Raw genomic sequence first — 135,987 nt, forward strand, 5'->3', positions numbered from 1 at the left:
CGTGCCGGAGATGCCCAGCTCGGAGAGGGTGGAGAGGAGGATCTGATGGTTCACAGTATCAAAGGCAGCAGACATGTCTAGAAGGACAAGAGCAGAGGAGAGAGAGTTTGCTTTAGCAGTGCGGAGAGCCTCCGTGACACAGAGAAGAGCAGTCTCAGTTGAATGACCAGTCTTGAAACCTGACTGGTTTGGATCAAGAAGGTCATTCTGAGAGAGATAGCAAGAGAGTTGGCTAAAGACGGCACGCTCAATAGTTTTGGAAAGAAAAGAAAGAAGAGATACTGGTCTGTAATTGTTGACATCAGAGGGATCGAGTGTTGGTTTTTTGAGAAGGGGTGCAACTCTTGCTCTCTTGAAGACGGAAGGGACATAGCCAGCGGTCAAGGATGAGTTGATCAGCGAGATGAAGTAGGGGAGAAGGTCACCGGAGATGGTCTGGAGAAGAGAGGAGGGGATAGGGTCAAGCGGGCAGGTTGTTGGGCGGCCTGCAGTCACAAGTCGCAAGATTTTATCTGGTGAGAGAGGGGAGAAAGAAGTCAAAGCATAGGGTAGGGCAGTGTGAGCAGGACCAGCAGTGTCATTTGACTTAACAAACGAGGATCGGATGTCGTCAACCTTCTTTTCAAAGTGGTTGACGAAGTCATCCACAGAGAGGGAGGAGGGGGGAGGGGGTAGGAGGATTCAGCAGGGAGGAGAATGTGGCAAAGAGCTTCCTAGGGTTAGAGGCAGATGCTTGGAATTTAGAGTGGTAGAAAGTGGCCTTAGCAGCAGAAACATATGAAGAAAATGTAGAGAGGAGGGAGTGAAAATAGTCTAGTTTTCTTCCATTTCCGCTCAGCTGCCCGGAGCTCTGTTCTGTGAGCGCGCAATGAGTCATCAAGCCACGGAGCTGGAGGGGAGGACCGAGCCGGCCGGGAGGATAGGGGACATAGAGAGTCAAAGGATGCAGAAAGGGAGGAGAGGAGGGTTGAGGAGGCAGAATCAGGAGATTGGAGGGAGAAGGATTGAGCAGAGGGAAGAGATGATAGGATGGAAGAGGAGAGAGTAGCGGGAGAGAGAGAGCGAAGGTTGCGGCGGCGCATTACCATCTGTGTAGGGGCAGAGTGAGTAGTGTTGGAGGAGAGCGAGAGTGAAAAGGATACAAAGTAGTGGTCGGAGACATGGAGGGGAGTTGCAGTGAGATTAGTAGAAGAACAGCATCTAGTAAAGATGAGGTCAAGCGTATTGCCTGCCTTGTGAGTAGGGGGGACGGTGAGAGGGTGAGGTCAAAAGAGGAGAGGAGTGGAAAGAAGGAGGCAGAGAGAAATGAGTCAAATGTAGACGTAGGGAGGTTGAAATCCCCCAGAACTGTGAGGGGTGAGCCATCCTCAGGAAAGGAACTTATCAAGGCGTCAAGCTCATTGATGAACTCTCCAAGGGAACCTGGAGGGCGATAGATGACAAGGATATTAAGCTTAAATGGGCTAGTGACTGTGACAGCATGGAATTCAAATGAGGAGATGAGGATTCCTGTGCCACCACCCCGCTGACCAGATGCTCTCGGGGTATGCGAGAACACATGGTCAGACGAGGAGAGAGCAGTAGGAGTAGCAGTGTTTTCAGTGGTAATCCATGTTTCCGTCAGCGCCAAGAAGTCGAGGGACTGGAGGGTAGCATAGGCTGGGATGAACTCTGCCTTATTGGCAGCAGAACGGCAGTTCCAGAGGCTGCCTGAGACCTGGAACTCCAGGTGGGTGGTGCGTGCAGGGACCACCAGGTTAGAGAGGCAGCAGCCACGCGGTGTGAGGCGTTTGTGTAGCCTGTGCGGAGAGGAGAGAACAGGGATAGGCAGAGGCATAGTTGACAGGCTGCAGCAAATGGCTACAATAATGCAGAGGAGATCGGAATGAAATGAACTAAACATCTGGGAAAGGAGAGAGCGGGGCCTCCCTCACCACAACTCCCAAATATAACCCTCCCAACTTCCACCTCAGAAACTATAATTGTTTCACTGAAACACCCGAATATAACTCTCCCAACTTCCACTTTAGACATTATAATTGTTGTAAACTACAGCGGTTCAATGTTTCTAGGAATAGACTGTAACTTACTTTATTCAGCTAGCTAACTTGGTACAGTATTCTTCCATGAAAACCGCCCAGGGCACCGTATCCTATGATGCCATAGCTAACTAGCATGCTAGCATCCAATTACACACGGTTTAGCACCAATACTTGGTTATAACAAACTACCAATAGTGTCATAACACACTAAACAGATCATTTGTGTCCGTGTCTAGTTCCTTCATAACGCAGCAATAATTAAACGTTGGCTAGCTAGCACAAAGTCAGTCATGCTAGCTACACAAGTGGACTACACATCTCGAATATTCAGAAAGGGAAGCTTTATGTTGCAAAATTCTCATTGACTAAAATTATATTGTATTTAGCTGCTACAGTACTGCTAGCTGGTAGTGTTGGCTAGCTAGCAATGGCTGTTGTGTTGACTTTGTTTGAAAAACGGCGTCGCTGCGAACAAATGTAGCTGGCTAAAATGATATTGTATTTAGTTGCTACAGTACTGCTAGCTGGTAGTGTTGGCTAGCTAGCAATGGCTGCTGTGTTGACTTTGTTTGAAAAACGGCGTCGCTGCGAACGAATGTAGCTGGCTAAAATTATATTGTATTTAGTTGCTACAGTACTGCTAGCTGGTAGCGTTGCTAGCTAGCAATGGCTGCGGTGTTGACTTTGTTTGAAAAACGGCGTCGCTGCGATCGAATGTAGCTGGCTAAAAGGATATTGTATTTAGTTGCTACAGTACTGCTAGCTGGTAGTGTTGGCTAGCTAGCAATGGCTGCGGTGTTGACTTTGTTTGAAAAATGGCGTCGCTGCGAACGAATGTAGCTGGCTAGCTAACCTCGATAGTTTCTCTATACTACACCTTTATCTGTGTAATGCATGGACAGGGAATGGGGCGTCGACAGGAATAAGGGGAATTCCTAGCTTTAAACAAAAATTACGATCAACAAAATTCCCAGCTGCGCCTGAATCTACTAGCGCCTTATGCTGGGAATGAGGTGCAACCTGTGGAAAATGTACAGGTATACAGACGTGCACAACAGAGAGCTCTGGGTAAGTGGGACGCCTACTCACCTGGAATGACTCCCCAGTCCGTGGCCTGTTGTCCTCTCCCCTAGGAGACCCTCCCCAGCACCTAGCCGCAGTGTGCCCTCCACTGCCACAGTTGGTGCAGGGGACAGCCCCCCTCGGGCTCCTCCTCCTCCTCTCTCTAGCGCCAGCACCTCCGAGCTCCATAGGGCTCGGCTCGGAGGTGCTGGAGGGTGGAATGGATGACCCCCACTCGGAACGTCCGCGGGTGGCCAGCAGGGTGTCCAGCCGGATGGACATGTCCACCAGCTGGTCGAAGGTGAGGTGGGTATCCCTGCAGGCCAGCTCTCGACGGACGTCCTCCCGTAGACTACATCGGTAGTGGTCGATGAGGGCCCGCTCATTCCACCCTGCATCCGCCGCTAGAGTCCGGAACTCCAGGGCGAACTCCTGTGCGCTCCTCTTCCCCTGTCGGAGGTAGAATAGACGCTCCCCCGCCGCTTTCCCCTCAGGTGGATGGTCGAACACGGCCCTGAAGCGGCGAGAGAACTCTGCGCAGGTGATAGTAGCAGCGTCTATCCTCCTCCATTCGGCGTTGGCCCACTCCAACGCCTTGCCGGTGAGACAGGAGATGAGGGCGGAGACGCTCTCGTGTCCCGAGGGCGCCGGGTGTACGGTGGCCAGGTAGAGTTCCACCTGCAGGAGGAACCCCTGACACCCGGCAGCGGTGCCATCATACGCCCTCGGGAGCGAGAGCCGAATCCCACTGGGTTCCGGAGCACCGATGGGATGACTGTCAGATGGTGATGGTAGGGTAGGCGGAGGCGTGGGTACCCCTCTGGTCTCCCATCGGTGCAGAGTGTTAATGACGTCCTGCAGGGCAGTCCCGAGTTGATGGATCCGATCGTCCTGCCCGCGGACGCGCTCCTCCAAGGACTCGGGTGCTGCTGCTGCTCCTGCTGACTCCATATGGTGTGTTATTCTGTCAGAAAGTGGCTGATGTGGATGTGGTGGAGGAGTCACACGCAGGACACAGAAGCTAAGTCCAACCGACTTTACTGAACAGGGAGGAGGCGAACTATGCGCAACAATGCGCAAAACACAAAATATCCAAGGCGCACGAAACACACAGTGCGACGACCGGAATATACAAACTATAATGACGAGCCGCACCAGTAGACAGGTGCACAATAACACACAACACATGACTAACAAAACGAGAAACTTATAGGAGACATAATCAACCAAAAAGGAAACAGGTGTACACAAAAAGACAAAACCAAACAAACATCGAAAACATCAAACGGTGATAGCTAGTACTCCGGGGACGACGACCGCCGAAGCCTGCCCGAGCAAGGAGGAGGAGCAGCCTCGGCCAAAACCGTGACAGCTTCCCAAAAAGGCATAGGCATACGCACTACTTTTTTAAAGAAGCTAGTGATCCTCTGTGGTTAAGTCATGCTCTCTGGTGAAGTGTTTTGAATTATTGTATATACAGTAAATATATAATTTTGGCAAATGTATTTAAATGTATTTTATGTCACGCCTGCTCCCGCTCCTCCTCCCTGGCGCTCGAGGGCGCCAGGGCTGCCCATCATTATGCACACCTGTCACCATCGTTACGCGCATCTGCGCTTCATTGGACTCACCTGGACTTTATCACTGTTTAATTGTGGATGTCGGATCACCACCTCAAGCTGAACCTCGGCAAGACGGAGCTGCTCTTCCTCCCGGGGAAGGATTGCCCGCTCCATGATCTCGCCATCACGGTTGACAACTCCATTGTGTCCTCCTCTCGGAGTGCAAAGAATCTTGGCGTGATCCTGGACAACACACTGTCGTTCTCCGCTAACATCAAAGTGGTGACCCGATCCTGCAGGTTCATGCTCTACAACATTCGCAGAGTACGACCCTACCTTACACAGAAAGCTGCACAGGTCCTAATCCAGGCACTTGTCATCTCCCGTCTGGATTTTGCAACTCGCTGTTGGCCGGGCTCCCTGCCTGTGCCATTAAACCCCTACAACTTATCTAGAACGCTGCAGCCCGTCTGGTGTTCAACCTTCCCAAGTTCTCTCATGTCACCCCGCTCCTCCGCACACTCCACTGGCTTCCAGTTGAAGCTCGCATCTACTAAAAAAAACATGGTGCTTGCCTACGGAGCTGTGAGGGGAACGGCACCTCCTTACCTTCAGGCTCTGATCAGACCCTACAACCAAACGAGGGCACTACATTCATCCACCTCTGGCCTGCTGGCCCCCCTACCTCTACGGAAGCCCAGTCAAAGCTATTCGCTGCTCTGGCACCCCAATGGTGGAACAAGCTCCCCCACGACGCCAGGACAGCGGAGTCACTGACCACCTTCCGGAGACACTTGAAACCCTACCTCTTTAAGGAATACCTGGAATAGTATAACAGCATTTCTTCTACACCCCCACTCCCCCAGTGGTGGTTGTCCCACTGGCTATCGTAAGTTGAATGCACCAATTTGTAAGTCGCTCTGGATAAGAGCTTCTGCTAAATGACTTAAATGTAAACGTAATTACCTCCCCTATATCTGTCTGTTCCTCAGTTGTGATCACAGTGTCAGCATTAATGTTGTTTCGTTTCCATTGTCTGTGTTTTGTTCCTGTCTGTTTTTTCATTAAATGTTCACTCCCTGTACTTGCTTCTCATCTCCAAGCGTCTGTCCTCACAGAATGCAGACACCAAAATCAGAAGCATCAGGGAGTTTTAGTTTGTTTTTAGTTTGGGTTGGTGACGTCGGGTCTGGGTGCCGCTGCCGAAGGAACCGGGGATGCCTCGGCTTGCTCGTCAGGCTTCCATGCCTTAGCTGGCTCGAGAGGTTTTCTTGCCTCGGTTGGCTCGGCAGGCTCCCATCCCACGTCATGCCTCAGCCGGCTTGTTGGGATTCTACGCCTCAGCCGGCTCGTCGGGATCCCATGCCTCAACCGGCTCGTCGGGATCCCATGCCTCAGCCGGCTCGTCGGGATCCCACACCTCGGCTGGCCCGTCAGGCTCGACAGGTTCCCGCGCCTCGGTCGGCTCGTCCGGCTCAAATGCCTCGGCCAGCACGTCAGGCTCGTCAGGCTCTCCTGCTCCCGCTCCGCTCGAGGGCGCCAGGCTGCCCATCATTATGCACACCTGTCACCATCGTTACACGCACCTGTGCTTCATTGGACTCAGCTGGACTTTATCACTGTTTAATTAGCTCTTCTATATCTGTCTGTTCCTCAGTTGTGATCCCTGTGTCAGCATTAATGTTGTCCAGACGCTGTCGGTGTTTTGTTCCTGTCTGTTTTTTCATAGAATGTTCACTCCCTGTACTTGCTTCTCATCTCCAAGCGTCTGTCCTTACACTTTAACCTATTCAAAAAAGTTACCTTCGAATTGTGTACCGCCAACTTTCCTTCACTTCCCATTGGCTGAAACTATCTCACCGAAGAAAGCTTCTGAGCGAGCAAAACAGTGCCCCTCTGTCTTACTATATGTAGTCCATGTATCTGATGCTGTCTGGTCAAAAATAGTATGACACACCATACTCTTTTTGACCAGACAGCATAAGATACACGGGCTACACATACTGAGAAAGAGGGGGGCTGTTTCGCTCGCTCGGATGCTTTATCTGACATTGATGCGTCTTTCTGTCGGCGTGCATCCCGGTCAAATAAATGATCAATATTGTATTTAGACGGGCAAGGTGGTAGGACAGGGCGTGCCTTGGCCCCTAAACCCCACCCATAACACCGGCCCTGAGATCAGCTAATAAATAACAGGGAGATGAAAAGTGGAAATAGTTTAAATATCAAGGTACTGTATCTTAACGGTGACCAGCTCTGTTTAAAAAAAATCCATATCTACTCTCATACCGTTTGTTAATCACACATTCTCTACCAAAGCTCTCGTATATGGGCAGCAATTACAAGACAGCACAGAGAAGCAGGGGGAAATGTTATAGGGGTATTTCGACATATATAGGAATGCTCAACTCTGTTCTCTTATATTGAGGCGGAGTTGAGTATTGATAACTGGTCGCACGCTTTGCTCGCAAGAACATTTTGTCACCATCAGTCGATACTTGTAAAAATGACAATACTGAATACGCTTACCTATGTTTGTCCTGTACAACCCCTTCCGCTGAGTGCTGAAATTCATACTTTTAATAACCTTTATTAAATACAACCACTGACTTTTTCCTCATTTGCATTGCTCAACTCAGCGTGAACACACTTATAATAAATACAAATAAATACAACATTTTGTCGATTTATGTTGTCTAAATTGCTGCTGGGTAATTTGTTCGTAGGCGTCAAATTGAGCGTATACTGCGCAGGTTCACTGAGTTGCTAACCACCGGTCTAGTTTTTTTCTAAAGCAGCTATGATGTGTAGATCTGAAGCAGGTGCTACCTCAGATTGTGAGCCCAGAGAATGTAGTGAAAGAGGCAAGTAGTACCTGTAGGTGGCCACGGAGAGGGGCAAGAGCGCTATAAACCCATACTGTTTTAGTGTTGATCAGATTATCAAAAGTAAAGGGTTTCTATACCTGGTGACTGAGTAATCCTAACTGAAGTAGCATTTACTCAACTGCAAGATTTAAGTAATAATATTAATTCATGTTATTATTTATATCCATAAAATAACAATTGAAACCCATAAAAATAAACCATGAAACGGATGGGCCATAAACGTAAATCAACATACATTTTGTTAATTTACTTTATTTAAAACACTTTTTCTGAATTTGGGTAACATTATCTGCCAATTTAACACACACCCAAACACACACACACACACACACACTGGAAATTAGCTCATTTTTTTTATAAATATTTGAATAGCAAAAAACTATTATTCAATAAAAAGCATCTTGGAAACTATTTATAATGGTGTATTGTGATTAAATGAAGTAATACTAGCTTGGTACAGATACTCAAATTTGAACCTCCAGTCCACTTCTAATTTTACTTTTTACATGATAGTAACTTGGTGCCCCTGGTCTAAATCACTCCCGGAATAAAAGGCAAGATTGAAAATCAGCAGTGGTACAGGAAATGAGTATCCTCAAAAAGAGTAAGTCCAAGTGGAGGCAGCGGTGGAAAGGGTGAAGCATTGAGAGTGGGGGAAAAGGGGGGCAGCAGGGAAGCATTGGCACGTATTCATGGATGCAGTGGCAGAGGAGCCTTGAAGGGCCGACAGGGCAGGAGATTCTGTGCTGATCCAGTTGAGGGCATGTCACAGGAAGGGTGGGCCCAAGAACATCACTGTCTTAGGAGGGGGAATTTGTGAACAACAGAGTGACATTCCCTCAAATTGATGCCCTCCTACGGACTGACGAGGACTTCAGAGAAATTGCAGATGAAGGGCATCATCTCGGGCCTTCACCTCTGGTCGAAAGGTCTTTGGGCATGGTCAGTGGGTTCCCATTAGACTACATGCATCTTGTCTACCTGGGTGTCATGAGGCAACCACTGGCCTGCAGGCTCTCGGGATTTCAGGTGAGGACACTCACTGAAAAACTCCTTAAGATCAGGACAAGTGTGGCAGTGGAGTTTACACGAAGGCAGAGGTCCCTAAAGGAGCTAGACCAATGAAAAGCATACACATTTCGACAGTTCTTGCTCTTTACCGGTCCTGTGCTCCTTAAAGACCTCCTACATACCGCAGTGTACCAGCACTTTTTGCTTCTCTTTGTTGGAGTGTTCATCCTGTCGAACAAGGCACTGCTTGAGGAGTACACAGACTATGGGAACGAGGCTCTTGTGTTGTTTGTTCAGCACTTTGTGGAGCTGTATGGCATGATGTCCCTCTCTTATAATGTCCACAACCTTGTGCATCTTGCACAAGACGTCAGGGTGCATGGGGACCTGGACTCCTTCAGTGCCTTCAGGTATGAAAATGTTTTGCAAAAGTTAAAGAAGCTTGTGAGAAAACCAGAATCTCCCTGTAGTCAGGTTGTAAAGAGGCTTTCAGAGGAAGTGGATGTGAAAGTGTCTGCACTCACTTCTGTCATCATGAAGTGCTTTGAGAGACTAGTCAAGGATCAAATCACCTCCACCTTACCTGTCACCCTAGACCCACTTCAATTTGCATACCGCCCCAATAGGTCCACAGATGATGCAATTGCCATCACACTGCACAATCCCATCTGGACAAGAGGAAAACCTATGGAAGAATGCTGTTCATTGACTATAGCTCAGCATTCAACACCATAGTACCCTCCAAGCACATCAAGCTTGAGGCCCTGGGTCTCAACCCCGCCCTGTGCAATTGGGTCTTGGAATTCCTGACGGGCCACTCCCCAGGTGCTGAAGGTACGAAACAAAATCTCCACTTCGCTGATCCTCAACACTGGGGCCCCACAAGGGTGTGTGCTCAGCCCCCTCTTGTACTCCCTGTTCACCCATGACTGCGTAGCCATGCACGCCTCCAACTCAATCATCAAGTTTGCAGACTACACAACAGTAGTAGGCTTGATTACCAACAACGATGAGACAGCCTACAGGGAGGAGGTGAGGACTCTCGGAGTGTGGTGTCAAGAAAATACCCTCTCACTCAACATCAACAAAACAAAAGGAGATGATTGTGAACTTCAGGAAACAGCAGAGGGAGTACCCCCCTATCCACATTGATGGGACAGCAGTGGAGAAGGTGGAAAGTTTTAAGTTCCTCGGCGTACATCTCACTGACAAACTGTGAAGAAGGTGCAACAGCGTCTCTTCAACCTCAGGAGGCTGAAGAAATTTGGCCTGTCACCTAAAACCCTCACAAACTTTTACAAATGCACAATTGAGAGCATCCTGTCGGGCTGTATCACCGTCTGGTACGGCAAATGCACCGCCCACAACCGCAGGGCTCTCCAGAGGGTGGTGCAGTCTGCACAACGCATCACTGGGGGCAAACTACCTGCCCTCCAGGACATCTACAGCACCCGATGTCACAGGAAGGACAAAAAGATAATCAAGGACAACTACCACCCGAGCCACTATCATCCAGAAGGCGAGGTCAGTACAGGTGCATCAAAGCTGGGACCGAGAGACTGAAGAAAAGCTTTTATCTCAAGGCCATCAGACTGTTAAACAGCCAACACTAGCACAGATGCGCTGCTGCCTACATACAGACTTAAAAAATCACTGGCCACTTTAATAAATGGAACACTAGTCACTTTAATAATGCCACTTTAATAATGTTTACATATCTTGCATTACTCGTCTCATATGTATATACTGTATTCTATACTATCGTAAAAATGTTTACATATCTTGCATTACCCATCTCATATGTACAGTATATACTGTATTCTATACTTTCTATTGCATCTTAGCCTATGCCGCTCTGACAATGACATTGCTCATCCATATATTTATATATTCTTATTGCATTCCTTTACTTAGATTTGTGTGTATTAGATATGTTGTGGAACTGTTAGATATTACTTGCTAGATATTACTGCACTGCCGGAACTAGAAGCACAAGTATTTCGCTACACTCGCAATAACATCTGCTAACCATGTGTATGTGACAATACATTTGATTTGATTTGATTTGAAAGTGCGGCGAGTGGAAAGTTTGGGTGCATGGAGAGAGCACACATCGGGGCCTCTGCCACCATCTTTTCATTGTGCACGACAGTACCATCTTGATGTCCTCCCGTAAGCCTCTCCCGAAGGCCGTGCGCAGAGTACACTCATTCCAGCCGGAAGACGCCGCCACTGTGCGAAAGCTCAGAGCGTACTCGGACGCGGGCCCCTCTCGAGTACGCGGGCCCCTCTCTGTGTTGTAGATGGAGGAGACAATCACCCCCGTCCTTTCCCTCCGTGGGATGATCAAACACCGCCCTGAACCTAGCGAGGAAGGTGGGGTAGGGAAGTGCCACTGCCTCCTCTCCTTCCCAGACTGCCATGGCCCAATCGAGCGCCTTTCCTTTAAGAAGCGAAACCACCAGCGCTATCCTGGCTTGGTCTGATGGATATGCCCCAGGCTGACGCGCCAGATAAAGGGAAACCTGTAGCAGGAAGCCGCTACATTTAGTAGTTTTACCGTCATAGCATTCCGGTAGGGCGAGGGTTCCCGCAGGAGTGGGTGATAGCACGGGAACAGGTGGATTGGGGGCACTCACCGCTTCCTGAGGTGGAACCGGAGCGCTGGGCAGATTATGCAGAGTTTGGAGCACTTCCTGCATGGCGGTGTTCAACTGGGCAAGCTGCTGCTGGTGCTGGTCGAGGCAATGGGAATCTCCTGCTGCATCCATTTTCGTTTGGTGTGTGATTCTGTGACGAGTACTGAGTATACGGAGAGGCAGGACGCAGACGCAGGAATTAACAAGGTCAAGGTTTACTTAACAATGATAAAGAGAAATAACAAAGAAAGAGTCAACGACACGAAGCTAAACAATCACACACAACATCATACAGAACAGCCCTGGGCTAAATAGGGGTGGTGATGAGATGCAGGTGCACTGGAGGTGATTAGGGTGCATTGGGTTTCCATTCCGGTGTTGCCGAGGTGGTGCGCTCAGACCAGTTGCTCAGTAGACCAACGGGAGGAGACGTGACAAAGATGCAATACGTCTAAAATTGCAGCTAGGTTAGTCAGGGGCTAGGTCCCATTCCCTGTTTCTTCTAGGCTCTCAGCTCTCAGCTCATTAGCTATCTAGCTAATTCTGCACCAATGCAATGTGCAATGTTAGGCTAGCTATGTAAACACTCCAAAACCAGACTGCAACAGAAAACCTGCAGACACTGTGGGTCTCCAGGACCAGGACTGAAGAATAATGTTCTAATCTATCTGTTGTTGAATCTCTCTAGCTGTCTAACTCTTCTCTCTCCAAAGCCACAGGTATCACCACCCGGTCTGATAATGGTCCTACTCGAGATGCCAACAACCCAGTGGACAACCGTCATGCTCCACCTGGGCAGAGGACGGTGGGGGACAAGATGAAGACGAACCAGGAAAACGATGAAGAGGATTCGAACGACACCAACTATGAATAGGTGCTTGTTTATACATAACACCCAAGGACAAGCTCAGACAAAGCTCAGCTCACAACGTATTGTAACATATATCTCTCTCCTCTGTCTCTCAGTTCAACAGCTATGCTGGCAGTCTGTCTCCAGTGGGCCCTATGAGAAAGACGACGAGGACGCTACTCTGGACGAGGATGGATGAACGATGTAAGGAGAGGAGGTGAGAGAAGACAGACGTGTTCATTAGTGTCTAGTTTTGTGTGTGTTGTTGCTCCTGAGGGCTGTGCGTGTGTGTTACTACTGCTCTGTTGTGTTAACCCTGCCTGTCCTGTGTGGACCCCAGGGAGCTGAGGGAGAAGGATGAGATGAAGAAGTACCGTATGGAGCACCCCAAGGTCCAGCAGCAGTTCTCTGACCTCAAGGTTGGTCACTGTGTTTCCATGGCCACAGAGTCAACTCTCCTCTACTCTCTCCGAGCAGTCCTAACTTTAAATCTGCCAAAAACACATTTTCCATCTCTTAATGGACTTCTCTCTCTCTCTCTCTCTCAATTCAATTCAATTCAATTCAATAGACTTTATTGACATGGCAAGTAAAATTACTTACATTGTCAAAGTATACATATAACAAAAATGGTGGGACCAACAGCAATAATAATAGTAGTAGTGGAAATGGGACTACCATTAACAGCAACTACAACAACAATATTAATGAGAATAACAATACATTAAAGCAATAGTAGTCGACCAATCTCAACATGACTGAGAAGACACATTACCTGCTATGAAAGCCAAAACAAAACAGGAAATATTATTGACATTACATTACACTTTTCACTGGCTGTCCCTCAGGTTGTGGCAGGAGGACACATATTTGGCTGCCAAAATTGCACATTTTGGCTTTTCACCCAATGAATATTTGATTTTTTCTTCCTCTTTTATAGTTTCAAATTCTTTGTACTGAATGATAATTTTGGGAAAGAAAGATTCTCTTAGGTCTGAGTATTTGTCACAGTGTAGTAGGAAATGCAGCTCTGTCTCTACCTCTCCCCGGGGGCAGAGTGAGCACAGCCTGTACTCTCTGGGCAGCCAGGTTTGCCTGTGACGACCGGTCTCTATAGCTAGACTGTGCTCACTGAGTCTGTACCTAGTCAGTGTTTTTCTCAGTTTTCTATCAGTCACAGTGGTCAGATAGTCTGCCACCATGTACTGTCTGTTTAGAGCCAAATAGCATTGAAGTTTACTTTGATTTTTTGTGGTGTCTTTCCAACAGGTGATATATTTTTCTTTTTGCTTTGTGATGATTTGGTTGGGCCATATTTTCTGAGTGCTGTCCTGAGGCTCTATGAGGTTGGTTTTGGTTAGTGAACTGAGCCTCAGAACCAGCTGGCTGAGGGGACTCTTCTCTTGTTTCATCTCTTGACATAGTAGAGCTGTGTGATGGAATGTTTTGGGGTCACTTGTTTTTAGATGGTTGTAAAATTTGATGGCTCTTTTTTCTATTCGAATAAGGAGGGGGTATTGGCCCAATTCTGCTCTACATGCGTTATTTGGAGTTTTTCTTTGCACTTGCAATACAGTCTTGCAAAACTCTGCATGCAGTATTTCGATTGGATGTTTGTCCCATTTGGTATATTCAGTATTAGAGAGCGGACCCCATACTTCGCTGCCATAGAGAGCAATTGGTTCTATAACTGATTGGAACATTTTGAGCCAGATTCTAATTGGAATTTCGATTTTAATATTCCTTTTAATGGCATAGAATGCTCTTCTTGCTTTGTCTCTCAGCTCATTCACAGCCATGTGAAAGCTACCTGTGTTGCTGATATTTAGTCCTAGATATGTGTAATTTTTGGTGTGTTCTAATAGAACTGTGTCCAAATAGAATTTATATTTGTCATCCTGATTTCCGGACCTTTTTTGGAATATCATTATATTAGTTTTTTTTAGATTAACGGTCAGGGCCCAGGTCTGACAGAATCTGTGCAGATGATCTAGATGCTGCTGTAACCCCTCCTTAGTAGGAGACAGTAGCACCAGGTCATCTGCGTACAGCAGACACTTGATTTCAGTGTTGTGTAGGGTGAGACAAGGTGCTGCCGATTCTTCTAATGTTTTTGCCAATTCGTTAATGTAGATGTTAAATAGTGTTGGACTTATTGGGCAGCCCTGTTTCACTCCACGTCCCTGAGAGAAGAAGTCTGTTTGCTTGTTGCCGATTTTAATCGCACATTTGTTTTTAGTGTACATTGATTTAATAACATCATATGTTTCTCTCTCTCTCTCTCTCTCTCTCTCTCTCTCTCTCTCTCTCTCTCTCTCTCACCCCCTCTCTCTCTCTCTCTCTCTCTCTCTCTCTCTCTCTCTCTCTCTCTCTCTCTCTCTCTCTCTCTCTCTCTCTCTCTCTCTCTCTCTCTCTCTCTCTCTCTCTCACACTGTAGAGGAAGCTGTCAGGAATGTCAAAGGAGGAGTGGCTAAGTATCCCAGAGGTTGGCGATGCCAGGAACAAGCTCCAGAGGAACCCTAGCGATGAGAAACTCACCCCTATACCAGACAGCTTCTTCTCCAAACACCTGACCACAGGAGTCAAGCACACCACCGTGGACCCACTGCAGGGGGTTAGTACACACACATACACACACATAAACACACACACACACACACACACACAAACACATTGGGTTTGGGCAAGATGGCCAAAATATCATATCACAATATTTTTCTCATTTTTGACAGCATGGTGGTATTTTACGGTGTTTAAATGTTCTGAATATTACAAGTTGAGTTATGAATGAATACAGTTTTTTATGATTGCTAAGACACTTTTAATGAAACTGGGCGTCCACTTGATCTCCATCATAACCTAATGAGTGTAACAGTATTATATATTTTGCAAAACTGTATTTAATTTCTCGTTGCCTTCATACACAAATGTTAAGCACATTTTTGCAAAACAGTAAACACAACTCTCTACAAAAGACGCAAAACTCAGTTAAGTAAATCATGACGAACAAAATAAAAACATTTGGTCACAGCTGATACAAATTACTCTCATGAATGTGAACATCTTCTGCACGTGTGCCAAACTTCTTTGCACAATTGTTCAAGCAGCAATCAGTCCTTATTCATGCATAAAAGAGGTCACCTCTGAGTTGCTGTTTGCAAGAATGGACCAAGTAAGAGGCAGAGGGCAAGGACAAGGACAAAGGAGAGGTAGAGGGGCCCATAGAGGAAGTTCAGCTCTCAGTTACAATGGAAAAAGATACAATTAGCCTTTGGTTTCTGGATATTCAGGCTCTTGAGTGACATTCTTTCTTCATTAGTCATCTTTGGTAAAAAAAAGAATACAGCCCATTCTGTGATAATGTGTTTACTTGCCTTTTATAGTGCATACTATAATTATAGTATCAACAAATGGCACAGACATATAAAAGAGGGTTAACCATGGTAGGGTATATTGATAGTTGGAGTTAGTATTTATTGGGCCATTGTGCAACGATTGATTGAAATAACTTTTCATTAGATAACAAGTTGTATGTTTTGATGGAGGTAGTTGATTTTGTGTCATGTATTTCATGTTTTGAGAGTCTTAATGCATTTTGCAAATGAATTGTGTCATTTTGGCCGACGTGGTTCAGTTTGGGGCTGTGTGTTAATTGTTTAGAAAAAGTTAATTCTGTTTGGACAAATGTGCTCAAGCAATCAAGAAACTGTAATGGTCTTTCTCCAATCTGATGGTATTATACTCAACCAAACTACGACAAAACTGACAGTGAAGTGGTCCAATTTGTAGAACTTTCCATTTATCAAAATACCTTTATAGATTGTATTGTAAAAACCATACGGGTATGTGGGCCCATACCGGTATATCGGTATTCACGATATATCGCCCAGCCCTAACACAAATACTCTCTGTCTCTCTCACACAGTTTTGTCACATGTTGCAGTTTCATTATGTGCCAGTAGGAGCCAGCTTCTACCACTGAAACATTCTCCATATCCTCCCCATGCCAAAAAGTCAAGCCTATTGTTTTTTATCCATCCACATATTTCTTTCTTACAGTTGAACCTCCCAGGTGGTCTGGAAAGCCCATACCCCGGGGGCATGACCCCTAGCCTGATGACCCCTGGGACAGGAGAGCTGGACATGAGGAAGATTGGCCAGGAACACACTGATGGACATGAGGTTCAGCCAGGTAACACACCACTTAGGCCTACTGACTTAAAATATTGTGTCTAGTTTGACTGTTATGCACCAACCTAAATGCTATGGAAGGGACTGGTCAGATGCTATCAAATGCTATCAGATGGTATCAAAAGTTTCCAGTAAGCATGTTATGCCAGTACCACTTTTCCTGGTATGTGCTGATCTCCTCTCCTCCATCTCTCCCCTCTCAGGTGTCTGACTCAGTGAGTGGACAGACGGTGGTGGATCCTAAAGGTTACCTCACTGACCTCAACTCTATGATCCCCACACGGAGGAGACATCAGGTGAGTAGCCCCAGGGCTGGCCTGACTACCCTGCATTAGATTATCAGTCTAGGCCTCTCTGTCTGTAACCTGCACAGTACTTATGATATACTGTACCTCAAATTGCTTTACCTCATTGGTGATGACGATTGATTGATATGACTGCTAGGCTCCAGATTCAAGTAGAATTTGGCATCAAAACCGTCCACTAGAGGCAAAAATAAATGTTCCTTACATTTTACCCCCATGTGGGCAAGCCCCTTAGCAATTTGAGTTTCAGCCAATTAGCTTCAGCCCCTCGCCATTTGAGTGACTGCTAGCTAGATGCAGACATAGCAGAGCGAGAGATCAATGACGTGATGCACATATATGCACAAAATATGCAATTTTCAGGGACCACTTTTGGCTCGTGAGCACTACTTTCAGAAGTACTGGCTAAAAAGTATACAAATGTACCAGATAATCTCTTAACCCTTAACATAACCCAGTCTGAATAAATGCTTTACAACCGTAGAGTTGTTTCTGTGTGCCTAAAACTTCTGGAGCTCATGAGGGAGCTGTGTGCCTAAATACAGGACGTCGCCATTAGGGTCAACAGTGTATTGTATGCTTGGGTTTTGCTAGGGCATTGTGGATGGGGATGGCTGATGGGCGTAAGCCATGAGCTCCGGCTCCGAGGATTTGTGTGTTCAATCCCAGTAATAGGCACTTGTTTTTGCAACTTCTAAATTTGACGTTTGGAGAAAGGTGGAAAAACGTCTAATTCTGCAGTGAGACTGAGAGCTTATTGTCTGCTATTGAGCTTGGACTATTGATAGAAGGAAAGGAAGACTGAGAGAAGAGGGAAATAAATAGTTAAACAGACCAACGCTCCAGTTCAATTCGTTTCTTATCCCAAATGACACTTCTAGTTATGACACACCCCTATTTACACCCCGTCATGGTGTCAGTGGCTTGGGAGCCCTGCTCCATTACACAAGAACGCACACACACAAACAGTGGTGTTCCCAGCAGCATACCTCTGTGACAGAGATGGATGTTGTGCTTCCTATGAAAGTGTTAGCAGCCTACATGTCTGGGCTGCCCTCTGTCTGTATTTCACCAGAGAAAGAAAAAAGCCTTCTGTGTTTCTCCATCACGGTGTGCCTCTCCAGACTATGAGGCAATGTGTTGATATTAGCATGATAATTGCCATGATTACATTATGAAATCAAGTGTTTTTGCAGTGATGTGAGTCAAGTCAAGCACAGGGCTGCAGAGCTGAATCAAACACTGGCTTGATCATGGTACACAGTGTGTGTGTGTAACCCCATCTCTATATCTGTCCAACAGCTCTGGAGAATGTATCTAAGTCTGTGCGTCTGTGGAAGACTGCTGTAGAGCTCGAGGAGCCAGAGGATGCCAGGATCATGCTGAGCAGATCTGTGGAGTGCTGTCCAACCAACGTGGAGGTACACACACCCACAGTTATATTGTGTAGTATTCTCATGAAGACCCAGTCTCATACAATTCTGTCTTCCCTCACCATCCTGCCCCCTCTTCCCCCTCCCTCTATCCCTGTGTAATTGTGGCTGGTGCGGTTGGATCGTATGAGAACGCTAGACGTGTCGTGAACAAGGACCAGGATGAACATCCCAATGGACTGTCACATCTGGATCACTGCCGCCAAGCTGGAGGAGGCCAAAGGGAACACTCAAATGGTGGAGAAGACCATCGACAGAGCCATCACATCACTCAGGGCCAACGGGGTCGAGATCAACAGAGAATAGTGGATACAGGTACGAGGGGTTGAGGGAGTGTATGTGTGTAGTGGTGAGAATCTAGAGCAGGAAACACAGGTGTGCGTCAAAGTGCTGTGTGACCCACTTCCAGCTCTTGGTATTTTTCTGTGACCCACTGAATAAACAAAACAGTCTCCTGCAGCCATAAACCAAAAGCTTTCCGCTGCAACCCAGCATTTTCTAAACTTCTAATCCAGTCTTATGTTGACAATTCTCTTCACCTTTTACCCAAATGTTTTCTGTGTTGCCCCTGACATCACTCTGTAAAAGGATACTACAGTCACTCCCTCTCTTCAGAGGTGCTGGCGTGAAAGAGTAATCTGCAGCACAAAACAAGCAGCGGTGGACTGCACTCAAACACTGCACAGTGTGTGTGTGTGTGTGTGTGTGTGTGTGTGTGTGTGTGTGTGTGTGTGTGTGTGTGTGTGTGTGTGTGTGTGTGTCAGTTGCTCACAAGGGTACTGCAGGTCAGTGACTGATGTCTTACAGAGCTCTGTGCAGTTCTGTGCAAATCACCTCAACCTCACTTGCACTTACTGTTTCGCAACCAGGACTTTGACCGCAATTATCTCTCAAATTCCTTTCCTTCTTTTATTTATTCTTCTTTTCCCTCTGGCCTTTCTTGGCTCTAAAGTAAAGTGGATGTACAGTGGCCCATCTACTGTTCTCTGACACAGGGATGGAAGTTACAGTATATTGGAGTGCACAGGGGGGAAATTTTGAGCACAGGGAGTTCGCACTGCAGAGCCAGATCAAACACTGGCTTGATCCATCTCATATGAGAAAAGATCATGTCATAATTCTCCCTCAGCACAGTTTATTTAAAGGTCTACCCACCAATAAATCAGAGATGATTTAAGATGTCCAGTTTAGGATCCCTGCTTGTGTTTTGTAAGAGGATGGGGGACATGATGTTGCCATATACAGTGGGGGAAAAAAGTATTTAGTCAGCCACCAATTGTGTAAGTTCTCCCACTTAAAAAGATGAGAGAGGCCTGTAATATGGCCAGTCTCCAGATCTCAACCCCATAGAACATCTTTGGAGGGAGTTGAAAGTCCGTGTTGCCCAGCGACAGCCCCAAAACATCACTGCTCTAGAGGAGATCTGCATGGAGGAATGGGCCAAAATCCCAGCAACAGTGTGTGAAAACCTTGTGAAGACTTACAGAAAACGTTTGACCTGTGTCATTGCCAACAAAGGGTATATAACAAAGTATTGAGACACTTTTGTTATTGACCAAATACTTATTTCCCACCATAATTTGCTAATAAATTCATTAAAAATCCTACAATGTGATTTTCTGGATTTTTTTTCTCTCAATTTGTCTGTCATAGTTGACGTGTACCTAAGATTAAAATTACAGGCCTCTCTCGTCTTTTTAAGTGGGAGAACTTGCACAATTGGTGGCTGACTAAGTACTTTTTTTCCCCACTGTAAATCACTCTGTAGTTTTATAGGCCTCTTCACTCAAGTGGCTTCACCATTCCACTGGCCTGCCTGACTGTGCAAGGCATGGGTCAAAAGTTCTCTCTCTCTCTCTCGTTCTCGCTCTCGCTCGCTCCCCCCCATGCTCAACAGTGAGCACTATTACCATCAAGTACTGCATGCTTGGGTTTTGCTAGGGCATTGTGGATGGGCGTAAGCCATGAGCTCCGGCTCCGAGGGTTTGTGTGTTCAATCCCAGTAATAGGCACTTGTTTTTGCAACTTCTAAATTTGACGTTTGGAGAAAGGTGGAAAAACATCTAATTCTGCAGTGAGACTGAGAGCTTATTGTCTGCTATTGAGCTTGGACTATTGATAGAAGGAAAGGAAGACTGAGAGAAGAGGAACATAACTCCTCCTTCTGCTCCTTCTCTCTATATTCCTCTCAACTCCCCCTCCCTCCTGGCCTTCCTTTCAACGTCCCCCATCCATTTCAAATGTTTCTCCCTCTTCTTCTCCCTCCCCTCCCTCAAGTCTTTTCATTTTCCCTCCCCTCCTCACCCCTCTCTGTCCCTCCTTCAAACCCTTCTTTAACACTCTCTCCCTCTTTCTGCCCCTCCCTCCTCGTCTCCAGTGTGCGGAGGAGTTTGACAAGGTAGGCAGCATGGCAGCGTGCCAGGCGGTGATCCGGGCGATAATTTGAATCGGCATCGAGGAAGACTGTATACACACCTGGATGGAGGGTGCAGAGAGCATAAGAATGACCTTTCACCTTTCATTCACCTGTGACCTCTCACTACCCCAGGCCCAAATATCCCAAATACCCAATACTCAGATGACTTTAGGAACATATGGTATATCCACAGTTTGATACATTATCTGTAATTCGTTTTTATTTCAATGTCTTCCACGGGGTGTTGGTGTGTGTTGTAGTGGAGTGTGTAACGTAACTGTTGTTGTGTTTCAGTGTGTGTCCCATGGGACGCTGGAGTGTGCCCTTGCCATCTATGCCCATGCCCTGCAGATGTTCCCCAGCAAAATGAGTGTGTGGCTCAAGGCAGTTTACTTCGAAAAGAACCACAGCGCCAGGTGTGTGTGTGTGTTGGAAACAGACTAAGTTGAATCAAATGACTTTGCCTATTGATTACTACATGCATTGTAAACCAGAGTATCTCGGAGTGGATATCTTCACTGTGGCAATTTGTTATTGGCAGGTGACTCAATAGAAGCCAATTAATTTGATTGGTCGCTTATCTAGGTGTCCGTCTTGTGTTAATGTATGGATAATAGTGATTATATACACCCTCTTAATGATCCCGTTTGCTTAGTTGTGATCAATCACTGTTTCAAAGCCTCTCTTATCTCTCATACTCTCTCAATTACTTACTAAATCTCTCACTCTTCCCCCTCTTCCGCACCTGGTTTATTCTCCCTCTATCTTTCCCCACATCTCCCTCTAACTCCCGCTTTTCTCTTTCGTTATCACCTCCTTTCTACCTCTCCATACTATCTAAATCCTCCCTCCCTCCCTCCTTGTTACCCCCCCATCTCAGTGAGTCTCTGGAGGCGCTGCTGCAGAGGGTGGTGGCTCACTGTCCCAAGGCTGAAGTCCTGTGGCTGATGGGGGCCAAGTCCAAGTGGCTGGCTGAGGACGTGCCTGCTGCCTGCAGCATTCTGGCTCTGGCCTTCCAGGTGAGAGAGGAACAATGAGCTTGCTAGAATGAGTAAACATGCTTATTCCAACGTTATCTTTCTTCATAACAATAGGGTACACATCAAAGTCCAAACCAAGATTTGGTACAAGTAAAACACCTTTCTCCCTTTGTGTCCAGGCTAACCCTAACAGTGAGGAGATATGTCTGGCTGCTGTGAAGCTGGAGTCTGAGAATAATGAATATGAGAGAGCCCGTCGGCTACTGGCGAAGGTCGTAGCAGTGCTCCTACTACCAGGGTGAGTGTGCTTGGGTGTGTGAGTGAGCGGACGGGAATGAGCGGGTGTGTGATGGAGGATATATAAGATGGTGTGTGCACGTTCACATGTGTGAGCGTTGACAGGGATTTGAGTTGAGTGATGAGGTTATAGCTGCTCCTCTGTATGTAGCTATAACCTTTAACTGTTAGCCTCAGCCAAGACTCCTCTACTGCTACAACGAGGTGAATCAGAGCGAGTCCGATAGTCATCCATCTTAATTTGCACAACATCAGTGGCGACGGCGGGTTAAAGAAGAGATTGAGGGCCCCAAGGGGATATTTAGCCTAGTCAGAATGGCCCAATGGGAGATAGATATAATATACAGTAAGCCTATAACCGCGCACACAGTTTCCTCAGTCATTTACTATAAAAGGTCAATTTCAATCTGGAAGCTGGTGGCTGTGCTAGGTGTGTAGGGGTTGACTCTCAGTCAGGCAGAACAGCAGGAATTGGTAAGGGTGAGATGGAGATGGACTTGACCTCAGATAGACTCTTGTTTTGGGAGGAAGTATTATATAAAGTTAATGGGGCGTTATACAATAGGAGTCTTCTCCATACATCCATGCCCAGGCTTGCTAGATTCACAACTAGATGGGAAACCACCATAGTGCTGTCTGTCACCGGGCAATCGATCAATGCCCTTGTTTGGCAAGAAAAGCCGAGGTTGACTGCTGTATTCAGCATATTATTTCCTTGCCAGACAAAGTAACAATGTGATGTTGTTGAATGTTGAAGGCAGAAACTGTCATGGATTGAGGCTATGCCTGAGGATGTTGGCACTGGCAGGCTTGAAACATTATATGAATTATGTTTTAAAAATGGCTGTCTGACATGTTGTCTTTATATTGGGAGGGAGGTAGCTCAGTTGGTAGAGCATGGCGTTTGCAACGCCAGGGTTGTGGGTTCGATTCCCACGGGGGGCTAGTATGAAAAAAATAAAAAAGAATAATGTATGCACTAACTGTAAGTCGCTCTGGATAAGAGCGTCTGGTAAATGTAAATGTAAATATTGCCTACTCCTGTCCCATAAATGTATTTGTTTGTTATTTCTTTGCATGCTTTTATTCAGATTGAAATGTTGTTACTGAGGATAGGAGTGTTCTAATGTAATGACTAAGATGAAAAGTGAATGTAAAGTGTGTGTTTGTCCCTATGAAGGTGTTTATGAAGTCAGTGAAGCCGGAGTGGGTGTTGGGGAACATCAAAGCGTATACCGAGGCTCTGAAACACTGAAGAGCAGTCTGAGCACAATGAGAAGGCCAGAGAGGCCTACAACCAGGGAGGGTTGAGGGCAGTGGAGGCTCGTCAGAGGAGGAAGGGGAGGACCATACAACATTTAAATAGTGAAACATCAATAAATATATAATTTATGGATAAAACTATACTAAATATATTCACGTCACCAAATACTTGATTTAAACACACTGTTGTGCAATGAAGGTCTACGGTAGCCTCAACAGCACTCTGTAGGGTAGTACCATGTTGTAGCTGGAGGACAGCAAGCTTCTGTCCTTCTCTGGGTACATTGACTTCAATACAAAACCTAGGAGGCTCATGGTTCTCACCCCCTTCCATAGACTTACACAGTAATTATGACAACTTCTGGAGGACGTCCTCCAACCTATCAGAGCTCTTGCGGCATGAACTGACATGTTGTCCACCCACTCAAAGGATCAGAGAATGAATCTAGTATTGAACGCATAAGCTACAGCTAGTTAGCACTACAGTGCATACAATGTGGTGAGTAGCTGACTCAAAGTGAGAGAAAGACAATAGTTTAACAGTTTTGAACAAATTAATTTCTTCAAAAATGAAGGAGAAGCGAGAGAGAGCTAGCTATATGAAAAACCATTTTTTACTTTCACTTACAGTGGGGGAAAAAAGTATTTAGTCAGCCACCAATTGTGCAAGTTCTCCCACTTAAAAAGATGAGAGAGGCCTGTAATTTTCATCATAGGTACACGTCAACTATGACAGACAAATTGAGGAAAAAAATTCCAGAAAATCACATTGTAGGATTTTTTATGAATTTATTTGCAAATTATGGTGGAAAATAAGTATTTGGTCAATAACAAAAGTTTCTCAATACTTTGTTATATACCCTTTGTTGGCAATGACACAGGTCAAACGTTTTCTGTAAGTCTTCACAAGGTTTTCACACACCGTTGCTGGTATTTTGGCCCATTCCTCCATGCAGATCTCCTCTAGAGCAGTAATGTTTTGGGGCTGTCGCTGGGCAACACGGACTTTCAACTCCCCTCCAAAGATTTTCTATGGGGTTGAGATCTGGAGACTGGCTAGGCCACTCCAGGACCTTGAAATGCTTCTTACGAAGCCACTCCTTCATTGCCCAGGCGGTGTGTTTGGGATCATTGTCATGCTGAAAGACCCAGCCACGTTTCATCTTCAATGCCCTTGCTGATGGAAGGAGGTTTTCACTCAAAATCTCATGATACATGGCCCCATTCATTCTTTTCTTTACACGGATCAGTCGTCCTGGTCCCTTTGCAGAAAAACAGCCCCAAAGCATGATGTTTCCACCCCCATGCTTCACAGTAGGTATGGTGTTCTTTGGATGCAACTCAGCATTCTTTGTCCTCCAAACACGACGAGTTGAGTTTTTACCAAAAAGTTATATTTTGGTTTCATCTGACCATATGACATTCTCCCAATCCTCTTCTGGATCATCCAAATGCATTCTAGCAAACTTCAGACGGGCCTGGACATGTACTGGCTTAAGCAGGGGGACACGTCTCGCACTGCAGGATTTGAGTCCCTGGCGGCGTAGTGTGTTACTGATGGTAGGCTTTGTTACTTTGGTCCCAGCTCTCTGCAGGTCATTCACTAGGTCCCCCCGTGTGGTTCTGGGATTTTTGCTCACCGTTCTTGTGATCATTTTGACCCCACGGGGTGAGATCTTGCGTGGAGCCCCAGATCGAGGGAGATTATCAGTGGTCTTGTATGTCTTCCATTTCCTAATAATTGCTCCCACAGTTGATTTCTTCAAACCAAGCTGCTTACCTATTGCAGATTCAGTCTTCCCAGCCTGGTGCAGGTCTACAATTTTGTTTCTGGTGTCCTTTGACAGCTCTTTGGTCTTGGCCATAGTGGAGTTTGGAGTGTGACTGTTTGAGGTTGTGGACAGGTGTCTTTTATACGGATAACAAGTTCAAACAGGTGCCATTAATACAGGTAACGAGTGGAGGACAGAGGAGCCTCTTAAAGAAGAAGTTACAGGTCTGTGAGAGCCAGAAATCTTGCTTGTTTGTAGGTGACCAAATATTTATTTTCCACCATAATTTGCAAATAAATTCATAAAAAATCCTACAATGTGATTTTCTGGAATTTTTTTCCTCAATTTGTCTGTCATAGTAGAATTGTACCTATGATGAAAATTACAGGCCTCTCTCATCTTTTTAAGTGGGAGAACTTGCACAATTGGTGGCTGACTAAATACTTTTTTTCCCCACTGTACTTAGCTAGTGAATGCAGCTAGCTAGTTCAGCCTACTCAAACACACAGCTCAAACAGAGTGGGAGGCTATGTCACCTAGCTGGCTATGAATAGCTGGGTGATTCTGCAACTACGGACACTTCCATGTCCCCTGGGTCCGTTTTTGTGATATTCTTTATGTGTTAAGTTCACATTATAATCACCCCAGACCTTTTTATCACCTTTCTATCAAGTATTTTGGCTACTTTTCAGTCGCATTTTATACCTCAATTTCACTGTTTTGCCGTTGTCCCTGACCCAGACTTTTGAGCTTCTACTATGTTTTTCTATGAGAAAGCATTAATAACTACACATTTTATAATGTTATCTACTAGAGAAAAAGTCAATGAAATAAATATCTATATCAATATTTTTTGTGAGTATGCCCTTTTTGTGAGTATACCTGTCCTTTGGTAGTGGTGTCATTTCCACCACATGACAAATTCCTCATTTAATAACTTTTTTTCAAGAGATTGTTAAGTTAGTTACCATGGAAACTTATTGTGACACTGAAGCACATGGCTGCAGCGGACAGTTGTTACAGATGTGATGTTGTCACGGATTCCGCCGAGGCTGCTCCTCCTCCTTGTTTGGGCAGGCTTCGGCGTTCGTCGTCCCCGGAGTACTAGCTGCTACCGTTGGATGTTCTCTGTGTTTGTTTGGTTTTGTCTGTTTGGTGCACCTGTGTCTTATCCTGTCCTGATTATGTCACCTATAAGTTTCCTTTGGTTTTGTTTGTAGTTGTGTGTTGTTTTACGCCTGTCCGTTGGGGTTTTGGATTTTGCATTCTTGTTATTAAGTGTATTGACGCACTGTTTGCGCATCGCTTATGTTGAGTTTTTTACGCATTGTTTTGCGTATCGCTCGCCTCCGTTGTTTGAGGCCCTTTATTTTGTATTTGTCATTTGCTGACAAGTAAAGTCTGTTTGGACTAAGCTTCTGTGTCCTGCGCCTGACTCCAACACCACATCCACCTCAAAACACTGACAGATGTCCAGAAGTTGAAGAAGAATCTAGGTAAATATTGCTTGTGTAGTGAATATTTTTATTGTCAGTAATTTCCAAACAGGCTATAATTATTTAATTTGTGGTAGGATTTTGATGTTTTTAAAATATATTTTATGTATTTAGTGTAAACTATATGCTGGATGTAATACTAGCCAAAGCATGCTAAGCAGGCTGTCCTTTTTCTCAAACTGTAGAAGCGTCATTTCCATCACAGTCATTTCCATCACAAACTTAACTGTGGTGGAAATGACAGAACGTCTGAAAAAACAGGAACATTTACAAGACAGTGAGAGATACTGGAAGAAAAAAAGAGAAGGGAGAAGTTAAATCTATCTCTGAGCTTTCAAAGGGAGAACAAAGAATCAAGAGAAGGCTATGGAAATACAACCAACGAAAAATAAATTAGAAGACATATTTTAAAGAGAACAGTTGCAATGGAGACCTATCTATCAGGCAACACACCACCTCAGTCACCAGATTACTTTCAGCCAGAACATGAGGCCAACATACCTGCCCCTAACTTCTGTGACCCGGATGCACACCCTGATACCACTTCCTCATCTTCTGCAACAGAAATGAAAAGTCGAATACTTGCTGGAAGGAAAAAGGGTGGAAGCGGTCGCTCAAAACATACAGAGATATTTGCATGACAAATGTCAAACTTGATAATGCTTTACGGAAAGCTGAGAAATACAAAAAAAGAGGTATGATCGACTGATGAAGAAAATGGAGAGACAAGATTCCCCAAAGACAAAACAGCAAATGAAGGAAACTTCGTAGAACTAAGGATTTTGTTGTTTCAAAATGCCATCATTGCAGAGTTAAAGCAAAAGTATCAAAACATTTGCAGTGCCAAGGACAAACGAGTGGCTTCAAAAATGCTCAGAGGCAACATCCTGAGAAAGTAAGGCCTGGTCAAAGCCGCAAACAGAGAATTTGGATTTTCAGCAAAAGCAATGAGGGCAAATGAAAACAGGCCAGGAAGTCTTCAATACTCCAGGTTAATGCAGTGTTACAGAATTAGCACAGCCACAGAAGAGAAAATCACTTGATTCTATGAACGCGATGACAACAGTAGAGCAACAACATGGAAAACGGACACACTAACGAGGAAAAAGAAGAAAAAGCAGAAGCGCTTCTTGAATTGTGCAATTCAGAACCTTTATCAGAAGTTTAAGAGTGAATATTCAGAGAGAAAAATGTCCTACTATGAATTCTGCAAAATACGTCCTTTAAGGGTTGTCAAGCCAACAGTCCAGGATAGGGACACACGCCTCTGCAAAACTCACGCCAAACTCCAGTTCATGGCGGACAAACTACAGTACCACAAAGGGATCAGCTGCAACAACAATGAGAACCTTATTGAGTCTTTGTGCTGTGAGAACCGGAAGAAAGAGTACATATACAGAGAGTGCTCCCTTTGCCAAGCAAAATAGCTTACAACATCTGACTTTGATGCTGGTGGCTTGAGTGAAAAAACAAAGCTGAAGCGAGGGAGAAGAAAAACAAAGCTGAAGCGAGGGAGAAGAAAAACAAAGCTGAAGCGAGGGAGAAGAAAAACAAAGCTGAAGAGAGGGAGAAGAAAAACAAAGCTGAAGAGAGGGAGAAGAAAAACAAAGCTGAAGAGAGGGAGAAGAAAAACAAAGCCGAAGCGAGGGAGAAGAAAAACAAAGCTGAAGCGAGGGAGAAGAAAAACAAAGCTGAAGCGAGGGAGAAGAAAAACAAAGCTGAAGCGAGGGAGAAGAAAAACAAAGCTGAAGCGAGGGAGAAGAAAAACAAAGAGGGAAACATGGAGAAGTTCACTGTATATTTGACAGTAAAAGAAAAGGCACACTGCAGATTCTACTGGAGGACTTCTCCAAAGGATTGAAGGAGAAGTTGGGGAAACACGTGTACACCATTCGACACCAATACTTAAAACTGAGAGAATTAAAAGAGAATCTGAGGAAAGAAAAGATCATCGTGCATATTGACTTTGCAGAGAACTACTTGTGTAGATATCCAGGTAGTTCACTTTGGTGATTCTCACAAGCAGGTGACCCTCCACACCTGTGTTGGATATACCACAAATTATACAGTTTCACTCTGCTCACTGAGTTCTTCTATGCGGCATGACCCCTCTGCTATCTGGGCCCATCTCTCAAAAACACTGGCCTACTTCCATGAGCTCTGCCCATCGGCTACTTTTGGAATCTTACTTTGTCTTATATTAATTAAATGTTTAACAATGGTTGTTGATCAAAATGTTGGGTTGGGTGGAAATATCATATTTTTCATGATAAATGTTTTCAGCTGTCACAAAGGAAAGTTTATACATTCAGGCATCGTGTTGAATTATTAATAGGAAAACCTTAAAATATCACCTAAAATGATATCCAATACAAGTTGATGTACAAATGTATAAGAAATGTGTTATAAATAAATTGTATGATATTTCATTTTCAACTAAAATTGATGTTTAATGATGTGATGGAAATGACATTTGTCTATGGCTGTCTGGGGAAAAGGACAAAAATTTATAAATTCCTGAATAGATATTGTTTCTAGACAAATCAAAGACAATTCTAATAAAGTAAAATGGTGTTTCAATAAGTTTTAATCACCCAGCTATCCAACACTGGAACTCTTCCAAGTCAAGGTAAGCTTTTGGTTTTATTAATTTATTGCCACCAGGGTCCGCCGGTGTAACTGCTCAAATTCTTGCTAATTGTACACTATACTGCATGATTGTAGCGGGTTTACTAACGCGTTACTTCTAGTAGCTACATTTAACATTTTACATTTTAGTCATTTAGCAAACGCTCTTATCCAGAGCGACTTACAGTTAGTGAGTGCATACATTTCTTCTTCTTTTTATATACAATATATACTATATATACAAAAGTATATGTACACCTAGGGCTAATTTCACACATATATTTTCTAGTATTTGTAAAGACAACATTAAATTAAGAATAGTCTGATGGGTGACAATATTAGGCTATCATTTGTGGATTATGTATTATCACTTGTGAATGATACCCAGCTTGTGCAGTAAGGCAAGGAATAGCACATGCCTTTTTTTGCGACTTATTCAAATCATAGTCACACACCTCATGTAACCTAGCCCATAGGCCTATATGTTTTGATAAGGTTTGTATCACAACTAAAGTGGTCAAATAATTCCTTAAGATTAAGCACATTAATCTGCTTTATAACCAGTGTAGAACCTAACAGGCATACATAGGCATACATAGGCTGTGCATAAGTTTCAAGTTTGGGGAAGATAATTTTCAACATAAATATGCATTACATGCATAATCGCATTTGCCTTCACTTTAGAGAACAGTGTTTTCCCGCTAATTGATTGCATTTTGGAACATTTGCGTTTATAGGCTACTGCCCTGTGCGCATTGCTGCGCTTATAATGTGAAGAAATGGCGTAATAGTTTATCAAAATGTTAAGCTAAACTGTCCCAGAGTATGTTTGGAATATTTATTTATTGCACAGAAGAATAGTTGACCAATAGCATAGGTCAACTTTTGTACTATGGGGGATAGTAGATTGACATAGGCTAGTGCTTTAGCACAGCCACACAATCTCACAGACCACTGCAACATGGGTCAACTTTGAGCACCTCTATCTCCTGAATGTTTTGGCATTTAGGTCCATATAGTCACTTTCTGACCACTTCTACCGTGGGCTTACATGTATGGAAGGTTTCATTCAAATCAAAAGGGGTGCAGTCAGAAAGTGATTGAAATCAAATGGAATGACTATGTGATCACGCTCTCCGTAGCCGATGTGAGTAAGACTTTTAAGCAGGTCAACATTCACAAGGCCACAGGGCCAGACGGATTACCAGGACGTGTACTCCGAGCATGTGCTGACCAACTGGCAAGTGTCTTCACTGACATTTTCAACATGTCCCTGACTGAGTCTGTAATACCAACATGTTTCAAGCAGACCACCATAGTCCCCGTGCCCAAGAACTCTAAGATAACCTGCCTAAATGACTACCGACCCGTAGCACTGACGTCTGTAGCCATGAAGTGCTTTGAAAGACTGGTCATGGCTCACATCAACAGCATAATCCCAGAAACCCTAGACCCACTCCAATTTGCATACCGCCCCAACAGATCCACAGATGATGCAATCTCCATCGCACTCCACACTGCCCTTTCCCACCTGGACAAGAGGAACACCTACGTGAGAATGCTATTCATTGAGTACAGCTCAGCATTCAACACCATAGTGCCCTCTAAGCTCATCACTAAGCTAAGGATCCTGGGACTAAACACCTCCCTCTGCAACTGGATCCTGGACTTCCTGACGGGCCGCCCCCAGGTGGTAAGGGTAGGTAACAACACATCTGCCACACTGATCCTCGACATGGGGGCCCCTCAGGGGTGCGTGCTCAGTCCCCTCCTGTACTCTCTGTTCACCCATGACTGCATGGCCAGGCACGACTCGAACACCATCATTAAGTTTGCCGACGACACAACAGTGGTAGGCCTGATCACCGACAACGATGAGACAGCCTATAGGGAGGAGGTCAGAGATCTGGCCGTGTGGTGCCAGGACAACAACCTCTCCCTCAACATGACCAAGACAAAGGAGATGATTGTGGACTACAGGAAAAAAAAAGAGGACTGAGCACGCCCCCATTCTCATCGACGGGGCTGTAGTGGAACAGGTTGAGAGCTTCAAGTTCCTTGGTGTCCACATCACCAACGAACTATCATGGTCCAAACACACCAAGACAGTCGTGAAGAGGGCACGACAAAGCCTATTCCCCCTCAGGAGACTAAAAAGATTTGCATGGGTCCTCAGATCCTCAAAAAATTCTACAGCTGCACCATCGAGAGCATCCTGACTGGTTGCATCACCGCCTGGTATGGCAACTGCTTGGCCTCTGACCGCAAGGCACTACAGAGGGTAGTGCGTACGGCCCAGTACATCACTGGGGCCAAGCTTCCTGCCATCCAGGACCTCTATACCAGGCGGTGTCAGAGGAAGGCCCTCAAAATTGTCAAAGACTCCAGCCACCCTAGTCATAGACTGTTCTCTCTGCTACCGCACGGCAAGCGGTACAGGAGTGCCAAGTCTAGGTCCAAAAGACTTCTCAACAGCTTCTACCCCCAAGCCATAAGACTCCTGAACAGCTAATCATGGCTACCCGGACTATTTGCACTGCCCCCCACCCCATCCTTTTACGCTGCTGCTACTCTGTTAAGTATTTATGCATAGTCACTTTAACTCTACCCACATGTACATATTACCTCAACTACCTCAACTAGCCGGTGCCCCCGCACATTGACTCTGCAACGGTACCCCCCTGTATATATAGCCTCCCTACTGTCACTTTATTTTACTGTATATATAGCCTCCCTACTGTCACTTTATTTTACTTCTGCTCTTTTTTTCCTCAACACTTTTTTTGTTGTTGTTCTATTCTTACTTTTTTTGTTTAAAATAAATGCACTGTTGGTTAAGGGCTGTAAGTAAGCATTTCACTGTAATGTCTGCACCTGTTGTATTCGACGCATGTGACCAATAAAATTTGATTTGATTTTATTTGAATGACCCCACAGCTAGAGAAACAGTGTAGCACCCACCTGGGTGATGCTTCGGCTGCTGAAGAGCGCCAGAAAAGCCACCACACAGCGGCAGTGGTTAGGAAAAGCCATCTCAGGACACTGCATGCAGGCCTTGTTATCCTTTTAGGAACCGGCAGGTGTAACAAAAACACTGGTGCTGCATTAGATATACAAATCCCAACATTAGCCAACAAGCTAGCTAGCCAAGCCAAACAAACATACTTTTCATCGCAGTCCTTTAACTCTGTGAGTTAGGAATGCAACAAACCAAATTACTGTTAAAAATTATTAATTATAAAACGGTTGTTTGGATCCTGGATGCTGATTGGTTGATAGGTAATGCCTGTTAACAGTTCCATTTGATTTATCAATGTGCAACCACTGCCCCACAGCCAACCCAGGCAATTTATAAACTTAATCTCCCATTGAAAAAAGCATATAGACAATATTTCCCCATGCTACTGGCCTAGCATTTGGTTTGCAACAGTTGGGGTTTGTCTAAACCTTGCTGTCTGCATCTCCTACATGTGCAACATATTGCCGTTTTTTTCCCCACCGTACCATGCATATGAACGTGACGAGCCTGACAGCTTCTCTGAGTCAGGCGAATTCATTTATCAGGATCATTCAAGTGGATATATCAAAAGAAATGGCAATAGAAACAAAGGTAAAACAAATGAAAATGCACATAGTTTGCTGTCATTTCAGCTGCTCAGACGATCCTGCAGGTGAAGAAAGCGGATGTGGAGGTCCTGGCTTGGTTACATGTGGTTTGTGGTTGTGAGGCCGGTTGGATGTACTGCCAAATTCGCTAAAATTACGTTGGAGGCGGCTTATGGTAGAGAAATGAACATTAAATTATCTGGCAACAGCTATGTTGGACATTCCCGCAGTCACCATGCCAATTGCACGCTCCCTCAAAACTTGAGACATCTGTGGAAAAACTGCACATTTTAAAGTGGCCTTTTATTGTCCCTAGCACAAGGTGGGGACGTGCTGTTTAATCAGCTTCTTGATATGCCACACCTGTCAGGTGGATGGGTTAGCTTGGCTCACTAACAGGGATGTAAACAATTGTATGCACAAAATACTGGCCTGTGATTATAATGGCGATTCTGATCCAACCTTAAAATACATTGTGCCCCTAGACTGAGAGGATGGAAGTTCAATATGTAGCTAGATGTAGAAGGCTAATGTTAACTAGCTAACGTTGCCCATGAAAGGAAGTTAGGCTAGCGAGCAAGCATTTTAGCTAGGTAGCCTAGGACAACAAAAATAAAAGCATGTACTGTATGACAGAGTCATAGACCATTTCGTCAACATGAAAGAGAGGAGGATGGCATCGTTGTTTCTCTACAAGTAGGGTGAATCAACATGTTTTCTCTACTTGCACGAACACACACACACACACACAAACACACACACAAATCAGAACCATGGACAGCCACATCATATTTAGCTTACGTTGATTGGACTAAATTGTTTTTGGTATCTTTTAGTTGTCACTGTATTATACTAAGCAGAGGTGATTTGATAATGTTGAAGTTGAAATGGTGCTGGAATAGTGGAGGCAGCTCCTGTTGTCTTTGCGACTTGCAGTAACTCCCTGTGGTTCTAATTAAATTAATAGTTGTTTAGTAGTCCGAAAATGTCGGAAACATTAACTTTCTTGACCATGCTATAGGTCATGTAACTGTTTGTTACATGCGATATGCTTTGTGGACTTCACCAGACAGAGGTTGCTCTCCGGTTTTGTGATGAAACAAAGGTGAGGTTGAATTTATTCTGCCATTGTGTCTTCTTATTGTCTCAGTGTCACGGTCGTTGTAAGAGGCAGACCAAGGCGCAGCGTGATAGGCGTACATCCTTTTAATGAGTACTTTACACCAACAACAAAACGATACGTGAAGTCTAAAGGTGGTCCTCTGTAGCTCAGCTGGTAGAGCACGGCGCTTGTAACGCCAAGGTAGTGGTTTCGATCCTCGGGACCACCCATACACAAAAAAAAAAACATGTATGCCCGCATGATTGTAAGTCGCTTTGGATAAAAGCGTCTGCTAAATGGCATATTATTATTATTATTTTAAAGGTTCAGCAACACAAACCTATACAGAACAAGATCCCACAATACTAAAGTGCCAAAAGGCTGCCTAAGTATGGTCCCCAATCAGAGACAACGAGCTACAGCTGTCTCTGATTGGGAACCACCCTGGCCAACATAGATATGAACGATCTAGAACAGACCCAATGAAAACTAAACATAACAAGTCCACACCCTGGCTCAACATTTAAGAGTCTCCAGAGCCAGGGCGTGACACTCAGCCTTAGGTATATATCACGGTCAAAAGGCATATGAACTAACAGGTTATAGAGCAAACAACGCAATTATCATAACACATATGTTGTAATATGGCTCTTCTTTCTGGCTTGGCTTCCCCAGTGAATTTACCCACGCTGTGATGAGGTGATTTTGAAGGAGTCAGGCACAGGAGGGTAAATCACAGCATAACAGGATTTATTCTGAACCACAGAGTTACGGAGTAATGCGTGAAAACACTCCAGTGCGCAAAACAGTCGCACTGGAAAATACAAGGCACACAGGGAATATTCCCGGCGATACAAAATACACAGAGCTCCACCGAGCTTCTCTCTCCTCCACAATAAACAATCACACACAAAGACAAGGGGGCAGAGGGAACACTTATACAGGTACTGATGAGGGGATATGAACCAGGTGTGTATAATAAACAAGACAAAACAAATGGAATGATGAGATGAGGAGCGGCAGTGGCTAGAAGGCCGGTGACGACGAACGCCGAAGCCTGCCCGAACAAGGAGAGGAGGCAGCCTCGGAGGAAGTCGTGACACACGCACCTCTACTGGCCTCCTAAGGACTGTTTCCCCGGTCCTTGGCTTCGCCTCGGGTCTAAGAACAGCCCTTAGTCGGTCATGCCTTATTGCTTAAATAAATACAATCTTTACAGAGCTCTAGGGCTGGGAATTGCCAGGGGCCTCATGATACGATATTATCACGATACTTCGGTGCCGATATGACATGTATTGGATTTTCACGATTCTACATGTATTGCGATTGGATTTTCGAAACATATTGCTCACCATGTCTGCTGCAGAGGGACAAGAGAGTCATGAGACAATGAGTTTTGATCAGTCATGGAAATAAGTGCTGAAAACAAATTGGCTCCCTATTTAAAAAGATGATGGAGAACAAGCTATGAAGGGAAAAACACTGGGGTTTTGGTGCAGGTCCAGTCAGTAGTTGTCCCAGTTAGCTTTGTCACTGTTTGAGAATGTGAGATGTATTTTCTCACATATAAGTGTTTGTATGCAGACAACTCAAAATGAAAAATTATGGGTAGCAAAGTTGTGTAAATGAAGGGAATATAAACAATACATTTGTGTTTACTCAAACTCTACTCTGTTTAGTCAGATATCAGAAGGTTGAAGTTGTTTGTGTTTTATTCATGACGCCTTACATTTAGATGTCTTTCTCTCTCTGTCTCTCTCTGTCTCTCTGTCTCTCTGTGTCTCTCTCTCTGTGTCTGTCTGTGGTAAGTATATTGTGGGCTGAGGCAGTGTTTTTTTGAGGCCCTGCCCCAGAGGAAGACTAAGAGTGTTGAAGCTCTGAAGAAGTGTGAACACATCCTGCTTGACGTTGCCAAGTATGATAGATTCTTTTTCTCTCACCATCTCCCCTCCTCTTGGCTCTACTTTTCACTGTTATCCTTATGCTATCCTTCCCCTTTTGTACTGTCTCTGTAGGATAAACTCTCCCTCTCTCTGCTTTCATTCCTTCAGTAGGTCAAACTCCACCCCCCTCCACCCCCCTCTGTTCTTATCTTTCAGTAGTAGAAACTCCTCCTTTCTTCATCCTTTCCAGGTTTGGGGGTCAATTCCAAATAAATTCCAGGCAATTCGTAAAGTAATTCCACATTTTCTTAATTGAAAAGCATTGACAGGAATTGGAATTGGAACTGGAATTTCAGTATACTGAATTGACTGGAAAGGAAATGGAATTGACCCCAACCCTGATCCTTAATATTACCAACTCCCTCCTTCTTCCTTGCTTTCACTCTACCAGTACAACACATTCCCACTATCTCTTCTCTCTCTGTCAACATCTTAGTCAAAATTTGAAGGGGAATTGGGTATTGCAGGCTGTTCTAGAGCGAGCGTAAGCTTACTAAGGCCAGAGAGTGGTTCCTGAAAACAGTGAAGATTGAGCCAGACCTGGGAGACGCCTGGGCCCTCTTCTACAAGTTTGAGATGCAATATGGCACAGAGATGGGTGGCTTTGTGTTGTGTGTGTGTGTGTGTGTGTGTGTGAAAATGAGAATGAGCTTGCATGTGCTAAGGTTTATTGCATGTGTTTGGCGGGCTCTCCGTGTCCCCTGTAGGAGCAGCAGGAGGCGGTGCGTAGGCGCTGTGAGTACGCTGAGCCGCGTCACCGGGAGCTGTGGTGTGGTGAGTCCAAACATGTCCTCCACTTGTAGATGAAGATAGGGGAGATCCTCACACAGGTCGCCTCCCAAGATCAAAAACACCTTCTGAGACATAGGCTAGACAGACGGAAACTGTGTGTATATAGTATGGACCTATGTTTCTGACTCCATGTCCCTCTGTCCATTAATCACGAACACACACCCCAAGTTCTCTCTTGTCACCTTTTAAAGTCGTAGAGAGTAGCAGCATAATTGCAGGCTATTTGGACACACACACACACACACATGCCTGGCGTGACGAGAGTGGACTATGGTTCACTAGCAGTACAGAATATTTGCATATTTACAACGTTTACAGCGTGTGAAAGCACAACGCTGTTGGGAAAAGGAGAAGAAAAACCGGGTATTTTGTTTAACTTTATTTTTTATGGAATTGTGAAATGTCATGTCCTCCAATTGAATCAGCAAATCCTGCTAGATATTTTTTTTCTGAGCAAATGCTTTTCAATGACTGTTTAAACCTGATACCAGCCCTGTAAAGAAGTATGTTAATATGACAATTTGACCATGGTATTGTTTTTTTACTGCTCTGTAAAACAATTTGTAATTTGCTTGATCGAGATGTACGCCATACATAGGTAGTAGGGCTAGGAATTGCCAGGGACCTGACAATAAAATATTATCACGATACTTACGTACCTATACAATATGCATTGCGGTTCTCACGATTCTATATGTATTGTGATTCGATATTGTGATTTGATGTTCCACACATATTGCGCATTATGGCTGCTGCAGAGAGACGAGTGAGAGAGAGCATGAGAAAACGAGTTTTGATCAGTCAGGGAAATAAAAGTGCTGAAAACATTGTAGTGTCTTAGCTCTTATTACTAATGCTTATAATAAGAAAGACTCCGAATACAAGGAAGTGAACTGGAGCTTCACATTTACTAAAGCTAGTTAGTACAAGAATAACATAGAGCAAAAATGCACATGACCAAGGGCGCTCCGCTCTTAAAGGGGACATCAGTAATTAACAGAACATAACATTCCTTCCCTTATACAATCAGAGTTACTTTTACCAAACCACAACTGAAACATTTTCCAGAACTTGTTGTAGTTATTTTGAATCTTTGATTGGAACTTGAACAGTCTTAGTTTTTGGTTGTGTTTGTTTGTTTACAGGTCCAGTCTGTCTGGTGGACGGTGCCTTCGTTCCGGGTAGCGCCTTGGATTGTCTGGAGGCTCCTGCACATCCTCAGTGTGTGCTTGCTCCATTATAGCTTCTGCTATAGCAGCACCTTCATCCACACGTTCCCTTCTTTCAGCCTGGGGTCTCAGTACTGCCCCATCGTCCTCTACAGTTATCTGTGTGTCACTCCCATGAGCTCTCTGTGCCTGTTCTCTCTCGATTGTTGTGCTGATTTCCGTGGAATGCATTTGGTTAAAGTAACGTCGCCACATTATGTCTGGGCTCACTTGAACCTGGTAAGTTCTGGATCCCGGAGTCCTTGCTTTAGGGTTTGCACAAAGTGTTCTACGGAGCTGAGGTTGAGTGTTTGATTCCGTTTACTGACATGAATGTTGTAAACTCGTCACTTACGAAAGCTTGCGCGTTGTCGCTTACCAGCTGCAGAGGCAATCCGAAGCGTGCAAACGTTGTTCTGAGACACTATAGTCTGAGCTGAGGTGGAGGAGTCAGTGCAAAACACCTCTGGCCATTTCGAATGGGCACCAACCATAACCAGAAACATGTCCTTTTCAAAGGGGGCGGCGTAGTCCACATGAATTCTCTGCCATGGCTCTATGGGCCATTCCCATGGGTGGAATGGGGCAGGAGCAGGCATGTGAAGGACTTCCTAACATCCGCTACAGTTCTTCGCCATGTTTTCTATCTGTTGATCCAGACCGGGCCACTAGAAGAGGCTCCTTGCGAGCAGCTTCATTTGGACAATTCCAACATGCCCTTCATGTAGTTGCTGCAAAACCTGATGTTGGCATTTCTGGGGTATCATGACTCTCATTCCCCACATCAAACATCCTTGGTACGTTGTAATTTCGTTTCACCACTGGAAATACGGTGTCAGCTCCTTTCTGCCTGTAGCTGGCCATCCTAACATGGTGTAGGTGTATACTTTTGACAATGTCACATCTTTCCTTGTCTCCCATTTGATAACTGTGCTTGTGACAGGTAGTGCCTCGAGCTGAGAGGTATGGAAAATGTCCACTGCATCCAGACTCCTTTGTCTTTCTCTTGTACAGGGCTGTCTGGATAATCCATCTGCATTTGTGTGGAGGGACGACGGCTTAAACTCAATGTCATACATTTGACCGGCAAGGAACAAGGCGTAACGCTGTAATCTGGCCGCTGTCATTGCCGGAATACCTTTCTTTGGACTGAAAATGGAAAGCAATGGCTGGTGATCCGTCACCAGTGTGAAACGCTTCCCATATAGGTATGTGTGAAATTGATTAATTCTCCACACTAGTGCTTCTTTGTCGATTTGTGAGTAGTTATTCTCTGCATCATTCAACGTTCATGACGCAAAGGCCACTGGCCTCTCTGACCCATCTTTCAGTGTGTGTGAAACGAGGGCCGCAAAGGGGACGCATCACAAGCCAACTTCACTGGCAGTTCGGGGTCGTAATGCATCAGGACCTGTTTAGATGTGATGAGCCGTTTTGCCTCAAGAAACACATTTTCACACTGTGCTGTCCACTGCCATGTCCTATTATTTTCCAGGAGCTGATTGAGAGGCTGGACTACTGCTGAAAGGTTTGGGAGGAATATTCTGTAGTAATTGATCAGTCCAGTGAAAGATCTCACTTCTGTCACATTTTGCAGTCGTGGTGCCTGTACCACTGCATACATTTTGTCCTGTGTTTTGTGCAATCCATTGCGGTCGATTTCATGTCCACAGAAGACTATCTTGTCTTTGAAGAACTCCTACTTCTGTAAGTTTGCCTGTAGCCCGTACTCTTTCAGTCTTCTCAGGACCTTTTCCAGGTTAGCCAGGTGCTCTTTATCTGTGCTTCCTGTTATGATCATGTCATCCAGAATACACTGGGTTCCTGGGATTCCTTGCAAAATCTGGTCAATAGTTTGTTGCCAAATGGCTGGGGGCGATGCAATGTCAAAAAAACCAGGCAGTTATACCTGTATAGACTTTTGTGTGTGTTTATTGTCAGGTACGGTTTGGAGCTCTCTTCAACCGGTAGCTGCAGGTAAACCTGTTTCAGGTCGATTTTACTGAAGTGTTTCCCACCAGCTAGTGCAACAAAGATGTCATCCAGACGTGGCGGAGGGTATTGGTCCACATGCAACATTGAATTCACAGTTACCTTGAAATCCCTACACATTCTAACAGACCCGTCTTTCTTTACAATAGGAACAATGGGTGTGGCCCATTCGCTTCTGTCCACTTTCGTCAGGATCCCTGTATCCTGCAAGCGATCGATTTCTGCTACCACATTTGGTCTCAGGGAGTATGGAACAGATCTGGCTTTGCAGAATTTTTGGGTTGCATCATCTCTCAGTACGAGTTTGGCTGTGAAGCCTTTTACTGTTCCCATCTGATCACCAAAAACAATGTCGTATTTCTTCAGCAAGTGTTTCTCGGTGAATGTTTTATTGGAGGGCTTCAGAGGGGCAGTCAGATCTCTTAGCAAACTGTACATTTTTGGGCCAATCAAACTCAATAACTCTGGTACTCTCTTGTTATCAGCAATGTTGTTTGCAATGAAGTACTGTTCCAGTCGTTCAATGTAAGTTGCCCAGTTTTCTTGCGTGTCATCAAACACATCTATTTTCCCGATGCTGGCCATTCTCTTTACCTTGGGGTCTTTGATCTGCCGCTTCGTTCTCGTCAGCACTCCCCTCGTCGTCACTGCTTGCTAGCTGCTGCGCTACAGTCAAAACCTTCCTCTCTTTCTACCAGCTCCATCTGTATTCGTGATGCACACTGTAGGAAATCATCCTCGTCACCATTGTAGTGTCTTAGCTCTTATTATTATCAGTATGTAAAATGTTTGCACTCACTAACTGTAAGTCGCTCTGGATAAGAGCGTCTGCTAAATGACTAAAATGTAAATTACTAATGGATATAATAAGAAAGACTGAAGTGAACTGGAGCTTCACATTTACTAAGAATAACATAGACCAACACTGCGCATGACCAAGGGTGCTCCGTTCTTAAAGGGGACATCAGTGATGAACAGAACATAACAAACATGTTGGCTCACTATTTAAAAAGAAGGTGGAGAACAAGCTATAGGGTGAAAAATTCCAGAGTTTTGGCGCAGGTACAGCTGACTAGCGCTAGCTAACGCTACCTACAGTAGAAAAAGAACAAAAACGAAGTCAAATATCGATTGTCCGAAAATAATATAACTAATAGTTAGTCATAATGCACTGCTTTTGTATGTGTTACAACTGTTTAAATCTGCTCCAGAGGATCGACCAACCAACCTGACCAATTAAGTGCCTTGATATAAGATATCTGCTTAAGAAAACAAACATCTTCCCAGATCTTTATTTGGCATGTCAATGATAGTCAGATGAGTTGGCTCACAGATCACATACTGAGTATACAAAACATTAAGAACACCTGCTCTTTCCATTACATAGACTGACCAGGTGAAACCTATGATCCCTTATTGATGTTAATTGTTAAATCCACTTCAATCAGTGTAGATGAAGGGGAGGAGACAGGTTAAAGAAGGATTTTTAAGCCTTGAGACAATTGAGACATGGATTGTGTATGTGCGCCATTCAGAGGGTGAATGGGCAAGACAAAAGATTGAAGTGCCTTTGAACTGGGTGTGGTAGTAGGTGCCAGCTGCATCGATTTGTGCAACCTGCTCTCAGAGCATTTCGTATTATTCTGTATGTAAATCCGAAACACTCCATTTAGTATGATACAGTATGTTACGTCTCGTATGGTATTTATTAATTGTTGGATATCCATCACCCTTTTCATATTACATGTTACCAATTATTATCTGTATGATATGTTACGAATTCGTAAAATGTACAATATGTTAAGAATTTGCTAAATGTATGATATGTTACGAATTCTAGCTAGGTGGCTAACATTAGCTAGGCTAGGGGTTAGGGTTAAGTTTAGGAGTTATGTTAAAGGGTTAAGGTTAGTCAGGTGAATGGTTAGCTAAAAGGGTTAGGGTTAGGGGAAGGGTTAGCTAACATGCTAAGTAGTTAAAAAGTAGCTAAAAAGTAGTAAGAAGTTGAAAAGTTGCTAATTAGCTATAATTGTTTGCGACGAGATTCAAACTCGCAACCTTTAGGTTGCTAGACATTTGCGTGATATGCCCACCCAACCACCCATCTTTTGTTGCTGCAACCATCTGTCTTATGTAACAATACCAAACTTAACATATCATACTAAACGGAGTGTCTCAGATTTACTTACAGAATAATACGAAATGCTCTGAGACCAGTTTGCAATGTGTCAAGAACTGCAACACTGCTGGGTTTTTCACACCCACCAGCAAACGGACATGCAGCCAACTTGACACAACTGTGGGAAGCATTGGAGTCGACATGAGTCGGCATCCCTGTGGAACGCTTTTGACACCTTGTGGAGTCCAAACCCCGACAAATTACGGCTGTTCTGAAGGCAAAAGGGGGGGGATGCAACTCAATATTAGGAAGGTGTTCCTAATGTTTGGTATACTCAGAGTAAGTTCACAATACAATCCTTTGACTTGAATGCAACAGTTTGAATACAAAAGTTTCAGCATTATTCTACTATTACGCATGACACTTTGCCCAAATTATTTCGAGGTCTCTAAAGTGTCCATACCCCACTAATTGGGGCGCATCTAACCTAAACCTGTCCACATTGCTACCCTGCGCCTATAGTTTCTCTCCAACGAAACCGAAAGAAACTGAAAAGGTGATTGATCGCGGAAGTTTTTCTCGACTTGATGGGACTGGAGTTTGGTGAAATCCTAAGCCCACCGCCAGCAACCCATGACGGAGAGGGACACTAAAGACGCCAACGGGAATTCAGCAATGTTGGTAACCACGGATCTTCGGGAAAACCACGGCACATCCTGGGTCCGCTTGCCAACGCGTTGACTTTTTCCATTTAACCATATTTAAACACCCAAATAGGCGACTTACCGTTTGGATACAATGTACGCAGCCCGACCATGAATAACTCCCGTGGCTCTTGCTGGCTCCCGAGGACAGGGATTTTCTCGTCTGAAGAACATCCTATAGAAAATGATAAATGGTAGGTGGCCATTCCCTTCTGACATGAGATGCATACCTGCGTAACGATGGGTGCTGTCTTAGTTTAATGGAAAGCACAATGGATGGGATCCATTCATGTAGATAAAATGTAAAACCAACTCATGTTTAGGTTTTTTCTCCACCCTAATCTGTTTCATTTTGAAATGTTGATCATGATTAAATACAGACGTGCGCGAAGAATAACATTTATTGGGCGCAAGAAGAACATTTCTTGGAACAACGAGAGTGCGTAAACTGTGCGTAATAAGTATAAGTCTATATTTAATTATGATCAACAGTTCAAAATTAAACAGTTTAGTTGGTTTTACATTTTATTTACATGAATGGACCCCATCCACAACTGTGCTATACATTAAACTTTAATTAAAACAAGCTAACTGCCAGGTATGTCCTAACTCATACACTACTTAATGTTTCAGTGTGTGAGCGGGCCTGTGCTCCGTAGCGTCGTGGTGTTTCTGCTCTTGGGTGTCTCCTACAGTAAGCGCAGGTGCAACTACTCGGAGATACTCGACTCATACAGAGAACTCATCTTCGTTGAACTTCAGAATTTGGTATGTGGGCCTTCAGAACGTCAAAGTGTGTTAGCCTACTGTTCACAAAACCAAACTGGCTTTATCTCACACTTAACCATTCATTCAGTTGTATCTGTATTAATTTGTTCTACCTTTTATATTGTCCCTGGAAAATGTCAGGTGCAAAACTTACACTTGAGCAAAACGTATTCAATAAGTCTGACACTATAGTTTGAGCCACCCTATAATATTATGCAGTTGGCACCCTCACTTGGAGAAGTGGGTGTATCTGTACAGTGAATACTTGTTTTTGACTGCCCTCCACTGGTTTGCCTTATGAATGTTATATTATTTTATTGTCTAACAGTTTGTTTGCTTTATTGGAACAGAATCTGACGGGCAATTTTGACACATCCAAAGAGAGGGACTGTTGTCCCTCAGGAAAGGTAGTGTGTGTGTGTGTATGTGTGAAAGAGAGACCATCTGTACCGAATGGACCCTCCAGTTTCAGAACCATGGACAGGGGATGTAGCTAATGCCCCTCTGTGAAAACAATTACACCTATGGGCTTGTCTTATACTACAATAAGAACTTGATTTGGTTGTTTGATTTACTGAATGAATGATTGATTGAAGGTATACAATAGAAATGTGTGTCTGATGACAACACAAGCATTAAACAACATGTATCTCCTATGTGTATCTCTTATTTGACAGTAGGCCTAACGCACTGTTTTCCTATGCTTCATAATGGCAGGTGCAGCACGTTTTGCGCTCCATCCATGGTATGACGCAGCAGTTCCTGTGCCAGGGCCGCGGGCAGGGCATTAGACAACAGGGGGGCATGGAGAAGCCAGTGGAGATGATGGAACAGCTGATCAGACAGAACTGCAGACACACTGACCTGGTGAGGCCACTCTTAAAGACAGGGCTTTTTGTCACTTACATTTTCATTTTTTATAATTATAATAAACATGAATAAATGAGGTATTATCAGTCAACGACGACGTAATGACATTAGATGGATATTCAGTGTTTTGCCTTTGCTTTATTTCAGGTGAGAAGACAGAAGAGAGCAGCTCCGTGTGTGACTTCCCAGAGAACAAAGAGAAAGAAGAAGAAGAGGATGAGACTCATCAGGGCACTGATACACTGTTGGCAGAAGCTGCAGAGTGTGTACATGCCCACTAAATAAATACATGTTTTTCTTTTTCCCAATCATTAAAAAAAAAAAACATGTATGGATTGTGTTGAATTTGGTTCTCATTTTGTATAGTAGAATCACATTTGTATGTCAGGCATGGTGCTCTCTGTTTATGACCTTTCTTCTTGGTCTGTAGTTCCACATCTATAAGCTACAGTGCACAATAGATCATCTGAATTAAAGGTAAGACTCAGCGATATGACGTAGCTGCAGAAAGTAAACAGCATATTGGGTCAATTTCCACAACAACTAAGAGCATTGAAACGCGAGGCTCAACTTCTACACTGTTTTGGTGACCTGGCTACCACGCTGTTAACAGCGTGAAGCGAACCCGTGCACATGCGCAGATACTGTGATTGACAGTGTGAAGTGTTGCATCTCGCTCATCTCAATATCTCCGGTGCTGCTCGTGGCAATGTCATTTCGCTGAGTCTACCTTTAATAATGGTTTGTTTGGTATACAATACAATTACAATATTTACTTGTAATACTTTGGTGCACACACATTAAAAAATATATTATCTCATAATCCAGAGATTGTGATCCCTTTTTCTTAAACATATATTTTGTGCAGTTCTATCAAATTAATCAGTTATTCAAGCTGCCCACATCTAATAAAGGTTTCTCAAACTGCACCATTTGTTTTTCAATTCCTTTAATTATCAATACATGGGCTATTATTAGATGGCCTCTTTTGTTCTCTTTTGATATGAAATTGTTATCAAAATGGACGAAAAAACTGCTACAGTAGGTGGCAGCATGCATATTACATTTGTGCGAACTCCATTATACCGAAGACAAAGAAGAGGAAGAAAAAAGACTAAGAAGAATTTTGATTTGATTTATTATGATCCCCATTAGCCGATGCCAATGGCGACAGCTAGTCTTACTGGGGACAGACATATAACGAAAAATACATTACAGACAAATGTACAATTTACATACATTGAAAAACATGAACATGTAGTGTGTGTGTGCATCTAGCAGTTACACATACATGTCAGTACATACACACAACAATTAGGTCACATGGGGGAGAGGCATTGTGCTGTGAGGTGTTGCTTTATTTGTTTTTTATACCAGGTTTGCTGTTCACTTGCGCTATATTAGATGGAAGGGAGTTCCAAGCACTCATGGTTATGTATAATACGTTTCCTTGAATTTGTTCTGGACCTGGGGACTGTGAAAAGACCCCTGGTGGTATGTCTGGTGGGGTAAGTGTGTGTGTCAGTACTGTGTGTAAGTTGAATATGCAAACAATTTGGAATTTCCAACACATTAATGTTTCTTATAAAAACAAGAAGTGACGCAATCAGTCTTTCCTCAACTCTTAGCCAAGACAAACTAGCATGCATAGTATTAATATTAGCCCTCTGATTACAATGAAGAGCAAGATGTGCCGCTCTGTTCTGGGTCAGCTGCAGCTTAACTAAGTATTTATTTGCAGCACTTGACCATATGACTGGACAATAATCAAGATAAGATAAAACTAGAGCCTGCAGGACTTGCTTTGTGGAGTGTGGTGTCAAAAAAGCAGAGCATCTCTTTATTACAGACAGACCTCTCCCCATTTTTACAACCATTGAATCTATATGCTTTGACCATGACAGTTTACAATCTTTGGTAAAACCAAGTAATTTAGTCTCCTCAACTTGTTCAACAGCCACACCATTCAGTACCAGATTCAGCTGAGGTCTAGAACTTAGGAATGATTTGTACCAAATACAATGCTTTTAGTTTTAGAGATGTTCAGGACCAGTTTATTACTGGCCACCCATTCCAAAACAGACTGCAACTCTTTGTTAAGGGTTTCAGTGACTTCATTAGCTGTGGTTGCTGATGAGTATATGGTTGAATCATCAGTATACATGGACACACATGCTTGGTTTAATGCCAGTGGCAGGTCATTAGTAAAAATAGAAAAGAGTAGTGGGCCTAGAGAGCTGCCCTGCTGTACACCACACTTTACATGTTTGACATTAGAGAAGCTTCCATTAAAGAAAACCATCTGTTTTATTAGATAGATAGCTCTGAATCCACGATATGGCAGAGGTTGAAAAGCCATAACACATACGTTTTCTCAACAACAGGATATGGTCAATAATATCAAAGGCTGCACTGAAATCTGACAGTACAGCTCCCACAATCTTCTTATTATCAATTCTTTCAACCAATCATCAGTCATTTGTGTCAGTGCAGTACATGTTGAGTGCCCTTCTCTATAAGCATCCTGAAAGGCTGTTGTTAATTTGTTTACAGAGAAGTATCATTGTATTTAGTCAAAAACAATTATTTCCAACAGTTTGCTAAGAGCTGGCAGCAATCTGATAGGTCTGCTGTTAGAACCAGTAAGGGCCGCATTACAACTCTTGGCCTGAGGACAAAGACTTTCCTCTAGGCTCAGATTAAAGATATGACAGATAGGAGTGGCTATAGAGTCAGCTAAAAATCTGATTATTTATTAGCCTAGCGGATATAAGTATTTTTGTCATGCAACAGTGTCTCTTGCGCTTTTGACAATGATTTTGCATGAGGCCGAATTCACATGATTTGCCTAACAGGTGCTGTTAGATTACAATATACTTTATCTTCCAGTTTAGAATGGTGTAAACAATACTAAATAAATAATAAAGAATACCAGAGAGTCTGTTCTAATGAAGAAAAAAAATTGTAAAGCCTTTAATACAAAGTTTAAAAACAGCTGGATTTGTGAAATTGCTTTATCCAACATTTTGCATGAGGCTTGGTGATCACAGAATCAGTAGGATATTAAACAAACACTCAAATAGCCAACAGGAACAGAAGCAGAGGGCTGAGTGACTCACTCATTCCTGGCTTTCGTTCCAAATAAGTTATATTATAATGCAGGGCTAAAGACACATTCTTTCTGATTGTCTTTAGTATGCAGTCTCTCTCCTCTTGCTACAGCTAATTTCGTCAGAATTATTATGTGGATTATAATAAATGAATATATTTGTAGGGGTTGATGCATTTTTCGTTAGGGCAAATCTGGTCTGTGATATTGAGTTAGAAATGTACAACTTTAGATTACTTAAGCCTCGAATACATTGCAAGTTTGCCCTTTTTTGGCCATTATGCTACACTTTACAATAGGACACAACTCTGACTGACCGCAGCATCTATCGGTAGTCTAAATTTTGGCACAAATTGGGGGATTTTTCACACCTAGCCAAGCTATTAGACTATCCTTTTGTAAATCAGTGGAGGTGTGGATGTTTCAGTCAGTCTCTCTGCTATTGCACTAGAGTCCTGCATTAGGCAAACAAACAAAAATCAGCTGGCGGGTGTTCCTGGAGTTGAGAGAGAACTTCGGTAATACAATGGCGCAATTACACTTGACATGTAGACTGACGATTTTCGAAAAATAGGATACTTGTGCTTTACAGCCCATTACAGAAATGAAGAGTCGATGTTATCCACCACGGAGTGGGACAGTGCAGCTCAAAACTGCAGATAACATAAGGCCAGCTATTGTGAAACAATACTTGTGGAACTTGTTGATTTCCTCTATCGCTTCAAGAGGCCTACTGTCTACCTGGCAATTGTGTGGCGTCACCTACAGATTTATGTGTGGTTTCAGAGAGAAGCCAGATGCGGGCCTGCGACCAGGCACGGGGGATGACGTCCTTTTCCTGCACAGCAATTTGAAGAAATCTAGTTATGAATGGACTGTTTTTTGAAGTTATTGTTTTAGTATATTTATTTGTTGTCTGATATTAGAAGGCAGGAAAAAATGAATATTAGCCTACTGTCTGTAGTCATAAAAACAATTAGGCTAAATAAATAGATGTTATTTTGTTGGGTAACTAATCGGCTCTCGGAACTCATTAAGAGGCCCCGTGTAGCTCAGTTGGTAGAGCATGGCGTTTGCAACGCCAGGGTTGTGGGTTCGATTCCCACGGGCGGCCAGTATGAAAAATGTATGCACTCACTGACTGTAAATTGCTCTGGATAAGAACGACTGCAAAATGTAAGAGGTGACTTCTATCTTCAATATAATCATTCAGAAGGTTAAAGCCGTAGGTTTTAGGCCTGCATTAAATTAGATTACCAAGTTCATTTTTCATTATGTTATAATAATCCATGCCTTCTGGGAATGTTATAAAGTCCACAAGTTATGTTTGGAGTTAGAAATATGGCTGTCAGAAGTATTATCATGGAAATTATCTGCATATTTCAAGACATGGCATATAACAGTGCAGTGAGATACTTTTCTCATCAATCGCCTTGAAAAAAAATGTATACTTAAATACTGAAAATCAACCAATGTCAGCATTTAAATGCTTTATTATCCAAATGTTGAAAGTGCGTGGGCGACGGAGAGAAACAAAATGGTGCAGTTTGAGGCCATCTGGCGCAGAGTGATGCGTTCGTGTACATTCTTCATTGTAACCACAATGTCACAAATAATTGAACACACACACACACACACAACATGAGCATATTAACTTTTTCAAAACATGTATTTATTAAAGACTATCAGAAAAAATGTTGATCCAAAGCCACAAATGAGTGAGTCACTCAGCTTTATGCAGGCAAATATAGCTTTATGTTGCAAAATAGCCTACTATATAGGCCAAGCCTAAACACATATATTAAATTGCCTAAATAAACGAGTACATTTAATAAATAAATGAAATAGCTCAGGTCTCGAAAATATGGGCAACCCTTTTCCCCCTCCCTGTCCTCCCTGTCCTCGCTGGAATCTCTTTCATTCAGTGTCTTCTTTACATCAGCAAAGAAGGACCCCGTGTTTCAGAAACTCTATATAGGGGGATATCAGTCTTTCACACTGTGGTAAATAAAGCCAGTTTGTTATTTAGAATTATTTCTTTCTGTTTTTAGAGGGAGAGAAACAAAAAACATAATCAGCGTTCTAACTCCCCCTTGTGACAGTGTGGCGCAATGACAATCTGCCATTAACTACCACAAACGATCGCCGTACAAGCTCAAAACTTTTAATTGAGGAACCACTGTACCATCCTCAGTAGCTTTCCATCTAAGTTGTCAATGCCAGTAGGTTTGTCCTTATTGATCGATAACAATAATTGTTCAACCTCTGGTTTTCTTTTATTATTTGTTTTTTATACACTACAGGTCAAAAGTTTGGACACACCTACTCATTCAAGGGTTTTTCTTTATTTTTACTATTTTTTACATTGTAGAATAATAGTGAAGACATCAAACCTATGACATAACACATATGGAATCATGTAGGAACCAAAAAAGTGTTAAACAAATCAAAATATATTTGAGATTTGAGATTCTTCAAATAACCACCCTTTGCCTTGATGACAGCTTTGCACACTCTTGCATTTTCTCAACCAGCTTCATGAGTAAGTCACCTGGAATGCATTTCAATTAACAGGTGTGCCTTCTTAAAAGTTAATTTGTGGAATTTCTTTCCTTCTTCATGCGTTTGAGCCAATCAGTTGTGTTGTGACAAGGTATACAGAAGATAGCCCTATTTGGTAAAAGACCAAGTCCATATTATGGCAAGAACAGCTCAAATAAGCAAAGAGAAATGACAGTCCATTATTACTTCAAGACATGAAGGTCAGTCAATCCGGTAAACATTTCAAGAACTTTGAAAGTTTCTTCAAGTGCAGTCGCAAAAACCATCCAGTGCTATGAGGAAACTGGCTTTCATGAGGACCGCCACAGGAATGGAAGACCCAGAGTTACCTCTGCTGCAGAGGATAAGTTCATTAGAGTTACCAGCCTCAGAAATTGCAGCCCAAATAAATGCTTCACAGAGTTCAAGTTACAGACACATCTCAACATCAACTGTTCAGAGGGGACTGTGTGAATCAGGCCTTCATGGTCGAATTGCTGCAAAGAAACCACTACTAAAGTAAACCAATAAGAAGACTTGCTTGGTCCAAGAAACACGAGCAATGGACATTAGACCGGTGGAAATGTGTCCTTTGGTCTGGAGTCCAAATTGTAGATTTATGATTCCAACCTCCGTGTCTTTGTGAGACGGATGATCTCCGCATGTGTAGTTCCCACAGTAAAGCATGGAGGAGGAGGTGTTATGGCGTGGGGGTGCTTTGCTGGTGATTGTCTGTGATTTATTTAGAATTCAAGGCAAAATTAACCAGCATGGCTACCACAGCATACTGTAGCGACACGCCATCCCATCTCGTTTCGGCTTAGTGGGACTATAATTTGTTTTTCAACAGGACAATGACCTAACACACCTCCAGGCTGTGTAAGGGCTATTTGACCAAGAAGGAGAGTGATGGAGTGCTGCGTCAGATGACCTGGCCTCCACAATCCCCTGACCTCAACCCAATTGAGATGGTTTGGGATGAGTCGGACGGCAGAGTGAAGGAAAAGCAGCCAACAAGTGCTCAGCATATGTGGGAACTCCTTCAAGACTGTTGGAAAAGTATTCCAGGTGAAGCTGGCTGAGAGAATGCCAAGAATGTGCAAAGCTGTCATCAAGGCAAAGTAAAATATACAGTGAGGGAAAAAAGTATTTGATCCCCTGCTGATTTTGTACGTTTGCCCACTGACAAAGACATGATCAGTCTATAATTTTAATGGTAGGTTTATTTGAACAGCGAGAGACAGAATAACAACAAAAAAACGCATGTCAAAAATGTTATAAATTGATTTGCATTTTAATGAGGGAAATAAGTATTTGACTCCCCTCTATATCAGACAGATTTCTGGCTCCCAGGTGTCTTTTATACAGGTAACGAGCTGAGATTAGGAGCACACTCTTAAAGGGAGTGCTCCTAATCTCAGCTTGTTACCTGTATAAAGGACACCTGTCCACAGAAGCAATCAATCAATCAGATTCCAAACTCTCCACCATGGCCAAGACCAAAGAGCTCTCCAAGGATGTCAGGGACAAGATTGTAAACCTACACAAGGCTGGATTGGGCTACAAGACCATCGCCAAGCAGCTTGGTGAGAAGGTGACAACAGTTGGTGCGATTATTCGCAAATGGAAGAAACACAAAATAACTGTCAATCTCCCTCGGCCTGGGGCTTCATGCAAGATCTCACCTCGTGGAGTTGCAATGATCATGAGAACGGTGAGGAATCAGCCCAGAACTACACGGGATGATATTGTCAATGATCTCAAGGCAGCTGGGACCATAGTCACCAAGAAAACAATTGGTAACACACTACGCCGTGAAGGACTGAAATCCTGCAGTGCCCGCAAGGTCCTCATGCTCAAGAAAGCACATATACAGGCCAGTCTGAAGTTTGCCAATGAACATCTGAATGATTCAGAGGAGAACTGGGTGAAAATGTTGTGGTCAGATGAGACCAAAATCGAGCTCTTTGGCATCAACTCAACTCGCCGTGTTTGGAGGAGGAGGAATACTGCCTATGACCCCAAGAACACCATCCCCACCGTCAAACATGGAGGTGGAAACATTATGCTTTGGGGGTGTTTTTCTGCTAAGGGGACAGGACAACTTCACCGCATCAAAGGGACGATGGACGATGGACTTTTTTCCTTCACTGTATGTTGATTTGTTTAACACTTTTTTGGTTACTACAATATTCCATATGTGTTATTTCATAGTTTTGATGTCTTCACTATTATTCTACAATGTAGAAAATAGTAAAAATAAAGAAAAACCTTTGAATGAGTAGGTGTGTCCAAACTTTTGACTGGTACTGTACATGAGTACGATGGCTCACTGTTCATTGTTGGTATTTCCTGCCTAATTTTGCCCACTTTGCCAATGAAGTAATCATTAAAATAATTGCCAACATCAAATGGTTTTGTGATGAATAAGCCATCTGATTCGATGAAAGTTTTTCTGCCCAAAATGTAATTTAAGGTTCTCCAAAGTTTTTTTTCCCATAATTCTTTATATCATTGATCTTGGCTTCATAATACAGTTTCTACTTCTTTTTGTTGAGTTTAGTCACATCATTTCTCAATTTGCAGTAAGTCAGCCAGTCAGATGTGCAGCCAGACTTATTAGCCACTCCTTTTGACCCATCTCTTTCAACTGTTGTGGAAATTCTTACACAGGGACACTCAAAGTCAATCTTAAATGAATCATTCTTTATTATCAGCATGCCAGAGAGGCTCCAACCAACTCAATGCACCAAGTACACATGACGACCAGGAGCTCTACCCGGTGTAGTCCCTTTAGTTCTCTTATATACAGACAAGTTATATTTGCATGATTTAGCTTATTTGTCATTCATAATTAATTCATCATTAACATTTGCTTCCTTCATGTGACCGACCAATACTGGGTCATGCAGGTGACAGACCAATACCTCACGAGGCTTCTTCCCTCTAAGCTGAGACCTTGAAACTGAGATATCCCTTTCTCAAAACAAGGTTCTGGGCGTTCTGCCAAATTGCAGATACTGATAGTGAGGATTCGTTCAATCAGTCACTTGCATGAACACATAAATGTGTTATTAGAAAAGCACATGAATAGAACACAGAAATTGATTATTAGAAAAGCACAAACATCAACATTTCCATCACATAACCATACAGTTTTTAAATTCCTCTTCAATCCATGGAGCCTTAACAGTTCTAACAGTCAGTTTCTTAACAGGTGCATGTTTATCAATACTTGGTATTGGTTGATCCTCAAGAGGCGGGTGGACAAACAAAAACCCACAAATTCTGACAAACTCCAAGCATTGATTATGCAAGAATGGGCTGCCATCAGTCAGGATGTGGCCCAGAAGTTAATTGACAGCATGCCAGGGCGGATTGCAGAGGTCTTGAAAAAGAAGGGTCAACACTGCAAATTTTGACTCTTTGCATAAACTTAATGTAATTGTCAATAAAAGCCTTTGACACTTATGGAATGCTTGTAATTATACTTCAGTATACCATAGTAACATCTGACAAAAATATCTCATAACACTGAAGCAGCGAACTTTGTGAAGACCAATACCTGTGTCATTCTCAAACATTTTGACCACGACTGTACATTCAGCAGTCCATTAATCAGTTGGTGTGTGTAAGTGTGTGTGTGCGCTGTGGGATTGAAGCTACTAACCCATAGGCTTGGCACTCTCATCCCTTCCAGGCTTTTGGGAGGGAGGGTGGACAATGAGCCTTTCGTAGAAGAAGACAAAGTCGTCTTCAGGGTAGAGTTCTCCTGTCAAAGGCAGAGGGTTTTATCTCAAGCTTATCTTTTTACATATTTAGACATTCCCAAGTACCATTCTAAACAAATTATTTTTCCATTTAATTTGGAAAAATAAGACACACAAGATCAGGAAGGATCTCATTACCAACACGATTTGTGATGGTGGACTTAATGTTTTAAATTGTATGCTGTTTATTCAGACTACAAAGGTGAACTGGATAAAGAGGTATCTCAAAAAACCTTATAGTCTTTGGAATATAATACCATATTTTATTTTATTTTCCAGAAAATTGGGGGGCTACATTTTGTATTATGCTGTGGGTAAACTTCCTGTTCAATTAGCAACATTTCATCAACAAGCTCTAATGTGCTGGTCCTTGTTAAACAAGCACAACTTCACTCCACAAAAGTTTTATTTGGAATAACAGTGATATTATATATAGAAATAAAACCTTATTTTTTTCATAATTGGTTTGCCAATAATATCTTTGTGTTTAGTCAACTTATAAATGATAATGGTGATCTTTATACTTACAGGGAATTATTAGCCAAATATAACTTTGTTATGTTGTGTAAGGAAAATTACATTTTAATGAAAGCTATTCCCAATGGAATGCTTACTTTACTGAAGGATTGATTAAGCTTTTCATTACATTAGTGATAGTGTAGAAATGAATGGCATCAATATATTAGATAAGAAATGTAACAATTTAGTCAGAGAAATTATTAACAGGAAGTTTACCCCTGCTGCAATTTTTCAATGGGCATCTTGATTTGATGTGAAATGGCAGCATGCGTGGACTAATCCACATAAATATTTGATAACTGATAAAGTAAGAGAAGTCTCTTGCAAGATCCTTCACACATGTTATCCTTGTAATGACACCTACAGCACCCGATGTCACAGGAAGGCCATAAAGATCATCAAGGACATCAACCACCCGAGCCATTGCCTGTTCACCCCGCTATCATCTAGAAAGCAAGGTCAGTACAGATGCATCAATGCTGGAACCGAGACAATGAAAAACAGCTTCTATTTCAAGGCCATGGAATTTAAGAATATATGCATATATGGACAAGCAATGACAGAGTGGCATGGACTAAGATACAGTAGAACATCAACCAGCCAAGCCATTGTCTGTTCACCCCGATATCATCCAGAAGGCGAGGTCAGTACAGGTGCATCAATGCTGGGACCGAGAGAATGAAAAACAGCTTATATTTCAAGGCCATCAGACTGTTAAATAGCCATCACTAGCACACTAGAGGCTGGCTGCTGCCTATTGAAATCACTGGCCACTTTAAGAAATGGAACACTAGTCACTTTAATAATGTTTACATATCTTGCATTACTCATCTCATATGTATATACTGTATTCTATAATATTCTACTGTATCTTAGTCCATGCCACTCTGTCATTGCTTGTCCATATATGTATATATTCTTAAATTCCATTCCTTACTTAGATTTGTGTGTATTGGGTATATGTTGTGAAATTGTTGGATATTACTTGTTAGATATTACTGCACTGTCGGAGATAGAAGCACAAGCATTTCGCTACACCCGCAATATCATCTGCTAAACACGTGTATGTGACAAATAACATTTGATTTGATTTGATGTAATATTTGTGTTTCTAAATATGTAATTAATGTAGAAAATGAATGTAGCTTTTGTGAATTGGAAAATTAGACTATAGAGCATTTATTTTGTGATTGTTTGCATAGTGAAATATTTTGGACAGATATGAAAATATATGTTAGTGATAAAAAGTATATCAAATTTGGTAATGCTTACAGGTTTGCACATCTTATTTTACATACAGTACATGCACAATGTCTGCCAATACATTGTGGATTTGTTAATTTTACAGGGGAAAATGTTCATCCATAAAGAAAAAACTGATTTAGAATATTATATAACATCCCTGAAAGTTATAAATAGCAAATGATCAAATAAGTGTCTACAGTATTTGTCAAGATGTAATTTGTCTATAGTGTAATATACTTGCTTTGTGTCTTTATTTATTATTTACTTTTTTGGGGGGTATTTTGTCATGTGTGATATTTGTATATTGTTTTGTACAATGTTCGTGTGATGCAATAATCATCTTATTTTTTTCTCAAAAAGTCTTCCCAAGTTGCATTCCTTCGGAACGTTTCTCATCTTAGGTGTTTGTTTCTTTTGGGAAAGATGTTAGGCACGCACGGTCATGTGAAGTAGCAACATGAACGCATCTACTAAAATTTCAGGTACAGTGAATGTTTTTTTGAAACGTCTTGATTTTCGAAACACCACTCTCGTGTGTTAGCTAAGTATGTGAACTTTATTTGCACGTTAAGGGTACATTTGGGCAAGTGTTTGGTAGCTAACTTTAGTTATGGAGTTCAATTCAGAACCGGCTTGCTAGCCTTGCTTAGCTAGCTAACGCTAGCTATCTAACGTTGGCTACTAGAGCTAGCTAGCTAGCTACCTTGCTACCTTGCTAGCTCAAAGCATAATAAAGTAAAATACATCTGATATGTACGGTATTTAACTGACTTTTTTTGTAGTAATCATGAAGCATGACGTTCAAAGAACTAGCTTGCTAACGTCTGTCTCGATCCATTCCCATCACTGTCTGAACAGCCACGGCCACGGTGGACATGGATCCCGAGGTGGCACGGGGGTTGTTTGAGGAGGGGGCGACCCTCGTACTGCTGGGGGTTCCCGAGGGCACTGAGCTGGGCATTGACTACAAGAGCTGGCAGGTTGGGCCTCGCTTCCGCGGGGTGAAAATGATCCCACCAGGTCTCCACTTCCTCCACTACTGCTCCTGTAACGCACCAGACCGCGGAGGTGAAACAGGCCCTAGAACAGGCCTCTTCCTCACCCTGAAACCAAGAGAGATCCTGCTGGCCAACTGGGACCCCAAAGTGGAGGATCTGGACTTCTCTGCCACTCAGAATGAAGATGAGGTGGGTCGGGTCCGGGCAGGCCTACGAGACCTGGACCCTTTCCTGGGGCCCTACCCGTACGAGGTGATGCGGAAGTGGGTCTCCCTAACTGACAAGGTGAACCAGGAGCTGGCCACCAGGCTGCAGCCTCTCTCTGGGCGTGTGTGCGCCTTCAGTGACGTGATCCCAGAGCTCCAGCTCACACACACCAAGGATCGCGACGAGCAGAACCTGCCCAGGAATGACACAGAGTGTCAGAGCATGAGGGAGGGCCTGGACAGGCTGCCCAGGATGAAGCCAAGAGAGGGGACTGAGCTGAGGTTCTCCCCCATCCCCAGGCAGAACTACCCACCTGGGGCCACCCCAGCCCAGATCACCCAGTGCAGCCTGGACTTGAGCTATGCCCTGGACAGTCTACTGGAGAAACACCACCAGCAGCAGCCACTCAACGTGCTGGGTGAGTGAGAATGGAGACCTATGTGGTATATTTGACCAGTTTATATGAATTTATGGAGCAATTAAATTGCATTGGAACTTAGACTAGAAATGTATAGACAGCGGAACATCAAATGAGATTGGGGCTTAGACATTTGAATTGACATGATTAGAACCCTGCTGTAGGTCATATTTCTTCCTCAACCGCCTATCCTTAACCACTATGAACCACATTTTATGGGACAGTCTTTGCTTTATATAAGAGGTGTAAAATAAACTGGATATGTCACCATTGTTTTGAGTTTGTTCACTACCAGTTGATAATTAACTGTCTGACTGATTGCTCATCTCTCGCTCTCTCTCTCTTTGCCTTTCTCCCTTGCCCTTCTCTCCCTCTCTCCCCCTTCCAGGTGAGCTGCAGTTTGCATTTGTGTGTTTCCTCATTGGGAATGTGTACGAGGGCTTTGAGCACTGGAAGCGCCTTCTAGCCCTGCTGTGTCGTAGTGAGGAGGCCATGCGTCAACGCCGGGACCTGTACCTGGGCCTCATCGCTGTGCTCTACCACCAGCTGGGGGAGATACCTCCAGACTTCTTTGTAGACATCGTGTCCCAGGACAACTTCCTCACCTCCACACTACAGGTGAGCTGGCATGAATGAACCCCCATCATTACAGATGTCTGTGTTATAGAGTATCTTCCCCAGGGGTCATTCCATGTCATTTCAGCAAGCCATGACACCCACCATTTCAGATTGTTCTGAAATACTTTCTGTAGTTAGAAACATATCAAATCAAGCTTTATTTATACAGCACATTTCAGACATAGAATGCAACACAATGTGCTTCACAGGAAAAACAAATAAAACAATGAAAATAAAAACTTAAATATGTACTACACAACAAACACGAGGATAAAAAACAAAAGAATAACAATACTAACTGAACGACTAAAAAGCACCCTAAGGCAAAGCAAATCTAAAAAGGTTTGTTTTAAGATCAGATGAGTTTTAAGGTCTAATCTTTAAATAAGATTAGCATTCCTAAAACATTCTTTTGTTGACATTTAATTTGATCTCTGATAAATTAAGCTAATTGATTGCACCCAAATTATAGGATTCACATAATATTCAATAAAAATAGTACCCAACATCCAATTTGAACCAAACTTCTTCCTACAGTTGAATATGATATGAGGAATCCAATAAAATTGTCAAAAGCCACCCACGGACCCCACACCAATCCCACCCCAACAACCAGTATACAGTATCAGTTCTTTATGTTTGACAAGTAATATAAAGATGCAGTTTGAAATATTGCTTCTTCATCCTTTGTAATGGATTTCCTGTGAAATTGAAGTCGCTTGCAATATTTACCACTAGATGCTGCTGTTCCTACTACTGCCACCACACCCTTTTATCAATGTTGCTGGTCTCTAGTGTTTAATAAATGGATCACAACATTTCCTTTCAACTTTGGGTAGAAAACCAATAGCCTTTGCTCGTGATGAAAATAAATGTGTGGTCAATTGTGTGCTAAAGCCAGTGCTCCATGAAAGCAATTCAGTTTGTCCTTCTCTTAGCAACCTAATGCTTCAACCAATTCTCATTGAATAGTACAACAAATGGAAGCTCTCAGAGAGGGCTATCCATATGGTGTGATTCTCATATTAATACTTTTTCTACAAGCCCGAAACTTTGACGGAGAAATGGGCTATGACAAAAATATTGTGAAAACCCTAATAAAATAATACAATGATAAAAATTAATAATAATATGCCATTTAGCAGACGCTTTTATCCAAAGCGACTTAGTCATGTGTGCATACAATTTTACGTATGGGTGGTCCCGGGGATCGAACCCACTACCCTGGCGTTACAAGCGCCATGCTCTACCAATTGAGCTACAGAGGAAGAAAAACCATTGCATGGCAGTCGTATGTTTTTAAATACAATTATTAGAAAACATCTCTATATGTAGTGTGATTAGTGACGTTTACCTTTAAACCCAACCCGGCCCAATAAGCATTACCCTTTGGGACTTTTACAATTGAAGACCATTAGAGGACATAACATTGAAACCATTACAACTGCTGTAGCCTAATGGTTTGCTTGTTGACCAGGAATGGTCTAACTAATCCATACCTTTTTTAAAGGGAATAAACCACACACAGAGGGGCCATTTCCTGGAGATAAATGAAGCCTAAGAGAATGAAAAACTGAATTGCTTTCATGGAGGACTGGCTTGAATTGTGAGGATGACTGCACAATTTATTTTCAAAAGCTATGGATTTTCTACACAAAGTTGCAAAGAAAATGTTGTGATAATTTAATCCCCTAGAGTCGATGTCCGTGCCCCCGCGGAAATCGAATTAGCATAATAAAAACATCACCATGAAATCTGTCAGTTTAAGCTAGAGATGTTTTTTTGTATTGGATGCATCTCAATCCACTGCATCTGCCGATTTCGCAATTCCACATCTGTGGTGAAAGGAGACAGAGCTAGAGTTGTTTGTCAGACCATGAGACGTCCCGAAAATCGGTCTTCTCACAAAATCGTCTGTAGGGTCTGAACAGTTCTGGCTACAGACTAATATGACCCTTCTGTGGAAAGGTGAGACTCTCACGAACATGTACATGTCAAGGACGCCCACAGGCCTCACAAGACTAGTCTGAAGGTCCCCCGGTACCAGTTGAATAAATGAATGGAAGTATATATGGAGACTGTTTAGTGCCAAAATAAGGGTTTCCAGATCTTTCTTATCTCTCTCAGATATAGGACAGACAATTCAGAACAAACTTCCTTTAGATTTTTTTGGGGGGACTATCTGTTGTTCCATGTAGTGAATCTGTTATTCAATGCGTTTGAATGGGCTAATATCAGTAAGGCCAAATAACATTTTTAATGGGGACAAAAAAAAGTTACTTTTTTTTTTAATATATACTTCAAGGGGTCTTAAAATTCCAAATCAAATAGCTAAATTATCCTTGTTATGACCTTCTTAAAACAATTCCATATAGCTTAGTAGAACCCCTCCACCGGCTTAGACGGCTTATGGGTTAATAAACACAAGAGACCTGCAAAATTGATAAAGGTATCAGAAACAGCTGTATCTAGTGGGCAAAACTTGGCACTTTCACACTAATTTATGGTAAATAATGCAAGTGACTTAAATGGCACATTTCTCTGATCAGGGAAAAATAAATTACATCACCAGATTCACAAGGGAATACATTACAAACGATGAAGAAGCAATACTTTATAATTTTCCGACCCCCTGTTCGCTCCAACGAACTTCAGCCCGTGGCTGAATCTAGTGCAAAAATGACTGCGCAGTAGCTTCAAAACAGTGCCCCCTGTCAGTCATCTAGGGTTCATACACATCATTGGTCCTATCGCATCTGACCACAAAACATAGTCTGCCATTTTCTATTAACTTCCCGATGATTCTACATGTTGAATCGCCTTTCTTTCGTCGGCACCCAGCAGGTGATCTACTGAGTACGTCCGACGTGCGTTACGGTGTATGGTGTGTCTCGTCTCTAACCTGCTCTCCATTTCCCTGCTCTCCCTCAGGATTTCTTCCAGTTTGCCAGTGGGCCGGGGGTGGACGGCACCCTGCGGAAGAGGGCAGAGAAGTTCAAGGCCCACCTGACCAAAAAGTTCTGCTGGGACTTTGAGGTAGACCCTGACGATTGTGACCCTGTTGTAGTGGAACTGCCTGATGGGGTCACACTGGACTGAACATGCTCTGAAGATTATCCAGGGTCCCAGGTATTGGGTCAGGGGAGGAAACAGGACTGAAACATCATGTAAAAGAAGAGAGAGGACTTCTGTTGTCTTTCTCTCATTTCCTTCCAGTGTGTTGCCTTGAATGGGAGTTTTACCACTAAGGAAAAACAACTCTGTCCTCCAAGGCTCTAGATTCTGGGGTGTCACTCTCCATATGCCAACCAGTGACACTTCAGACCATGCTTTCCCCTCCCTGGCTCTCTCTGTAACCTCTCTGTCAGTCTACTCATAAACGAGCACTTGGCCATCTGAGCGGAAAGGTCTAGTTGCAATAAGGAATGAGGTCAATATGGCACTTTCTAGGTGGATCATTCTAAGGTTCTAGAGGAGAATTCTGAAATGTGGAAAAACTGTCTTTGACAGTAAATCAGAAAAAGCCCAAGTAGGCTACCGTTGATTTGTGTTTGAGTTGACACCATATCTGAAACGCATGTAGAACATTCTAGTGGAAAATGACCCTAGAACAGTTAATTCTGAACATTATAAACTCTCTGCCTTAATCTAACTGTGCCACTGAAGACTTGTTGTTTTTCACAATGTGTGGGTAATCTACCCAGTGTGGACTATCCAGCAGAGTGTAAAACCTCTACCCCACCCCAACCCCCTTTTGTGTCCTTTGTACCCATTTACTGTAACATTCTGTGACTGGACATTTCCTTTGATTAAACAACTTTTGATACCGTGTGTGATTTTGCTTATTGTGTTCTGAAAATGTTATTAACAGATTGTCTCCACTAGATGGCAGCCCTGATCTTTACTGTAGCTCTGTACTTTAGACCTGTAGATCAATCTGGAGGCAGTAATGTTTGGTCTCTGAATGATGATGTCAGTAAAACTTTCAAAATACCTTTCCCCCATTGATCTGTGACGGTTTCCGCTAGATAACACAGCCACAGTCAAGTTCCACAGCCACAAAGTCGAAATTGGCTACAAAAGATTACATAAGGTTAGCAGTGTGGTTAGGTTTAAAATCAAATTTTAAGAAAAATTGTAGAAACGGCTGTTAACTAGTGACAGTGCAGCACTGTTCAAAAGGTGCCATACGGTACGTGTGTCCATTACACCAGCCTCATCGACACTGTTCAAAATGTTTGAGGTTTGTTTTATGACAGAAAATATCTGCCAGGAGGTTGACCGCAAGACATTGTCGTAGAGATGCTGCCTGTGTGTGTTTGCATTCACAGCTGAGAATAGATGACCAACACTTTTCAGACTGAGGAGGAATCGGCCGCTCCCACCCGCAGCATGAAAAATGCAGACCACGCTGCAATGATCTCTGTCGGGTCCCGCGGATAAATGCAGCCCTCTACTTCAGTGGACCTGTGAACACCCTAGTGTGGACATGCGAGGGCATTTGACTTCAGGAGTGCAGTTACTCACCCAGCTGTCCAATTAGTTTGGAGGTCCAGTCAGACGGACCATCACTGTGTCCCATTTCATTCCAATAACCCCCTCCCCCTTGTAAAACTATCCTGCTTGGGTCCGGAATTGCAACCATTTCCTTTTAATATCCCTGATTGCTCCCACCCTGTGCTGCCTGTCAGCCACCCTTATAAAGACACACACAAAACACACGGGGCCAGGGCAGAGTGTGGAGGTTGATTGTGTGCATCCTCAAGGCATACCTACCCAGCCCCTGTCAGTCAATGTAGATTTTGTACTCCATTAGATGTGGCATTTCCATAGAGCTCACAGGCTAGTCAGGCTGCCAGTACAAACTGGTCTCTCTGTCTCAATCTATCCCCTCAGAGCAGGAATAATACATGGAGGGAGTGTGTGTGCGCAAGCATGTGTGTGCGTGCATTCGTACGCGTGTGCATGTGAATGAGAGAGTTACGCATCAATCTTCACAGGCATATTTCTCAGGCTGTTTAATGGAAGCATTGGCATTCTCTCTTTCTCACATTGAGAGTCAATCTGTTTAAATCCGTTACCACTTTGTAGTAAAGCAAGGCGTGTAATTATAATGAATTGCTTGTCAGAGTGTGGCCTTTTAGTAACTGACCAAGTCCCCATGATTACATGTCAAAAGGACTGGTGTGTGTCTGTGTGTTTGTTGACTATAGCTGCTTTTTACAACGCTATGGGGACCACTGGTTCCTCAGCCAAATGTGTGTTTATAAACCTTCACCAATGTGATTTGTTCTGACAGTGAACGGTAAACAGCTCGGTCCAGTCCTTCACTATGTAATGTACAGCCAATCAGTGTTAACTACACTGTAAATATTATTGGAAATGAATGACGCCATGTGAATATGCAGTGAAGGATCTTGTGTACTGTATGTGCAGTGAGACTCAGTGAAAGATATGGCCATGTGTGTAACTGTAGATTGTGTGTGTGCATGCAAATGTTTGTGCATAGGTGCGTGTGTGTGTGGTAGTGAAGCCTTTACCAATGTGAGCCCACTGTGGCAGCCCTAGCACTCCGCTCTCTCATGCACAGTCCTGGTCCCTAAGGACCAGTTGTGGAGCCCCCTCTCTCTGGGTTTTCCCTTTCCGTCATTCAGAAGTTTTAAGAGTGTGTTGATGACTGAGCTAGAATTCCTCTTTGCTCCCTCTCAGCTCCACAGCCACAGAGGCTTCACATGTCTGACTCACATGACCCAAACGTGAGGCAGGCACGTGTACACTCCCAGGGAGTGTGTAAGGAACAGTGCTTGAGAGAGTGCATGCGTATGTGTGTGTTTAAAGCTTAGTGTATAGGATATGTATGTTCAGAGGAGAGCTGTGTGTGAGTACTTGTGAACAATGTTTTCTGTTATAGTAATCTGCAGAAGTAATTAATGGCATGAGCAGCCCTTTGATTCCTCAGACCTTTGATGCCTCAGGAGAGAGAGTGAGAGAGAGAGGCATGCATGCTCTGTTGCCCAGACACAAGGGCAGGGGGCTATGAGTCCGGTCCTTGAGCAACCCTGTCATTAACTTGGTAAGAAAGCCTGCTGTATTGGCCTGCTTGCTTTAATGAAGCAACACGTCAACAACTATTAACTAAGTGGATCTATCGAAGTTGTAGGAGTGGTCAAAACATTAAACCTCTACGAGCAAGGTGTAGGTATTTTCCTTTATTTTCGTATTGTAATGTATACCCTGCAGCTATAGGCAAGGAATCGCATCTTTGACTTTAGTCATGAGATCCTGACACTGGGGATAGAGGTTGACTGGGGACCTATAAGAATAACAACACAAACACCCTGAGGGCCCCAGTGCAGAGGAGGTACTCTTCTCGGGTGCCAGAAGATATGCCTGAGTTTTGTCACTAAGAACTACACTGAAACACAGCATTCAAACATTTGGATTTCCTTGTAACCCACCAAGTAACCAACACCAATGTTTCTTGCCGGGACTCAAATGTAAGCCTTACACTTCCTGATCCTGCTCCATCTCCACTTCTACTCTACCGAGGCCTCTCGTCTTCTCTCCTCCTCTCCCCTCCCGTTGTCTTTCCTCTGTGGGTGTATCATTTCCTCCTGCTGTGTGAAGTGTGGAGCAGCAGCGAACTGTCATTGGTCTCTCTCACTGCTGAGTCTGTCTGCCATGCTCCCTTCCTAATGTGGAGCATAAAGTATGGGATATAGTACGGCTACTATCTTTCTCTGTTTCTGTCTTTCTCTCCATTTGTATGAGGTTTCGTGCTTCATGCTCCCCACCTTGCTCCCCCCATTTCTATCTATCTGTTTTATGAAAGAATGTTAAAAAGGAAGAATAAATAGGCCCAGCAAGCTGTGGGTGTGTGTGTGCATGCGTGTGGAGCACAGGTCTTGATGGCCTCTGTGTTTTCTTAGTGTCTGTGTGTTGGAGCGAGTGCTGTGAGGTGAAAGCGGACCTCTCCCAGCAGCTCTGGGCCTTGGGGACGTCCCTGTCAAAGGCTCAGGGAGGGAGAGGAAGGTCAAAAGGGAAACTCAGAGCTCAATATGACTTTCAGCTGTGGATCTGGGGATGGCTATACAGTCATCAGCAGCCATGTTTCTTCTTCTTTATTTCTGAGAGTTATCCACACAAAAACCTCGCTGCTCATTTCCTTCTGACTATGTCTCTCTCTTTCCATTTCTCTCTCTGAGAGAGAGAGAGAGAAGAGAGAAACATTTGTGCAGAACTTCAAATCAACCCCCCTCACTCTCTCTGTCTTTCCTCCCTCCCTCTCCAGCAGCATGTGTGTTGAGTGCTAACCCGTTTATCACAGTCTAACTCTCATGGTAGGCCAGTGGACAATATAAAATAATACAAAATAAAATAATTAAAGAGCAGCAGTAAAAATAACAATAGCGAGGCTATATTCAGGGGGTACCGGTACCGAGTCAATGTGCGGGGGCACCGGTTAGTCGAGGTAATTGAGGTAATATGTATATGTCGGTAGAGTTATTAAAGTGACTACGCATAGATAATGAACAGAGAATAGCAGCAGCGTAAAAGATGGGGTGCTTGGACCATGTTAGTTTGTTGGTGATGTGGACACCAAGGAACTTGAAGCTCTCAACCTGCTCCACTACAGCCCCGTCGATGAGGAAGGGGGGTGCTCGGTCCTCTTCTATTTCCTGTAGTCCACAATCATCTCCTTTATCTTGATCACGTTGAGGGAGAGGTTGTTGTCCTGGCACCACTCAGCCAGGTCTCTGACCTCCTCCCTATAGGCTGTCTCGTCGTTGTCGGTGATCAGGCCTACCACTGTTGTGTCATCTACAAACTTAATGATGGTGTTGGAGTCGTGCCTGGCCATGCAGTCATGAGTGAACAGGGAATACAGGAGGGGACTGAGCACGCACCCCTGAGGGGCCCCCAGGTTGAGGATCAGCATGGGGGATGTGTTGTTACCTACCCTTACCACCTGTGGGCGGCCCATCAGGAAGTCCAGGATCCAGTTGCAGAGGGAGGTGTTTAGTCCAAGGGTCCTTAGCTTAGTGATGAGCTTTGAGGGCACTATGGTGTTGAACGCTGAGCTGTAGTCAATGAATAACATTCTCACGTAGGTGTTCCTTTTGTCCAGGTGTGAAAGGGCAGTGTGGAGCGCAATAGAGATTGCATCATCTGTGGATCTGTTGGGGCGGTATGCAAATTGGAGTGGGTCCAGGGTTTCTGTGATAATGGTGTTGATGTGAACCATGACCAGCCTTTCAAAGCACTTCATGGCTACAGACGTGAGTGCTACAGGTCGGTAGTCATTTAGGCAAGTTACCTTATTTTTCTTGGGCACAGGGACTATGGCGGTCTGCTTGAAACATGTTGGTATTACAGACTCAGACAGGGAGAGGTTGAAAATGTCAGTGAAGACACTTGCCAGTTGGTCAGCGCATGCTCGGAGTACACGTCCTGGTAATCCATCTGGCCCTGCGGCCTTGTGAATGTTGATCTTACTCACATCGGCTACGGAGAGCGTGATCACACAGTCGTCCAGAACAGCTGATGCTCTCATGCATGTTTCAGTGTTACTTGCCTCGAAGCGAGTATAGAAGTAATCTAGCTCGTCTGGTAGTCTCGTGTCACTGGGCGGCTCATGGCTGTGCTTCCCTTTGTAGTCTGTAATATTGCCTGTTTGATGGTTCGTCGGAGGGCATATCGAGATTTCTTATTAGCTTCCGGGTTAGAGTCCCGCTCCTTGAAAGCGGCAGCTCTATCCTTTAGCTCATTGCAGATGTTGCCTGTAATCTATGGCTTCTGGTTGGGGTATGTACGTACAGTCACTGTGGGGACGACGTCATCGATGCACTTATTGATGAAGCCAGTGACTGATGTGGTGTACTCCTCAATGCCATCGGAAGAATCCCGGAACATATTCCAGTCTGTGCTAGCAAAACAGTCCTGTAGCTTAGCATCTGCTTCATCTGACCACTTTGTTATTGACCGAGTCACTGGTGCTTCCTGCTTTAGTTCTTGCTTGTAAGCAGGAATCAGGAGGATAGAATTATGGTCAGATTTGCGAAATGGAGGGCGAGGGAGAGCTTTGTACGCATCTCTGTGTGTGGAGTAAAGGTGGTCTAGAGTTTTAACATGAAGGTAGAAATGAGGTAGAACGGATTTAAGTTTCCCTGCATTAAAGTCCACGGCCACTAGGAGCGCCACCTCTGGATGAGCATTTTCCTGTTTGCTTATGGCCATATACAGTTCATTGAGTGCAGTCTTAGTGCCAGCATCATTTTGTGGTGGTAAATAGACAGCTACGAAGAATATAGATGAAAACTCTCTTGGTAGATAGTGTGGTGTACAGCTTATCATGAGATACTCTACCTCAGGCGAACAAAACCTTGAGACTTCCTTAGATATCGTGCACCAGCTGTTGTTTACAAATATACATAGACCGCCACCCCTTGTCTTACCAGAGGCTGCTGTTCTATCCTGCCGATACAGTGTATAACCCGCCAGCTGTATGTTATTCATGTCTTCGTTCAGCCACGACTCAGTGAAACATAAGATATTACAGTTTTTAATGTCCCGTTGGTAGGATATTCGTGCCTGTAGTTCGTCCACTTTATTATCAAGCGATTGTAAGTCGGCCAACAGTATCGATGGCAAAGGAAGATTAGCCACTCGTCGCCGGCTCCTTACCTAGCACCCCGATCTCCTTCCGTGATATCTCATTTTTTTCTACTGCGAATGACGGGGATGAGGGCCCTGTTGGGTGTCTGGAGCAAATCCCTCTTGTCCGACTCATTAAAGAAAAATTATTTGTCCAGTTCAAGGTGAGTAATCACTGTACTGATGTCCAGAAGCTCTTTTCGGTCATAAGAGACGGTAGCAGCAACATTATGTACAAAATAAGTTATAGCACGGTTGGTTAAGAGTACATAAACGGCAGTCATTACCTCCGGCCCCATGGTAACATAGCCCTGATATACAGTACACACAGTGCAAGGCTTGATGTGGCCAAATGATTATAGATATGGTTGAGGACTTGAGATATTGCCATAGGTTTGAGATGAGGCCAAATGGTTGGATATACAGCCAATTTGTTATAGATATGACCAAGAGTTTGAAATCAGGCCAAAGGCTTTTGGGTTTGACAGAGCCATAGAAAGGCTTACAGATAGGCCTAGGTTCTGAGATACAGCCTATGGGTTATGTTTTAGAAATGTAGCTCTCTCTCGCTATAAGAAGGTCTTCGCACTTACTAGAAGTTTCACTAAAGATACCCTCAGCTACACATATACTATTTTTTTCTCTTGTAACTTTAAATGCAACGTATTGCCTATCAAACTACGTAGATGATTTCTCATTGAATCTTGAATCGCCCTTCTGCCACCGCGAGCGCTGCACTTGTTCTAGTCGCATGCACGAGCTACCGACCGGCGTCGAGCGGTGAGTTTCAAATTAATACCGCCAGTAGTAGGTTACGTTGGAGTTGCTATCATGTGTTGACCCACGGTCAGGAACAGGGAAGGGGCAAATGCAGTTTGACCGTTTGTCAGTAGCAGAACAAATTCAAATCAAGTAAAAACTAGCTTGTTTTAACAGCATTGCCTAGCTAACTAGCCAATTCATCTAGCCTGCATTAGTGATGATCAGCTGATATAGCCTATCCCCAGTAGTGTTTCTAGCAAATATACTTAACTAACTAACTTTAGTTCTAGCTTGCTTAGCTTACAATGTGTGATGAGTGATTTTGGTGCACATTTTCACTTTGAGCACGGCCATGCACTTAACGACGCAAATCATTCGCTTCACGACCGCAGTGATGTCACACAAAGTGGTGTTGCACAATAGGGAGGCCATGTGAGAATGGTTTTACTGTATGGCTCTCAGATGGACTCCACCCAATAGCTTTACTGTCTTTGTTTTTTACAGCATCTGCTTCATCTGACCACTTTGTTATTGACCGAGTCACTGGTGCTTCCTGCTTTAGTTCTTGCTTGTAAGCAGGAATCAGGAGGATAGAATTATGGTCAGATTTGCGAAATGGAGGGCGAGGGAGAGCTTTGTACGCATCTCTGTGTGTGGAGTAAAGGTGGTCTAGAGTTTTAACATGAAGGTAGAAATGAGGTAGAACGGATTTAAGTTTCCCTGCATTAAAGTCCACGGCCACTAGGAGCGCCACCTCTGGATGAGCATTTTCCTGTTTGCTTATGGCCATATACAGTTCATTGAGTGCAGTCTTAGTGCCAGCATCATTTTGTGGTGGTAAATAGACAGCTACGAAGAATATAGATGAAAACTCTCTTGGTAGATAGTGTGGTGTACAGCTTATCATGAGATACTCTACCTCAGGCGAACAAAACCTTGAGACTTCCTTAGATATCGTGCACCAGCTGTTGTTTACAAATATACATAGACCGCCACCCCTTGTCTTACCAGAGGCTGCTGTTCTATCCTGCCGATACAGTGTATAAACCGCCAGCTGTATGTTATTCATGTCTTCGTTCAGCCACGACTCAGTGAAACATAAGATATTACAGTTTTTAATGTCCCGTTGGTAGGATATTCGTGCCTGTAGTTCGTCCACTTTATTATCAAGCGATTGTAAGTCGGCCAACAGTATCGATGGCAAAGGAAGATTAGCCACTCGTCGCCGGCTCCTTACCTAGCACCCCGATCTCCTTCCGTGATATCTCATTTTTTTCTACTGCGAATGACGGGGATGAGGGCCCTGTTGGGTGTCTGGAGCAAATCCCTCTTGTCCGACTCATTAAAGAAAAATTATTTGTCCAGTTCAAGGTGAGTAATCACTGTACTGATGTCCAGAAGCTCTTTTCGGTCATAAGAGACGGTAGCAGCAACATTATGTACAAAATAAGTTATAGCACGGTTGGTTAAGAGTACATAAAACGGCAGTCATTACCTCCGGCCCCATGGTAACATAGCCCTGATATACAGTACACACAGTGCAAGGCTTGATGTGGCCAAATGATTATAGATATGGTTGAGGACTTGAGATATTGCCATAGGTTTGAGATGAGGCCAAATGGTTGGATATACAGCCAATTTGTTATAGATATGACCAAGAGTTTGAAATCAGGCCAAAGGCTTTTGGGTTTGACAGAGCCATAGAAAGGCTTACAGATAGGCCTAGGTTCTGAGATACAGCCTATGGGTTATGTTTTAGAAATGTAGCTCTCTCTCGCTATAAGAAGGTCTTCGCACTTACTAGAATTTTCACTAAAGATACCCTCAGCTACACATATACTATTTTTTTCTCTTGTAACTTTAAATGCAACGTATTGCCTATCAAACTACGTAGATGATTTCTCATTGAATCTTGAATCGCCCTTCTGCCACCGCGAGCACTGCACTTGTTCTAGTCGCATGCACGAGCTACCGACCGGCGGCGAGCGGTGAGTTTCAAATTAATACCGCCAGTAGTAGGTTACGTTGGAGTTGCTATCATGTGTTGACCCACGGTCAGGAACAGGGAAGGGGGCAAATGCAGTTTGACCGTTTGTCAGTAGCAGAACAAATTCAAATCAAGTAAAAACTAGCTTATTTTAACAGCATTGCCTAGCTAACTAGCCAATTCATCTAGCCTGCATTAGTGATGATCAGCTGATATAGCCTATCCCCAGTAGTGTTTCTAGCAAATATACTTAACTAACTAACTTTAGTTCTAGCTTGCTTAGCTTACAATGTGTGATGAGTGATTTTGGTGCACATTTTCACTTTGAGCACGGCCATGCACTTAACGACGCAAATCATTCGCTTCACGACCGCAGTGATGTCACACAAAGTGGTGTTGCACAATAGGGAGGCCATGTGAGAATGGTTTTACTGTATGGCTCTCAGATGGACTCCACCCAATAGCTTTACTGTCTTTGTTTTTACAGCATCTGCTTCATCTGACCACTTTGTTATTGACCGAGTCACTGGTGCTTCCTGCTTTAGTTCTTGCTTGTAAGCAGGAATCAGGAGGATAGAATTATGGTCAGATTTGCGAAATGGAGGGCGAGGGAGAGCTTTGTACGCATCTCTGTGTGTGGAGTAAAGGTGGTCTAGAGTTTTAACATGAAGGTAGAAATGAGGTAGAACGGATTTAAGTTTCCCTGCATTAAAGTCCACGGCCACTAGGAGCGCCACCTCTGGATGAGCATTTTCCTGTTTGCTTATGGCCATATACAGTTCATTGAGTGCAGTCTTAGTGCCAGCATCATTTTGTGGTGGTAAATAGACAGCTACGAAGAATATAGATGAAAACTCTCTTGGTAGATAGTGTGGTGTACAGCTTATCATGAGATACTCTACCTCAGGCGAACAAAACCTTGAGACTTCCTTAGATATCGTGCACCAGCTGTTGTTTACAAATATACATAGACCGCCACCCCTTGTCTTACCAGAGGCTGCTGTTCTATCCTGCCGATACAGTGTATAAACCGCCAGCTGTATGTTATTCATGTCTTCGTTCAGCCACGACTCAGTGAAACATAAGATATTACAGTTTTTAATGTCCCGTTGGTAGGATATTCGTGCCTGTAGTTCGTCCACTTTATTATCAAGCGATTGTAAGTCGGCCAACAGTATCGATGGCAAAGGAAGATTAGCCACTCGTCGCCGGCTCCTTACCTAGCACCCCGATCTCCTTCCGTGATATCTCATTTTTTTCTACTGCGAATGACGGGGATGAGGGCCCTGTTGGGTGTCTGGAGCAAATCCCTCTTGTCCGACTCATTAAAGAAAAATTATTTGTCCAGTTCAAGGTGAGTAATCACTGTACTGATGTCCAGAAGCTCTTTTCGGTCATAAGAGACGGTAGCAGCAACATTATGTACAAAATAAGTTATAGCACGGTTGGTTAAGAGTACATAAAACGGCAGTCATTACCTCCGGCCCCATGGTAACATAGCCCTGATATACAGTACACACAGTGCAAGGCTTGATGTGGCCAAATGATTATAGATATGGTTGAGGACTTGAGATATTGCCATAGGTTTGAGATGAGGCCAAATGGTTGGATATACAGCCAATTTGTTATAGATATGACCAAGAGTTTGAAATCAGGCCAAAGGCTTTTGGGTTTGACAGAGCCATAGAAAGGCTTACAGATAGGCCTAGGTTCTGAGATACAGCCTATGGGTTATGTTTTAGAAATGTAGCTCTCTCTCGCTATAAGAAGGTCTTCGCACTTACTAGAATTTTCACTAAAGATACCCTCAGCTACACATATACTATTTTTTTCTCTTGTAACTTTAAATGCAACGTATTGCCTATCAAACTACGTAGATGATTTCTCATTGAATCTTGAATCGCCCTTCTGCCACCGCGAGCGCTGCACTTGTTCTAGTCGCATGCACGAGCTACCGACCGGCGGCGAGCGGTGAGTTTCAAATTAATACCGCCAGTAGTAGGTTACGTTGGAGTTGCTATCATGTGTTGACCCACGGTCAGGAACAGGGAAGGGGGCAAATGCAGTTTGACCGTTTGTCAGTAGCAGAACAAATTCAAATCAAGTAAAAACTAGCTTGTTTTAACAGCATTGCCTAGCTAACTAGCCAATTCATCTAGCCTGCATTAGTGATGATCAGCTGATATAGCCTATCCCCAGTAGTGTTTCTAGCAAATATACTTAACTAACTAACTTTAGTTCTAGCTTGCTTAGCTTACAATGTGTGATGAGTGATTTTGGTGCACATTTTCACTTTGAGCACGGCCATGCACTTAACGACGCAAATCATTCGCTTCACGACCGCAGTGATGTCACACAAAGTGGTGTTGCACAATAGGGAGGCCATGTGAGAATGGTTTTACTGTATGGCTCTCAGATGGACTCCACCCAATAGCTTTACTGTCTTTGTTTTTTACCCAGAAGGAGCGTTACTCAGATGATCAATCATTATGGATCGACTCACAATCCAAGAAACTACTTTATCTCTCTGTACTCTCTTTCTCTCATTCTTCTCATCCTCATCATCTTCTTATTCCGCCTCCTCCTCCTCTTGGTTTGTCTGCTGTGTGTTTGGTTTGTGTTTATGTTCTGGAACCGTTTACTACTGACCCAGGTTTGTCCCAGTTAACACACAATGGGAGCAGTCCTCCCCTGGACGTGGTCCATCTCTCTCCTGGCCCTGCTCCATCCTCTCATTACTTCTGAATTGCAGCTCTGTAATGAAAGTAATCCCCACGGCCAAGAGCAGACTGCTGTGTAGAAGACTAGCCCGTAGACTTCTGTGTAGACTAGCCCATAGACTTCTGTGTAGAATAGTAGCACATAGACCTCTGTGTAGACTTGCCTATAGACTGCTGTGTAGACTTGCCCATAGACAGCCGTGTAGACTTGCCCATAGACTGCTGTTTATTTATTTAGTCATACTGAGACCAAGGTCTCTTTTACAGATGAGCCCTGAATTACATAAATTATAGAAAATACACACATCAAAATATAAATACAAAATGCAAGCAGAAAGAAAAACACTGTCATATATTACTAACTGTAAGTCGCTGTGGATAAGAGCGTCTGCTAAATGACTAAAATGTAAATGTAAATGTATATAAAACAAAGACATTCATCAGTAAAAAGGTCCTCAATCAGCGTTCTGAATTGGCCTAGAGGCACCAAAACATCCAATTTAAGAACATTTTGAAGATTGTTCCACAAAACAAAGATGATTTACCTAACTCAGTAGAGACCAAAATAATTTCCAGAGTTAGCCATCCCTAAGACCGGGTGTGCGTAGCCATAAGCTACGGACAACGAACACAGTTGCATTTTATCAATGGCAATTTGCATGCGCAGAGATACCGAGAAACTGAGGCCCATTGTCGTGCCATCACCTCATGTTTCAGCATGATAATGCACGGCCCCATGTCGCAAGGATCTGTACACAATTCCTGGAAGCTGAAAATGTCCCAGTTCTTCTATGGCCTGCAAACTCACCAGACATGTCACCCATTGAGCATGTTTGGGATGCTCTGGCTCGACGTGTACAAAAGTGTGTTCCAGTTCCCGGCAATATCCAGCAACTTCGCACAGCCATTGAAGAGGAGTGGGACAACATTCCAGTGTTATGATTTAACTGGATAGAACCCAAATGCAGACAAGTACACCAAGCCAGAGAAGTTTTAACAGGTTTATTATAATGTTCAATAGTCCAGGTTTCCAATAAATGGGGAAGAGCAAGTCCAGGTTACAGGGAGGGTACAGATCCAGGTCAGGGCAGGTGTGGTACCGTAATGTCCTAGTGTCCGTGGTGAGTCCAAAGGAGAGGCCCGATAGTGGAGAGCAGGATGGTGGTGGCAGGAGTGAAGCGGAGGCAGGAGTCAGGTTCCAAATATATGGTTGTCTTGACTATGATCTGACGATGAGTGGAAAGTTTGACCGGGTCTTAAAGGCTGAGGTGATTATGGTGAATGAGCTGCAGCTGGAACCCTGACTCCCGCACACCAGACTTCACTCCTGCAATCAAGGACAGACAGAGGGGAGGGGGAGAGCAGAGAGAGAGCTACCTAGCAGCAGTAGGCCTAACAGTACCCCCCTCTACGGACGCCACCTGGCGGCCGACGGGGTTTATCGGGATGTAACCTATGAAACTCTCGGACCAGATCAGGATCCACAATGAAGCTCCTGGGCACCCAGGAACGTTCCTCGGGACCATAACCCTCCCAATCCACCAGGTACTGGAAACCACGACCTCGGCGGCGAACATCCAGAAGTCGCCGGACAGTGTAGACCGGACCCCCCACCCACGATCTTGGGCGGAGGAGGGGGACGAGAGGGCGGGCACAAAGGGCTAACCGACACAGGCTTAATCTGGGAAACATGAAAGGTGGAATGAACCCGTAGGGAGGCAGGAAGCTGTAGCTTAACCGCGCAGGGGTTAACAATAGACAGTATCTTGAACGGTCCTATAAAACGAGGCGCCATCTTCTTAGACTCCACCTTCAATGGAAGGTCCCGTGACTTCAGCCATACCTCTTGACCAGGAGAGTAACCGGGAGCCTGGGACCGGTGACGGTTGGCTTGCCTCTGCATGTACGCCGAAGCTCGGGACAGAGCTACCCTGGCCTTCCTCCAGACCTTGAAGCAGCGGCGCATGTGGGACTGCACCGAGGGTACCGCAAGTTCCCTCTCTTGGGAAGGGAACAGGGGAGGTTGATAACCCAGAGCACACAGAAAAGGAGACAAACCAGAGGAAGCGTTAGTCAAGGTGTTATGAGCATATTCCACCCAGGGGAGCATGGAGCTCCATGACCCAGGGTTAGACCCAGTGACACAGCGAAGAGCGGTCTCCATCTCCTGGTTCGCTCTCTCGGCTTGCCCGTTGGTCTGGGGGTGATATCCAGAGGACAGGCTGGATGTAATGCCCAAAGCTTTACAGAAAGCTTTCCACACCTGGGAGACAAACTGGGGACCCCTGTCAGAGACAATATCCGTGGGTAGACCATGAGAGCGGAACACATGTTCAACCAAAATATCAGCCGTCTCTCTGGCAGTGGGCAGTTTAGGTAGGCCCAAAAAATGAGCGAACTTAGAAAAACGATCAATCACCGTAAGAATGACAGTCTTACCAGATGAGGGGGGAAGTCCAGTGACAAAATCCATAGCGATATGCGACCAGGGCCGGCTGGGTATAGGTAGAGGTCGTAGATGACCAGCGCTGGCCTGGGTGGAGTTTTTACTTCGTGCACATACCGTACAAGCAGCAATGAAGGCTCGAGTGTCCGCCTCCATCGTGGCCCACCAGAACTTCCGTCGCACAAAGTCAAGGGTCCGCGAAACTCCAGGGTGACAGGTAAGGGGAGACGAGTGAGCCCACTGAAGTACCTGGGAGCGAGCAGACTCAGGGACAAACATCCGGTTAGGAGGACCCCTCCCAGGGTCAGCTTGCTGATGTTGAGCCTGTCTAACAATCCCCTCGATGTCACATGTGATGACTGCAATACTGCAGGTAGGAGGCAAAATGGGTTCAGGGTTACTACCAGTATCAACAGCCGAATGAACACGAGACAGGGCGTCAGGCTTGACGTTGCGTGACCCAGGACGGTAAGACAGAGAAAAATTGAATCTCCCAAAAATAGTGCCCACCTGGCTTGACGGGGGTTGAGCTGCTTCGCTGACTGGAGGTAAGCCAGATTCTTATGATCCGTCCAAACGATGAAGGGTTGTTCCGCCCCCTCCAACCAATGTCGCCACTCCTCGAGAGCCAGCTTAACGGCGAGCAGTTCACGATTTCCAACATCATAATTCCTCTCTGCCTGAGAAAGTTTCCTTGAGAGAAAAGCACAGGGATGCAGTTTGTTATCTTCAGGAGAACGTTGTGACAACACTGCACCTACCCCAGTGTCGGATGCATCCACCTCCACGACAAACTGGCGGTCGGGGTCCGGCTGCATCAGAATGGGAGCCGAGGCGAAGCGATGTTTCAGTTCTTCGAACGCTGATTCGGCCCCTTCATTCCAAGCGAACGGTCGTGAGATGGAGGTGAGAGTGGTGAGTGGCGCCGCAATGCGGCTGTAGTCCTTGATGAACCTCCTATAGAAGTTCGCAAACCCCAGGAATCGTTGAAGTTGTTTTGCGGGTAGAGGGAGCTGGCCAGTCCGTGACAGCAGAGATCTTAGCTGGGTCCATCCGCAGCTCCCCCTGAGCTATGATGTAACCCAAAAAAGAGGTCTCAGACACATGAAATTCACATTTCTCCATCTTCACAAACAGTTTGTTCTCCAACAACCTTTGCAACACCTGGCGCACATGCAGTTCATGTTCCTGGGAGGACTCTGAGAAAATCAAGATATCATCCAGATAGACAAAAACAAACCGATTCAACATGTCCCGAAGGACATCATTGACTAGTGCCTGAAAAACAGCAGGGGCATTAGACAACCCAAAAGGCATAACCCGATACTCAAAATGTCCCAAGGGTGTGTTGAAGGCAGTCTTCCATTCATCACCCTTACGAATGCGCACCAGGTGATACGCATTTCGTAGATCCAGTTTCGTAAAGATGGTAGCACCATGAAGGAGGGGAAAAGCAGAATTAATCAAAGGCAGAGAATACTTGTTCTTAATGGTGATGTTGTTAAGTCCACGGTAATCAATACAGGGTCTGAGGGTCTTATCCTTCTTAGCAACAAAAAAGAATCCCGCTCCTACAGGTGACGAGGAAGGACGCATAATACCTGCCGCCAAGGAGTCCCGAATGTAGTTCTCCATAGCCTCCGTCTCCGGCCGGGAGAGATTGTACAGGCGACTGCTGGGGAGCGGGGCTCCTGGCTGGAGGTCAATGGCGCAGTCGTAAGGCCGGTGAGGAGGAAGAGAAGTAGCTCTGTGTTTGCAGAAAACGGATGCCAGGTCATGATACACGTCAGGAACAGCGGAAAGATCCATGGACTCCAGTGGAGGTTGAGGCACAGTACTGGCAGGAGTCTGAGCAGAACACAAACAATTCACATGACAAAAAGTGCTCCATGAAACAATGCTACCTGTCACCCAATCAATGTGTGGATTGTGTTTTATGAGCCAGGGGATACCAAGGACCAGGGGAGTCTGTGGGCAGTCGATAATATGGAATTGAATGTTCTCCTGATGATTTCCCGACACTCTAAGACAAACAGGAACAGTCTGATGGGTAATGCGGGTCAACAATTGTCCATTTAGACCCTTAGCCTGCAGCGGACAGTCCATAGGAACAGTCTCCAAATCCATTTGTTGAGCCCACTCTCTATCCAAAAAGCTTTCGTCGGCACCAGAGTCAATCAGCGCACTAACAGAGAAATTCTGGGACTGCCACTGGAGGGATGCCTGGAGCAGAATGCGGGGAGAAGAGGAAGAATCCGCTGCTCGGCTCACCAAAACTTCTCCCATAAATGATGAGCCGGCCCTTTTCCCCGGACGAACTGGGCAGGAAGGAACGAAATGACCAGCTTCTCCACAATACAGGCAGACCCGAGCCTGAATACGACGTGCACGCTCCTCTGAGGACAACCGTGCACGACCCACCTCCATGGCTTCGGGTTCAGTCCTCCTCGTATCGACTCGGGAAGACACGGCTCTCTCCGTAGAGACGATGCAGGGAGGAGTCTGTTGATGACAGACAGGTTGCTTGGAACTAACACTCCTCTCCCGGCGGCGCTCCCGAATCCGATTATCCAACCTGATAGTGAGTGAAATAAGATTATCCAGCGTAGGCGATTCATCATATGACACCAATTCATCTTTTAAGGTCTCAGACAAAGCATTGATGAACACTCCTTGTAATGCCTCGTCATTCCAACCACTCACTGCTGCTAAAGTCCGAAACTCCACTGCCATCTCCGCCACACTCACGAGCCCCCTGCCGAAGAGAAAACAGCCGTTTCGCAGCCTCCTTGCCTCGTACGGGGTGGTCAAAAACCTTCCTCATCTCCGTGGTGAAGGCAACGTAAGCGTTGCAAATGTCCGACTGACTCTCCCAGACCGCGGATCCCCAGGCACGAGCGGAACCGCTAGTAGAGTTGATAAGGTAGGCAATACGGGCTCTTTCTGAGGCGTAGGTGAGGGGCTGTTGTTCAAACACTAACGAGCATTGAGTCAAAAAATCGCCACAGGTTCCCATGTTCCCGTCATAGCGCTCTGGAGCAGGAACAAAAGGCTCTCTGATCTGGGCTGAAGGGGTAGTAAGGGCAGATACTTGATTGGAGAGTAATTGAACCTGATTAAGCAGCACCTGACTGTCCTCAGCAATCGTTTTAAACAGGGTATCATGTTGGCCAAGTAAAATGCCCTGATTGGCTATGGCAGTCCAAATTTGAGTGCACTCTGGGGTGGTATCCGAGCTACTGTCTGCTGGGTTCATGTTGGTCAGATCATACTGTTATGATTTAACTGGATAGAACCCAAATGCAGACAAGTACACCAAGCCAGAGAAGTTTTAACAGGTTTATTATAATGTTCAATAGTCCAGGTTTCCAATAAATGGGGAAGAGCAAGTCCAGGTTACAGGGAGGGTACAGATCCAGGTCAGGGCAGGTGTGGTACCGTAATGTCCTAGTGTCCGTGGTGAGTCCAAAGGAGAGGCCCGATAGTGGAGAGCAGGATGGTGGTGGCAGGAGTGAAGCGGAGGCAGGAGTCAGGTTCCAAATATATGGTTGTCTTGACTATGATCTGACGATGAGTGGAAAGTTTGACCGGGTCTTAAAGGCTGAGGTGATTATGGTGAATGAGCTGCAGCTGGAACCCTGACTCCCGCACACCAGACTTCACTCCTGCAATCAAGGACAGACAGAGGGGAGGGGGAGAGCAGAGAGAGAGCTACCTAGCAGCAGTAGGCCTAACATCCAGAGGCCACAATCAACAGCCTGATCAACACTATGCGAAGGAGATGAGTCACGCTGCCCGATGCAAATGGTGGTCATACCAGATACAGGTTTTCTGATCTACGCCCTTATTTTATTTGTAAAGGTATCTGTGACCAGCAGATGCATATCTGTATTTCCAGTCATGTGAAATCCATAGATTAGGGCCTAATGAATTTATGTCAATCGACTGATTTCCTTATATGAACTCTAACTCAGTAAAATCTTTGAAATTGTTGCAGGTTGCGTTTATATTTTTGTTCAGTATATACAGTACCAGTCAAAGGTTTGGACACACCTACTCATTCCAGGGTTTTTCTTTATTTTTACTATTTTCTACATTGTAGAATAATAGTGAAGACATCAAAACGATGAAATAACACATATGCAATCATGTAGTAACCAGAAAAGTGTTAAACAAATCAAAATATATTTTATATTTGAGATTTTTCAAAGTAGCCACCCTTTGCCTTGATGACAGCTTTGCACGCTCTAGTCATTCTCTCAACCAGCTTTTTGAGGTAGTACCCTGGAATTAATTTTCATTTCATTTTAGTCATTTAGCAGACGCTCTTATCCAGAGCTACTTACAGTTAGTGAGTGCATACATTTTCATACTGGCCCCCCATGGGAAACGAACCCACAACCCTGGCGTTGCAAGCGCCATGCTCTACCAACTGAGCTACATGGGGCAATGGAATGCATTTCAATTAACAGGTGTGCCTTGTTAATTTGTGGAATTTATTTCCTTCTTAATGCGTTTGAGCCAATCAGTTGTGTTGTGACAAGGTAGGGGTGGTATACAGAAGATAGCCCTATTTGGTAAAAGACCAAGTCCATGTTATGGCAAGAACACCTCAAAAACGCAAAGAGAAACGACAGTCCATCATTACTTTAAGACATGAAGGTTAGTCAATCTAGAAAATGTCAAGAACTTTGAAAGTTTGTTCTAGTGCAGTCGCAAAAACCATCAAGCGCTATTATGAAACTGGCTCTCATGAGGACCGCCACAGGAAAGGAAGACCAAGAGTTACCTCTGCTGCAGAGGATAAGTTCATTAGAGTTAACTGCAGCTCAGATTGCAGCCCAAATAAATGCTTCACAGAGTTCAAGTAGCAGACACATCTCAACATGTTCAGAGGAGACTGCGTGAATCAGGCCTTGATGGTTGAATTGCTGCAAAGAAACCACTACTAAAGTACACCAAAAAGAAGAAGAGTCTTGCTTGGGCCAAGAGACACGAGCAATGGACTTTAGACCGGTGGAAATCTGTCCTTTGGTCTAATGAGTCCAAATTTGAGATTTTTGGTTCCAACCGCCATGTCTTTTTCAGACGCAGAGTAGGTGAGCGGATGAAATCCGCATGTGTGGTTTCCACCGTGAAGCATGGAGGAGGAGGTGTGATGGTGTGGGGGTGCTTTGCTGGTGACACTGTCAGTGATTTATTTAGAATTCAAGGCACACTTAACCAGCATGGCTACCACAGCATTCTGCAGCGATACGCTATCCCATCTGGTTTGCGCTTAGTGGGACTATAATTTGCTTTTAAACAGAACAATGACCCAAAACACACTTCCAGGCTGTGTAAGGGCTATTTGACCAAGGAGGAGAGTGATGGAGTGCTGCATCAGATGACCTGGCCTCCACAATCACCCGACCTCAACCTAAGAAGGTCATTCTGACCATTTTAAATGTTGTAATTTCAATAACTTAATTTCAATAAAAACTTTAACCCACCTGTCCCTGACTTTTCCTAAATATGTGTATTTTACACTAGCAGTAATTTCTGACAAATATCATAAATGACAAAAACATTCAGCATTTCATCCTCAAAGCACCATGAGGTATTTTACAGTAGAATAATAGCCGGGCCTCAAGGAGTACCAATAGCCACCAGTCTGATAAATCCATTAAACTACAAAAGTCTGGCCTCATTAGACTCCCTTATCCTGCCAATGTCATTTGGTTGTGTTTATGAAGGTGTTAGGTAACATTCGAAAACGAAATGTAAATATTTCAAAGAACATAACATATTCATCAGTTTATGTCACTGTCGGCTATATGTAAAAACGAAAAATCACCAAAAACACAGCATTTCAAGTGTAAAATCTATTTTATTCATGGCGTATCTTTGTTAGAACTATGAATCAAAAAGCATTTGCGTTGAAACACAGTAAAAACGTATTTCTATAACCACAAAACAAATAAAAGTACCCAAACCGAAAGACACTTGGTCAATGAAGAAAATATCAGTAGCCTAAACATCAGTATAGGCGCGAAGCATGCTTGTGAATAGTGAAAATCAGCACAAAAGCAATAATGGCATTTTAATGAATATAAGTGTCTAGGTGAAAGCGTTCAAAAGTAGTCTATTATTGTCAGTAATTGGACACATTATTTGTGGCCTCGCTTGTGCTTACAATATGGTGTGCAGCTTCACGCAACAGTTTGATCTCATTTAGCTGTAGACTATTAAAACTGCTTGGATATGGTGGACTGATATAGAGTACACCATTTTGAGATAATAATTAGAATAGATGAATACAATACAATGGCCCACCCTGTTCTTCATTCACAATTGGTGATTACATAATTATGCGTCATTAGCTTCCCCTCCCTCATCAACTCACCCATACTCCCCTTTTCTCCCATCATACTATTATTATTTTACTTAATCTGTTGTCATATGTGTGAAATTATTTTAGGTATAGTTTAGGTTCAGTTTGTAGGCAATTATTGGGGTGATTATCAACTGGGCATGACACATTCAACTATTGGAGCAGGTTGGGGGAACCCATAAAAAAAATGGCATGCCCTCCTAAAACTGGCTCTGTTTGTGGTATTATTGTGGTAATTATTTTGCACTATAGCCTATTTATTGCCTTACCTCCATAACTTGCTACATTTGCACACACTGTATATATATTTTCTGTTGTATTTTTGACTTTATGTTTTTTTACCCCATATGTAACTCTGTGTTGTTTTTATCGCACTGCTTTGCTTTATCTTGGCCAGGTCGCAGTTGTAAATGAGAACTTGTTCTCAACTGGCTTACCTGGTTAAATAAAGGTGAAATAAAATAAAATAAATAAAAATTAAGATTCTAACAAAGACAGTGTGTTATATAGACTTATTTAGGAAAAGTCAAGGAAGAGGGGGACATGAATTCGTTTCGAGACATTTCTAGTGTTAATATACAGAGTCTTTTAATATTTTGTTTAGGAAGGTCATAAAAAACATGATTCAAGGCAATTTATTTCAAAAGAACAGAACAGCATGTTTTGAGTTGTATTTATCTGTGCTTAGTAACCAAGGCTATGGCTGTGCCATGCCAATGAAATCAACTTGTTCATTTAGAAGACATCACCTGCCCTAACACAGTCAACACACTATTTTACAGTAAGAATATCATGGAATATCCCAAATGGCTATTGCTGATTGTCACCAGTAGCCTGGGGAATGCATGGGGCAAGCCATGGTTATTCTAGGAAAAAGTTATATTTAGAAACAGAGACCATCCATGCAATTTGTACAGTTGTTTGGCAAAAACAGGTTCATTAGAAACCTTGGAATCTGCTCTTTCTGATAAGGTATAGCAATCGAAACATCTGGTCTGCATGGACCTCTGTAGGATGATATGGAATAAGTGCTATTTCGTAAGCTCCTAGCTTCTTTGTCAATTAATGCTTTCTTTGTCAATTCATGCTGTTAATGCATGCATAGGTCATCAGTCTGTTCATTCTCTATTTCCCAATTGATAACATTGTCTCCCATCAGACTATTGTCAATTTAATCTTGACTTTAGGCCACATCTAAACTCAGCAAAAAAAGAAACACCCCTTTTTCTGGACCCTGTCTTTCAAAGATAATTTGTGAAAATCCAAATAACTTCACAGATCTTCATTGGAAAGGGTTTAAACACTGTTTCCCATCCTTGTTCAATGAACCATAAACAATTAATGAACCTGTGGAACGGTCGTTAAGACACTAACAGCTTACAGACGGTAGGAAATTAAGGTCACAGCTATGAACACTTAGAACACTAAAGAGGCCTTTCTACTGACTTTGAAAAACACCAAAAGAAAGATGCCCAGGGTCCCTGCTCATCTGCGTGAACGTGCCTTAGGCATGCTGCAAGGAGGCATGAGGACTGCAGATGTGCCCAGGGCAATAAATTGCAATGTCCGTACTGTGAGACGCCTAAGACAGCGCTACAGGGAGACAGGACGGACAGCTGATCGTCCTCGCAGTGGCAGACCACGTGTAACAACACCTGCACAGGATCGGTACATCCGAACATCACACCTGCGGGACAGGTACAGGATGGCAACAACAACTGCCCGAGTTACACCAGGAACGCACAATCCCTCCATCAGTGCTCAGACTGTCCACAATAGGCTGAGAGAGGCTGGACTGAGGGCTTGTAGGCCTGTTGTAAGGCAGGTCCTCACCAGACATCACCGGCAACAACATCGCCTATGGGCACAAACCCACCGTCGCTGGACCAGACAGGACTGGCAAAAAGTGCTCTTCACTGATGAGTCGCGGTTTTGTCTCACCAGGGGTGATGGTCGGATTCGCATTTATCGTCGAAGGAATGAGCGTTACACCGAGGCCTGTACTCTGGAGCGGGATCGATTTGGAGTTGGAGGGTCCGTCATGGTCTGGGGCGGTGTGTCACAGCATCATCGGACTGAGCTTGTTGTCATTGCAGGCAATCTCAACGCTGTGCGTTACAGGGAAGACATCCTCCTCCCTCATGTGGTACCCTTCCTGCAGGCTCATCCTGACATGACCCTCCAGCATGATAATGCCACCAGCCATATTGCTCGTTCTGTACGTGATTTCCTGCAAGACAGGAATGTCAGTGTTCTGCCATGGCCAGCGAAGAGCCCGGATCGCAATCCCATTGAGCACGTCTGGGACCTGTTGGATCGGAGGGTGAGGGCTAGGGCCATTCCCCCCAGAAATGTCCGGGAACTTGCAGGTGCCTTGGTGGAAGAGTGGGGTAACATCTCACAGCAAGAACTGGCAAATCTGGTGCAGTCCACGAGGAGGAGATGCACTGCAGTACATAATGCACCTGGTGGCCACACCATATACTGACTGTTACTTTTGATTTTGACCCCCACTTTGTTCAGGGACATATTATTCAATTTCTGTTAGTCACATGTCTGTGGAACTTGTTCAGTTTATGTCTCAGTTGTTGAATCCTGTTATGTTCATATAAATATTTACACGTTAAGTTTGCTGAAAAAAAACGCAGTTGACAATGAGAGGATTTTTTTTTTTTTTGCTGAGTTTATTATTATTATTATTATTATTATTATTATTATTATTTTTATAAGTGTGAAATTAGTTTCAATATAGTTTAGGTGTAGTTTGGACGGGCCAACTGGGCTGGAAACTGTTATCTTAGTCAAAAAATACACTATCATCTTACTTTTGTATCTACAGTGCATTCAGTAAGTATTCAAACCCCTTGACTTTTTCCACATTTTGTTACGTTACAGACTTATTCTAAAATTGATTAAATAAATACAAATCATCATTAATCTACACACAATACCCCATAATGACAAAGCAAAAACAGTTTTTTAGCCATTTTTGCAGATTCATAAAAAATAGCAATACCTTATTTACATAAGTATTCAGACCCTTTGCTATGAGACTCAAAATTGAGCTCAGGTGCATCCTGTTTCAATTGATCATCCTTGAGATGTTTCTACAACTTGATTATGGTAAATTCAATTGATTGGACATGATTTGGAAAAACACACACCTGTCTATATAAGGTCCCATGGTTGACAGTGCATGTCAGAGCAAAAACCTAGCCATGAGGTCGAAGGAATTGTCTGTTGAGCTCAGAGACAGGATTGTGTCGAGGCACAGATCTGGGGAAGGGTACCAACATTTCTGCAGTATTGAAGGTCCCCAAAAACACAGCGGCCTCCATCATTATTAAATGGAAGAAGTTTGGAACTACCAAGACCCTTCCTAGAGCTGGCCACCCGGCCAAACTGAGCAATTGGGGGAGAAGGGCCTTAGTCAGGGAGGTAACCAAGATCCCGATGGTCACTCTGACAGAGCTCCAGAGATCCTCTGTGGAGATGGGAGAACCTTCCAGAAGGACAACCATCTCTGCAGCACTCCACCAATCAGGCCTTTATGGTAGAGTGGCCAGATGGAAGCCACTCCTCAGTAAAATACACATGACAGCCCGCTTGGAGTTTGCCAAAAGGCACCTAAAGACTCTCAGACCATGAGAAACAAGATTCTCTGGATTGATGAAACCAAGATTGAACTCTTTGGCCTGAATGCCAAACGTCACGTCTGGAGGAAACCTGGCAACATCCCTACGGTGAAGCATGGTGGTGGCAGCATCATGCTGTGGGGATGTTTTTCAGTGGCAGGGATTGAGAGACTAGTCAGGATCGATGGAAAGATGAACGGACCAAAGTACAGAGAGATCCTTGATGAAAACCTGTTCCAGAGCGCTATGGACCTCAGACTGGGGTGAAGATTTACCTTCCAACAGGACAACGACCCTAAGCACACAGCCAAGACAATGCAGGAGTGGCTTCGGGACAAGTCTCTGAATGCCCTTGAGTGGCCCAGCCAGAGCCCGGACTTGAACCCGATCAAACATCTCTGGAAAGACCTGAAAATAGCTGTGCAGCGATGCTGACAGAGCTTGAGAGGATCTGCAGAGAAGAATGGGAGACACTCCCGAAATACAGGTGCACCACGCTTGTAGCATCATACCCAAGAAGACTCGAGGCTGTAATCGCTGCCAAAGGTGCTTCAACAAAGTACTGAGTAAAGGGTCTGAATACTTATGTAAATGTGATATTTCAGATTTGCAAATATTTCTAAAAACCTGTTTTTGCTTTGTCATTATGGGGTATTGTGTATAGATTGATACGGGGAATAAAAAAAATCAATTTCAGAAAAAGGCTGTAACATAATAACATTTTGAAAAAGTCAAGGCGTCTGAATACTTTCTGAATGCACTGTATGTGCTTCTGGATCCGTCAATACATTTTCTGACTGATTACAATTTGCATTTGGTGTCCTGAGATTTCTTATGACCTATTTTAACCAAAGAAATGCATTCATTTAGCAATTTATTATTTATTATGGAATATTTATACAATTGAAATGTCAACATCAGAATGACCATCATGGCCATTCTGGTAGTTATGGAATTCTGGTGCTCTGAGTGTTAATGAAACTGAAAGCTTACCTTGACTTGGAAGAGTTGGATAGCCTTAGTCAGCTAGCTAACATACATAGCATTCTTCTCTGTTTGAGTCAAGTTGTTGTTGGGTTGGGTCACGTTGTTGGCTATATGGTAGAAATTCATGAAAACAAAAATGTGCTTAATTTAAGCTTAGGGTTAGGCGTAAGGTTAGCAGTGTGGTTAAGTTTAGGGTTAAGGCTAGGTTTAAAATCAGATTTTAAGAAGATAAATTGTAGGCAGGGTTTATTACCTTGTGGCAGTTGTAACTAGTGATGACCAGGTTGTTGAGTAGGCTAAATTAGCTGCATTAGCTAAGGTAAGGTAAAGTAAGAAGAAGAAGAAAAAAAAACTATGAAATATAGCTATGTCTCTCTCTCTCTCTCTCTCTCTCTCTCTCTCTCTCTCTCTCTCTCTCTCTCTCTCTCTCTCTCTCTCTCTCTCTCTCTCTCTCGCTCTGAAGTCAATGTACACAGAGGAGGACGGAAAATAGCTGTCCTCTGGCTACACCATGGTGCTACCCTAGAGGATGCTGTTGAGGCTACATTAGACTGTCATTCCAAAGCAGTGTGTTTTAATCAGTTATTTGGTGAAATGTGAATATACAGTATTTAGTATAGTTTTATCAAAAAATGAAAACTTTTTTAATGTTTCACTATTTTAATTTGTATGAAATTAACTGAGAATTTCATACTCCTCCTCTGAGGAGCCTCCACTGGTGTGTGTGTATGTGTGTGCATGTCCACCACTGAAGGTATTTTCTGCCTGTGAGAGACAGTTCTTCTTCTACTGCCGAGAGAGAGGAAAGGGAGAAATGGACAACCGCCTGCCTTTCATATCCATCCAGATGGCTAAATGCATGGCTTTCAAACCTCACTGGCAGTGACACAAACTATTTACAGGCTCTTATGAAAAGAAGAATGGTGGCGCACCATGCAGATGAATCTATCGCTTCTCTCACACACACACACACACACGCACACACACACACACACACACACACACACACACACACACACACACACACACACACACACACACACACACACACACACACACACACACACACACACACACACACACACACACACACACACACACACACACACACACACACACACACACAGTAAATGTATTTGTATTACATCCTGCAGATTCAGGACAAGGTTATCTTTATGACCCATAGTCACTCTTTGTCTGTCTTTCTCCCATACTGCCTCTAACTCTTTCTGTCTAATTCATTGAAATGTCCCCCTCGTCGCTCCCTCTGTCCTTCGCTCTTCCTGTCTTTCTTTCCCCGTTCTCTTTCCTTCCCCCCTGTCAGCCCTGTCAGGCCCATGAAAGCCATGGAATGATTGGATAATCGGTGGTCGTCACACCATCCCAATAGAGAGACCAGCGTTTCACACGCTCGAGAGAGAGAGAGAGACCTCTGTCTCTACTGGTTTGTGTTTGGGTGTGTGTGTGTGTACGTGTGTGCATGTGCATGCGTGCACAGGTCTATGTGTGTTAGGGGGGTGGAGACAGAAAAGTAATTTACCATAAACAGGCATACATACCCTTTAGTTAATCTCCTGACGCCCAGAAGCTTTGGAGGGTTTCAGGAATGGAAGGTCAGGGAATTCCAAACGGGTCAGACTGGGAATCACAATATTTCATGCCGTAGTTCCACACGTGTTTGGATGGCACATGTTGCATCGTCACTATGGCAGACATCCCTCATATCCTGCCATTTACATAGGAGAGATGTGTAGTGTTTTCAGTGGGCTGGGCTAGCTGAGGTCGAGCAGAGTAAATCCTTACTGTCGCTGCTTTGTTTTCATTCTTTATTAAAAGAAAACATATCTGGGCAGACCCAGTAACTCTCCCCAAAGCCTGCTCTTATTGAAAAAACCTTGCACTCTCTGTCAAACCATCATACACTGATGTGTGTGAATTGTGTCCGGTGCGTGAATGCATCAGCACAGTCTTCTCTCCACCGTAAATCATCGCTCTCCATGCCAATATCTCATACCAGGGGTCACATAATTATGGTGCCTGTGATTTTCTATAGAATCATAGGGATACTCATTGTGGGTCCATGGAAAGACTATACTTCAGTCACCTCATCACACTTGTTTCCACATAGCCTTCCCCATCTCTGGAAGGAGATACAGTGTAAGTTGTAAATCTAATGGTGTATATGACTCCCATCAGTGTGGGCTCCTATAGTTCAGGCCCCTGTGGATACAGAGACAGTTTACTAGTCTAACTGGCTTAGTGGCTCACTGACAGACAGATGCAAATCATCCTCTTACTCTGCGAACAGACTGGAACACAGCTCTCAGACACACAGCGAGGAACCAGATGGTCCCTGTTACACAACTCCCAGTCCACTGCCATCCAGACATACCCGGCCTATCAATCCAGTATCTACTGCCATTTAGATTAGCCTCTCAATTTCGTGTTAAGATAAACTGTCAGATCACCAAGGGGAAGTGTGTATGTGTGTGTGTGTGTGTCATTATCGTTCACGAGTGTAAATCAAGCAGCCATGAGCAGAACCTGGAAGCCATTGTGTCAAAATCAAAGTTTTAATTTAATTCCTGTGGTATATAATGCAGTGGGGGAAAAGAGATTAGAACGGACCAGCACCTCGAAACTCAAATAGCGAGTAATAAAAACTGTACTTTAATATAAATCTGGTAATAAGCTTGTGTGTGTGTGTGTGTGTGTGTGTGCGGTTGTGTTTGTCTTAAGCAGAGACCTCTGTTTAACTGAGGACACAAACCACGCAGTAGAAACTTTAAATTTAAAAAGAGTACAGTCATGCTACATTTCTCTGGTATGGAGCTGACAGGAAGACAGGGATGGATGGATGGATGGATGGATGGATGGATGGATGGATGGATGGATGGATGGATGGATGGATGGATGGATGGATGGATGGATGGATGGATGGATGGATGGATGGATGGATGGATGGATGGATGGATGGATGGATGGATGGATGGATGGATGGATGGATAGATAGATAGATAGATAGATAGATCCTAGAGCAGTGGGCACCAACCTTTTCTGAGTCAAGATCACTTTCTGAGTCAAAATATAAGCTGAGATCTACCACTCCGATTTTTTTGTTTTACATGACTGAAAGAATGTAAGCCTACGCAACATTGTGTATGCTCCCGAGTGGTACAGTGGTCTGCATCTCAGTGCTTGAGGAGTCACTACAGACCCCCTGGTTCGATTCCAGGCTGTATCACAACCGGCCATGATTGGGAGTCCCATAGGGCGGTGCAAAATTGGCCCAGCGTCGTCCGTGTTTGGCCTGTGTAGGCCGTCATTGTAAATAAGAATTTGTTCTTAACTGACTTGCCTAGTTAAATAAAGGTTAAAAAAAAACATTAACCTATTAAAAACAGTACTGTAGCAATGATGTTTGTGCAGTAGGCTATAAGCTACATTATCACCACATATTGGCTTTGCTTGAATTGCCCTGCCAATGCATTGTTGTTCAGAATGAAAAAAAAAAATATATATATTTCAAAATTAGAGGTAGGTTATATGATCACACCGGTAACAGATCAGTTGTTGTATTACTTGTGAGGCACAGCTGAGGGAGCATACATTTAAATAATTGTATTTTACTGGGTTGATGGTGCCTGCATCTGATGGTCAGTCTCAGCGGAGGGAGAGAGCAGCAGACTGAGGGTCAGCCTCTCAACATCCCTCTGCTCTCCCTTTCCTCTGCTGACACGGACCAAAAAGGGACACCGTCTTCCAGCTGACACCGAAATTTGAGAAACAACGCATTATTTCTGCCTCATGAACAAATTAATGTTGTTACTCCAGAGAAAGTGAAATATTCCTCGATATTAAAAAAGGCCCAAGCCGCTAATAATAACAACGCAAGCCTATCGATACACTTTTCTACCAATTCATTACAGCTGCAGTGCTGATTATAGCGCAATAAAGCACATTTAATGGCTTATAAAAGTGTTCACAGTGCTGAATAAAAACTTAAACACGAACTCACTCATAAAACCAGCAGATTTGAAAAGTTGTGAAATCTCACAGTATCAACTTTGCTTTAGCTTTATTTTATGCCTGCTACGTTAATGCAGACACTGTAATCTGAGCCATACAATTGCCTATAGTGCACTTGATTTGCTCTCTGGGCTGCCGGGAAGGCAGAGTTTGTATCTTAAGACACTTTGAAATGGTTCAAAATGGGAACACTTTGCCTATCCGGCACGCAGGGCAGCTGAATTGGGTGCACCTACCGCCAACAGCGATAGACAAATGAATAAAAATGTACCTGTCACGATGTAGTTGTGGATGGGGTGGTGAAGTCAGGTGCAGGACACAGCGGATAAGTCAAACAGCTTTACTTGACAGAAATACACAATACAGAATATAAATGGCCTCAAAACACAGGAGGCGAAAACCTAAGCGCAACGCGTAAAACACTAAAGCACAACATAAACCAACAGACAAACGACAGGCGGACAACAACACACAACTCCAAAACATAACACAGGGAAACTTATAAGTGACATAATCAGGACAGAATACGAAACAGGTGCACTAAACTAGACATGACCAAACGAACATCGAAACATCAAACGGTGGCAGCTAGTACTCCGGGGATGACGAACGCCAAAGCCTGCCCAAACAAGGAGGAGGAGCAGCCTCGGCGGTATTCGTGACAGTACCCCCCCCTTGACGCGCGGCTCCAGCCGTGCGCCGACCCCGGCCTCGGGGAAGGCCAGAAGGACGCGGAGCAGGGCGCGTGGGATGGTTTCGGTGGAACTCCGTCAGGAGGGAGGGATCTAAGATATCCCTCCTAGGCACCCAGCACCGTTCCTCCGGACCGTACCCCTCCCACTCCACGAGATATTGTAGACCCCCCATCCGACGTCTCGAATCCACGATGGACCTGACTGAGTACGCCGGAGCCCCCTCGATGTCCAGTGGGGGCGGAGGAGTCTCTCTTATCTCACAGTCCTGGAGTGGACCAGCTACCACCGGCCTGAGGAGAGACACATGGAACGAGGGGTTAATGCGATAATCATTAGGCAGTTGTAACTTGTAGCATAGCTCGTTCAATCTCCTCAGGACTTTAAATGGCCCCACAAACCGCCGACCCAGCTTCCGGCAGGGCAGGCGAAGGGGCAGGTTTCGAGTCGAGAGCCAGACTCGATCTCCAGGTGCGTACACTGGACCCTCACTGCGGTGGAGATCGGCGCTCGCCTTCTGTCTACGGATAGCCCGCTGCAGATGGACGTGGGCAGCGTTCCACGTCTCCTCCGAGCCCCGAAACCACTCATCCACCGCAGGAGCCTCGATCTGGCTCTGATGCCATGGTGCCAGAACCGGCTGATACCCTAACACACATTGGAAAGGGGTCAGGTTAGTAGAGGAGTGGCGAAGAGAGTTCTGGGCAATCTCTGCCCAAGGGATATAACCCGACCACTCCTCCTGCCGGTCCTGGCAATATGATCTCAGAAACCTGCCCACATCCTGGTTCACTCTCTCCACCTGCCCATTACTCTCAGGGTGAAAACCCGAGGTAAGGCTAACCGAGACCCCCAACCGTTCCATGAACGCCCTCCAGACTCTAGAGGTGAATTGGGGACCTCGATCTGACACTATATCCTCGGGAACCCCGTAGTGCCGGAAGACGTGGGTAAACAAAGCCTCTGCGGTCTGTAGGGCAGTAGGGAGACCCGGCATTGGGATGAGACGACAGGCCTTAGAGAACCGATCCACAACGACCAGAATGGTGGTATTCCCATGGGAGGGAGGTAGGTCAGTGACAAAGTCTACCGAGAGGTGAGACCACGGCCGTTGTGGAACGGGCAGGGGCTGTAACTTCCCCCTGGGCAGGTGTCTAGTCGCCTTACACTGGGCGCACACTGAGCAGGATGGTGGTGGTAAGGTAGGAGGAGGTGTGGGCAAACCTCCTCTCTCCCATCGGCGCAGGGTGTCCATGACCTCCTGCATGGCGGACCCGAGTTGCTGGATTCTGGCGTCCTGGAAGCTGACCCGATCTTCCAGCGACTCGGTTCCCGCCGCTGCTCCTGCTGACTCCATGGTAATAGGTGTGTTGTTCTGTCACGATGTACTTGTGGATGTGGTGGTGAAGTCAGGCGCAGGACACAGCGGATAAGTCAAACAGCTTTACTTGACTGAAATACACAATACAGAATATAAATGGCCTCAAAACACAGGAGGCGAAAACCTACGCGCAACGCGTAAAACACTAAAGCACAACATAAACCAACAGACAAACGACAGGCGGACAACAACACACAACTGCACCTGTTTCATATTCAGGACAGAATACGAAACAGGTGCACTAAACTAGACATGACCAAATGAACATCGAAACATCAAACGGTAGCAGCTAGTACTCCGGGGACGACGAACGCCGAAGCCTGCCCGAACAAGGAGGAGAAGCAGCCTCGGCGGTATTCGTGACATTACCAGGACGTGTACTCAGAGCATGCGCGGACCAACTGGCAAGTGTCTTCACTGACATTTTCAACCTCTGCCTGACCGAGTCTGTAATACCTACATTTCAAGCAGACCACCATAGTCCCTGTGCCCAAGGTAACCTGCCTAAATGACTACCGCCCCGTAGCACTCATGTCGGTAGCCATGAAGTGCTTTGAAAGGCTGGTCATGGCTCACATCAACACCATCATCCCGGAAACCCTAGACCCATTCCAATTCGCATACCGCCCCAACAGATCCACAGATGACGCAATCTCAATCGCACTCCACACTGCAGGTTGAGAGCTTCAAGTTCCTTGGTGTCCACATCACCAACTAACTATCATGGTCCAAACACACCAAGACAGTCGTGAAGAGGGCATGACAAAGCCTATTCCCCCTCAGGAGACTGAAAAGATTTGGCATGGGTCCTCGATCTTCAAAAAGTTCTACAGCTGCACCATCGAGAGCATCCTGACTGGTTGCATCACTGCCTGGTATGGCAACTGCTCGGCTTCCGACCTCAAGGCACTACAGAGGGTAGTGCGTACGGCCCAGTACATTACTGGGCCAAGCTTCCTGCCATCCAGGGCATCTATACCAGGCGTTGTCAGAAGAAGGCCCTAAAAAACTATCAAAGACTCCAGCCACCTAAGTCATAGACTGTTCTCTCTTCTACCGCACGGCAAGCGGTACCAGAGCGCCAATTCTATGTCCAAAACAGCTGAGACTCCTGAACAGCTAATCAAATGGCTACCCGGACTCTTTACCGGTACCCCCTGTATATAGCCTCGCTACTGTTATTTTACTGATTTTTTTTATTTTTTATTTTATTTTTTTACTTATATATTTTTTACTTCACACTTATTTTTCTTAAAGCTGCATTGTTGGTTAAGGGCTTGTAAGTAAGCATTTCACTGTAAGGTCTACACCTGTTGTATTCGGTGCATGTGACAAATACATTTGATTTGATATCCCTCCTGGACAAAAGTAACACCTATGTGAGAATGCTGTTCATTAACTACCGTTAAGGCATTAATTCAGACTGGGTTAAGTTAAGGGTTAAGTTTTGTAATACAGAAACAACTCTACCGTTAAGGCATTAATTCAGACTGGGTTAAATTAAGGGTTAAGTTTTGGAATAAAGAAAAAACTGTAGGGTTAACTTCAGGCATTCATTCCGATTGGTTAACAATTAGGCATTCATTCCAATTGCTTAAGTGAAGGATTAAGGTTTGAGATAGGGTTAAAACAGAAAAACAACTCCACGGTTAAGTTTAGCCATTAATTAAAACTTGCCTTGATAAACTCATTGTGGACAGATGGTGCAGTGATTGAACCAGTGAGCTCCACCTCCATACACTTAATTCAATTCCAGCTCTGGGCAATGAGTTTACTATATTTGCCCCTAGTGGACGGTTTTGACGGCCTTGAATCTGGAGTGATCTCTATGGGAAACTCAGGATTGGTTCCGATCCGGTTCTGGGAACTCGTGTCTTTATTAATCTAAAGATTTGTTTAACTGCACCGCTATATATGAGGGATTATCCTGCTACAGTATAGTAAATCACCACACACACACACACACACACACACACACACCATGGAAAAACTGTGTGTGTGTGTGAGAGAGAGTGAGTGTTCTGCCAGCGTATGCTACCTAGCTACCGACTTACCTACCGACATCGTTTTTAGTAGAGATGGTAACGCTATATCTGCACAATCCTTTTAATCCTATGTCTGTTTAGCTGTGCTTGGAGTTGTGTATTGCCCATAGGTGACTGGCTCCAGTATTAACCTTGGCGGCAGCTGTGTTGTGTGGTGGTATGTGACCTACATAGTGTCATCAGTACACTATCTGGGACTGACAGGGGCATGGTGAGCTGGACTTTGTCTTGTCCCTTTGTCTTGCTTAACTGTGTGTGTGTGTGTGTGTGTGTGTGTGTGTGTGTGTGTGTGTGTGTGTGTGTGTGTGTGTGTGTGTGTGTGAATACCTCTGTGTGTGTGAATAGCGCTCACTGTGAACTCGTCTGGAAATGTCTCTGGGAAACCTGGTTGCCTCTATGAGAAAAATTATTTTGGTATCTGGCATCATCTGCACTCTGGAAGCTAACACGTTTTCTTGTGTCAGGCAAGGTTATTATTTATCACGCACATGTAGTTGACTTCCTCAAAGTCTACACGTGCTACAGGCATATGAGCACTCTGCTATGGTTCTAATGATTAGTGTGAGAGCCCCACAGCTCAGAGAGATGCTAAATCCTATAGAGAAATGTTTTGACATTAAAACACCCTGTGGATTCAATGGCGCCGGAGAAGATTGCTGCCGTTTTACAGCCCTCTAACCAAATGTACTATTATGTGTGTTTTTTCGCGTTATTTGTAATTTATTCTGTACATAATGTTTCTGCCACCGTCTCTTATGACGAAAAATTGCTTCTGAATATCAGGACAGCGCTTACTCACCTCGTATTGGACAAAGATTGTTTCTTCAACGAGTCGGACACAAAGGATAATCTACAGACACCCGACAAGGCCCAAAACCCTGTCATTTGCATGAGAAAGAGACAGAGATATCGTGGACGTAGGTCGGGGTGTCTTGTAAGGATTCGACGGTGAGCGACTAATCTGCCTCTTCCATCAATCCTATTAGCCAATGTTCAATCGTTTCAAAACAAATTGGATGACCTAAGACTAAGGTTATCCTACCAACGGGACATTAAAAACTGTAATATCTTATGTTTCACCGAGTCGTGACTAAACGACGACATGGATAACATACAGCTAGCGGGCTATACGCTACATCGGCAGGATAGAGCGGCTGACTCCGGTAAGACAAGGGGTGATGGTCTGTGTATATTTGTAAACAACAGCTGGCGCACAAAATCTAATACTAAGGAAGTCTCAAGGTTTTGCTCGCCTGAGGTAGAGTATCTCATGATAAGCTGTAGACCACACTATTTACCAAGAGAATTTTCATCTATATTTTTTGTAGCTGTCTATCTACCACCACAAACCGATTCTGGCAATAAGATTGCACTCAATGAGCTGTATAAGGCCATAAGCAAACAGGAAAACGCTCATCCAGAGGCAGCGCTCCTAGTGGCTAGGGACTTTAATGCAGGGAAACTTAAATCCGTTCTACCTAATGTCACGGTTTCGGCCGAGGCTGCTGCTCCTCCTCCTTTCTCGGGCAGGCTTCGGCGGTCGTCGTCCCCGGAGTACTAGCTGCCACCGTTGTACAGTGGGGGAAAAAAGTATTTAGTCAGCCACCAATTGTGCATGTTTTCCCACTTAAAAAGATGAGAGAGGCCTGTAATTTTCATCATAGGTACACGTCAACTGTGACAGACATATTGAGAAAAAATCCAGAAAATCACATTGTAGGATTTTTAATGAATTGATTTGCAAATTATGGTGGAAAATAAGTATTTGGTCATCTACAAACAAGCAAGATTTCTGGCTCTCACAGACCTGTAACTTCTTCTTTAAGAGGCTCCTCTGTCCTCCACTTGTTACCTGTATTAATGGCACCTGTTTGAACTTGTTATCAGTATAAAAGACACCTGTCCACAACCTCAAACAGTCACACTCCAAACTCCACTATGGCCAAGACCAAAGAGCTGTCAAAGGACACCAGAAACAAAAGTGTAGACCTGCACCAGGCTGGGAAGACTGAATCTGCAATAGGTAAGCAGCTTGGTTTGAAGAAATCAACTGTGGGACCAATTATTAGGAAATGGAAGACATACAAGACCACTGATAATCTCCCTCGATCTGGGGCTCCACGCAAGATCTCACCCCGTGGGGTCAAAATGATCACAAGAACGGTGAGCAAAAATCCCAGAACCACACGGGGGGGACCTAGTGAATGACCTGCAGAGAGCTGGGACCAAAGTAACAAAGCCTACCATCAGTAACACACTACGCCGCCAGGGACTCAAATCCTGCAGTGACAGACGTGTCCCCCTGCTTAAGCCAGTACATGTCCAGGCCCGTCTGAAGTTTGCTAGAGTGCATTTGGATGATCCAGAAGAGGATTGGGAGAATGTCATATGGTCAGATGAAACCAAAATAGAAATTTTTGGTAAAAACTCAACTCGTCGTGTTTGGAGGACAAAGAATACTGAGTTGCATCCAAAGAACACCATACCTACTGTGAAGCATGGGGGTGGAAACATCATGCTTTGGGGCTGTTTTTCTGCAAAGGGACCAGGACGACTGATCTGTATAAAGGAAAGAATGAATGGGGCCATGTATCGTGAGATTTTGAGTGAAAACCTCCTTCCATCAGCAAGGGCATTGAAGATTAAACGTGGCTGGGTCTTTCAGCATGACAATGATCCCAAACACACCGCCCGGGCAACGAAGGAGTGGCTTCGTAAGAAGCATTTCAAGGTCCTGGAGTGGCCTAGCCAGTCTCCAGATCTCAACCCCATAGAAAATCTTTGGAGGGAGTTGAAAGTCCGTGTTGCCCAGCGACAGCCCCAAAACATCACTGCTCTAGAGGAGATCTGCATGGAGGAATGGGCCAAAATACCAGCAACAGTGTGTGAAAACCTTGTGAAGACTTACAGAAAACTTTTGACCTGTGTCATTGCCAACAAAGGGTATATAATAAAGTATTGAGAAACTTTTGTTATTGACCAAATACTTATTTTCCACCATAATTTGCAAATAAATTCATAAAAAATCCTACAATGTGATTTTTCTGGAATTTTTTTTCTCATTTTGTCTGTCATAGTTGACGTGTACCTATGATGCAAATTGCAGGCCTCTCTCATCTTTTTAAGTGGGAGAACTTGCACAATTGGTGGCTGACTAAATACTTTTTTTCCCCACTGTATGTTATCGATGTTTGTTTGGTTTTGTCTTCTTTGTACACCTGTTTCCTTTTAGTGTTAATTATGTCTCCTATAAGTTTCTCGTTTTGTTAGTCGTGTGTTGTGTGTAATTATTCCGCCTGTCTTTTTGGTGCTGCTCGTTTTTTGCATGTTCTGGATAGTCGCACTGTGTTTCGTGCGCTATAGCATTTGAGTGTTTTTACGCACTGCTGCGTAATAGTTCGCCTCCTGGTTAGTTGAGGCCAGTGTTTATTATTTTTTCATTCAGTAAAGTCGGTTGGACGAAGCTTCTGTGTCCTGCGTTTGACTCCTACACCACGTCCACCTCAGCAGTTTCTGACAGAATTACACACCATCTATGGAGTCAGCAGGAGCAGCAGCAGCGCCCGAGTCTTTGGAGGAGCGTGTCCGCGGCCAGGACGATAGGATCCTACAACTCGGGACCGCCCTGCAGGACGTAATTAATACTCTGCACCGATGGGAGACCAGAGGGGTACCCACACCTCCACCTACCTTACCACCACCATCGGTCAGTCCTCCCATCCAAGCTCCGGAATCCAGTGGGATTCGGCTCTCGCTCCCGATGGCGTATGACGGCACCGCTGCCGGTTGTCAGGGGTTACTCCTGCAGGTGGAACTCTACCTGGCCACCGTACACCCGGCGCCCTCGGGACACGAGAGCGTTTCCGCCCTCATCTCCTGTCTCACCGGGAAGGTGTTGGAGTGGGCCAAAACCGGAGGGTGATAGACGCCGCCACTATCACATACGCAGAGTTCTCCCGGAGCGTCTATTCTACCTCCGACAGGGGAAGAGGAGCGCACAGGAGTTCGCCCTGGAATTCCGGACTCTAGCGGCTGATGCAGGGTGGAATGAGAGGGCCCTCATCGATCACTATCGATGCAGTCTACGGGAGGACGTCCGCCGAGAGCTGGCCTGCAGGGACACCAACCTCTCGTTCGACCAGTTGGTGGACATGTCCATCCGTCTCGACACCCTGCTGGCCACCCGCGGACGCTCCGAGTGGGGGCCGTCCATTCCATCCTCCAGCACCTCCGAGCAGAGCCCTATGGAGCTCGGGGGTGCTGGCGCTAGAGAGTGGAGGAGAAGGAGCCCGAGGGGGGCCGTCCCCTGCACCAACTGTGGCCGTGGAGGGCACACTGCGGCTAGGTGCTCCAGGGGGACGGGACAACAGGCCACGCACTGGGGAGCCCTTCCAGGTGAGTAGGCGCCCCACTTACCCAGAGCTCTCTGTTGTGCACTTATGTATGCCTGTACGATTTCCACAGGTTGCATCTCTTTCCCAGCATAAGGCGCTAGTAGATTCAGGCGCAGCTGGGAATTTTGTTGATCGGAATTTTTGTGTAGAGTTAGGGATTCCCCTCCTTCCTGTTGATACTCCCTTCCCTGTCCATGCACTAGATAGCCGCCCGTTGGGATCGGGGTTGATTAGGGAGGTCACAGCACCACTTAGGATGAGTACGCAGGGGGGTCATGAGGAAACTATTCAGTTATATCTGATCGACTCTCCTGCGTATCCAGTGGTGCTGGGGCTTCCCTGGTTGATTACCCATAATCCCTCCATTTCGTGGCAACAGAGGGCTCTTATGGAGTGGTCTGCCCAGTGTGTGGGGCGATGTCTAGGTGTTTCCGTGGGGGCGACCTCGGTGGAGAGTTCGAACCAAGTGCCCGCAATGCACATTCCACCTGAGTATGAGGAAGTAGCACTCGTGTTTAGTAAGACGAGGGCGACGCGGTTGCCTCCTCATAGACAGGGGGATTGTGCGATAGACCTCCAGGCAGGAGCAGCGCTTCCGCGGAGCCATGTGTATCCTCTGTCTCAAGAAGAGAAGGGGGCTATGGAGACATACATAGCCGAGTCTCTGAGACAAGGATACATACGGCCCTCCACTTCCCCTGCGTCCTCGAGCTTCTTTTTTGTGAAGAAGAAGGATGGAGGGTTGCGCCCGTGTATTGATTACCGTAGTCTCAATCAGATCACTGTGAAATACAGTTATCCACTCCCTCTGATTGCGACTATGATGGAATCATTACACGGAGCGCGTTTCTTCACAAACTGGATCTCAGGAGCGCCTACAACTTGATGCGCATTAGGGAGGGCGATGAATGGAAGACGGCATTTAGTACCACCTCGGGTCATTACGAGTATCTCGTCATGCCATACGGGTTGATGAATGCTCCTTCAGTCTTCCAATCCTTTGTGGACGAGATCTTCCGGGACATGCAGGGGCAAGGTGTGGTTGTGTACATTGACGACATTCTAGTGTACACTTCTAACCGAGCCGAGCATGTAGCTCTGGTGCGCCGAGTGTTGAGGAGGCTGTTGGAGCACGACTTGTATGTCAAGGCAGAGAAATGTCTGTTTTTCCAGGAGTCTATCTCCTTTTTGGGTTATCAGTTGTCCGTGTCAGGGGTGAAGATGGAGGTTGACCGTGTGTCAGCCGTCCGTAATTGGAAAACCCCAACCACGGTTAAAGAGGTGCAGCAGTTCTTGGGTTTTGCAAATTACTACCGGAGGTCTATCCGGGGTTTTGGACAGGTGGCAGCTCCCATAACGTCTCTTCTGAAGGGGGGTCTGGCGCGCTTGCAGTGGTCTGCTGAGGCGGACAGGGCATTTGGGAGACTGAAGGACCTGTTTACTTCGGCTCCGGTGCTGGCGCATCCGGACCCTGCTTTACCATTTCAGGTAAAGGAGGCCGGTATTGGGGCCGTACTATCGCAACGGTCCGGCACGCCACCTAAACTCCGCACCTGTGCTTTTTACTCCATGAAGCTCAGTCCAGCGGAGCGAAATTATGACGTAGGGGACAGGGAGCTGTTAGCCGTGGTACAGGCCCTAAAGGTGTGGAGGCATTGGCTTGAGGGGGCTCAACACCCTTTTCTCATTTTGACTGACCACCGTAACCTGGAGTACATCCGGGCAGCTAGGAGATTGAACCCTCGTCAGGCTCGGTGGAACATGTTTCTAGCCCGGTTCGTATTTAAAATCACATACATCCCTGGGTCCCAGAACGGTAAGGCAGACGCACTGTCCCGGCGGTATGACACAGAGGAGAGGTCCGTTGAGCTCACTCCCATACTGCCGGAGTCTTGTTTGGTGGCACCGGTAGTGTGGGAGGTCGATACGGAAATCGAGCGGGCGTTGCGTACCGACCCTAGTCCTCCACAGTGTCCTCTGGGTCGGACGTACGTTCCGCTCGAGGTTCGGGATCGACTGATTTATTGGGCTCACACGTCCCCCTCCTCTGGACATCCAGGTATTGGCCGGACAGTGCACTGCCTTAGCGCTAGGTACTGGTGGCCAACGTTAGCCAGGGATGTGAGGGTTTATGTCTCCTCCTGCTCGGTGTGCGCCCAGTGTAAGGCGCCGAGACACCTGCCCCGGGGGAAGTTACAACCCCTGCCCGTTCCACAACGACCCTGGTCTCACCTCTCGGTGGATTTTTTACAGACATTCCCCCCTCTCAGGGGAATACCACTATACTGGTCGTTGTGGATCGGTTCTCTAAGGCCTGTCATCTCCTCCCAATGCCGGGACTCCCTACTGCCCTACAGACCGCTGAGGCACTATTCACCCACGTCTTTCGGCACTACGGGGTACCCGAGGATATAGTGTCTGATCGAGGTCCCCAGTTCACCTCCAGAGTCTGGAGGGCGTTCATGGAGCGCTTGGGGGTCTCGGTGAGCCTTACCTCGGGGTACCACCCGGAGAGCAATGGGCAGGTAGAACGAGTGAACCAGGATGTGGGTAGGTTTCTGAGATCGTATTGCCAGGGCCGGCCGGAGGAGTGGGCGAGGTATATCCCCTGGGCAGAGATGGCACAGAACTCTCTCCGCCACTCCTCCACCAACCTAACCCCTTTCCAATGTGTGTTAGGGTACCAGCCGGTTCTGGCACCATGGCATCAGAGCCAGATCGAGGCCCCTGCGGTGGATGAGTGGGTGCGGCGCTCGGAGGAGACGTGGAACGCTGCACACGTCCATCTGCAGCGGGCCATCCGTCGACAAAAGGCGAGCGCCGATCTCCACCGCAGTGAGGGTCCGGTGTACGCACCTGGAGATCGAGTCTGGCTCTCGACCAGAAACCTGCCCCTCCGCCTGCCCTGCCGGAAGCTGGGTCGGCGGTTTGTGGGGCCTTTTAAAGTCCTGAGGAGATTGAACGAGGTGTGTTACAGGTTACAACTGCCTATTGATTATAAGAATATTAACCCCTCGTTCCATGTGTCTCTTCTCAGGCCGGTGGTAGCTGGTCCACTCCAGGACTGTGAGATTGGAGAGACTCCTCCGCCCCCACTGGACATCGAGGGGGCTCCGGCGTACACAGTTCGGTCCATCTTCGATTCGAGACGTCGGATGGGGGGTCTCCAATATCTTGTGGAGTGGGAGGGGTACGGCCCGGAGGAACGGTGCTGGGTGCCGAGGAGGGACATCTTAGACCCGTCTCTCCTGACTGAGTTCCACCGTGGTCATCCCACGCGCCCTGCTCCGCGTCCTCCTGGTCGTCCCCAAGGCCGGGGTCGCCGCACGGCTGGAGCCGCACGTCAAGGGGGGTACTGTCACGGTTTCGGCCGAGGCTGCTCCTCCTCCTTGCTCGGGCAGGCTTCGGCGGTCGTCGTCCCCGGAGTACTAGCTGCCACCATTGTATGTTATCAATATTTGTTTGGTTTTGTCTTCTTTGTACACCTGTTTCCTTTTAGTGTTAATTATGTCTCCTATAAGTTTCTCGTTTTGTTAGTCGTATGTTGTGTGTAATTATTCCGCCTGTCTTTTTGGTACAGCTTGTTTTTTGCATGTTCTGGATAGTCGCACTGTTTTTCGTGCGCTATAGCATTTGAGTGTTTTTACGCACTGCTGCGTAATAGTTCGTAATAGTTCGGTTGGACGAAGCTTCTGTGTCCTGCGTTTGACTCCTACACCACATCCACCTCAGCAGTTTCTGACACCTAATTTCTATCAGCATGTTAAATGTGCAACCAGAGGAAAAAAAACTCAAGACCACCTTTAATCCACACACAGAGACGCATGCAAAGCTCTCCCTCGCCCTCCATTTCGCAAATCTGACCATAACTCTATCCTCCTGATTCCTGCTTATAAGCAAAAACTAAAGTAGGAAGCACTAGTGACTCGGTCAATGAAAAAGTGGTCAGATGACGCAGATGCTAAGCTACAGGACTGTTTTGCTAGCACAGACTGGAATATGTTCCGGGATTCTTCAGATAGCATTGAGGAGTACACCACATCAGTCACTGGCTTCATCAATAAGTGCATCGATGACGTCGTCCCCACAGTGAGCGTACGTACATACCCCAACCAGAAGCCATGGATTACAGGCAACATCTGCACTGAGCTAAAGGAGAGCTGCCGCTTTCAAGGAGCGGGACTCTAACCCGGAAGCTTATAAGAAATCCCGCTACACCCTCCGACAAACCATCAAACAGGCAAAGAGTCAATACAGGACTAAGATTGAATCGTACTACACCGGCTCTGACGCTCGTCGGATGTGGCAGGGCTTGAAAACTATTACAGACTACAAAGGGAAGCACAGCCGCAAACTGCCCAGTGACACAAGTAGCCGATGTGAGTAAGACTTTTAAGCAGGTCAACATTCACAAGGCCGCAGGGCCAGATGGATTACCAGGACGTGTACTCCGAGCATGTGCTGACCAACTGGCAAGTGTCTTCACTGACATTTTCAACATGTCCCTGACTGAGTCTGTAATACCAACATGTTTCAAGCAGACCACCATAGTCCCTGTGCCAAAGGACTCTAAGAAACCTGCCTAAATGACTACCGACCCGTAGCACTCACGTCTGTAGCCATGAAGTGCTTTGAAAGGCTGGTCATGGCTCACATCAACACCATTATCCCAGAAAGCCTTGACCCACTCCAATTTGCATACCGCCCCAACAGATCCACAGATGATGCAATCTCTATTGCACTCCACACTGCCCTTTCCCATCTGGACAAGAGGAACACCTACGTTAGAATGTTATTCATTGACTACAGCTCAGGGTTCAACACCATAGTAACCTCAAAGCTCATCACAAAGCTAAGGATCCTGGAACTAAACACCTCCCTCTGCAACTGGATCCTGGACTTCCTGAAGGGCCGCCTCCAGGTTGTAAGGGTAGGTAAAAACACGTCTGCCACGCTGATCCTCAACACGGGGGCCCCTGAGGGGTGTGTGCTCAGTCCCCTCCTGTACTCCCTGTTCACCCATGACTGCATGGCCAGGCATGACTCCAACACCATCATTAAGTTTGCAGAAGACACAGTGGTAGGCCTGATCACCGACAATGGTGAGACAGCCTATAGGGAGGAGGTCAGATACCTGGCTGTGAGGTGCCAGGAAACAACTTCTCCCTCAACGTGATCAAGACAAAGGAGATGATTGTGGACTACAGGAAAAAAAGAGGACTGAGCACGCCCCCATTCTCATCGACGGGGCTGTAGTGGAACAGTTTGAGAGCTTGAAGTTCCTTGGTGTCCACATCACCAACTAACTATCATGGTCCAAACACACCAAGACAGTCGTGAAGAGGGCACGACAAAACCTATTCCCCCTCAGGAGACTGAAAAGATTTGGCATGGGTCCTCAGATCCTCAAAAAGTTCTACAGCTGCACCATCAAGAGCATCCTGACTGGTTGCATCACCGCCTGGTATGGCAACGTCTCGGAATCTGACCGTAAGCCGCTACAGAGGGTAGTGCGTATGGCCCAGTACATCACTGGTGCCAAGCTTCCTGCCATACAGGACCTCTATACCAGGCAGTGTCAGAGGAAGGCCCTAAAAACTGTCAAAGACTCAAGCCACCCTAGTCATAGACTGTTCTCTCTGCTACCGCATGGCAAGCGGTACTGGAGCGCCAAGTCTAGGTCCAAAAGGCTTCTCAAGAGCTTCTACCCCCAAGCCATAAGACTCCTGAACAGCTAATCATGGCTACCCAGACTATTGTAAGTAAGTAAGCATTTCACTGTAATGTCTACACCTGCTGTATTCGGCGCATGTGGCAAATACATTTTGATTTGATTTGATTTGATTTGAATAGAGTTGTCTCAGCACAGCACCTACACTGCCCCAGGGTCCCACAGCTGACAACGGTGTCTTTGTGTGTGTGTGTGGGTGTGTGTGTGTGTTTATGACTTTTCTAAGGTTGGTAGTGGTGTGGTTAAAGAGTGTGGATCCCTGACCTGTCTTTACCACAGTTGACCTAACGTAACCCCCCACCCCATCCTATTCCACCTTCAAAAACTGTAATTCCAGTGTGGGATTTCACTTGTGGGATTCCCCCCTCTAACCTTCCCCACACACTCTCCAAAAAACAGATTCCAGAGAAAGAAGACACCTCTGCCCTGGGTCGAGGTGCCCCAGATAGTATCAGGCCTCTAGAAGCATGCTACTCCACCCTCCATGGCTCCCCCCAGCCCTTCTTCTCCCCTGACCCCAGGGTGGGGGCTGTGAAATTGGATTAGTATGTAAAATAATGGCCCTAATCACCCTGTGGAGGGGTTAAACACATCAGATGGATGGACACATGAGTGGAAAGAGATATCCAGTGTAAAGTGAGAGCAGGAGAAGGTAGGCTGCCTACCCAGGAAGTTGGAGGACTGGTGATAAGGATAGGGATTTATTGCATACAGAATTGAGATACACCCCATGACTACCTATAGCAGTGGTCCCCAACCGTTCGAGGCATTCCTAGTCGATCACCAAACATTTTTTAATTATTTTATTAACTACGATAAAGCCACAGAGTTTCTAAACCCAGAGGCTCAACATCGCGAGACTTCCGGGAACGCTTCCGAAACAGACCAAACAGACCAGGTCGGGGTTTGGGGTTTGAGAAGTCAATGAGACAAGTGAAATATTCTTCCTTGGTTGTTAATTTTCTTGAAATCTATAGACATATACCTAGATTCGAGCCAATGCCTTAAGTAGTTGAACATTACTCCAACCTTGTGAAAGTGACAAACTGACTTTATATCAAAAGTGCTTTATATCGAAGTAGTACCTTTGATTTGATGGCCTGCACATGCGCAGTTCGGCACTAGATGACGACGCGTTTCTACGCATGTGCTTAGCTAGCAAACGTCACCATGACATCGCCTACAAGTGTGATCGGGGATTGCTATTGGAGAAGCAGTTTTAGCCTATCTTCATACTGTACTGTCTTTGATAAAGCCTTGCATTCCTATTTCTTGGGGGGCTTCGGGGTGTTGGCGGTAGGTGCTCTTGATTCAGCAGTCCTACACCGGGAAGGCAAAGTGTTCCTATTTTAAACCATTTCACATGTCTGAAGCTAGAACTCCACCTACCCAGCAGGCCCAGAGAGCAAATCAAGTGCATGTCTGATCTTGCAAACAATGTACAGTGCCTTCAGAAATTATTCCCACCTCTTGACTTTTTTCACATTCTGTTGTGTTATAGCCTGAATTGTATAACTTATTAAATTGAGGTTTTGTGTCACTGGCCTACACACAATACCCCATAATGTCAAAGTGGAATTATGTTTTAGAAATCTTTTCAAATTAATTAAAAAGGAAACGCTGAAATGTCTTGAGTCAATAAGTATTTAACCCCTTTGTTATGGCAAGCCTACATAAGTTCTGGAGTAAAAATCTGCTTAACAAGTCACATAATAAGTTGCACGTCCCATTTTCAGGACCCTGTCTTTCAAAGATAATTAGTGAAAATCCAAATAACTTCACAGATCTTCATTGTAAAGGGTATAAACACTGTTTCCCATGCTTGTTCAATGAACCATAAACAATTAATGAACATGCACCCGTGGAACGGTCGTTAAGACACTTAAGACAGCTTACAGACGGTAGGCAATTAAGGACACAGTTATGAAAACTTAGGACACTAAATAGGCCTTTCTACTGACTCTGAAAAACACCAAAAGAAAGATGCCCAGGGTCCCTGCTCATCTGCGTGAACGTGCCTTAGGCATGCTGCAAGGAGGCATGAGGACTGCAGATGTGGCCAGGGCAATAAATTGCAATGTCCGTACTGTGAGATGCCTAAGACAGCGCTACAGGGAGACAGGACGGACAGCTGATTGTACTTGCAGTGGCAGACCACGTGTAACAACACCTGCACAGGATTTGTACATCCGAACATCACACCTGCGGGACAGGTACAGGATGGCAACAACAACTGCCCGAGTTACACCAGGAATGCACAATTCCTCCATCAGTGCTCAGACTGTCCACAATAGGCTGAGAGAGGCTGGACTGAGGGCTTGTAGGCCTGTTGTAAGGCAGGTCCTCACCAGACATCACCGGCAACAACGTCACCTATGGGCACAAACCCACCATCGCTGGACCAGACAGGACTGGCAAAAAGTGCTCTTCACTGACGAGTCGCGGTTTTGTCTCACCAGGGGTGATGGTCGGATTCGCGTTTATCGTCGAAGGAATGAGCGTTACTCCGAGGCCTGTACTCTGGAGCGGGATAGATTTGGAGTTGGAGGGTCCATCATGGTCTGGGGCGGTGTGTCACAGCATCATCGGACTGAGCTTGTTATCATTGCAGGCAATCTCAACCCTGTGCATTACAGGGAAGACATCCTCCTCCCTCATGTGGTACCCTTCCTGCAGGCTCATCCTGACATGACCCTCCAGCATGACAATGCCACCAGGCATACTGCTCATTCTGTGCTTGATTTCCTGCAAGACAGGAATGTCAGTGTTCTGCCATGGCCAGCGAAGAGCCCGCATCTCAATCCCATTGAGCACATCTGGGACCTGTTCGATCAGAGGGTGAGGGCTAGGGCCATTCCCTCCAGAAATATCCGGGAACTTGTAGGTGCCTTGGTGGAAGAGTGGGGTAACATCTCACAGCAAGAACTGGCAAATCTGGTGCAGTCCATGAGGAGGAGATGCACTGCAGTACTTAATGCAGCTGGTGGCCACACCAGATACTGACTGTTACTTTGATTTTGACCCCCCCCCCTTTGTTCAGGGACACATTATTCAATTTCTGTTAGTCACATGTCTGTGGAACTTGTTCAGTTTATGTCTCAGTTGTTGAATCTTGTTATGTTCATTAAAATATTTACACATGTTAAGTTTGCTGAAAATAAACGCAGTTGACAGTGAGAGGACGTTTCTTTTTTTGCTGAGTTTAGATTGTAACATGATCTTTGAATGACTACATCTCTGTACCCCACACATACAATTACAATGTCTGTAAGGTCCCTCTGTCGAGCAGTGAATTTCAAACACAGATTCAACCACAAAACAAGGGATGTTTTCCAATACCTCGCAAAGAAGGGCACCTATTGGTAGATGTGTAAAAATGTAAAAAGGCAGACTGAATATATTTTTGACATTGAATATATTTTTGAGCATGGTGAAGTTATTAATTACACTTTGGATGGTGTATCAATACACCCAGTCACTACAAAGATACAGGTGTCCTTCCTAACTTAGTTGCTGGAGAGGAAGGAAACCGCTCAGGGATTTCACCATGAAGCCAATGGTGACTTTAAAACAGTTACAGAGTTTAATGGCTGTGATAGGAGAAAATTGAGGATGGATCAACAACATTGTAGTAACTCCACAATTCTAACCTAAATCATTTTACATTAACATTTTAGTCATTTAGCAGACGCTCTTATCCAGAGTGCATACATTATTTTTTTATTTTTCATACTGGTCCCCCGTGGGAATCGAACCCACAACCCTGGCGTTGCAAACACCATGCTCTACCAAGTGAGCTACATCCCTGCCGGCCATTCCCTCCCCTACCCTGGACGACGCTGGGCCAATTGTGCGCCGCCCCATGGGTCTACTGGTCGCAGCCGGCTACGACAGAGCCTGGATTCGAACCAGGAACTCTAGTGGCACAGCTAGCACTGCAGAGTGAAAAGAAGGAAGCCTGTACAGAATATAAAATATTACATCCTGTTTGCAATAAGGCACTAAAGTAAAACTGCAAAAAATGTGGCAAAGAAATTACCTTTTTATTTGGAATACAAAGTGTTATTTTGGAGACAAATCCAACACAACACATCACTGAGTACCACTATCCAAGCATGGTGGTGGCTGCATCCTGTTATGGGTATGCTTGTCATCTGCAAGGACTATGGAGATTTTTGGGCGGGATAAAAATAAACACAATAGTGCTAAGCACAGGGAAAATCCTAATTTTAAAAAGAATGATGTGCAAATATTGTACAATCCAGGTGTGCAAAGCTTTTAGAGACTTACCCAGAAAGACTCACAGCTGTAATAGCCGCCAAAGGTGATTCTAACATGTATTGACTCAGGGGTGTTAATACTTATGTAAATGAGATATTTCGCATTTCATTTTCAATACATTTGCTAACATTTCTACAAACATGTTTTCACTTCGTCATTATGGGGTAGTGTGTGTAAAAAAACAATCTATTTAATCCATTTTGAATTCAGGCTGTAACACAACAAATGTGGAAAAAGTCAAGGGGTATGAATACTTTCTGAAGGCACTATACAGTATATTATGTATAGATCCAGAGTAATCTAGAGCCAAGCGTTTTGATTTTAAATCGCGTGGGTATCCTTCTCTTGATACACTTGTTAAATTGTACAAGAGAATGGGACAACAACAGTAATGAACAATTAATCAGCCAGTCTAGACAGTGTAGTTTATGATTAGAAGTACACCTAGAAAGAGGATTTGTTTTATATATTCACTACATGACCAAAAGTATGTGGACACCTGCTCGTCGAACATCTCATTCCAGAATCATGGGCATTAATATGGAGTTGGTCCCCCTTTGCTTCTATAACAGCCTCCACTCTTCTGGAAAGGCTTTAAACTAGATGTTGGGACGTTGCTGCAGGTACTTGCTTCCATTAAGCCACAAGAGCACTAGTGAGGTTGGGCACTGATGTTGGGCGATTAGGCATGGCTCGCAGTCTGCATTCCAATTCATCCCAAAGGTGTTTGATGGGGTTGAGGTCAGGGCTCTGTGCAGGCCAGTCAAGTTCTTCCACACCGATCTCGACAAACCATTTCTGTATGGACCTCACTTTGTGCACTGGGGCATTGTCACGCTGAAACAGGAAAGGGCCTTCCCCAAACTGTTGCCACAAAGTTGGAAGCACAGAATCGTCTAGTATGTCATTGTATGCTGTAGCGTTAAGATTTCCCTTCACTGGAACTAAGGGGCCTAGCCCGAACCATGAAAAACAGCCCCAGACCATTATTCCTATGACGGTGCCACGTTGAAAGTCACTGAGCTCTTCAGTAAGGCCATTCTACTGCCTATGTTTGTCTATGGAGATTGCATGGCTGTCTGCTCCATTTTATACACCTGTCAGCAATGGGTGTGGCTGAAATAGCTACATCCACAAATTTTGAAGGGGTGTCCACATACTTTTGTATATATAATGTATATATGAATGCATTATAAGAAACATTTAAATTTGACAGTAAATTGAATACCTGAATTCCCACCAAAATACCTGAACTCCTGAACTGCATTGTTTTATGTGCTATAATTCAGTCAATATTGTATATGATGGATAAATATTTTTTTTGAGTATCTTCATCCATTGTCCATCTGTTGCATTCATCAGAATTGTATTTTAAACCTTTAAATAAATTTGACGAATGTTGTTAGTACCTACATGTATGTGTAAGTAACATACCTTAAGATTGGATATCATATGTCATGTCAACACTATGTATTATTATATTCACTCTGCAGGAGAAGAGAGGTGAGGTGAAGTGATGAAGTGTGCTTGAAGGACATACATCTCCAGTGATTGCGAACAGACCCCATGAAGTGAAACAACTGATGTGATGGGTTAACAGGCTGGTTAACTCTAGGACTGACCCATAGCGCCATAACTCTAAATCAAGAGTCAGGAGGATGATGTGGATGTGCTCACACACACTACCCTAAGCTTCACAGGTGCAGGGTTGTTAGGATCACACATGAGGAGGGAAAGAAAAATACCCCCCCACACACAATTTAGATAGACCAGATTCTTCATTTCTTCCTAACGGGGTAAAAGCTGTACTCTCTCACACACTAGGGCTGGGGGATAGAAGTTTGCTGGAGTTGCCTTTCTAGACTGCCCAGACTTGGATAAACAATCAGCCACGCATGAAGTGTGATCTTCACCTAATAACCTGCACTTCCCATACTCACTCCCTGACCCAGGACACATGTGTATCTCTTTCCACTGAGGGGAGAGGGAGACGGGGGATACTATCCTCATAGCTCGGGTTGGAGTGGATGGATAAAGTATGAATGATTAAACACTCATCCAGGCATGAAGTGTGATCTTCAGGATTTTGGCCAAGTGGTCAAAGTGTTACTGCAGAATCGCCTAGAACACGCCTAATAAGGCATGCAACAAGTCGCTCAGTGAAGAGCCGGAATTTGGGGGAATTATATAATGGCATTTTGGGCATTTGATATAATGGCAGATTATTCAACACAACAGCAGTGAATGGACTGTGAAGAGCGACTAAAAATGAGAGCTAATCCTCTGTATCCTATTTCTCCCTCTCCCTCCTCATCTCTCTTCTTTACTTCCTGCCACATGCACCTCCTCTCCCTCTACATCCATCTATCGTCTTCTCCCCCTCTCCATTCCACTCCACTTCACTCCAACCCTTCTATACTCATTCTCTCAGTCAGCCAAAGCAGAGGCAGAGCCAGTCTTTTGTGGGCCTCCATTGTATTGCACACACAGAGTGACCCTTCATAGGGCTCCAGTGATTTTTTGGGTCTGTTTACTGACTCTGGCGGCGATTGATAACAGCTTCCACATAGTTTACAGTGTGGAACGGACTGCTGGCATCCACAAACAGCCTGGTCCCTGTGGGTACATAAGGGCACATGTGCAGGACCATGTTCTGGTCCCCTGATCACAGTCCTGCTGACTGGACCGCTGCTTCCCTCTTTCCCTCCCTCCCCTCTTCTCATCCGCTGGGAATGCACTCAATGGAATGCACTCAATTCAATTCACTCCCGATGTTTTTCATTGACTATCTCTATCCTGCACTCTCTCTCTCTCATGTGTGCTCTGTTTCACGTTCTCTCTTCCACTCTTCATCTCTTTCTTGCTCTCTCACTTGTGTTCACTCTCTTGTGCTTCCTCCCCCTCTCTCTACCTCTATCTCTCTCTGTACACCTCACAAGGACCTCAAAAGAAGGTCCAGTAATGTTTCATAACATTCTTCATAGCTCTCCATCCGGTTTGTCCTGGAGGGAGAAACAAAGGCGAATCAGATCTTTCTTTCCCTCATGTGCCAAATAGCATAGAGATATATCCTTATCATTCTCTCTCTCTGGCTTGATGCTCCCTTTTGTTTTCGGGAGGAAACAGACGAAACGGTTGAAAGGGTTCACAGTAATAGGAGTAAGATGAAGTTGCCCCAGACACTGATCTAAGGTTAGTTTTGTGTTTTCCCCAGCTAGCTATTAACATTAGGACTTGGAGAGAGTAAGCTGATCCTAGATCTGTGCCTAAGGGTAACAACTACTCAAACTAAAATAACAGGGAACATAACAAGGAATGTTCAGTATTAAAGCTCCAGCAGCTGGACAGTGCCAGAGGGCAGAGGGAGTGTGTCAAGCCCAGCCAGGGCAGCCCCTCTCTGGGGAAATGAGTGTGCCTGTTCCCCCTTTGGCTGTTTGTCTGGATGGAGTGTGTCACCAGCTCCACATGCTGTGTACCCTCTCTCACACACTGTCTACTGTGTCCTCACTTGACTTCACAACCCGACTCAATAATCTCAATAAAATAATATTGACGAAAAAATTCTCACATAAAGGAGTATTTACATCTTTAAAGGGGCAATCTGCGATTGCTATATCTATCCTCATAAATGCCTGATGAGCTTAGTTCAATTGTCGTACCCCATCAGAAATTAAATTATAAGCTTGTTTTGCTCCTTTGTTTGTAAACAATGTAATTATACACAAACACGTATAGCCTCAAAACATGATTAAAACTATACTTTTCATATCATCAATAGTCAGTCCTTGCATCCATAGCGCTGTCTACTCATTTTAGAGTGGTTATTTCTCCTGCCCCACCTTTCCCACAGGTGGACACCAGCATTACCTTGTGGGTGCTGGACTTCCTGCTGAACACAACATACAGTACCAGTCAAAAGTTTGGACACACCTACTCATTCAGGGGTTTTCCTTTATTTTTACTATTTTTTACATTGTAGAATAATAGTGAAGACATCAAAACTATGAAATAACACATATGGAATCATGTAGTAACCAAAAATTATTAAACAAATCAAAATATATTTCATATTTGAGATTCTTCAAATAGCCACCCTTTGCCTTGATGACAGCTTTGTACACTCTTGGCATTCCCTCAACCAGCTTCACCTGGAATGCTTTTCCAACAGTCTTGAAGGAGTTCCCACATATGCTGAGCACTTGTCGGCAGCTTTTCCTTCACTCTGCGGTCCGACTCATCCCAAACCATCTCAATTGGGTTGAGGTCGGGGGATTGTGGAGGCCAGATCATCTGATGCAGCACTCCATCACTCTCCTTCTTGGTAAAATAGCCCTTATACAGCCTGGAGTTGTGTTGGGTTGGGTTGGGTCCTGTTGAAAAACAAACCCGATGGGATGGTGTATCGCTGTAGAATGCTGTGGTAGCCATGCTGGTTAAGTGTGCCTTGAATTCTAAGTAAATCCCAGACAGTGTTTTCCGCAAAGCACTCCCACACCATAACACCTCCTCCTCCATGCTTTACGGTGGGAACCACACATTTAATTTTTTATTTAACCTTTATTTATACAGGTTTTTCTCATTGAGATAAAATCTATTTTTCAAGAGAGACTTGGTCCAACAGCAGCAGGGGGAACAAAGTTTCATTTACATTTACATTTACATTTTAGTCATTTAGCAGACGCTCTTATCCAGAGCGACTTACAGGAGCAATTAGGGTTAAGTGCCTTGCTCAAGGGCACATTAACGTCATTTAGCAGACGCTCTTAGCCAGAGCGACTCACAAATTGGTGCGTTCACCCTATAGCCAGTGGGATAACCACTTTACAATTGGGGGGGTAGAAGGATTCCTTTATCCTATCCCAGGTATTCCTTAAAGAGGTGGGGTTTCAAATGTCTCCGGAAGGTGGTGAGTGACTCCGCTGTCCTGGCGTCGTGAGGGAGCTTGTTCCACCATTGGGGTGCCAGAGCAGCGAACAGTTTTGACTGGGCTGAGCGGGAACTATGCTTCCGCAGAGGAAGGGGAGCCAGCAGGCCAGAGGTGGATGAGCGCAATGCTCTCGTTTGGGTGTAGGGACTGATCAGAGCCTGAAGGTACAGAGGTGCCGTTCCCCTCACTGCTCCATAGGCAAGCACCATGGTCTTGTAGCGGATGCGAGCTTCAACTGGAAGCCAGTGGAGTGTGCGGAGGAGGGGGTGACGTGAGAGAACTTGGGAAGGTTGAACACCAGGCGGGCTGCGGCATTCTGGATGAGTTGTAGGGGTTTAATGGCACAGGCAGGGAGGCCAGCCAACAGCGAGTTGCAGTAGTCCAGACGGGAGATGACAAGTGCCTGGATTAGGACCTGTGCCGCTTCCTGTGTAAGGCAGGGTCGTACTCTCCGAATGTTGTAGAGCATGAACCTGCAGGAGCGGGTCACCGCCTTGATGTTGGCGGAGAACGACAGGGTGTTGTCCAGGGTCACGCCTAGGCTCTTCGCGCTCTGGGAGGAGGACACAGCGGAGTTGTCAACCGTGATGGCGAGATCATGGAACGGGCAGTCCTTCCCCGGGAGGAAGAGCAGCTCCGTCTTGCCAGGGTTCAGCTTGAGGTGGTGATCCGTCATCCATACTGATATGTCTGCCAGACATGCAGAGATGCGATTCGCCACCTGGTTATCAGAAGGGGGAAAGGAGAAGATTAGTTGTGTATCGTCAGCGTAGCAATGATAGGAGAGACCATGTGAGGATATGACAGAGCCAAGTGACTTGGTGTATAGGGAGAAAAGGAGAGGGCCTAGAACTGAGCCTTGGGGGACACCAGTGGTGAGAGCACGTGGTGCGGAGACAGCTTCTCGCCACGCCACTTGGTAGGAGCGACCGGTCAGGTAGGACGCAATCCAGGAGTGAGCCGCGCCGGAGATGCCCAGCTCGGAGAGGGTGGAGAGGAGGATCTGATGGTTCACAGTATCAAAGGCAGCAGACAGGTCTAGAAGGACAAGAGCAGAGGAGAGAGAGTTAGCTTTAGCAGTGCGGAGAGTCTCCGTGACACAGAGAAGAGCAGTCTCAGTTTCAGACAAAACTACTTACATACACTCACACAACATTGAACAAAACTATAGACACACATACAGTACAACAATTACATATTACGTAAAGAAACACAAATGTCATAACTAAAAAACATCTGTCCTAAAGACAATTACACTCTTCTATGATATTTACGTCAACCAAGTGTTTAAACTCCACCAACATGACTAGAGCAACACTTTTTAAAATGTTCAGGAGAGAATTCCAGGACCACGGAGCTGAGTAACTAAAAATATTTCTATCATTACCTGTTCTAATTCCTGGTACTGTTAAAAGCAAATGAGAATGGGACCGTGATTTATATTTATTTACTGACCTGATTAAAAAAGAACAGAGATAAAGTGCCATTTTACCCAGTATGGCCTTATAAATCAGTGTATACCAGTGTTTAAGCCTACGCAAGGTCAATGACAACCAGCCAACGGCGCTGTAGAGATCACAATGATGTGTTAGACGTTTCTGGCAGGGCAGAAATTTGACAAACTGAGTTGTTGGAAAGGTGGCATCCTATGATGGTGCCACGTTGAAAGTCACTGAGCTCTTCAGTAAGGCCATTCTACTGCCAATGTTTGTCTATAGTGATTGCATGGCTGTGTGCTCGATTTTATACACAAATAGCCAAATCCACTAATTTGAAAGGGTGTCCACATACTTTGAAAGGGTGTCGACACACTGAGTATACCAAATATTAGGAACACCTTCCTAATATTGAGTTGCAGCCTTCCCCTCACAGCAGCCTCAATTCGTCAGGGCATGGCCTCTACAAGGTGTCGAAGCGTTCCACAAGGATGTTGGCCCATGTTGACTCCAATGCTTCCCACAGTTGTGTCAAGTTGGTTGGTGGACCATTCTTGATACACACGAGAAACTGTTGAGTGTGAAAAACCCAGCAGCGTTGCAGTTCTTGACACATACCGGTGCGCCTGGCACTTACCAATACATGGTCGGACAGTAGACCGCAGAGACTGAAAAATGATGTGTGAATTATTTATTATCTTTCCAGTATTTTCCATATTGAATGTATTATAGTGTATCTGTATGCTGGCTTCACAAAACGTATTTACAAGTAAATGGACAATAAAGTATATCACCTTGTATTGTATAGCTTTTTACCAAAACTCTAGCATGTTGACTGCTTTGTTAATATTTGAACTGCAGATTGTTGCTTTAATGAAGAGAGTGGAGCCAGAAGGAAGAGAGAAAGTAATGTATAGATAGAAAGAGAAAGAGGAACAAAAAAGGAGAGAGAAAAAAGACAGGAGGCCAATTCTACCATAGACAATGAAGCTATGCGATCTGCAGATATGCATTACATAGATTTGCAGACCACCAGAGAACCCTTTCCCCTATTACCACAGCACCCAATTATACAACTGCACTTACACCGGCGCAAGGGACGATGCGGGAGATTTTGACTGAATAAAGTCGAGAAGTTTGGGCCTCAGTGGACTGAACTGTTCATGAAGTCATGGGGTAGGCAGTAACATTCACTCAACAAGGGGGTGTCAGTGGAGGGCTAGCCCTCATTACCTCTGATTGGTGGGGGACAAATAATTTCCATTCCCCAATCAATTAAATACAATGGATAAAGTCCATCTGTTAGTGGTTATACTGTAGTACCTGGCTCTGAGTTAGCCTGTAATTGTATTTATTTATTACAAAATGGGCATAATTAGCATTTCCAGAATGTTGCAATCCGTGCTGAGATGTAGTGCCAGTCAGTGTGTGTGTGCATGCGTTTGCATGTGTGTGTGAGAGAGAGAGAGAGAGAGAGAGAGAGAGAGAGAGAGAGAGAGAGAGAGAGAGAGAGAGAGAGAGAGAGAGAGAGAGAGAGAGAGAGAGAGAGAGAGAGAGAGAGAGAGAGAGAGAGAGAGAGAACACACTTACCGGAGTGAGCATTGCAGGGTCCAGGATAAGCCCATCTTACAACTGGACATGATTGTGAGTGCATTGTATGTAGTTTTGCCTAAATGGGATTAGCAGTAATTATTACTTTGCTTTTTGTCTTTCACCACTCTTTGTCGGAGGCAGAACCATACAATTCACTTTGTTGTAGGAAAGAAAATCAGCACACTGCTTACCCCTTTCAAAGGGCTCTTTTTTCACATAGAAGATTCATTATGTTTTGACCTTTAGGTGATGGTGGCTTTCTCACATTTTCTTGAATGAAAACAACATCACTCGCCTACCATGGATAGTTCTTCTCCCATCTTTCTCTGTTGCTCTACACTGTAATACATCACTCCCACGCATGTTTGCAGATCACCTGGTAATGGTTGACATGTTATGTGTGATTGAGCTCTAAGAGCACTGTAGTCACAGATGCTCACCCTTTACAAACACAAGACAGTATGGGGTTTATTCATTCATGGAATTCAGAATGTTTGGAATTCCTGGATGTTCTCCAGGACTAATGGTTTTCATTGTCACATGATCAGAACCATATAACATGTTATTGTGACTGAAGTAAGCTCAACCGCGGGGAGGGTTAGGACTCTTGTTGTAGAGCCATTTCCATTTAATGTTTTGGTTTCAGAGCGACGCTCGGGGAAGAATTCTAACAATGCCACTTTTATTTTCTTCCTTTCCTATTTGTTTGCATCAGCCTCCTGTAGATCAGTTGGTAGAGCATGGTGCTTGCAACGCCAGGGTTGTGGGTTCGATTCCCACGGGGGCCAGTATAAAAAAATGTATGCACTCACTAACTGTAAGTCGCTCTGGATAAGAGCGTCTGCTAAATGACATAAATGTAAACGTAATAGGTCAGCAATGCTGGTGCAGGAGCTGGAGGGGGTGTCGTGCCTGGATAAAGTAGATGGGAACCATAAAACAGCCATATTGCCTGAGAGGTACAGTAGATTTAAACATGCTGCTCTTGCTGTCTGTAAATTGAGTGTTTGGCTGGTAGCCTCTCTCTGAGAAGGAGTTATGTGGAAGTGACCAGAGTGGTTCTCATTTCCAGGCCCTGGCCTAGCACTTTCATGTGGATCCAGCAGGCCTTATGCAACAGCCTGGTGTGCCAGGCCCATTACATCACACACTGCAGTGTCCCTGAAAGGAGGGAGCAGGCAGGACCTCAGTCCAGTGGTGGAAAGTCTTTAAGTAAAAATACTTTAAAGTACTACTTAAGTAGTTTTTTGGGGTATCTGTACTTCACTTTACTATTTATATTTTTGACTACTTTTACTTTTACTTCACTACATTCCTAAAGAATATTATGTACTTTTTACACCATACATTTTCCCTGACACCCAAAAGTATTCGTTACATTTTGAATGCTTAGCAGGACAGAAAATTGTCAAATTTGCACAAGAGAACATCGCTGGTCATCCCTACTGCCTCTGATCTGGCGGACTCACTAAACACAAATGCTTTGTTTTTAAATGATGTCTGAGTGTGGGAGTGTGACCCTGGCTATCCGTAAATAAAAAAGAATTAAGAAAATTGTGCCGTCTGGTTTGCTTAATATAAGGAATTTTAAATTATTTGTACTTAAGTATATTTTAGCAACTATATTTACTTTTGATACTTAAGTATATTTAAAACCAAATACTTTTAGACTTTTACTCAAGTAGTATTTTACTGGGTGAATTTCACTTTTACTTGAGTCATTTTCTATTAGGGTATCTTTACTTTTACTCAAGTATGATAATTGAATACTTTTTCCACCACTGCCTCAGTCACAGACCCAGAGAAATATGGTCTCACAGAGGCTCCTTTACCTGCCTCTTCTTCCAGGACCACTACTGAGAGTATGGGGTCTGTGACCTTGTTGTGGGACAGCATTGGTGCTGTTCTTGTTGTTTGAGCTGAGAGCTGTTGGTTTCTCAGGCTTGGCATCATTGGTGGGCCTTTCAGTTCCCTGTTTACCCCTGGATTGCCCCAATAAACACCCAGATGGGTCAACGTGCCTCTGTCTGTATGCATCATGGCCATCACTCATGGTAGGAGAATGTGCCACTCGGCATGTGCGAGTCAAGCACTACAAGGTAAACAGCACAGCAGCTACAGTACATCACATCACCATCTCCTGCAGGCTGATCTATTGATGGACTGTGTACATTGACTGGTCTTGGTAAAAGGGACATTTGATATGAAATGAAACAATTGAGAGAAGTCCCATACTTCTCTAGAACCTCATGTTGAACTTCCTCAATGCTCTAGGACCTTTTAGAACCTCATTTAGAACTTCTTTACATATCTCCAGTTCCACCAAAGCATCTGACCTTTGACCCCCACCTAAGAATAACCTTTGTCTGATTGGTCCTTTCATTACGTTGACTGAAGGTGAACGTCGCCCACTCCTCCTGTCAAATTAACCTAGGACAAATCTGTCTCCTAAACCTCTATGGGCCTAACTAGGCCTCGTTTTCTGTTACTTTCACTCATTTGTCTTATTCCACACCTAGACACACACCAGATGTATGGGCCACATTTCTCATGATTAAATTGCCATTGAGCTCTCTCCCTTCTGAGAGATGGAGATTTATGGTGAGTGAATAGTTCTACAGGGCCTCCATTACATTAGGTTAAAGAGCGCTGTGGTGATCATAACTCAATACACACTGACAAGCCCTCTCCAACAGACAGGAATCCCATCCAGCTTAACGCATGTATGTACGCACGCACACGTACATGCACACACACACACACAAGCAAAGCCCAGAGCTCGGAGCTGTTCCTGGTCACACAGGAAGATCTTGGGAATACCTGTCTGCATAATTAGCTGAGAAAGGCCACACAGGACTGGAAAAACTAGCTCATTATTTCTCATTCTCCTGCCTTTCCTTTGATGGATCAACCTAACCTTGGATACGAGCTGGAGAGAGAGAAAGAGAGCTGACCCAGGCAGTTGCTGCTGTGTTAGAGTTTATAGTTTAAGTGGCTGTGAAGTACACATTGAGTAAGAGTGGTGAGGCACTTGACCCGTAAACAACGTTCTTATAGTAGATGCCCTTTTACAGAAGAGGGGAAAGAGACAGAGAGAATTAGAGAGAGAGATAGAGCGAGAGATAGAGAGAGCAATAGAGGGAGACAGATGTGTAAACTCCAGAAGCTGGGAAAGCAGTGGTTAAAGTAACAGTTAATAATAAGTTCAGAGGTCAAATAGCTGATGGTCAGGACAGGACCCTGCTGGTCCCCAAACGAGGCGGTAGGAGGGGGTCTTGGAGGTTACTAGGGGTTAAAATTATTTGTAGGGGAGACTGTCAGTATGTATTAATGCTCTGAGACCCGGGGAGGAATGTGTCTGAGGGGCGGTTGTGGGGTATATTGAAGAGTGGATGTTGCCATGATATGATCTACAAAAAACATCAAAATATCTCCTTAATTTGGCAATGTTTCAAAATCTCCAAGGTGATCATTGGTTTACCTTTTTGAAGTTATTTTAGAGGACACAAGGGACTACTCAGGAGGGAGAGAGGAGGAAGAGAAGGAGTGAGCAGACAGGGGTCAAGCAGGAGGGAATAAAGAAAATGTAGAAAGAAGGAGTGGAGGAAAACGCAGAAGCAGGTAAACAGGAGTAAATAAATCATTCTGGAATTCCGAGCCTCCAGACTTCCAGCTGCGAGATTGGGATGTGGGACAGGGATCAGGTCATCTGGAAGTGACAGGAAGGTGTGAAGCGAACATCCTGGAAGGACCTCAGATTACAGAGGCAGAAGGAAGAGTGATCAGTCTTTACAGATCAAATGGAATGGAAGGAGATTGACTACTCTGCTTTATATCTCTCCCACTGTGGCGCTTAGCAAGATATGAGTATAATAAAAATGAAAAGTACCTGTACTAGAACACTAAAGGTATATTTTTCTTGTATCGCTCCTCCTCATATCTTGCTCATGTTTTTCTCTCCTTTGATCTCTGTATCCTATACTGCTCTCTCTCAACAAAATTTGACTCTAACCATCTCCTCTCCTTTATCCCTTTTCCATCCTTTCTCTCTCTCCTTGGCTTTCTCTCTCTCTCCCCTCTCCCTCCTTCTCTCATGTCACACGTGTTCTCTGAGGAACTAGCCAGGGTCGTGTGTTGTTGACCTCATATTGGATGGCTGTCTGATTGACAGCCTCCCAGAAACAGGCTGGATTCATAGCCACCATAAACACACAAAGTCACCTAAAAGCATGCACATTATTCTGTTTATCCTCCTCTCAATGACTCACTCTGGGACAACATCCAATATGACAGATTTCTGATTTCATGGTCCACATACAGGAAAGAATGCACAAATGCACAGACACATGCACACAGACACGCATGTACACATGCACACACAACACACTAGTGGATTGTGACTAGTTCTACGTGTCACAGCTACAAAAATAATTGGGTGTGTCAGAAACATTAATTGTATTTATTTGTGGGCCTCAAAGAAGCTACAAAAAGCTAATAATGGGATGTGGGGGTGTTGGGTGAAGTCAGACAAGAGTTTGAGAACCACAGCGTTTGTGAGGAAGAAGTCAGAGGGGGTCACCACAAAAACCTAGCAGTGTTTTTGTTGCTCCTTAGGGAAATGGCTAATAGTACTATTGTTCTAAGCTTTTATGTTATTGTGTTGACATCCTCCCTGTGAGGCCCTGTTTCCTGGCAAAATGCTGATGGATGAGAGAGTGTGAACTATCAAGTAGATTTTCATGGGAGTAGATAATATAGTATTGTGTTGATCATAAATCTGCATTCTATTGTCCAACAAACAAAGTATCCAACACAGTATCCAAGAGAGATTATATTCTAGAGTGCGGTCAATGAAGTGTATCTGTGACCCATAACACCAATACCTCAGCATCTCAGACATATGGAAGCACCATGTGAGTGATGGGATTCAGTATGTTGGCCAGACTTGAATCGGAGACAAACGCAACAGGAGAAATTAAATTCGAAACACAAATCTAACAGTATATTCATGGTTTGGAGTGTTGGCTTGTAAAAGGTGCACAGAGAGGCCTGGACACATATGAATGCAATGGCCACAGTTCACATATGACCATGCTGTTAGCTACCAATGAGGCATTCTACTGAGTTTTATTGCTTAGGTTTGCTGGCAGGCCAGTGTGAAATATTGGATTACATTGAGAAAAAAAAAAGACCAAAAAACCAAATGGTTCCATGAGGGCCATTAAACTAGAAATCTGTGTGTGTGTGTGTACGAGTGTATATGCGTGCATGCGTGTGTGTGTGTGTATGTGTGTGTGGACAGAGTGGGCGTGTGGTCCTTTCGTGCTCTTGCCGTTGCTGTTACCCAACCCCAGGGTGGGTCCTGGTTTCTGGCTGGGACGATAAGCATTGTTCCTCTCACAGACAGAGCCAAGATCAGATTCACATGCTGCCCACACCCCTACCCTCTCAGGGGAAATTAACAGAGTGGCCAAATTGAACAGCATCCTCTGGTGTAGCTCAGTTGGTAGAGCATGGCGCTTGCAACTCCAGGGTTGTGGGTTCGATTCCCACCGGGGGCCAGTATGAAGAAAAATGTATGCACTCACTAACTGTAAGTCGCTTTGGATAAGAGCGTCTGCTAAATGACTAAAATGTAAATAGACATTATAATTTTCGAAACAGGAAGACCCAACGATGCCCGAACCATTGTATAACAATAAGCTCATGTGTCCAGGACATTGAAGAACAGGAGGGGTTATGGAACTCATCCCAACCATTCTCTGACATGGCAGGTGCATCTGAACTCCAGTAGTCAGGAATGCTGGAGGGTCTGGATTCAGGAGCATTTGCCCTCTGTAGATCTGTGATGTTTTTCCAACTGCTTCCCACTCGTTCTCCACTCATTCCTCCTCTCATCCAACAAGGCCAAGTGCGAGCGGATTACAGGCCACGCTGACATGTCCAAATATCCATGTCACCGCTGCTAGCTATAGATGTCAGGCCTTGTTAGTCACAGTGACCCCCCCCACCGGCACACCCCTGTCCCCCTGCATTAAGCTCCTAATCTAGCCCCAGGCACACACACAGGCTTCTCGGGCCTAGGTGAGGCCACACCTGGATGAACCTGACAAAAGACGAACAGAGACCAGAAAACCATGCTTGCTTGTAAATTCCATAGAAAAACAGAGACACATGCAATGGTTTGAGATTATTGAGCAATATAAATGCTTGTCTCAGTGAGGGCGGTGCAGACTTGGTTTATGTTTTATTCACACTCCCCACTAAGCTTGTGCAAACCACAGTCGAACATGGGAAAATGATTAGAGCATACTTAAGGATTTTATTGCACTTGTGGGTGCTTGTGGTCTGGGTACAAATATATTCTCTTTACCAGTCATAAACACATACACAGACCCAAATCCTCAGACGTTGTTGAACATGCAAACTAGGGCTGACCACAATTAGTCGACTGGTCGATTGTTTGGTCGTTAGGCTGTTGGTCGACAGAGATTGTTTTAGTCGAGCAGTAACAAGTATATATACAGTACCAGTCAAAAGTTTGGACACACCTACTCACTCATCTACATTGTAGATTAAAAAACTATGAAATAACACATATGGAATTATGTAGCAACCAAATCAGTGTTAAGCAAATCAAAATATATTTTATATTTCAGATTCTTCAAAGTAGCCACCCTTTGCCTTGATGACAGCTTTGAACACTCTTGGCATTCGCTCAACCAGCTTCATGAGGAATGTTTTTGCAACAGTCTTGAAGGAGTTCCTACATATGCTGAGCACTTGTTGGCTGCTTTTCCTTCACTCTGCGGTCCAACTCATCCCAAACCATCTCAATTGGGTTGAGGTCGGGTGATTGTGAAGGCCAGGTCATCTGATGCAGCATTCCATCACTCTCCTTCTTGATCAAATAGCACTTACACAGCCTGGAGGTGTGTTTTGGGTCATTGTCTTGTTGAAAAACAAATGATAGTCCCACTAAGTGCAAACCAGATGGGATGGCGTATCGCTGCAGAATGCCGTGGTAGCCATGATGGTTAAGTGTGCCTTGAATTCTAAGTAAATCACTGACAGTGTCACCAGCAAAGCACCGCCACACCATCACACCTCCTCCTCCATGCTTCATGGTGGAAACCACACATGCGGAGATCATCCATTCACCTACTCTGCATCTTACAAAGACACAGCGGTTGGAACCAAAAATCTCCAATTTGGACTCATCAGATCAAAGGACAGATTTCCACCAGTCTAATGTCCATTGCTCATGTTTCTTGGCCCAAGCAAGTCTCTTCTTCTTATTGGTGTCCTTTAGTAGTGTTTTCTTTGCAGCATTTCGACCATGAAGGCCTGATTCACACAGTCTCCTCTGAACAGTTGATGTTGAGATGTGTCTGTTACTTTACTTTATTTGGGCTGCAATCTGAGGTGCAGTTAACTGTAATGAACTTATCCTCTGCAGCAGAGGTACATTTGGGTCTTCCTTTCCTGTGTCGGTCCTAATGAGAACCAGTTTCATAATAGCACTTGTTGGTTCTTGCGACTGCAATTGAAGAAACTTTCTTGACATTTTCCGGATTAACTTACCTTCATGTCTTAAAGTAACGATGGACTGTCCTTTCTCTTTGCTTATTTGAGGTGTTCTTGTCATAATATGGACTTGGTCTTTTACCAAATAGGACTATCTTCTGTATACCACCCCTACCTTGTCACAACACAACTGATTGGCTCAAACACATTAAGAAGGAAATAAATTTAACAAGGCACTCCTGTTAATTGAAATGCATTACAGGTGACTACCTCATGAAGCTGGTTGAGAGAATGCCAAGAGTGTGCAAAGCTGTCATCAAGGCACAGGGTGGCTATTTGAAGAATCTCAAATATAAAATATATTTTGATTTATATTATATATATACAGTGGGGAGAACAAGTATTTGATACACTGCCGATTTTGCAGGTTTTCCTACTTACAAAGCATATAGAGGTCTGTAATTTTTATCATAGGTACACTTCAACTGTGAGAGACGGAATCTAAAACAAAAATCTTGAAAATCACATTGTATGATTTTTAAGTAATTAATTAGCATTTTATTGCATGACATAAGTATTTGATCACCTACCAACCAGTAAGAATTCCGGCTCTCACAGACCTGTTCGTTTTTCTTTAAGAAGCCCTCGTGTTCTCCACTCATTACCTGTATTAACTGCACCTGTTTGAACTCGTTACCTGTATAAAAGACACCTGTCCACACACTCAATCAAACAGACTCCAACCTCTCCACAATGGCCAAGACCAGAGAGCTGTGTAAGGACATCAGGGATAAAATTGTAGACCTGCACAAGGCTGGGATGGGCTACAGGACAATAGGCAAGCATCTTGGTGAGAAGGCAACAACTGTTGGCGCAATTATTAGAAAATGGAAGAAGTTCAAGATGACGGTCAATCACCCTCGGTCTGGGGCTCCATGCAAGATCTCACCTTGTGGGGCATCAATGATCATGAGGAAGGTGAGGGATCAGCCCAGAACTACACGGCAGGACCTGGTCAATGACCTGAAGAGAGCTGGGACCACAGTCTCAAAGAAAACCATTAGTAACACACTACGCCGTCATGGATTAAAATCCTGCAGCGCACGCAAGTCACCCTGCTCAAGCCAGCGAATGTCCAGGCCCATCTGAAGTTTGCCAATGACCATCTGGATGATCCAGAGGAGGAATGGGAGAAGGTCATGTGGTCTGATGAGACAAAAATAGAGCTTTTTGGTCTAAACTCCACTCGCCGTGTTTGGAAGAAGAAGAAGGATGAGTACAACCCCAATAACACCATCCCAACAGTGAAGCATGGAGGTGGAAACATCATTCTTTGGGGATGCTTTTCTGCAAAGGGGATGGGACGACTGCACCGTATTGAGGGGAGGATGGATGGGGCCATGTATCGCGAGATCTTGGCCAACAACCTCCTTCCCTCAGTAAGAGCATTGAAGATGGGTCGTGGCTGGGTCTTCCAGCATGACAATGACCCGAAACACACAGCCAGGGCAACTAAGGAGTGGCTCCGTAAGAAGCATTTCAAGGTCCTGGAGTGGCCTAGCCAGTCTCCAGACCTGAACCCAATAGAAAATCTTTGGAGGGAGCTGAAAGTCCGTATTGCCCAGCGACAGCCCCGAAACCTGAAGGATCTGGAGAAGGTCTGTATGGAGGAGTGGGCCAAAATCCCTGCTGCAGTGTGTGCAAACCTGGTCAAGACCTACAGGAAACGTATGATCTCTATAATTGCAAACAAAGGTTTCTGTACCAAATATTAAGTTCTGCTTTTCTGATGTATCAAATACTTATGTCATGCAATAAAATGAAAATTATTACTTAAAAATCATACAATGTGATTTTCTGGATTTTTGATTTAGATTCCGTCTCTCACAGTTGAAGTGTACCTATGATAAAAATGACAGACCTCTACATGCTTTGTAAGTAGGAAAACCTGCAAAATCGGCAGTGTATCAAATACTTGTTCTCCCCACTGTATATATATATATATATATATATATATATATATATATATATATATTTTTTTTTTTTTTTTTGCGCACATCTCAGTGAACTAATCCATTGCAGAGGTCTAGGCTAAAAGCCAATTTATGCTTGATTCGAAAATGTGGTCGGAGGCTCCATATGGAGGATGTGACACAATTGCAGAGCCTCCATAGGCAAAATCGAGCTCTGTACCGCATCGCCAATCGCCACCCAAATGTAGTAACAATGCGTAGGGCTCTGTATAGCTCCGCATTGACATGATTGGTTGACGGTAGGTGGGGCGGTACATCCTGTATAAACACAAACTCACTTCCTTGTCAACAGCTCTGCACTGCTCCGCGAAGCGCAAGAAGTATGAATACCCTGACTTCTGCTGAGTCCTTCTTGCCCTGACTTCTGCTGAGGCCATATCACCGTAAATGGCCAATGCAGACGTCTGATTGACCATGCGCCCACATGCACATACATACAGTATTTTCAAACGCTCTCCCAGTGTCTCACCCTCAATCTCAGTGCTTGATAATGTTTAACTGGTGGTGGAATGCAGGGTTTGTTTTTAAGACTGATCCTCAAAGCTCTGGTGTTTCTCTTGCACCTTGCCGGGCCTTTAGGCACAAATCCTAACATTCACCATTGAAAGGCATAACACAAACTGACCTTAGATCAATGTATCAGTAGGGGCAACCTCATCCTACTCTCACCTTACCCCGTTCTTAAAAAGGGGCTCCTGATCCATCTGGCGCTTTGGACTGATCCCGTCCACAGATTTCCCACTTTGGAGCTCCAATGGGTTCCAGCTGCCGGCTCTCCTGGGCCCAATGCATCCCAGGTGGACCAGAGATGGCTGCACAGACAAACAGCTGTGCTGGGAGAAAGAGGGAGAGGGGGATGAGAAGGAGGATGTTGTGGTGAGAGAGAGAGAGCGGGAGTGAGAGAGAAAGAACTGGAGGGGGAACAAGGGAGAGAGAGGGAGAATGAGAGAGGGGGAAAGGATGGAGAGCGGGGTAGAGAGAGAGGGGACCGAAGGGGAGAAGAAGAGAGGGAGGGAGAAGGGTCTGGTAGGCTCAGACTGCGCTAGAGAGAAACAGGCGGTGGTTCTGTGTTAAATTGATAGAGGTTAATACACGTTAAATGGATAATGAGTTCATCACTTTACAGCACGGTGGCCCTGCAAAGTGGATCACTTAATCAGTCACAGTTGATGAGGTGTAGTTATGTGTCAAAGTTTCTTAAACTTACAGAAGGCAAATCCTTTCTCCAAAATGAAATATGTGTTGATATTAGTTGGCAGGGGTATTCACTTCAACATTATTGTGTTTTGATGTATTTCTAATACCTTTTAAGACTTGTTCTGGTAGATGTTTTCCTCTTAACCATCTGTTTGACCAGAAATCACTATTTATGTATAATTTTAAGATGAAAATGGTTGATAAATGTATCTATTCCTTCATTTCCCAAAAATATTGATTATTGGCTTTCATTTGACACATGTAAAATAAAATAAAATACAATTGTATTTGCAACATTCGCCGAATACAACAGGTGTTGACCTTACAGTGAAATGCTTACTTACAAGCCCATAACCAACAATGCAGTTTTAAGAAAAACAAGTGTTAAGTAAAAAATAGATAAGCAAAAACTAAAAATATCAAATAATTAAAGAGCAGCAGTAAAAAAAAGAACAGTAGGGAAGCTATATACAGGGGTTACCGGTACAGAGTCAATGTGGGGGGGCACCGGTAGGTGCTCCTTTGACATGTAAATGACCATAAGCATCTTTAATGGATATTACCTAATGTAACTCAATTAGCTGCACAGACGTGGGAGAGCTGTTTTAGACAGTCGATTTCCTTATACTTAGACAGCACACACAATCCTAAAATACACAAACCCACACACACATGTAAATACACGCAAAGTTGCACACACACGCACACACACAAAATCAGTCCTTTGCAAGTCTGTATTTCATATCCAACACTCCCATCTCTCCCCTGTACCCTCTTTCTCTGACACACACACAAACAGACACACATACACACCTACCGTTCCACGTATTGCCTATAAGAAAAATATTTTTGTGGTTTGTACAATGGTTCATTTGGAAAACATTTAATTAGCTTTTCTTGCTACCTTCTTTGCAGCGAACAGAGGGCCAGCGAGCCAAGAGGTCCTCGCTTCCAGAGTTCTGACACGCCGGTGTTCCTTTGCTAACCTGCCCAGCTTCTCCTCTGTGTCGTGTAAAACTATTTCCCCACATGTGCTGCTCAACGTGCCTCAGCGAGCCTTAGTCTCTGTCTCCAATACTGTGGCCTTTAAGTCCTCAGCTGTCTTCAATTGTCCTTGTTAATCTCCATTTATACTCAGTCAAAATGTAAGTTTATTTGTTATGCGTAACAAATCGGGTATCGAAAATGAGTCTTGTGTTAGCCAACAGAGCTAAAGCACAGGTTTTAGGTGCTCACATTAATCCTCAAGTCTCAGGAAAGCCTACTTAGTTGGGAAAGTGAGATACAGTCAGTTGCACCACTGAATGTATTCAACCGAAATGTGCCTTCCGCATTTAACCCAATCCCTCTGAATCAGAGAGGTGCGGGGGGCTGCCTTAATCGACATCATCGGAGCCTGGGGAGCTGTTGTTGTTGGGGGTTAACCGCCTTGCTCTGGGATTCAAACCAGCAACCAAAAGGTTGCTGGCCCAATGCACTTAACCGCTACTGGCTTCATCAGTCATGATCTCAGATACAACCACTGACTGCACAATGAGTCTTGCAAGATTCCAGCTAGTGTCTAAAAAATTCACAATCAGCATTGTCCTCTGTCTCTGAAATGTCCTCTGTCTCTGAAACCTCTTCTTCTATTTCACTGTCACAGTCCAGAATTTGTGATGAGGCTTCATTGACTGAAAATGTTTTGGAGCTCATTTTTGAGTGTCTGTGTCAGAGATCTGCTGCTCTCGCACTGAGAAGGAGAAGCTTGGGAAAGCTCCTTTACACACAAACATAATTATAAAAGTGCAACCAGAAGTTAAAACAAAAAACATCAAAGACACTTGTTTATTTTGGACCTGTGCAAATATCTATACACATGAAAACCTCCGGGTCAAAATGAACCACAACATCATGTTTGTATACAAAATCTACAGACATTCCACAACACATCAGTGTGTCCACATTTTGCAGTTAGGTTCATGACCCTGAATGAGGAAAATACATTTAATTTCATGGAGAAAAAGCGAGTTTAACTAGGATTTTAGACAACTCAAAAGTGTAAATGGGTCAAATTGACCCACAAAACATAATAGTAGGGTTAAGAAGCACCCTTATCATCGCCATCTGAGAAAACAATGTATCTGTGCCATTTGACGTCCACGTTATGATATTATGCAACTATTTTTATGACTGCCTCGGTCATTACCAGTCCAGGCTTCATAAAGTCCTTATAAATGTACCAAACTAAAATAGTTCACTCATTTAATCTTAGTATTCAACAGTGAAATAAGATGATAGGATGCACAAATCATCATTCCATATGTGTTATTTCATAGTTTTGATGTCTTCACTATTATTCTACAATGTAGAAAATCTTTTTTTTATTTTTTTTTAAAATAATTTTGGTCATTGTACTTTTATGAAACGATCAAATCAAGAGGATGGAAAACTGGGTTTGAGTAGTCTCTATTCAGACATCATCAAATAACAGCACAGCTACTGTGACTTTCTTATGTTGACAGTTATATTAATATTTTATGCATTTGATGAGAATAGAATTCTCCCCTAGTGTTATTATTTTAGTGTGCCCATAAGAATGATACATAATGCACACCTCATTTGATGTACAGTTGTATTGTTTATGATGAACGCCCATGACGTACTAATCAGTCTCTGAAGTCTCAGTATCTGAGAAATATTAACTTGATTTGGGAGATGATTTGGGCGAGGCGGTGTCAGGTCCAATAAGCCAGACTCTAAACAACATCTGTGTCTGCTGTTTTTGTTAAGGTCTGATAAACAACCATTCAGATACACCAGAGTTACCGTTTTACAGTCCCGGAGCCTCTGCCAACAGAACGGGAGAAGGGAAGGCTTGTTTTGTTATACAGACACGTTCAAATGTCTGCATGATGGCCATTTGTATAGGTTTCGGCATGGTGCCCTGAAAACAACATTAATATTCCCTTTTCTTGATTGTTGTGCTTGTGTATGATCTCAAAGTTTACATATTTGTCAAAAGTGAAAAAACATGGGGGGAAGCTCAAGGGGGCAGTTAGTGCTTTGATCCTGTAGTGGTGAAACAGGCATAATATAGAACTCTCTCTTTCTTTTTCTCTCTCTCTTTCTCCATTTCTCTCTCCCTCTTACTGTATAAGTGTTCTCGTCGGGGTTTCTGCACATCACTTTTTACAGCTTGCCATATTTCACTCATTGGCTTATATGTTTAGGCATTGAAACCATGATGTTACTCCCGTAAGATAAGTGGATGCTCGCTTTTGGAGCACACAAGCAGCATTTAAGAATAAAATATTCTGACAGAGACGTTTGTCACAACACACAAGCATTTAGGACTATTGATGGAATTTAAACATGTTCTAAACCTTTTTTTTCACCAAACTGTCATTCTTTTTGAGACACTAATTTTCTGAAACATTACAGCATTACAACATATTAATTAGGGCCTTAATGTTTCCTGGATTACAGGAAACATCCGCCGCTTATAAGAAATCCCGCTATGCCCTCCGACGAACCATCAAACAGGCAAAGAGTCAATACAGGACTAAGATTGAATCGTACTACACCGGCTCTGACGCTCGTCGGATGTGGCAGGGCTTGAAAACTATTACAGACTACAAAGGGAAGCACAGCCGCGAGCTGCCCAGTGACACAAGACTTCCAGACGAGCTAAACCACTTCTTTGCTCGCTTCGAGGCAAGCAACACTGAAGCATGCAAGAGAGCATCAGCTGTTCCGGATGACTATGTGATCACGCTCTCCGTAGCCGATGTGAGTAAGACTTAAGCAGGTCAACATTCACAAGGCCGCAGGGCCAGACGGATTACCAGGATGTGTACTCCGAGCATGTGCTGACCAACTGGCAAGTGTCTTCACTGACATTTTCAACATGTCCCTGACTGAATCTGTAATACCAACATGTTTCAAGCAGACCACCATAGTCCCCGTGCCCAAGGACACTAAGATAACCTGCCTAAATGACTACCGACCCGTAGCACTGACGTCTGTAGCCATGAAGTGCTTTGAAAGGCTGGTAATGGCCCACATTAACACCATTATCCCAGAAACCCTAGACCCACTCCAATTTGCATAACGCCCCAACAGATCCACAGATGATGCAATCTATATTGCACTCCACACTGCCCTTTCCCACCTGGACAAGAGGAACACCTACGTGAGAATGCTATTCATTGACTACAGCTCAGCATTCAACACCATAGTTCCCTCAAAGCTCATCACTACGCTAAGGACCCTTGGACTAAACACCTCCCTCTGCAACTGGATCCTGGACTTCCTGACGGGCCGCCTCCAGGTGGTAAGGGTAGGTAACAACACATCTGCCACATTGATCCTCAACACGGGGGCTCCTCAGGGGTGCGTGCTCAGTCCCCTCCTGTACTCCCTGTTCACCCATGACTGCATGGCCAGGCACGACTCCAACACCATCATTAAGTTTGCCGATGACACAACAGTGGTAGGCCTGATCACCGACAACGATGAGACAGCCTATAGGGAGGAGGTCAGAGACCTGGCCGTGTGGTGCCAGGATAACAACCTCTCCCTCAACGTGACCAAGACAAAGGAGATGATTGTGGACTACAGGAAAAAAAAGAGGACTGAGCACGCCCCCATTCTCATCGATGGGGCTGTAGTGGAACAGGTTGAGAGCTTCAAGTTCCTTGGTGTCCACATCACCAACGAACTATCATGGTTCAAACAAACTAAGACAGTCGTGAAGAGGGCACGACAAAGCCTATTCCCCCTCAGGAGACTGAAAAGATTTGGCATGGGTCCTCAGATCCTCAAAAAATTCTACAGCTGCACCATCGAGAGCATCCTGACTGGTTGCATCACTGCCTGGTATGGCAACTGCTTGGCCTCCGACCGCAAGGCACTACAGAGGGTAGTGCATACAGCCCAGTACATCACTGGGGCCAAGCTTCCTGCCATCCAGGACCTCTATACCAGGCGGTGTCAGAGGAAGGCCCTCAAAAAAGTCATAGACTGTTCTCTCTGCTACCGCACGGCAAGCGGTACCGGAGCGCCAAGTCTAGGTCCAAAAGACTTCTCAACAGCTTCTACCCCCAAACCATAAGACTCCTGAACAGCTAATCATGGCTACCCAAACTATTTGCACTGCCGCCCCACCCCCACCCCCCACCCCATCTTTTTACGCTGCTGCTACTCTGTTAATTATTTATGCATAGTCACTTTAACTCTACCCACATGTACATATTACTTCAACTACCTCAACTAGCCGGTGCCCCCGCACATTGACTCTGCACCGGTACCCCCCTGTATATATAGCCTCCCTACTGTTATTTTATTTTACTTCTGCTCTTTTTTTCTCAACACTTTTTTGTTGTTGTTTTATTTTACTTTTTTTTTTAAATTAAAAATAAATGCACTGTTGGTTAAGGGCTGTAAGTAAGCATTTCACTGTAATGTCTGCACCTGTTGTATTTGGCGCATGTGGCCAATAAAATTTCATTTGATTTGATTTGATTTGTTATTGTCAGTAGTTGCAAATAGATCCTGGCACATGAGGAGAGTCCTAACTGCTTTATTCTCTCTAAACAACCCAACAAAAGACCCGATTCACAGTTGACATCCTACTAAAATCCTATACACACATTGAACAGTTATTTGGTCAATGATAGGCACAAGACACACAAGTCATTCATTTGTTGGCCAACGTTGGATTATTTACTCCTGATATCAATCAGTTAAGTCTAATTCAATATGTCCTCTGTCCTTAAATCACAGTCTCTCCCTCACAATACCGGACACACATTACACTACTTCCTATTACGGATGGATGATCATTCCAGGTGTCCCAATAGGAAAGCAGACTGTGTTCCAATAGAAAAGGTACTGTATATAAATCTGCATCATGTTGGCCTCAAGTACAGTATGTCAACAGAATATTTTTCATCTGTTGAAAAGCAATCCATTTACTTGGCATACTTATCCCGGAAAAACATAGGAAAATACATACTTTGAAAGACAAGGGGGGAAAGGAATGCAGGATAATGTTTTGTGATGTAAAGACTCCTGGGATCACATGTTGTCACACCCTGGCTCTGGGACTCTATGTTGAGCCAGGGTGTGTGCATTCTATGTGTTCATTTTCTATGTTTGAGATAATGACTCCCAATCAGGGGCAACGAGTGTCAGCTGTGGGCTGGTTGTCTCTGATTGGGAGCCATATTTAATCTGTATGTTTTCCTTTGGGTGTTGTGGGTTTTTGTTCCGTGTTCAGTCTTTGTTACTGTGGACTTCACGAGTCGTCTTTTGTTTTGTATTTAGATACTTTAATATAATAAAGTCATGTTCATTTCACACGCTGCGCCTTGGTCCGCTTCCTGTAACGACGATCGTGACAGAAAAACCCACCATACCAGGACCAAGCAGCGTGTCCAGGAACAGGCAACCTGGACGTGGGAGCAGCGTCGGAGGGTCGAGAGGCAACCCCAAGAAATTTTTAGGGGGGGGCACACGGCATGGACGACGGGGCTGACGGAGGCAAAGATGGGGCGAATCCAGGAGGCCACCAGGCCAGGGGTACACCGCCCTGTACGTCCTGTGCGGATGCCTCACACAGAGTGTGTGAGGGCAGGCATTCAGCCAGGACGGGTGGTGGCCGCTCTTCACTCCAGGCCTCCTATCCGTCTCCACAGCCCGGTTCGGCCTGTCCCTGCTCAACGCACTAAGCCTACGGGGTGCGTCGCCAGCCCAGCCCGGCCTGTCCCTGCTCAACGTACTAAGCCTACGGGGTGCGTCGCCAGCCCAGCCCGGCCTGTCCCTGCTCCACGCACCAAACCTACGGTGTGCGTCGCCAGCCCAGCCCGGCCTGTCCCTGCCACTCGCACCAAACCTACGGTGCGCGTCGCCAGCCTGGTCCAGCCCGTTCCTGCCACTCGCACCAAGCCAGGGGTGCGAGTCGTCAGCCTGGTCCAGCCCGTTCCTGCCACTCGCACCAAGCCAGGGGTGCGAGTCGTCAGCCTGGTTCAGCCCATTCCTGCTACTCGCACCAAGCCCGGGGTGCGAGTCGTCAGCCTGGTAAGACCGGTCAGCTGCTCCACAACGGAGCGTAAGCAATCCGCTCCGTCAATGTCCAGTCCAGATCCAGCCAGCGGGGTCAGACCGGACCAGGGGCGCTACGGGGGAATTATGGAGGGGTGGTGGTCAAGGCCGGAGCCGGAGCCGCCTCCGAGGAGGAATGCCCACCCAGCCCTCCCCTGTTTGGGGGTTTTGTTAAGACGCGGTCGCAGTCCGCGCCTTTAGGGGGGGGTACTGTCACACCCTGGCTCTGGGACTCTATGTTGAGCCAGGGTGTGTGCATTCTATGTGTTCATTTTCTATGTTTGAGATAATGACTCCCAATCAGGGGCAACGAGTGTCAGCTGTGGGCTGGTTGTCTCTGATTGGGAGCCATATTTAATCTGTATGTTTTCCTTTGGGTGTTGTGGGTTTTTGTTCCGTGTTCAGTCTTTGTTACTGTGGACTTCACGAGTCGTCTTTTGTTTTGTATTTAGATACTTTAATATAATAAAGTCATGTTCATTTCACACGCTGCGCCTTGGTCCGCTTCCTGTAACGACGATCGTGACACATGTACAGTTGAAGTCGGAAGTTTACATACACCTTAGCCAAATACATATAAACTCACTTTTTCACAATTCCTGACATTTAATCCTAGTAAAAAATTCCCGGTCTTAGGTCAGTTAGGATCACCACTTTATTTTAAGAATGTGAAATGTCAGAATAATAGTAGAGAGAATGAGTTATTTAAGCTTTTATTTATTTCATCACATTCCCAGTGGGTCAGAAGTTTACATACACTCAATTAGTATTTGGTTGTATTGCCTTTAAATTGTTTAACTTGGGTCAAATGTTTCGAGTAGCCTTCCACAAGCTTCCCACAATAACGCTTCTCCTTCCTGAGCGGTACGACGACTGCGTGATCCCATGGTGTTTATACTTGCGTACTATTGTTTATACAGATGAACGTGGTACCTTCAGGCATTTGGAAATTGCTCCCAAGGATGAACCAGACTTGTGGAGGTCTACAATTTTCTTTCTGAGGTCTTGGCTGATTTATTTTGATTTTCCCATGATGTCAAGCAAAGAGGCACTGAGTTTGAAGGTAGGCCTTGAAATACATCCACAGGTACACCTCCAATTGACTCAAATGATGTCAATTAGCCTATCTGAAGCTTTTAAAGCCATGACATCATTTTCTGGAATTTTCCAAGCTGTTTAAAGGCACAGTCAACTTAGTGTATGTAAACGTCTGACCCACTGGATTTGTGATACAGTGAATTATAAGTGAAATAATCTGTCTGTAAACAATTGTTGGAAAAATGTATTGTGTCATGCACAAAGTAGATGTCCTAACCGACTTGCCAAAACCATAGTTTGTTAACAAGAAATGTGTGGAGTGGTTGAAAAACAAGTTTTAATGACTCCAACCTAAGTGTATGTAAACTTCCGACTTCAACTGTAGCTCTATTTCTGTTCTAATGTGACTGTGTGTTAGAGTATGTGTAGCTCTCTGTCTGAAAGAGCTCTTTTTAGTCAAAGGATTCTGGGTTCAGCTAATCAGATGGATTAGGGAAAGGTTTGAAAGACCAGCGATCGGAAATGGCCATCTGCTCAAAAACAAAAAAAATTGCCACCCTGGCCGCCTGTGCACACCAAGGTGTGTGTGTGTGTCTATGTGTGTTTTTCTGTGTGTGTGTGTGCATACCTATGTGTACAATCCTGCATGTGTGACTGATCTCCGTTTTG

General features: G+C 44.6%; 1 protein-coding gene and 1 pseudogene across 2 annotated transcripts; both read left to right on the top strand.

Moving 5' to 3' along the window:
• Positions 1-8,493: 8,493 nt before the first annotated feature.
• Positions 8,494-36,347, top strand: LOC121537309 (annotated as a pseudogene).
• A 19,166-nt stretch (positions 36,348-55,513) lies between these two features.
• Positions 55,514-61,195, top strand: LOC121537560 (protein AAR2 homolog). Of its 2 annotated transcripts, none has more exons than XM_041845165.1 (4): positions 55,514-55,605; positions 55,982-56,746; positions 57,135-57,364; positions 60,296-61,195. In XM_041845165.1, the coding sequence occupies exons 1-4, from the start codon at positions 55,581-55,583 to the stop codon at positions 60,461-60,463; spliced, it is 1,188 nt and encodes a 395-aa protein (XP_041701099.1). In that variant the 5' UTR covers positions 55,514-55,580; the 3' UTR covers positions 60,464-61,195. The 2 variants fall into 2 exon arrangements, with proteins under 2 accessions (XP_041701099.1, XP_045062836.1); XM_045206901.1 differs by having other exon boundaries at positions 55,589-55,668.
• Positions 61,196-135,987: the final 74,792 nt, after the last annotated feature.

The sequence above is a fragment of the Coregonus clupeaformis genome, chromosome 24 (genome assembly GCF_020615455.1).
Source record: "Coregonus clupeaformis isolate EN_2021a chromosome 24, ASM2061545v1, whole genome shotgun sequence".
Classification (NCBI taxonomy): domain Eukaryota; kingdom Metazoa; phylum Chordata; class Actinopteri; order Salmoniformes; family Salmonidae; genus Coregonus; species Coregonus clupeaformis.

What these genes read in the sequence shown, in the direction of transcription:
- LOC121537560 (XM_041845165.1), top strand. Translation starts at nt 55,581, where the DNA reads ATGAACGCATCTACTAAAATTTCAG. An exon ending in CGCATCTACTAAAATTTCAG is followed by an intron (nt 55,606 to 55,981) that starts GTACAGTGAATG and finishes CTGTCTGAACAG; the next exon opens with CCACGGCCACGGTGGACATG. An exon ending in TCCTCACCTCCACACTACAG is followed by an intron (nt 57,365 to 60,295) that starts GTGAGCTGGCAT and finishes GCTCTCCCTCAG; the next exon opens with GATTTCTTCCAGTTTGCCAG.